At 49.6% G+C, this 140680-nt stretch overlaps 4 protein-coding genes and 1 long non-coding RNA gene across 8 annotated transcripts; 1 reads left to right on the forward strand and 4 right to left on the reverse strand.

Annotated features, from left to right (window-relative positions):
* Positions 1-555: 555 nt before the first annotated feature.
* On the reverse strand, positions 556-28684 carry SF3A3 (splicing factor 3a subunit 3). Of its 2 annotated transcripts, XM_068537884.1 has the most exons (17): positions 28472-28684; positions 28143-28190; positions 26790-26842; positions 26580-26685; positions 23333-23405; positions 22865-22956; positions 21708-21790; positions 20658-20796; positions 19311-19379; positions 18809-18876; positions 18544-18651; positions 17313-17382; positions 15141-15305; positions 14936-15046; positions 13696-13786; positions 1801-1856; positions 556-865 (listed from the first exon to the last, which is right to left on the reverse strand). In XM_068537884.1, the coding sequence occupies exons 1-17, from the start codon at positions 28565-28567 to the stop codon at positions 788-790; spliced, it is 1506 nt and encodes a 501-aa protein (XP_068393985.1). In that variant the 5' UTR covers positions 28568-28684; the 3' UTR covers positions 556-787. The 2 variants fall into 2 exon arrangements, with proteins under 2 accessions (XP_068393985.1, XP_068393986.1); XM_068537885.1 differs by lacking the exons at positions 26580-26685; positions 26790-26842.
* A 3869-nt stretch (positions 28685-32553) lies between these two features.
* Positions 32554-40426, reverse strand: FHL3 (four and a half LIM domains 3). Of its 3 annotated transcripts, none has more exons than XM_068537888.1 (6): positions 40343-40426; positions 35059-35232; positions 34796-34970; positions 33766-33935; positions 33458-33644; positions 32554-33331 (listed from the first exon to the last, which is right to left on the reverse strand). In XM_068537888.1, exons 2-6 carry the CDS (start codon positions 35212-35214, stop codon positions 33177-33179), a joined length of 843 nt encoding a protein of 280 aa, XP_068393989.1. In that variant the 5' UTR covers positions 35215-35232; positions 40343-40426; the 3' UTR covers positions 32554-33176. The 3 variants fall into 3 exon arrangements, with proteins under 3 accessions (XP_068393989.1, XP_068393988.1, XP_068393987.1); XM_068537887.1 differs by lacking the exon at positions 40343-40426 and adding an exon at positions 39968-40112; XM_068537886.1 differs by lacking the exon at positions 40343-40426 and adding an exon at positions 39868-40112.
* A 4491-nt stretch (positions 40427-44917) lies between these two features.
* Positions 44918-45910, reverse strand: LOC137762123 (uncharacterized). The gene is made up of 2 exons (XR_011073497.1): positions 45487-45910; positions 44918-45179 (listed from the first exon to the last, which is right to left on the reverse strand). It is a non-coding gene; the product is annotated as an uncharacterized lncRNA (long non-coding RNA).
* UTP11 (UTP11 small subunit processome component) lies at positions 45676-57213 on the forward strand. The gene is made up of 8 exons (XM_068539559.1): positions 45676-45817; positions 50298-50359; positions 51583-51685; positions 52190-52303; positions 52806-52899; positions 52996-53126; positions 55097-55207; positions 55933-57213. Exons 1-8 carry the CDS (start codon positions 45755-45757, stop codon positions 56014-56016), a joined length of 762 nt encoding a protein of 253 aa, XP_068395660.1. The 5' UTR covers positions 45676-45754; the 3' UTR covers positions 56017-57213.
* Positions 57214-75635: 18422 nt separating this feature from the next.
* POU3F1 (POU class 3 homeobox 1) lies at positions 75636-76979 on the reverse strand. Its single transcript, XM_068537889.1, has one exon. The coding sequence runs from the start codon at positions 76977-76979 to the stop codon at positions 75636-75638; it is 1344 nt and encodes a 447-aa protein (XP_068393990.1).
* Between the last annotated feature and the right edge of the window lie 63701 nt (positions 76980-140680).

Consider the following 140680-nt stretch of genomic DNA (forward strand, 5'->3'; position numbering starts at 1 on the left):
ACCCAAATCTTGGCTATCTGGGCTTGGAGAACACAAGAATATTAGCCACTTCTCAGTCAAGTAAGGATCTCATAGAAGACAAAGGTAGACCAAAGACTCTTGTTCTGAAGTAGCAAGCAGGTGAAGTCACTGCTGGTCTTAGTTTCACTGTGTGCCAGGCTGCTGAGGCTCAGAGAAGGGGCAGGGCTGCAGGCTCATTCCAAAATAGCTCAAGTCCTTCCTTTATGCAAATAAAAAGGCAACCTTGGTGCCACAACTTTGTCCTTAGCAGAGGTCCTGGCTCACCCTCCCCATCTTTCCCTAGTACAGTGTGTGCACGAATGGCTGACTCAACTAAGGGCAGGGCTTACCCTGGGGTGATGCTCATTTGGGGAAGTGGCAGCAAATGGGGGTGGGGAATGAGGCTAAGTCAGAATTACCCAGCATAATATATGTAACATAACAGGCGCTCATTAAACTTCAGTTGCTACTGAAGTTCGTGAGAAAGAGGTAGGGAGGTGTTAAGAACTAGAGGACTGAATTAGTACATAATCCCGGGCTTCAGAACAAGACACATTCAGAACAAGGGCTGGTTTTATTTTCCAACAGAATCTTTTTTAATATGAAACAAAGATAAAACACACCTCAGCCCTGCGATATGCCAGCATGCCTTGCTTCTACAAGATGCATGCTAGTCCGTAAGACTAAGTAGCAAAGAGTCTTTAGGAGCATTTGGCTGGGAGAAATAGAAAAAGCAGATCTTAGGGAAGACTGGGCTAGCCCCGCAGCTGAGACACATCCCTGAACACTAGAGCAGTCCTTGTCTTTTCAGATCCTCGTACGTCTTCTTATTCACAACATTCCCACTGGAGTCTTCATACTCTTCCTAAAAGGGAAGAGGAACACCATTAGCTACACCTCCTGGGAGAAATGTTTGGAGCCAAGCTCTGGATACCTGAGCTCACCCTGGCCTGATTCCATGCCATTCATCTAAGACAGCCTTTCTCAACTGGGGTTCTGCTCTATTGCTCACAGCATCTATTAGACATCTAGGATGGTACCGATTATGACCGATCCTTGTGGATATCTGAGAAAATAGTTCATTCAAATCACTTTCTGTGTTTAAGACGAGGAACCCTGGTTGAGAAAGGCTCACTTAAGACATGGTTTTCAAATGGTTCCCAAGAATCCTAGGTTTCTGCCTAAGAGACCACTACAGGGGATGAAAGGCCAAGAAGGCTGAGCTTCTCCACATCCAGAGCAGTCCTGCTTTTTTCTATTTTATTTATTGGAGTTCTACATTACTGTCTGAAAAAGGCTTTGCTGCTAAAAAAAGGAACACTGAAAACCACTGACCTAAAAGAGAAGCAGCAGCTACCATACCTCACATACACCTCATTCCTCATCTCTGAAATCTGCTGTTCAGGATGACTATCTCAAGACCAGCAAGGACACCTCTCCACCACATGAGAAGATCATCTCTCATCAGATGCTCTCCTCAAAGGATATCTAACGTATGACATAGAGTCTCAACTTCTTAGCTTATGAATCCTCACGGCAGGACAAGACACAGGGCACTCCTGCATGCCACTTCAAAATCTCAGTGGGAGAATATACCCTGTCTTAAGACACAGATTTAAAGTCTGACACATTTAATTTAATATCACAAATGAATTAGGCTTACAAGCCAAGAGCCAATTATAGATATTGTCACATTACACTTGCTACTGCAGTGAACCAGGGACCATCTCTCACCTCCCTTCTACGTGGTGAGGGAGCTCTGTCTCTTGATGCTATCCCCGATGCTACGTTAGCACTCACCTCAGTGTCAGGCTGCCATCGTTCCGATGCCTTCTGCAGTTTCAGCTTGGCCCACACTGCAGGACGAGAAATGATCAGCAATCAGATTCCACTGAGTATCTACTGGGTACAAGGTGTTACAACACATCCCGCATTAGGATCCCCCTGAGTGCCTGCCCTTGAGACTTCTACCTGCCCCAAACTGGAATTTTGGTTCTGGATCGCCTGTGGACAAACCCCTTTCATTGCAAAATTTACCATAATGTTTCTTTGCTGTAAAATAAAAGTTGGATCAAATCTAAACAAAGACCTCTTAGAACTGAGAACTGATAACTCTCAAAGGAAAAAGCTAATGTGGTACAACATATAGGAATTATTGGAAAAAGTGACCTTACTGTATTAAAGTTCATAATAGAAGAGACTGAGAACACTAGACATTGTCAAATATGTCTATTTAAAGTCTGGTGCATATATTTCAAAAACTTCAGAGGAAAACAAAAAAGTGAAATATCATGGCCAAAGAGTCTGAAAGATAAGATGGCTCAACAAACACTGAAGACATTAAAACGAGAATTCTGACAGTTAAATAACTAATTATTCCAATGATCACGAAAAGGGGAAGACATCTACAGACACCACCATAGCTTCAGAGGGAGGGAGGATCAAACACGTACAAAGACAGGACAGATAACAAAACTAGGGAAAGAACAACTTAAACCTGTAAGAATGGTGTCAGGAAGGTGCACCCTTAGAACAAAGGGCTACGTGGAGCAGATGGGACAGGTCTGCTGCTACAGAGATAAGATGATAAAATATTAAGATTACAGTGAAAAGGAACAATTACTTGATTCTTATATGCTTTCACATTTCCCATCAAGTAGAACAACCTCTAAACTTGACAAGATTACCAAACTTTTTAAAAAAATTTTTGGCCATACCGCACGGCATGCGGGATGCGGGATCTTAGTTCCCGGGATCGAACCCATACCCTCCGCATTGGAAGGCGGAGTCTTAACCACTGGACCACTAGGGAATTAATAAACTTGACAAGATTAGAAGGTATATCCGGTATATCCTATAGAGGAAGTTGAAGTCTAAGATGGGTGAAGAAATAGTAAATGAGACAACATATAAGAAAGTGCTTAGCTCTGTGCCTGGTGTACAGGCACTCAACTAATCATCTTTTCCTTCCTTGCTAATTGCCTTAAATTGGCTGAAGTCTTCAGGTCCAGATAATATGCACATTACAAAGGAATGGAGAATTTACCACTGCCAGGGCAGGGCCTTATCATATTCTTTGTCCAGGCCATTCAGGAATCCAACCCAGAGTGGTTCTAAAATACCAGAGATCAGAAAGGCTGTCATGATTTCCTTTTTTTTTTTTTTAAAGACAGAGTGTGGGCCATCTCAGAAGGTGAGAGGCCCAGAAATATGGGGTGGTTAGTTTTTTTTTTTAATAAATTTATTTATTTTATTTATTTATTTTTGGCTGTGTTGGGCCTTCGTTGCTGCGCACAGGCTTTCCCTAGTTGCGGCAAGCGGGGGCTACTCTTCGATGCAGTGTGCAGGCTTCTCATTGAGGTGGCTTCTCTCGTTGTGGAGCACGGGCTCTAGGCATGCGGGCTCAGTAGTTGTGGCTCATGGGCTCTAGAGCACAGGCTCAGTAGTTGTGGCGCACAGGCTTAGCTGCTCCGCAGCATGTGGGATCTTCCCGGACCAGGGATCGAACCTGTGTCCCCTGCACTGGCAGGCAGATTCTCAACCACTGTGCCACTAGGGAAGCCCCTGTCATGATTTTCTTAAAGAAAAAAGTGGATGTAGGAAACTGGAGCAGTGAGGGAGATGTTACTCTTCAGAGGAATCTGAAAACAATTAGAAAAAGATGGAACCACCTCTGGGCGCCGGCGTGGGTTCACTAAGAATAAGTGAGGCAAATTAATTTGAATTTCCTATTTTTGATGGGATAGTGCCGACTCGATAAAAGGTATAGACACAGGATATCATGATTTTAGCAAAGCGATTGCTCTCATAGGCAATGTCCCTGGAGTTCATGAAAACATTGTAACTCTCATGATACTGCCATAAACAAGATGGTGATATTTGAACCTGATGCTATTAGTTTATTAGTTTAGTAGACTTATACCTAGTGAATATTGGTCAATTGTGACCAACCACCTAAATGGGGAATCTCTGGTGGCAATTCCATAGGGCTCTTTCTTAGCTGTCTTTTGTTCACCTTAAAAAAAATTGTAAGTCTGGAACAATGGAATGATTAAAATAATAAATTTATAAGTGAAATCCTTCATTTAAGTAAAAAAAAAAAAAAACAAAAAAAAAAACCTACTGTAACTTAAATGACAGTACTGAATCTCTCCCTCCTGGCTAAAAGCGCCAAAAGGAAAACTTCAACAGAATGATCTAAAACAAAGACAAGTAAATCCAGTGTGACAGCTGTGTCAACGGTTACTTCCTTGCCCACTCCCATTAGGGAACACATCTTCCCAAGGTGTTCTGGAAGGAGCAGTCCTGGTCTAACAAGTAGCTATTTTTGCTGCCGGCTAATGAAAAGACAGCTGACTGGACTACAGATGTCACCTGACCCAGCTGCGCCTACCTATTGTCTTTCCCAGATATTAGAAATTGGGACACTGAGAGACTGAGCTGGATGATGGCAGGCCCTGAAAACTGAAAAAGGTCATACAGGGCAAGGGCTAGAGTTGTCTTCATTGTGAGCTAAGGCTTAAAGAGAAGACACAAGGAAGTGGAGAAGGCATACATATAGAGGGAAGCACAGCTGGGTAAGCATATACTTGCTAACAGGATGGAGGGCATGGAGTTAGGTTTTAATGGGTTCTCTTCCTCATAACCAAAAATCCTTAAGATGTCTAGTTTTGATGCTTTTAAAAAACCCCAAACCCAAAAACCACACACAAAATCCAGGTTTAATAAAAAATAATTATTCCACCGATAGGAAAAGAAGAAAAATTGCAGAAACTCTACAGAATAGAATTAACTTTGATTTCATAATTAATTGGTGCCTACTATTAGTGAGACAACTGAGATAAAGTCTGTCATGATCTTGTGGGAGTCAAGATATATATAACCATCTATCTGTTACTGAAAGTCCGAAAGGAAGACAGAGAGTTAATCTAAGATACTTAAAGGGAGGAATAATCCCTGGGAAAAAAAAGGGAGGGGGAAGGTGATGATAAATTTGTAATAAACCTATAAATGATCTATTGGGGGGGGGGATGAAAAGAGAAAGTGATATTGAGATAGAAGTGAAAGTACAAATGCTATGTAGAGAACCTACAAATATTAGAACCTACAAATATTCAAGGGAAGTCATGATGGGTGGAAATGATACAATAAATCAAAGAAGTGGTAATAATAATAATATGCATATAAGAGAAATTGATAAGCCTAGACACCTGAATAAGGAGATAAATATTGAAAACAATATGGATAATGGAAAAATCATGAACCTGCCAATAATATTCTGGAAGAAAATTTAAGTTTTCTAAAAATCTTTGTGTGGCTAAAGAGAAAATGCATGAAGTTTTTTCTGGAATACCCCTTAATGATCAACTCTAAAACATCTACTTGATGAGGGTGATTTAAAAGAAGGCAGGATAGCACTGTGGAAAGAGAAGAGATTGCTGTAGAACAGACATGGGTTTGCTCCCTGGCTTTCTTCCACTTAAACGCTATGTGACTTTGAAAAACTTACCTCATTTTCCTCTTCTGGAAAATGTGGGGGACCTCCTACCTCACTGGTTGTTCTGAAGATTAAATGAGTGTAAAAATCTCCTATTTACCTGGCATACACCAGGCACCTGGTAAATGGTAGCTAGTAATAGTAAGATTAAACTCCAAATGAAAAGATAAAGGTGACTTTGGATCTCACGCCTCAGACTCTGCAGAGGAGCCCACAAGTGACGCTGATAATGATGGCAGCTTATGCTTCTTCACTGAATAGATTCTACACTGTGGTCAGACAGGCTGTAGCACTTGACCTGCATTATCTCATTTAAACTTTGAGACAACTCTCTGAAGTAGATATATCAATATTATTACCACCCACATTTGATGGATAAGGAACTAAAAGACCTCACTTGTCCTGTGTCCCATAGCCAGTAAGTAAGCAGTGGAGCCATGATTTGGACCCTAACCAGTGGCCTCTCCAGAGTCTGCACACTTAACCATCACATGAAACTATATCAGAAATGTGGTTTTGAACCAACTTTACCCTTGAAGCAGAACATATGAAAACATATAAAACTTGATAGAATCCATCAACCAAGTCCTAGGGAAAAAGATCATGACAAGACATAATGGAAGTAAAACCTACTATGCATAAAATAAATAAGTTACAAGGATATAGCACAGGGAATAGAGCCCATATTTTATAATAACTATAAATGCAGTGTGATATTTAAAAATACTGAATCACTATACTGTACACATGAAACATATAATGTTGTAAATCAACTATACTTCAATTTAAAAAAAGTGAAATAAAAGAGATAATGGGAATCTAAAAGCAGAAAAAACACTTTTTATAAACAAGGTGATAAGGATATTGATAGATATAAAGATTAAAGATAGATAGATTATAGATAGATATAAAGATTAAAGACATAATGTCTCCGGAATCATTATGAGAGTAAGACGTATAGAATTTACACTGCTTCAGGACATCCAGATATAATCACCTCCTATAAATAACTCAACTAATAATACATATTAATAATAATAGAAATTTGTAGTAGAAAGAAACTATTAGACGAAACATTAAAAGACTTCCCTGGTGGCACAGTGGTTAAGAATCCGCCTGCCAATGCAGAGGACACAGGTTCAATCCCTGGTCTGGGAAGATCTCACATGCCGTGGAGCAACTAAGCCTGTGCGCCACAACTACTGAGCCTGCACGCCACAACTACTGAAGCCCGCGCACCCTAGAGCCTGTGCACCACAACTACTGAAGCCTGCATGCTCTAGGGGCTGCGTACCGCAACTACTGAGGCCCACACGCCTAGAGCCCATGCTCCGCAACAAGAGAAGCCACCGCACCGCAACGAAGAGTAGCCCCTGCTTGCTGCAACCAGAGAAAGCCCACACGCAGCAATGAAGACCCAACCCAGCCAAAAAAAAAAAAGAAACATTAAAGTTAGAAATGTTAGAAAACTATCTCAAAGAAATAGATTCAAGTCTACTATATAATCTATGTAAGTGAGAAATCTAACAAGATAACCTTTCCAGCAAAGGAGTTAAATATAAATAGATCAATTAATACACTGAGTGTAAAGAGCTTAATATCCCTATACAAGGATGAGCATTGATGACTGGGGTAAAAAAGAGCCCACATTTGCTGCCAAAATTTTGATAACTGGGGAAATGGTCTAAGTCTATTACAATAGAACAAACAAGCTATCAGGTAATGGGAATTTCAAAAAGAAAATGGGAGTGATCAATAAGGTTACAATACAATATTGAGTTTATGTGGCTCAAATAACACAAATCAAAATATACACAAAACTGGCAGAAAAGCAAGAGACAAAGCTTAATTACAACTGGAAACGTAAACATGTCTTTATCAGAATTCAAAACAAATAGATGTAAGTATGAAATTAAAAACCTGAAAACTGCAGGAAAATTAAACAGCCTACAGGTGGAGAGACATACTTCCTTTCAGGTATACATAAATCTTTAACAAATCACTGACTATATACTTGGACACAAAGATAAAATACATTCTAAAGGCAGAAATTCTGTAACTTACTGCATGGACCAAGAAAAATAGAAATAAATGAAACAGAATGAAAAAACCAGTGCTTTTAAAAATAATTACTGAATTATTCTTTAAAACTCAGAAACAACCTCTTTAATAAACAAAGTTCTAAATATAACATATCAATAATGGATATTTCCAATAGATTCCTAACAGAATGATATTGAGTTCTAAATGCCTGTATTAGAAAGAATAAAGAACAAAAAGAAGAAAGTTCTTGACTAACCAAAGCAATCTTGAGAAATAAAAATAGTGCTAGAGGTATCACACTCCCTGATTTCCGACTACACTACAAAGCTACAGTAATCAAAACAGTATGGTAGTGGCACAAAAACAGACACCTAGATCAATGGAACAGAATAGAGAGCCCAAAATAAACCCACACACTTATGGTCAATTAACTTATGACAAAGGAGGCAAGAATATACAGTGGGGAAAGGATACTCCCTTCAGTAAGTGGTGCTAGGGGACTTCCCTGGTGGTCCAGTGGCTAAGACTCCAAGCTCCCAATGCTGGGGGCCCAGGTTCGATCCTTGGTCAGGGAACTAGATCCCACATGCCGCAACTAAGAGTTCGAATTCTGCAACTAAAGATCCCGCATGCCTCAGTGAAGACCTGGTGCAGCCAAATAAATAAATAAATTTTTTTTTTTTTTAAAAGTGGTGCTAGGAAAACTGGACAGCTACATGTAAAAGAATGAAATGAGAACATTTTCTCACATCACATACAAAAATAAACTCAAAATGGATTAAAGACCTAAATGTAAGACTAGAAACCATAAAACTCATAAAAGAAAACATACACAGAACACTCTATGACATAAATTGTAGCAATATTTTTTTTGATCTGTCTCCTAAGGCAAAGGAAACAAAAGCAAAGTAAATTAAACTTAAAAGCTTTTGCACAGCAAAGGAAACCATTAACAAAATGAAAAGACAACCTGCTGAATGGGAGAAAATATTTGCAAATGATATGACTGATAAGGGATTAATATTCAAAATATGTAAACAGCTCATACAACTCAACAGCAAAAAAACAAACAACCTGGTTAAAAAATGGGCAGAAGATCTGAATAGACATTTTTCCAAAGAAGACATACAGATGGCTAACAGGCACATGAAAAGATACTTAACATCACTAATCATCAGAGAAATGCAAATCAAAACCACAATGAATGGGGCTTCCCTGGTGGCGCAGTGGTTGAGAAACTGCCTGCCAATGCAGGGGACACGGGTTCCAGCCCTGGTCTGGGAAGATCCCACATGCTGCGGAACAACTGGGCCCGTGAGCCACAATTACTGAGCCTGCGCGTCTGGAGCCTGTGCCCCGCAAGAAGACAGGCCGCGATAGTGAGAGGCCCGTGCACCGCGATGAAGAGTGGCCCCCGCTCTCCACAACTAGAGAAAGCCCTCGCACAGAAACGAAGACCCAACACAGCCAAAAATAAATTAAAAAAAAAAACAAAAAAAAACCCACAATGAAACATCACACCTGTCAGGATAGCTGTCATCAAAAATACTACAGATAACAAATGTTCACAAGGATATGGAAAAAGGGAACCCTTATACTGTTAGTGGGAATGTAAATTGGTGCAGCCACTATGGAAAACAGTATGGAGGTTCCTCAAAAAGCTAAAAACAGAAGTACCACATGATCCAGCAATTCCACTCCTAGGTATATATCAGAAGATAACAAAAATACTAATTCAAAAAGATACATGCACTCCCAACATTCATAGCAGCATTATTTACAATAGCCAAGATATGGAAGCAACCTAAGTGTCCATCAACAAATGAATGAATAAAGAAGATGTGGTGTATATATACGATGGAATACTACTCAGCCATAAAAAAGAATGAAATTTTGCCATTTATAACAACATGGATGGACCTGGAGGGCATTATGCTTAGTGAAATAAGTCAGACAGAGAAAGACAAGTACTGTATGTTATCACATGTGGAATCTAAAAAATAAAACAAACAAATGAAGATACTAAAACAAATAGATTCACAGATACTGAGAACTAGTGGTTACCAGTGGGGAGAGGCAAGGGTTGGGGAGGCAAGATAAGGATAGGGAATTAGAGGTACAAACTACAATGTATAAAATAAATAAGCTACAAGGACATATTGTACAACACAGAGAATATAGCCAATATTTTATAACTTTTTTTTTTCGCACAGCTCGTGGGATCTTAGTTCCCTGAAGAGGGACCAGGGCCGGGCCCTCGGCAGTGAAAGCATGGAGCCCTAACCAATGGACCACCAGGGAATTCCCCAATATTTTATAACTTTAAATGGAGCATAATCTATAAAAATTTTGAGTGACTATGTTATTCATCTGAAACTAATATCAACTATACCTCAAAAAAAAAGTAAGTTCTTGATTATAGACTTAAAAAAAGCACAAAGAAACAAGATTGAAGAAAATAATAGTAAAAAGGAAATAGTAATGGGGTGGTGGTGGTGGGATGAATTGGGAGATTGAGATTGACATATATACACTAATATGTATAAAATAGATAACTAATAAGAACCTGCTGTATAAAAAAATAAATAAAATTCAAGTCAATAAAAAGAGGAAACAGTAAAACTCAGAATAAAAATATTGAGTTTCCTACTTTAAAAATATTGAGTTTCATAATAAATCAAGGAATTGTATTGGCTATTAACTAAAGAATCTTCTCAGAGTGGTCCCCTTGTATGAAGAAGTAATCTCTATTTAAAGTTTCAAATGACAGAAGAGAATGTAGCATGTAATCCCATTGATTTTATGACAAAAATATGGTTTTGATCACTAAATCTGACAAGTGTCTGAAAGGAAAACAAAAAGCACATCTTTTATTTATGAATGTAAAAACAAAACTTCTAAAAAGAATCCTCACAGGGTAAATAACTGCATTAGGGACTTTCCTGGTGGTCCAGTGGTTAAGAACCCACCTTCCAATGCAGGGGACGTGGGTTTGATCCCTGGTTGGGAAACTAAGATCCCACATGCTGCGGGGCAACAAAGCCCGCACACTCTAGAGCCCACATGCCACAACTACTGAGCCCACGTGCTGCCACTAAGACCCGATGCAAAGAAAGAAAGAAAGAAAGGAAAGAAAGAAAGAAAGGAAGAAAGGAAGAAAGGAAGAAAGGAAGAAAGGAAGAAAGAAAGAAAGAAAGAAAGAAAGAAAGAAAGAAAGAAAGAAAGAAAGAAAGAAAGAAAGAAAGAAAGGGCACAAGTCTAATACAAATACTTCACTAAAGAAGATGCACAGGGCTTCCCTGGTGGCACAGTGGTTGAGAATCTGCCTGCCAATGCAGGGGACACGGGTTCGAGCCCTGGTCTGGGAAGATCCCACATGCCGCGGAGCAACTAGGCCAGTGAGCCACAACTACTGAGCCTGCACGTTTGGAGCCTGTGCTCCGCAACAAGAGAGGCTGCGATAGTGAGAGGCCCACGCACGGCGATGAAGAGTGGCCCCCGCTTGCCGCAACTAGAGAAAGCCCTCGCACAGAAACGAAGACCCAGCACAGCCATAAATAAATAAATAAATTAATTAATTTAAAAAAAAAAAAAAAGGAAGATGCACAGATGGGGATTTCCCTGGCGATCCTGCATGGCGCGCAGTGTGGCCAAAACAAAAACAAAACAAAAAAAACTGCATTAAAAGAATATCTACCACCCAGTATGAAATAATTCAGGAATGCTGTTTTATTCAAGGCCTGATAAAAGAAAAAGTAGTAAAAATGTTGTCATCTTTCTTTTGAGGAATGTGATAATAAAATCATAAGCCAGTTTTAAAATTAGTGTAGCTGCATCACCATTGTCCTTAAAAACAGCATCCAGGGAAGGACGACTTATTGCCTGCTTCTATTTAACATAAGACTTGGGGGCAATGCTTAGGAAAAATAAATACATGGAACAAAATTAATTAAAACATCCCCTTTGTTTTTGTAGTTGGCATGATTGTAAGCCTAAAATAATGTAGAGTTCAATTTCAAGGTATCAGAAGTAATAAATTAACTCAGGCAATTTGCAGGACATAAGGAAATACACACAAGGGACTTCCTTGGTGGTCCAGTGGCTAAGACTCTGCACTCCCAGTGCAGGGGGTCTGGGTTCGATTCCTGATCAGGGAACTAGATCCTGCATGCTGCAACTAAGACCCGGTGCAGCCAAATAAATAAAATAAATATTGAAAAGAAAAAAGAGAAGAGAAGAGAAGAGAAGAGGAGAAGGACTTCCCTGGCGGCGCAGTGAATAAGAATCCGCCTGCCAATGCAGGGGACACGGGTTTGAGCCCTGGTCTGGGAAGATCCCACATGCCACAGAGAAACTAAACCTGTGTGCCACAACTACTGAGCCTGCGCTCTAGAGCCCACAAGCCACAACTACTGAGCCCGCGTGCTGCAACTACTGAAGCCCGTGCACCTAGAGCCCGTGCTCCGCAACAAGAGAAGCTACCACGAGAAGCCTACACCACAACGAAGAGTAGCCCCCACTCACCGCCAACTAGAGAAAGCCTGCACGCAGCAACGAAGACCCAACGCAGCCAAAAATAAATAAAATAAGTACATTAAAAAAAAAAAAGAAAATACACACAAAAATGAACAGTGATCTATTTACTAGTTATATGCAGCTAGAAAATACATCTAAAAATGAGACTGCATTCAAAATGCAGCATTACGATTCTATGACATTTCATTATTATTTTAATTTCCTCCCAACAGAGTGAAGGGCAAAAAATGAAGAGGCTAATTGGATAATCTGATAACAAGATAAATTTAAATTCTGATTAGAGGAACTGTATATCCCAACTTGTAAATGAATAAAGACAGACAAAACAGCAAGGAGGGCTTCCCTGGTGGCACGGTGGTTAGGAATCCGCCTGCCAATGGAGGGGACATGGGTTCGAGCCCTGGTCCGGGAAGATCCCACACGCCACGGAGCAACTAAGCCCGTGCGCCACAACTACTGAAGCCCGCATGCCTAGAGCCCGAGCTCCGTAACAAGAGGAGCCACCGCAATGAGAAGCGTGTTGCACGGCAACAAAGAGTAGCCCCCACTCACTGCAACTAGAGAAAGCCGCGCACAGCAACGACGACCCAATGTAGTCAAAAATAAATAAATAAAATAAATAAATTTAAATTTTAAAAAAAGTATTAAAACAAAACAAAAAAAAAACAGCAAGGAGGAGTCCCCAAAGCTGACTCACACAAAAAACTCAATGAAAGAGTCCCCAGAGTCCACAGGTTAAATCAGGGATCAGGGAGCTCTTTAGAAGGTCATTTTTACTTGGCTCTGACACGGAGGATTTGAACAACCCCAGAGCTGGGAACCAAAGGAGTTAGCTGAACAGGCAGTGGAGTAGTGTGATATGAACAGGCAGTGCCTGAAACTTAACAAAGTGGAGTGGTAAAATCACGTTCTTCACAGTCTAACCCACTAACAGTGAAAACATGACAGAGAAGAGATCAACTAGAAAGCAAATAAGCAGCCTGTGAGAAAGATGGCAAAAGCTACCATTGCCAGGCAACCAGGAAGCCTGACTGAGGTCCCTGGGCGCTTCAACAACACACTCCTGGACACACGCTGCACTTGGCTTTTTCTCCAAGAGGTATTTTGCTGCCCTGTTGCTGGGTAACTGCCCTGTCACCTCAGAAATAAGTTTACTGAGACCATTTCTACTTTTTTCTTCATATCTGCAGTTAACATAGTAAAATCAATTCAAAAAATATAAACCCATTCACTCAAAATCTTGCATACAGGGGAGTTCACAGACCTCAGTTAAAAGCCGTTTTAGGGAATTCCCTGGCAGTACAGTGGTTAGGACTCCGAGCTCTCATTGCTGAGGGCCCAGGTTCAATCCCTGGTCGGGGAACTAAAATGCCACAAGCCGCACGGCACGGCTGAGGGGGAAAAAAACAAAAAGCTGTTTTATAGTCAGCACAGAGCTCTTCTCAAGGGAGGAAGAATCAGTACTGCTGGCTAATTCATCCCCTCAAAAAGCAGTGAATGTATGTAGGACTGTAGTAGTTTGTACATATCCACAACCTACAGCCCTTAGGCCTGGACACACCAGGGTATCGGGACAGTGAACTGTAGGTCTGACCTCGGGAACAATAAAGCTTACTTACAGGAGACGGCGTCTTCAATCTGTGTCACGTTAGCAAAGTGGGCAGTGTTTGGGATGCCCAAACACCTCATGCCATGAGCATGACGCCATTCCTGGGAGAAGCAAGAGGACAATGTGAAATAGGATGACTGAACACTGAGCACTAACTCCATTCTACTCATAAGCCCTACCCTGACCCTTTGCAAAAGGCTCCACCTAAAGGCAGCGTTCCTTTTGTGGCTCTTGTTTGTAGACAGCTGGCTGTGACTGACAAGAGGCCGTTACTTCAAAGCAGCACTGCACTGTTTGCCTCACTGGGTTGGTTTATAAAAAACCTAGATTCCAGATCCAGACAAAACCTGTGTCAAGACCACAACTCACCAGTCACCTCCCAAGCAACGCCCCCCACCAGCATGAGTAAGCGTTACTGATGGCTGGTCAGCGTCATCTTTGGAAGTAAAGGAGAAGGCTGTTTATCAGATACAGGCAAGGACACGAAAGAGACCAGGAAGAGACGCTGATGCAATGACAGTTCTGGCTCAGGGACAGCAAATGGCATGGGCCCTGGATACCAATTCTAATTCGTTGGAGGTGGTGTTGAGAAAGATTCAGAGAGTACTCAGGAGCTTGGCGGAAAAGACCCCAGGATCAATTAGTAATATGTACGTCTGAGGGAGAGAGAGAGGAGTTCATATAAATTCGCCATCCTTGGCTACATCTAGCAAGTCTTCCATTCTGTAAAATTTCCTTCCAAGTACTAAGAATTGAAGGCAGAAACAAAACAAGGGTGAGTTCACTTACTGGAGTACCACCCAGATAATTGCTTTCTCTCAAGAATAGCTTGATAAATGTCATCCTCTTCGTTTCTTTTTTTCAAGAGGCAGAGGCCCATTTAAGACCCAAAGAAGGAGGCGGTCAGCCCTTTCTTTGGTCCTGAGTACTAGCAACAGGATAGAGAAATGACCAAGGAGTCAGAGAGGCAAAAAGAAAAATAAAGAGCAAGCAAGAGGAAACAGAAATGAGGTTCAAACAGCAGAGTGGTGGGATGCCTCCAGAAACCACCTCAGGTACTACCACCACCAAGGCTGGCACTGTTGCCAGAGGCCAAATGCCACATGCTGGACTTTAGATCCACTCCTTCTCAATCTGATTCTCTTAGGCTCTGGACACTAGTGATCCTCTCAGGCTGCTCCTATCCTCTTCTCTAAAAGACTCATGTTTCATGCTTCAACGTCCAAGAGAAATGGCTCTGAATTCCTTACAGCAAAGTGCCGCTGGAAGGCCTTGGGACCCCGGTAGGTGTAGTTTCCACAGATCTCACAGTTATAGTTGATATTCAGGCCATGAAGCTTATACAACCAGTAAGGAATGGGCTAAAAGAAATCAGATAAAAAACAGTATTAGACTAGTGTCTGCATCTGCTTCCAAAATGGGATATGAGGGAAAGATGGTAGCGCTGGGACTGACTTTGCCATCCCAGCCGAGGGGCAGGTTTTTGGGGTTATAAATGATCTCGTTCTCCTCATCTTCACTTTCGCTCTCGCTGATCTGCTCTTCCTCCTCCTCCTCTCGCTCCTCTCCGGTTCTTGCCTGCTTGCGCTGCACATTTTCATGAGTGAGGTGTCGCTGTTCCTAAGCCAAGCCCGTAAATGAAAGGGGAAGTCAGAGAACAGTGCAGGACAAGAAGAGAACTTTCCTATTCTGCTATAACCCTTGCTGACCCCTCGCTTCCAAGGATTAGGCTTTCTTTCTTGGCAAACAAAGAGAAAGTCTTGTCTTCAAATCAGAATTCCTCATCAGCAGAGGAATGATTCTTCCCTGATCCTAAAGGAAAAAGTCAAAGGTTTCATAAAGCACTTGCCTAAGTTACTCGCCTGAGGCCACAAACTATCACAGAACAACAGAGAACAGTCTCTTCTCTTCCAACTCTAAAATATCTCCTGAACCGGTCCTTCCTTCTCCTTCCCACTGTTACCGTCCTCACCAAGATGGCAACCTTCTAACTTGCCCTGAGTCTCTCCTCATTCCAGTCCAGCTTCCACGTTGTTCCCAGATTTTTCTGCTCAAAAAAACCAATCTAACGGTGCACTTTGCTTAAAGAACTTTTATTGGCTTTCTGCTGCTTAAAGGACAAGGTCCCAATTTCCAACATAACTTTCCGAATTTCTCTGACCACTCCCTCCCTTACAAGGCACACCCATACACACTGGTTTCCTCATTATTTCCTTTCATCGTATTTTACCTTCTTGCTTGCTGTTTCCTCTACCTGGAACATTTTTATCTCCCTCTTTCTACTCAGAACACTCAATCTCAATGTACTACAGCAGGTGTCACATTATACTACAGTTATTTGTAGCCCTCAGCTGCAAAGTGGGCTTTTCGAGGGCAAGAGGCTGTGTCATATTCACTACTGTATCCAAAGATCTAGCATAATGTCTGGAAACCAACAGGTACCAATAAATGGTGAAATAATGATAAAAATAGTATCAGTACATTGACAAGAGCAACATCTAGAAACCATTTTGGCTGTAACTGGCTGGGATTCGAAAGACAAGAGTGCCACCTCCTGGCAGGGAAAGCAAAATGCTCTCAAAGGAGGGAGAAGTAGTGGGCACACCTGTGTCAGGGGAACAAATTTGCCTCTCAGTCTTCTTCAGAGGACTGGCAACACAGACTGCTGCCCACCCTAGCACAGTGCAGGTTTACTGTGGAGAATATAAGTACCCCCAGTATCCAATGTCTGGCTAGCCTCCTCTTACCAAAAGCAGTTGTAATAGAAGGAAACAAAAAGATGAATCTTAGTTTTATAAGCTATCATATAAGTGGTCCTCAAACAAGGGCAGAATGAAAATGTCCATGGCAACCGACAGAGACACGTAGACCAGCTCTCTGAGCCGGAGCCACCTGCTCACTCAAAGCACCATGTGAGCATTTGTAGAGGCAAAGGCTCAGAGTGGCTGAAAACTACACAGAGCAGACAATTAGAAAGGCCAGTCCTCTGCAGGACTCCCAGAGACACTGGCCACCTTCTCTGGGTGAGTGGTGCCCTTTCCTCCACCTTCTCTTCCCTGAAAGAGTCATTGCCTCCCACTCGTCCCCTCTTTCTCTCCGAGATAAGCATCCTGGTCAGGTTAGACCTTTTTCTACCCGCAACCCCCACTTCAGCTTCTTCTTGAAAGAATATTCAGAAAGGAGCAGCTCACAGCCAGCTCTGTACCACCAACCTCCTGGCCCTAAGAAGTTTCGCACAATCTTGTGAACACGTAAGGAATGCCTTTTCAGAATAAGTCACATCTGAAAAGCCACTCTTATCTGCCTTTTGAGTGTCTGCTTCTTGGGTCACCCCTGGGTATACTCCAGAGCTCAGGCAAAGAATCTGGATACTAAGGGGAGTCTATTCTCTCTGCCTAGCCTCACGCGATTGGGCAACCTTGGGAACATCACCTAACAGACACCTAAGAACAGAACAGCACCTCAGTGAAGGGCCAAGTACCCTGGGAGAACCCAATTTTCTGCTGAAGTAGTTTGATATGTATCTTTCCTCTTGCAATCCTAAAAAAAAAAAATCCTACAAATTCCTATTTCTCTTACTTCCCCATGTTGTAGCATTTACAGCCCTCAGCAGAGTCAGTTACTCACCCCAAGAATCTCTACATATTCGTAGATCTGGGCTTCTAGGAAAGCAATGTCTTTGTTCCTCTCAGTGTCTCTGAAAATAAGAAATAAACTCTATCACTCAAGGGTTCTTTTACCCAATGCCCTGTTCGTATATCTGGGAACATTTATTCCATGGGTGCATTAAAAATTACAAGCATGTGAGAAATACCACATTGTGAAAGCAAATGCTCTGTTCAGCTCAGGACTCGCTGATAGAAGTACTGAGGTTATTTCTTAGAATGCATGGAAGCTTCCTCTTTGACCTCATTCTAGAAGGTGAAAGACATATCCAGGTATTTAAATTTCCATGATTATAACATACAAAGGAAATGTGGTACAGAAGAGCAAGCTCTGGAACCAGCAGACTTGGGCCCAAATCCTGACCCTGCTCCTTAGTAACTGTGAGATAACAGACACACTCCAAAACTTAGAAAAGTCCTTATCTGCAAAAAATCAGGATAACTTTTTGGGCTTGTTTTGAGAATTAGGAAAACCACATATAAAAAACACCCTGTACAGGGCTTCCCTGGTGACGCAGTGGTTAAGAATCCACCTACCAACACAGGGACACGGGTTCGAGCCCTGGTCCGTGAAGATCCCACATGCCGTGGAGCAACTAAGCCTGTGCGCCACAACTACTGAGCCTGCGTTCTAGAGCCAGCGAGCCACAACTACTGAGCCCGCAAGCCTAGAGCCCGTGCTCTGAAACAAGAGAAGCCACCACGATGAGAAGCCTGTGCACTGCAACGAAGAGTAGCCCCCGCTCGCTGCAACTAGAGAAAGCCTGCGCACAGCAACAAAGGCCCAACGCAGCCAAAAATAAATAAAAATAAAATAAATTTACTTTTTAAAAAACCCCCTGTACAAGCATGTGGCTCAAGAATAGATTCAACTGTCATTAGCAAAAATGTACTTAGAAAAATATTTTTGAACCTACTTAGTTTCTATAACCTACAGAGGTAACAAAAGGTACCCAGGGCACAGTTTCAACTTTACAGACATCACCCACTCGCAGTCAGCTGAGTACAGACTGTCTTTGGTTTATAATAACAATGAGAGCACGCTCTGCCATTAGCAGAGAGAAGGAGCTGACTGGGTCTCGATGGATCAATAGTGGTGATAAAATAGGCTTTAAAATTTCTGTTGTGGTAAGCATTCTGCATGGGAATAAAAACTTTAAAGTGTCAGCAGAGGTGCGGCCCCAGCCACTCACCGCTTGGTGCCCTTTGACTTGGGATTTTTGGCAAACAGGGAGGTGTCGAGTGACTCCAGGGACTTTCCTTTGGTGCTGAATAGCCTCTGGGCTCGCTCTTCTAGGGTCCTAAGTAGACACAAGGGGCAAAGGATTTCAGGATTACTTTATAGGCTTGCTTATCTTTGCAGTGGGGGATGACAGAAAGAAGGGAATCAGAGCCACTTAGAAGATTGTGAAACACACAGTAAATGAGACAGTTCCGATAGAAAGACCAGCCTCTTACCCGCCGCACTTCAGGCCTAAAGCTAAGAGTGCAGATTTCAATCTGTCCAGACCCAGGGAGGCCAACTCCTGTATGAAAGAGACAATTTACAATTTTATATAAATAGACTTGGAGAAACAACAAATGCTGAAACTTCGTCTTTGCAGGCTGGGGTGTGGGTGTTCCTAAAGCTGTGGCAAGACCACACATTCCACAGCCAATCTCCTAGCAGTACGCCCCAACTCTCCAAAGAGGCCTTGGGGGTTAAGTTCATACATAACCATACTGGTAGTGTTCCATTACCTCCACTACTGCTTAAGATGGTTAGAATTTTTAGTTTACAGTTTTCAAAGAAGTTGGATACACTTTTTATTCTTCTTATCTCTCTACATTCTTTGTAGATGCTTGGCCCCAAGAACTGATGTCTTATCATGATAAGTCTATCACATTAAAAACAGGAGACCAAGTGATCCCTCTGAGGAGTGAACAGGCAAGACCAGCACAGTGGATAAAGAAAACATACCTCCCAGGAGGAGAATGCAGAGAGGTCAAGATGGGCTCCGGCATGGGTCAGGGCACTGCTTGTCTCTTTCTGGAAAGAACAATATGATGTTTATTAACACCCAGGTTTAGAATGAAGGCAAGGGAGTCATCTAAAGTACAGGCACACCTCAGAGACATTGCAGGTTCAGTTCTAGACCATCACAGTAAAACGAGTATCACAATAAAGCAAGTCACATGACTTTTTTGGCTTCCCAGTGCATATAAAAGCTATGCTTACACTATACTGTAGTCTAATAAGTACACAATAGCATTATGTCTAAAAAAACAATGTACATGCCTTAGTTAAAAAATACTTCATTGTCGGGGCTTCCCTGGTGGTGCAGTGTTAAGAATCTGCCTACCAATGCAGGGGACACGGGTTCGAGCTCTGGTCTGGGAAGATCCCACATGCCGTGGAGCAACTAAGCCCGTGCGCCACAGCTGCTGAGCCTGCGCTCTGGAGCCTGCAAGCCACAGGGCTGAGCCCACGTGCCACAACTGCGGAAGCCCGCATGCCTGGAGCCCGTGCTCCACAACAAGAGAGGCCACCGCAATGAGAAGCCCGCGCACCACAATGAAGAGTAGCCCCCGCTTGCTGCAACTAAAGAAAGCCTGCGAGCAGCAATGAAGACCCAGTGCAGCCAAAAATAAAATAAATAAAACAAATAATTTTATTTTAAAAAAAAATACTTTATTGCTAAAAAAATGCTAACCGCCACCTGAGGCTTCAGTGAGTCTTGGTAGTAACAAAAATCACGGATCACGGACCACAATAACAAAATGAAAAATGGCACTAATAGATTTGCTTGACCCAGGGCTGCTGCAAACACTCCATCTGTAAAACATGCACCATCGGAGAAGTGCAAGACAGCAAAGTGCAGTAAGATGAGGTGTTCGTGTATCAGGTGCTGGTTGGCCCCTTATACACATGTATGAATAACAGCCAAATGCCTACAAGAGCAGAGCAGAAAAAACCAGATTGAAAAACTCTCCCAGAGATTTCAGGAAAACTCAAGTTTGTCCCCAGGAATGAAAACATAAAGATTTCTAGCATATAATTATATCAGTTTTCAGTCAGTAGGAACCACAGAGCAGTAATGACATGGTTGGTGAAACTCCTGGGCCCAGCCAATGGCAAGCGGGCCCTGACAAATCTCTTTCAAAGTACACAGAGAAAACCCAGCATACTTGGCAGACAACATCTCACGGCCATAACTGATCCCAAGGGATCAGCACCTCATGCCCTAAAGCAGAGGCTCAAGATTAAAGTAAAATAATTAGTTTACGTCCCTGGATGTCCTCCACCCACACCCCCACTGAAGCTCACCGGCCATCCAGGAAAAGTACCATTCTCCCACTTCTTCTCAAACTCATTCTGAATTTTCCCAAAAAGTTCATTCTGATCTTGGAGAGGTTTCACTCTATCTGTGTAATCCTGAAGGTACTCAAGCAGCATCTCCAGATATCTACAAAGGAGTAAATAACACAGAGACAGCAAGGTTTCTATTTTTGATATACTGTTATGCCCTGTAAAATATACTTATAATTCCAGTGAAACTAGTTTTTTCAAGTAATAATACTACTTTAAAAATTGAGCTTACAATTGGCTTTCTCCTAATATGTCATCTTTTTTTTTAAACATTTATTTATTTGGTTGTGTCAGGTCTTAGTTGTGGCAGGCAGTCTCCTTAGTTGTGGCTCACCGGCTCCTTAGTTGCAGCTGGCAGGCTCCTTAGTTGCAGCATGCACGTGGGATCTAGTTCCCGGATCAAGGATCGAACCCGGGCCCCCTGCTTCGGGAGCACGGAGTCTTAACCACTGCGCCACCAGGGAAATCCCTCTCCTAATATGTCATCTTGATTCTGACCTTTCCTATCTTCTTTCATCCTCATGATACAATTCCAAATACTAAAGTCTTAACTCACATATAAAAGATTTTAGGTAAAAAGAAAATGAGAAAAAGAGAGGAAGGTAGAGTACAGATTACTAACCAGGGGCATAACAACACAAACAAAACTTAAATCTATACATCAGACCCAGGCACTTCACTTCAATCACAATCTGAGAAAGTCTAATTTTTTCCCATTCAACCCCAAAGACACAGAGCCACCTGGATGGGAGACTTCCTTCTACAATGAGACAACATTAAGAACAGTATGGGTCTAAGATCGCAGATGTGCCCATAGACACACATTCTTCCAGAGCCAGAGTATTATGGTTTTGAAACCATGTCATTCAAAATTCCTCTCCTCCAACAAACCTGGAAGTCATTCATATATGCCTTTCATGCAACAAAATTCAAAACTGCCCTCAAACCTTCTCATTAAACAATCTTCTAGTTAAATCCAGTAGAGGCCTAGAAACTAGTAATGGCTACCTCTTATACTCTGCATTCTTCCTTTCTTTAGGAATGTCAAACAACTGGTCGAAGATTGACAGGTAAGTGATATAATCCAGCTTCTGGAAAGAGAAAAGAAATGACAAGAGATTCAGTTAGGTGTTTGCACCAAGTTGCAATATAATCTCCAATAAATGAGATTAAAATTGAGTGTTGCCTAACAAAGTAACAAGGCCCAGCTCACTTTAGTCTTTTTCCCCCCCTAACATTTAATTCCTGCACTCAGTGTTAATTCCACTGGACTGAGCAGAATATCAGATACACAATTAACTCTGTGAAATAAAGATCAAGTCAGTAAACCATAAGCTAAAAGAAACATCTGTTGCACATTACTACTGGGTTGGCCAAAAAGTTCATTCAGTTAGTGAATATGTTTTTCACTAAAGTTCTTTGTGAAAATGAAAAATGTCTTTTATATTTACTTAAAACCAAATGAACTTTTTGGCCTACCCAATATATACGGGCACTTGTTTAAAGACTGACACCCACTACACATCCTAAAATAAGGTCCCAGAAGGTGCCATTTGTTCACTCATTCAATCACTTACTGAATATCTTTGGACCAAGTACATGGATACAGATGAGAACAAGACAGATGCAGGACTGTACTCATGGAGCTTAAAGTTTAGTCACAACTTTTGAGACATGTCCTCACAACCCCAAGAGAAATTTCATCATGTATTTCCTTGTGACCCTGAGACTGTCACATTAAACCTCAGCTCTTATGGTAAGTTATTTTCTAATACCTTTTTAAATATATTAAATAGCCCTCCTGGCAGAGATTATGTTTTTGTATCTTTCATGTACCTACTACTATGTGTGCCTAACACAGAAGCCTGATGCATACTTGTGAGTTTAAAAAATTTTTTTATTTTTACAAAAGCAAAATAAGTTTGTTGTATTAATAAAATAAAATTTATTGATAAGTAAAATATGCTTATTGTATTCACTGTAGAAACCCGACTTTCACTTTGAAAAGTGTTTCATTCCAAGAAAGCACATCACCTCTTTAATATTTACATAACAGTTCCAGAACACAAGGAAGACACTCTAATTGTTTCAGGTCTAGTAGCCCCAGCCCAGTGTCCTGACTCACCCCTAGAATCAGAACCACTCTCCCCTCTCCTGGGTCTTACCTCAGAGGCCTTCAGGTTAATGTATTTGAGGTAACAGTCATGGAGATCAAGGTAACGACCATATCCCTCTTCATCTGTGAACTCCACCAAATCTGAAGGAATCAGATATCAAGATTCAGATACTAAAGACCACTTTCTTGGACTTGACTTTTCAAGTGGACTGCATTGTTTCATAATGCAGCCCTTCACCCAAATATCCTCCCTCTAGTCACAAAGTGAACAGACCTCACTTTTCCAGGTGAGTGAATTTGAGCTGGGCTAGCACAAAATCACTATTTTGTCCAAGGCCGACTCAGGATGACAATCTAGTCCAGACTTTTCTCTAGTCTAGCAAAGAGGAAATCAGTAAGGGAACCTGGCTATAAATTTCTCTGGGGCCTTTTTCCAGGACTCTGAGGGCAAATCTGAGCTCTGGTCATTAACCTGTACTTCTGCTAGTGCTGGATAGAAACATTAAACCCTACTTACTTTGTGCCTCTTCACTTGGATTCTCTCGAGCCTTCAGGAGCTCCTCAAATTCCACTGACATTGGCACACAGATCTGAGGGGAAAAACAAAAGCTCAGGTGGGTTTTTCAACATAGAAGTTGCAATATCACAGAATGGACTATATAGAAAGTTGGATTTCTAACGCTTTATTTGGCCTTGATTTTTCATTAGGAGCTTTCTTCTGTTTTCTAATTACCTTGCTTTTTCCTTTTCCTTTTTGCATGTTTTAACTAAAAATTGCTAAAATAACACATGCTCACATAAACTCAAATAACACAAAAAGACAAAATGAAAAAAAAATCAAGGTTCAGGGCTTCCCTGGTGGCGAAGTGGTTAGGAATCCGCCTGCCAATGCAGGAGAAATGGGTTCGAGCCCTGGTCTGGGAAGATCCCACATGCTGCGGAACAACTAAGCCCGTGTGCCACAGCTACTGAGTCTGCGCTCTAGAGCCCGTTTGCCACAACTCTGAGCCCGTGCGCCACAACTACTGAAGCCTGCGCACCTAGAGCCCGTGCTCCCAACAAGAGAAGCCACCACGAGAAGCCTGCACACCACAACGAAGAGTAGACCCCACTCGCCACAACCAGAGAAAAGCCCACGTGCAGCAACGAAGACCCAACGCAGCCAAAAATAAAATAAATAAAACAAATAAATTTATATATATATAAAAAAAAATCAAGGTTCCCTTGGACTTCCCTGGTGGCACAGTGGATAAAAGACTCTGTGCTCCCAATGCAGGGGGCCTGGGTTCAATCCCTGGTCAGGGAACTAGATCCTACATGCATGCCGCAACTAAGAGTTCGCATGCCTCAACTAAGGAGCCTGTGTGTCGCAACTAAGGAGCCCGCATGACGCAACTAAGACACCTGGTGCAACCAAATTAATAATATTAAAAAAAAAAAATCAAGGTTCCCCTTTAATAATTCTCCTGGGAATAGCTAACCACTGTCAACAGACCCTTTTAATTTTTATTATTTATTTATTATAAATTTATTTATTTATTCATTTATTTAATTTTTGGCTGCATTGGGTCTTTGCTGCTACATGTGGGTTTTCTCTAGCTGCTGAGAGCAGGGACTACTCTGTTGTGGTGTGCGGGCTTCTCATTGCAGTGGCTTCTCTTGTTGCAGAGCACGGGCTCTAGACGCACGGGCTTCAGTAGTTGTGGCTCACGGGCTTCAGCAGTTGTGGCTCATGGGCTCTAGAGCACAGGCTCAGTAGTTGTAGCGCAGGCACTTAGTTGCTCCGCGGCACGTGGGATCTCCCCGGACCAGGGCTCGAATCCGTGTCCCCTGCATTGGCAGGTGGTTCTTAACCAGCCATTCCCAAACTTTGCTACACATTAGAATCACCTGGGAGAGTGCTAAAAAATCCTAACGCACTTGATACCAATTTAATCAGAAGTGGTGGGGAAGTATCAGTACTTTTTAAACACTCCCAGATTCAAACGCACAGCAAAATTTGGAAACCACTGCTCTATGTATTTAAATATATGTATTTGTGCAAGCACATACAGGCAAGTGCAAGATTATTTTTTTGTTTCTCACATAATTAGACTTATTTTTTTTTCCCTTTCCCTTAGTATATCTTAGGCATTCTTCCAATCATTTATTCAAGCACTTATTCCTCATCACCTTCCTACCTGGGCTGGGATAAGGTTAACACACCAGAATGGTACTTGTGCCTTCTCTCTTGGTTACCAAAAGACTTAATACTCTACCTTCCAAAGGGGATGAGGAGACATAGGTAGGTGTGTGAGGGTACATTCATGTACCTCCACTTAACTTCAATAAATAGCCTCTCCTGTCTGGTATTTTCAGTCTCTTCATTTTTCCATCGGCTCCTTTAAATATGTATGCCTCCCCTATTTTCCTTATGATCCTCCTGCTTCTCCTCTCCTTTTTTCTGCCAGTCTTTCAAATGCATGCTAAACACTCCACACTACTGTATCCTCATTATCCACTTGTGCCTCTGTGGCCAGATTTCCACTCCCACTTCTTCAACAGAGTAGCAACCCTGGCAGTTACCAATCAACAACAGCTGATACCAGTGACTTCCTTTGTGAAACTTATTGGCTGAGCTTCAGTAAGACATTACCTGGAGCTGCCATTTGACCTGTGATGGATGGCTTCCCAGACTCCTTTTCAGTTAAGTACCTTATTAAGAGTGTGCCCCAAGGCACACAGAAACTGACAGTCTCCCTTCACACTGTCTCTCCCTCCCAGAGCTCTATGATCCGTGGCTTCAACCATCAAGTACATGTGGTAATTCTCAAGCCCCAGTCACCTAATTTCAACTGCTTATGGGACACTTCTACCTAGATATAATATCACCTGAAAATCTACATACATAAAAATTCATTTCCACTACAAATGGGTTACCTCTTTCTTCCTTATTTCTATCAAGGGAACAACTTTTTAGTTACACAGTCATAAAAGCTCAGAGTAATCACTGACCTATCTCTCTCCACTTATCCTACAGCCATGCCTTGCTCCCCCTTCCCCTGGAATTCCTTTGGTCAGCTGTGTAAGATGCTTAATGGATTCTTCAATAACTGAGATATAATCCCTGCTCCTTATCATTTTACAATATAGTGGGGCAGACGTTCATTGTCATAAAATATGACAGAATCATAAAGATAGGAAAGATTAATTGGGGGAGTAAAGTAGACTAGGAAGGAATTTTCATGAAAGAGTAGGCCTCTGGGCTGAATCATGAAGGTGTAATGATCACTGGAAGCGAGTAAAGCCTTTTTGTGTTAGTTGGATCCTCTAGGTAGCAGATTTTAAGACAGAGTTAGGAGCACAAGTGGTTTATTGGGTAGGTATTATCCATTAAAGATAAAAAGGAGAGAGGAGGATTGGGCAGGGAGAGCCCAGACCATGATGAAGATAGGACAAAATCTTGACCAACCCAATGAGGAACTCTGGAGCAAAGATTACTCACTAGAAGAGTCTCACAATGGGCAGAAATAACCAGGCCATGGTACCCCCACTGTGCTCAGTCACTGGTTGGGGGCTGCCCAGGAAGAGAACGGCCTTAGCTTAAAGCTGAGGGAGATCCTGAAAGCGCTGGAGTTGCAGGATGTCACCTAACTTCGCTGCTTGCAGCTAACTGGCGAGTTCTTTTTTGAAGGGACACCTGAGTGGCAATCTCCACTTTCCTTACACCTTTCCTTTGTATGCTCTTTGGACAGGTTTGGAGAAAATACTTTCTGAGGTCATACCTCATTTGGGTGCTTCCGGTGGAATTCCTTTATTTGTTTGAGTCTATTATAGAATTCAGCAAATTCATTGGGTCCTGAAATGGCATTGAGCTCCTCCTTTCGTAACCTGCAATTTCAGAAAAAATCCAGAGAACACGGAACACAAACTCAGTCCTTTAACCATGGCTCCTCAAAACAATAATTCCTGGATTGGCTGTGACTGTCACTTACCCATCCTTATCATCATACAAATCCCTCAGGTTCCCACTGACTTCCATATACCTCTGAAAGGCAAACACAAACCCATCAGGATGAAGCAATCTGTACAACTTAGACCCAAGCAACCAACAAAGGCTCTCTTGTCAAAGCCCAGGGAAAGCTCAAGAGATATGGTGTTAAAAGTTCCTGTTCTTTCTGGTACCTTTAACAGACAGCACTGGTTCCTAGTTACTTTTTAAAACAGGTCATTTTGAAGATTAAGTGATGTGATTTTAGGGGTGGCAGAAAGTTCCTATATTTAACTCTCCCTAGAAGAGTCATAAAAGAGAGCCATTGTCACCCTTTGGTAAACAGCAGTTCCCACCTAAGACACTCAAAGATAAAAGGATGGTCCAAGATGATTTTCACTATTTCAAAAGGCTTGACTGAGGAGTGCACAGACTAAATAAAACATCACACAGTTTCTTTTGAATTCGAACTCAGGATGGTACAAGTACGTAGTCCCTTCTCCAAAACTTTTGGGACCAGATTTGTTTCAGAATTTGGAATTTTTAAGTTCAGGAAGGTACTGCATGCAATATCCCTAGCGGAATCTGGAACACATGTTGATAGTTCTGCAGTGAAACTTATGCATTATTTATTAAATGTGATAAAGACCATAAAAAGCCTCCCATCTGTTCAGGTCAAGTCAGATTTTTGCCATCAAACAATTACCAGAACAAACAAATAAAAAACCTTTTGTTTTCAGAGTATTTCAGATTTGGGAATTTAGATAAGGCATTAGGGGCTTGTAATATTAATTATCTCTTCCAAATTAGAAACTCTGATTAGGTCTTTTATTCTTTTCTAAACAGATTTCAAACATGCAAAAGTAGAGAGCATGGTATTACGAACCTCCATTTACCTACCACTTAGCTTTAACATAAAAATGTATCAGTATTTTGATCTTAATTACTTTTCTAAAAGTAAGAAATTGAACTATTACTAGGAAAATGCAGTGTGGTAGGCAAAAAATACTTCAAATGCTTCAATACAGTGTTCTGGGAGGAAAACAGTAATACACAGCATTCTCTTTTGGGGAGAAGGGAGAGTACCTTCTAAGCCTGAATGGTTGACTCCTGGTAACTACTCATTGCACATCCATAGGATACAGAATGCTCTAAGGGGCATCTTTCCGAGTAATTAAGAATGAATGAGAGTTCCCCGTTCACAGAAGCGAGCAAGGGTGGTTAAGCACCCTTTGGCAGGCATACAAACCCTCGACTGGCCAACCCGGTTACCTTTGTCCAGGGCTCCAGGTGACCCCCCCGCCCCCTTCTTCCAGCCCATCGCGACCCAAAGAGAAGTGGACAGCGGGGCACTCACATCTTGCATGGCCCGTGTGCGGTGGTCAGAATTGATCTGGTCCCGGAGCTGAAGAAAGGCAAACGGTGACACAAGACACCTTTAGTCGGAGTTCTGGAGTTGGGAAGGCCGCCCAAGGGCGGAGCTTATCCGCTCAGGTCTTAGCAGCCCAAGCAGAGAAGCCTCTGGGTGCTGGGCCCGGGGGAAGGTTACCTAGGCCGGAGCTCGGGTAGGGAGCCCCGGGAAGGGGCGGGCGCGGGGCAGGTCTGAGGACCGAAGAAAACTCTCAGAGGTTGAACCCGGGCATGGGGCCCAGCCTCAGGGGTAGCCCCTGCCCAGGCCCCACTCACCGTGGACTTCTTAGTGAGCATCTCTTTAGCCATGACGTCCATGAGCCGTTCCTTCTCCTCGTGATAGCGCCGCTGCTGCTCCAGAATTGTCTCCATCTTCCCTCCTCCGCCGCCGCCGCCGCCTCAAATCAAGCTAGAACACCGACACGGCCGGAAACAACTCCTGCTGCCTTGCGCGCCCGCGTCCCTAAGAGGCGCGTCCGGCGTCACCTAAGTTCCGCGGCTGCCGGAAGTTCCTCGGGGACTCGAGGAAAAGTGAGCACCGCAGGAGACCCAGTCAGTGCTATGGAGACGGCTGCAGTGCCCCTGCTGGCCGGGGGTGTGTGGCGCGATGCCGAACGATTTGCAGGTGCCTCTAGGGGGCATACAGAAATCCACCAGCCTGGCAGTAAGGACTCTGACCTGGCTTCCCGGGGCTTCCCCCGCCGCGTGGCCGGGCGGGTAGGGACCTGGACTGAGTAGTTGAGGAGCATGGATGGGAGCTGGGGAACCGGAACTTGTGTCTCCGGCTCTCAGTGTGACCTGTGACAACGTTTTTTCCTTCTCGGGACATCGGTGTCCTCGTCAGTAAAATGGGGGTGATAGCGGGTTTCTTTTCTTTTCTTCTTCCCTCCCTCCCTCTCTCTTTCTTTTTTTTTTTTTTAATTTTTATTTATTTATTTATTTATTTATTTATTTATTTATTTTTGTCTGTGTTGGGTCTTCGTTTCTGTGCGAGGGCTTTCTCTAGTTGTGGCGAGTGGGGGCCACTGTTCATCGCGGTGCGCGGGCCTCTCACTGTCGCGACCTCTCTTGTTGCGGAGCACAGGCTCCAGACGCGCAGGCTCAGTAGTTGTGGCTCACGGGCCTAGTCGCTCCGTGGCCCGTGGGATCTTCGCAGACCAGGGCTCGAACCCGTGTCCCCTGAATTGGCAGGCAGATTCTCAACCACTGCGCCACCAGGGAAGCCCCTCTTTTTCTTTTTTGATACATGGAAACAACCTAATTGTCTATCAGCAGGGGACTGGTTAAATAAAATATGGTACATTCAAGCAGTAAAATGCTATACAGCTATAAAAAAAAAAATGAAGCAAGTCTATATGTCCACTTCTAGGTGGAGAAATGAAAACGTATGTCCATGTATTCAGACGTTCATAGCAGCGTTATTCATTATCAAGAAAAACAGGACGTAACCCCCAAAAGCCATTAACTGGTAAATGTACAAACCAAATGTGGTGTATCCATACGATGGAATGTTATTCAGCAATAAAGGAATGTTACAGTATGGATGAACCATGAAAACATCATGCTAAGTGAAAGAAGCCAGACACAAAAAACGACATTAGTGTATGTCGAGATGACAAATCTACAGAGACAGAAAGTAGATGAGTGGTTGCCTGCTGCTGAAGGTGAGACCGGAAGTAACTGCAAAAGACGCAAGAAATCTTTTGGAGGTGATAGATATGTTCTAAAATTGGATTGTGGTGATAGTGGCACAAATCTATTAAATTTGCTGAAATTAATTGAACCGTACACTCAAATTGGGCGAATTTTATGGTATATAATTTATACCTCTATAAAACTGTTTAAAAAATCTGTATGAACTCAGATGGAAATATGGCCACACAGAGTGAAAAAAGCTAGAGGCACAACGGTGTATATAAAAATGAATACACAAAGAGATTATTTCTGGAAGGATATCCAAGTAACAGTAGACCATTGTTGTTTATGAGGAGACAGACTGGAAGATCTGGTATGGTAGGGACATTTTTCTTTGTATATGTCCAAAGTACAGCATGAAAATTTTTTCGTAACATATACATGTATTACTTTTTCAATTTAAAAACTTCTTCATTTAAAACTAAAAATGAAAATACATATATGCACATGCCTGCTTAACAAAAAAGAACTAGGAGGTTATAATATAACAAGGAGTTATTAGTGATTTACCTTCCCTTTTTGGAATTCTCCAATTTTTCTACAATAAGCATGAATTGCTTTTTGTTTTTTAAAGTTTGGAAAATAACAGAGATAATGACTTTTGTCCTGCCTGCTCATGGGGTGTTGTGAGGGTCATATTTATGTCTAAATATTTAAGCAAGACCTCAACATTAGGGAGAGGACCCCCGGACACAACTCCTCCCCAGAAGTTTTTCCTGCACCTCTAGGAAAGAGGTAAGAAATTTCTTTTCTGGATTGCGGAGACTCAGCGCGTGTATCTTTCGGAGGGTAGGGTGGGTGGTGGGTAAAGGTTTGGGATCTACCGTATTTCATCGAATATGAGACTCTATTAAATGTTAACGCCACCATTATTTTACGGTCGACTAAGAAAGAAAGAACAAAAATTGTCAATTAAACTATGTCACACTTGATTAGACGCTGCGTCTGGGTTTCTGAGATGTTAAATCTGAAAAATGTTTATCCTGAAATCAATGACACATTGTTGTACTTGCACATCCCTTTCCTCTTTGGTGGGTGGACCACCTAAGCACCATTCACCTGATGCCTTCCTTCCCCGAAAACCTTCTCCTTCCCCATCCTTTCAAACCAGTCACCGAGTCCTGTCTTTTCCATTCCTGCTGCCACCTGTCTCATTATCTCTCACCTGAACCACTGCACTAGCCTCCAAGTCAGTCTACTCATCTTACCCCTCCAATCCGTTATTCACGCTGCGGCGGAGTGATCATCTCACACCCCTGCTTAAACATTTCCACTGGCTGCTTTACCCGCAGGGTGAGGTCTGTTTAACTTGGCATTCGGCGTTTCATGACCTGGCCGCTGCCTGACGTTTTAGTCTCTTGGCACTTCCTCCGAATGAAATTACTTGCTGCTTCCCCAAAGCACACCATATGTTTTTTTCAGGCCTCCAGGCCTTTGCACTAGCTGTTTTCTATGCTTGGACTACTCTTCCTCAGCAGGTATTTATTGAACATGTAGTAAGTGCCTGAAGCTAAGAGTGGAGGGGTGAGCAAGGCAGGCGTGAGCCCAGCCCTCCGAGGCTGGTGGAAGAAAGAGACAAAAAAAGTCTCCATACAATCATTAATTATAAGCACACATGGTGGGCATTCGTAAAGGTTTGTAGAAAATGTCAACCACGGCTTCAGAAAGTTTAGGATTCGAATTGGGCCGGGGAGGCAGTGTGGATCTACCTATGTGACTTTGGGGAACTAACAAGTGGAGTCTCCACCTCCGTGAAATGGAAAAATGCCCGCCCCATAGGATTTCTGGGAAGATTTCTTTTGAGATACATATAATCACGCGGTTCTGCCGGACCGCAGGGCCCCTCCCCCACAGGGCGCCGAGGGTCCGCCCGCCCGGCGCGCGGGCCCCCACCCGGGAAGGCTGCTGGCGGTACGTGAGCGCCTCAGCCTGCGCCGCAGCCAGTGCGCAAGAACCGGGCTCCGACGGTCTGGACCGCGGAGCCCAGACCGCAGGCCGCCGAGAGCGCAGGGGCAGGGGCGTCGGACGCCGGGAGAGGGGAGCAGCGCTCCGCCCCATCTCCCCATTTTGGGGGATAGCCCCCCTCGCTCATTCCCGCCCCCGCCCTTGAATCACGGGGAGGCGGGGCCATGACCCATTCATGCCGGGAATCGGATCCAGATGTTCCCGCGGCGCGTGCAGCTGCATCCTTGCCTTTTTTGGCAAAAAACGTGCGGCCGCGAGCGGATCCCGGGCCGCCTCCGCTAATCCTCGGGAAGAGGGGGAAGGGGGCTGAGGGTCTGGGCCCAGATTGGGGATCCGCACCTGGTGCTCGGCGGGGTTTGGGGAGGGATGGTAAGGGAGGGGGGCGATTTGTACTCGACGGAGAACCCAACGCCGTCGGCCCGCCCTGCTCCCGTCCGGAACCTCCCCCAAACCCCTCCCTTCCCCACTCGGAGGAAAAAGCCCTTTGCCAGCAGGGGGGGAAGCCAGCTAAGCCTGAGAGGGACAGTAGCGGCCGCGGGGATCCCCTTTCTCGGGAGAGATTTCCCACCCCGCCTGGCAGCTTCCTCCTCTGCCCTGCATGGAGGAGGTCGAGGTCGGGAAGAGCCTCCGAGTCCCGTGGTGTGCGAAGGAATCTTCCCTGCCCCTCCACCCCCAGACAAACACACAGAGGCCTTCGCTTCCTCATACTGCTTTATTGCAGAATCTGAAAGGGGGGTGAGCCAAACCCACCCCTCTGTCCATCTCTGGGCAAAATGGAGCTGAAATGAAATGAAACGAGAAAACACTCGACAACAAGGGCTGGGCAAAACCCTGTACCCTAGGACCCCCTAACCAGTGAACCCCTGATGTGCTGCCCAGACAGCCCCATCCCTGGGAATAGCGGTGGGATGGGGGTGGGGAGTGTTAAGCCTGAGTATAGTCCACTTCTGAGGACTTCTCAGGCACCCATAGGAGACCTAAAGTCTTCAGGGGAGAAGTCTAGATTGAAGGGGGCTGGGGTCCCAGAGCCCTGATTTAGGGAGAGGGCTTCGTCTGGGAAGCCGGACCATAGGGGAGAGGACTGAGTTCTGGAGTTCAGGCTTGGGGAGGGGATTTGAATGATGGAGCCTCCGTAAGAGCCCAAGTTTGGGGGCCCTGGGTCAAGAAGTACCAGATTGGGGATGTTGGAGTGGGGAGGCTGAATCCTGGAGCCCAGGGGTAGCCCCAGTTTGGGGAGGGGCTGGGTCCCAGAGGTGGTTTGGAAAAGGAGCCTTAGTCCTGGAGCCCTGGTTTGGGAGGGCCTGGGCCCAGGAGCCCTGGCTCAGGGCCCCGCCTGGCTGCAGCCCTGGCACAGCACTTGGTCTCCGTCCGGCACGAAGCCCTGGCCCACCAGGGAGGTGGAGCATCGGGCACAGGAGAAGCAGCTGTGGTGCCAGTGGCGGTCTTCAAAGGACACATACTTGCCTTCACCGAGTCCTGGAGGGAGGCTGGAGGTTAGCTCTGCGATCTGGAGGGCAGTCCTGTCCCTCGGCCTCACCCAGTACCAGGTCCCATTCCCTTGCCTACACTCTACCCACTCTGTCCTTTGACCCTTTGTCCCACCTGTGATGGGGCGCTTGCAGCTGCTGCACTTGGGTGCAAAGAGTTCTCCAAAACAGGCCACACAGTAGGGGTCGTCATCTCGGGAGGTGAACTGCTGCCCTGCCAGGGGCGTCTGGCAGCCGGTGCAGACCAGGCATTCCCGATGCCAGGGCTGGTCACGGTATGTCACGCCACCCTGCGTCAGTGTCTGTGGGGTGGCGTCTGTCAGCAGGGGGCGTGGGGATTCCTACCCCACGACAGAGCCTTGCTCACCCCACCCCTGTGTGCCGTGGAGCTCGGCACCCCCGCCCCGCCGGCCCAGCCCCCACCTTGCTGCAGCGGGCGCAGCGAGGAGCAAACTTGTTCTCATAGCAGGGCACGCAGTAGTGAGCACCCTTGTCGGGCACAAAGGAACGGGAGCCCAGCGGCTGCTCACAGCTGCTGCACAGGAAGCAGTGCTCATGCCATGTCTGGCCTCCGTACTCCAGCTTCCGGGATCCTGTGGGGAACAGGGGTCCCACTCAGAGGCTGAGTCCCGAGCTCCTGAGTGCCACCCTCTGCCGCCCCCCCGAGGAGGGTCCCCGCTGCTCCCACAGCAGGGTGGTGTCCATGCATTTGCAGCAGGATCCCCACCGCATATACTGCACATGCTAACCACCTCCCCCCAACACTGGATATGCTGGCTAAGCACGTGCTAGGCCCCCATGAACTAGACCTGAGGGTTTGGCATAGGTGAAGTCCCCACGTGTACCAGAATATGACGATCTCAGCATACGCCGGGCCTCCAGGTCACAGGCACGATGACTCAGTATATGCTAAGCGCTTATATACCAGATGTGATAGTGTGAGCACACACACAAAGACCCCATATACGAGGCAAGCAAGTCCCTGCCCACACAGAGTTCTGCCCCGGACGTGATAGATTCAGAACATAATAAGCCCCGGCATATCCTAATCATGCCAATATCCACGTGTTCTAAATCCTCACATTCTATTAGCCATGCAGGTTGCCATATGTGTTAAGCCCTTTATTTATAGGTCTTTGCACACACCAAGCCCCAATGCAACAAACACTGACAGTCTCAGCACACTCGTAGCTCCTATGTGTGCCAAACATGCTAAGCCCCCAGGTGTGTATCATGCGTTGTCAGTCCCTGTGCGTGCTAAGCTCCCAAGAGCAAATAAGCACGACAGATCCTGCACACAGTAAATTTCCAGGAACGTGCTGCGTGTGCAGGTCTTTACCAAGCCTCCATGTTGTATCAGACAGGCATGCCAGTCCCTTACAAGAACCCTACACAGATGCCAGGCATGCCAGTCCCACGCACAACGAGCCCCTGGGAGCCCCCGGGAACATACCGGGCATGACAGTCTCCCCGCAGGCGGAGCACTGTGAGGAGAAGGCACTGCAGTAGCAGTCGTTACAGAGCAGCTCGCTGTCCTGGCAGGTGAAGGGCTCGTCGGCCAGGGAGCGCTGGCAGCGGCAGCAGCGGAAGCAACCCTCATGGAAGTGGCGGTCTTCGTAGAACAGCTCCTGTGTGGAGCACAGCAGGGGCACTGGCACCTTCGCCCCCTCCTGCCAGCCTCCACCCACTCCCTGCCCTGTGTGGTCCAGTCCTTACCCTCGAGTCGTGCCCGATAAGCTGCTGGCACTCGGCGCACGTGTTGGCGAAGGTGTTGTCATAGCAGGGCACACAGTAGGGTCCGTTGTCTGTCTGGATGTATTTGCGCCCGTACAGGGACTCGCTGCATTTTGCACAGTCAAAGGCCTCGCTCATGATGGCTGTGAGTGAGCCCTGTTAGGGACACAAGGTGGGGCAGGGGTCACCCAGAGGGGCTGTGGCTTAGCCCATTGCATTTAAAAAAGAGCAAGCACTAGGCATAGGAAATGCCAGGTCAGAGCAGGTGGTGATGGGGAATGGGTGTTTCTGGGAACACAAAGAGTCCTGCATGTTTATTTCTGTATTTAACGTTGGGGATGAGAGGGGGTCAGGAAAAAACCAGGAAGCAGAAGTTCTTTTCTTATCTTGGCCCTGGCAGAACTGGGGGGAGGGGGCTTTTCCTGGGTCAGTGACTCATTTCCTGCCCCTGCATTTAGCCTGAGTTTAGCTTCCACTGTCCCTACTGTCCCCAAGGGGGTAAGAGCAAGGACACGGAGCCACCCCACCCTATCCCATATGAACAGCGCTCTCACCCTCTGACTCCCAGGAAGGGACCCTAGGGGTGTACCCAGAGCTCTGGAGTGGGGAGCTTAGGGATGAGAATGGGGCTGTTCGCACCCCACCCCCCAAACCCCAACCAGGAAACAGCTGAATGTAAGAAGGATGCTGGGCCAGTGAATGGTGGAGGTGGAGGAGGCTGATGGGAGAAATCACATTGGGCCTCCCCTCCCAGGAGAATCCAGCAACAAGGACTTCAGAGGCTCAGCCTAGGTTTAAGCAGGAAGGAAATCCTGCAAGCTGGACACAGCCAAGCTTCCCCAGCTGGACCCTCTGCCCTCACCCCCTCCACCTCCCGCTGGGTCTCTGGTCACACCAGCCTGGGCAGCCTTGGCCTGCAACATCTGCAGCAGCTGTGGCAGCACAGATGGCCAGATGTCAGGTTTTGCCAGCAACAGGGGAGGAAAAAAGGGAAATGAGATGCTTGGGGACGGAGAGGGGAACTGGACATTATGCAGTGTGCCTCCTGCTGTCTCCTGCCGGTCATCACTCCTGGCAGTGACTGGCAAAGCCCCAGAATCTTTCCAACCCCTGGGTCATTATTTCCCTCTCCCTGCCTCTGGGAGAGACAGCCTCTCCCCAGCTTTTTTAAGGGTTTGGGGCCGGGGGAGTGAAGGGCGAGAGAGTGGGAGCCACTGAAGACATTTCCTCTCCAATCAGGCCCCCCTACGGTGGAGAGTCAGGCAAGGGGGAGCCCTGAGTGCTGTTGCTGCAGACACCCAGCCCCCCACCAAACCTCAGACACTTTCCATTTTCTCAGGAACAAAGCATGTTTGTGGGATGAGGTCATCCACACAGCTGCCTCTGCAGCAGGAGCTTGGGGAGTAGGGAGGGTTAGGAAGTGGGGTTCCCAGTCCCTTCTGCTGCCCCTGATTCCAGTCTCTAGCCCCAAATTCAGAGCTCCCCACCTCCAGTCTCCTCCATCATGAAGCCTGCTCTCTGAGGACTGGGATCCCGGGGTGGGTGGAGAGGAACCACTTGGACCCTAGGAAGGGGATGTTCTCACAGCTGCAGATGAGCCCCAGGAGTACAAAGGAACCCACCAAAACACTCCTCTACATTAGACCCCAGTAACTGGCAGTCCCCAGAGCCCGGCCTGGCTCAAGCTGAAGGAAAAGCCCTCCTTTTCTCAGTCACCCCCCGCAGGAAATTCTGGCCAACAAGCATGGCTCTGGTTTGGAGTTCAGACTCCAGGCGCCAGCAGACGCCCCAAGCCTAGGGGGCCTGGCTCTTCTGAAGGGGTGGCTCACGAACCCACAGCTGCCCTTCTGTACAGTGGGAGGACACTCAGTTCATACCCCAGGCCAGGGCATGAGGTCGCCAGGAGCTGGGGTCTTCAGAGCCGGGACTTCTGGGCTGGGGGCTATGCTGGAGGGTGGAGGGTATCCCTCCACCTCAGTCCACTCCCCGCCATTCAGGCCTGGGTTTCCTCTGGCCCAACATCTGAGGGTTGCCTGGGCTGTGAGCCACTGGGCAGCGGGGGCCACACAGGCGGAGTGTGGCCATGCATCCGTCCACGAGTGCCCTGGGCCCTTCCTTCCTTCCTGGCTTGGCCCCCAACAGCTCCGTCACCTTCCCAGGTCCAAACTAGCCCTAGGTCTGCCCACTAGGAGGCAGTCACCACTCTGAGACAGGGGCACCCCAAATAGGGTATGGGCGTGGCTTCTGTTTCTTTCCCAGAATCCCCTAGTCTGTCCAGCTGGGCTCTGGTGAGGACAGAGTGAAGGGCAATATCAAGGCCCACCTGTCTCTGCCCTTTGTCTGCCCCTCCCCCCACTTTCCCTGGCAGGACTGGGGGACTAAAGGGAGCCAGGCCTGTATTCCTTCACGGCTGGTAGGGGGGTCGGGGGGAGAGCGCTCAGTCTGCCAGATGGCTCTCAGCCGCTGCCCCCAACACACACACCCACCTACACCTGACCCAGACACACACATCAGACCCCTCCCCGTGAACCTCCTGCAGCTCAAAATGGCTGCATAAATGGCCGTGGCATGTGCTGTGTAGAGGCTTGAGCTGTGAAATATAAACCTGGGTGATCTTGGGCAACTCACTTAAGCTCCCTGAGCCTGCTTCCCCATCTAATACTACCTCCTACCTCCTAGGGTTGTTGTCAGGCTTAAATGTGATGATACTTGGAAAGCACCTGGGAGATACTAAGTAGTCAGTAAATGGTAGCTCTTAGTGTTTTATTATTAGCCCCTCACTCATACGGGGGTCAGTCAACAGTTTCTCAGCCAGGCCTGGGTCAGGGGGCTCGCCTGGGACTTGACCTTGACATTCTCAGCGGGGGCCCAGGGAGAGAACAAAAAGGGAACCCCCTAGTTCTGCTGGGGGAGCTGAAGAGGCCCAGGCCATGGGGCTCACTGAGACCAGTGGGGCCAGTCTGACTCCAGTGAGCATAACTCTGAAACCCCCAACACAGGTACACAGGTGTACACACCTGCATGCTGCTTTGCCTCTCACAAAGCGCATTCCCACCCACCCACCATCTATCAGATCGCACAAAGGGCAGGCAGGATAGGGTATCATCCTCATTTTACAGCTGAGCACAGAGGCCAGGGACAGGGCAGGGGCATGCCCAAAGTCACTCAGGTATCAGAGAGCCCAGGTCCCCTGCCTCCCAGCCTGGAGTCCTTTCCTGTTTCCCTAGAAATGGTGGTGGACGGGGTGGTCAGCGTTTAAGAGCAGGGGGACAGGAGATGCTGGATGATATCACTAGTACAAGAGCCTGGCTCTTCTCCCCAGCTGCCAGCCCTGTGACTGGAAGACACCCAGAAGTGTTTCCAAGTACCCATGCCAACCGCTCAACCCTTTCGCCCCCCTCCAACCCCCACTGTCCAGGAGGACCCTGGTCAGGTCCCACAGCTGTGACTCAGGATCAGAAGAGACCCCTCCCCCAGCTTCCAGGAGTTGACAGGGGACTTGAGGGGAGAAATCAAACTCCCCCCACCCTCACCCCTGCTACTAGGCATCCACCCCAAACTCTCCACTCTCTTCCCCGCCCCCGCCATGGGGCCTGGGAGTCAGAGCGGTTTGGGAGAAGGGGGTGGGAAGCAGGATCCAGCAGCTGCTCTGGGGACAGAAGAGGAACAGTTCATTCACCCCGGGTCCCCCAGGGCTGAAGCAGCGCGTCCAAGATTTGAGTTTAAAAATAAGTTGGGGCTGTCTCAGAGAGTGTGTAGGGCTCCTTCGAGTCTTACTGTCTCATGTCTCAGGTCCTCTGCCTCATGGGGGCTCAGATGGCCCAGTGTTTCTGTTTCCCCACATCCTCCCTTCCCAATCTTTCAGGCCTGAGTCCCGCGGGGTCTGTCTTGAAAACTGTCACTGCCCCTCCATGACATCTGTCTCTTGGCGTCTAGCTCTGCTCCACTCAGCACGTCTGTGTCTGTACACTTCAGCAGCTGTCTGTATGTTTCCGTGTCTCTGTGTCTCTGACTGGCTATCTCCCCACGGCAGCCTCTGTGGATTTCTACCACTGTCTGCCCAAGTCTTGGCATCTCAAGGGTCTCTAAAGGGTGGAATGTCTTGGTCCCTACCCACCGCCCTTCTCTATCTCTTAGCATCTCTGTATGCCTGAGTGTGTCTGTCTCCAGTCTCTGGATGTCTTCCTAGGCCTCTCAGAGGCTGGTTTACCACAAGGCTAATGAAGCTTAAGCTTCGGGGCCCCTCATTTGCCCAGAACCCTCCAAGACCCTGGAAAGGGCTGACAACACGTCTGGGGTCACTGCATGCTTTTTCCTAAAATGCTCCGCTCCACAAAACCTGGGTCGGACCCTACGCCTCGGGTCTGCCTCCCGGTGACTCTACGCCCAAGTCTCTGTCCTTGTTTCGGGTATCTCCGCAGCCTCCTTGTCTAAGCTCGCCGCTCCTGTCTTGTCTCGGTCTCTTGCTCCACCGGGCGTTCTGGAAGCCGGTTTCTCGAACCCTCCCGGTCTCTCTCGACTCTCGCTTTTCCATTTCAAACTTGGCCCCCTGCCCCACCTAACTGGCGTTGCAGCGCCCGGAGCGGTACGGTTCCGGGAGCGCCCCCCGGGGCTCGGCGCCCGCGCGCCACCGGCTCCTAGCGTGTTCCCTGCGCCCGCGACCGGACCCAAGCGGGGGCAGGGGGCGGGGGCCGCGGCTGCCCTTAACCCCCGGCTGGCCGCCTCTCCTTTCCCGCCAGAGGGCGGGGGCCGGGAGCCGGGATGGGGAGCCGGGCTCGGCGGGGAGCTCACCTCGAGGCAGGCGGCTGGAGCGGGGCGCGGCGCTCGCGTGGGGCGGGAGAGGGGGTGGTGGTGGCGGGCAGCCGGGGCCGCGTCCCTCGGCGCCTCCTACCTGCGGGCCGGGCCGAGCGGGACCGAGCAAGCTGCCGGCGAGGCTGCCGGCGGCGCACGGACTGTGTGGGCGAGTGGGAGCGCGGCCCCAAGCCCTCCCCGAGGAAGTGAGCGCGGGGGCCCGGGGCCCGCCCCGCCCGGACCCCGCCCCCGGCCTCCCCTGCCCGCGGGGTGCGGACCCCGCCCCCGGCCCTCGTCCCGGAGGCTGGGGGCCAGACCCCGCCCCCACCTCCCTTTTAGGCTGGAGCCTGCCCCAGCCCCCTGGGCCCGCCGGGCCTAACCTGGCTCTACCAACCTTCCTGGGCGGCCAGGACCCCGCCCCTGTCCCCTCCCTGCAGCTTTTGCTGTCCTCCTTCTCTTTCCCCACTCTCCTTACCTCCCCCCACCTCGGTCCCCAGCGGCTAGCTGTATTCAGTCTCAGGCAAGGGATACAGGAGGCAGCCGACCAAGGTCCATTTGGGGACCGAGAGAGTCCTCATGCCCTTTTCGTGTCCCCGCCCCCTCGCAGTTTACCCCCAGGGATCACACTCAGCCCTAATTTGTAAAAGAGGACTTATTCCAGCCTGGAGGAGGGGGTGGTTTTGACCCTGCTGTCGCGGCCCTGTCAGTGGGAACGAAGGTGTTCTCTGCAAACAAGGAGTGAAGTTTAAGGACCCCCTCTATAGGGCCTTGACCTTCAAAGGGCTTTATTCCACAACTCTGAGTGGTGAAAACAGAAGTAACCACCTTTTCACCTCCAGCTGCATCGTGGGACAGAGAAATCCTCCCTTGGTCTCCACAGTGCCCAGGAACAGTTTTGACCTTTGAGGCCTTAGGGGAGACCCTAATCCTTGGCCCCATGATTTTTGAGCTTCTCAGGAAGGGGTGTGAGGGGTGTGCAAGGATGGGGCGCTGCAGGGGCGGTGGAGGGAAGTCCTCCTCCCCGACCTCTACAGTTTCCAACCTTCTGGCTTCCTCCCTGTGCCCTGCCCGGGCGGGAGGACTGGAGTCTGCCAGGGACACAAGGCCCCTCCAGGTCCTTGAGGCCGCCCCCCCCCACCCTGGGATCCTCAGGCTTGTCACTAGGAATAAATAGCCTCGATCTGGAAGGGTGGGGGAGGGAGGAGGCGGCTCTGCTGTGCTGTTAGCAAAACAAGAGACAGCAAACCAACCCTGGAAATACCCTCCTCAGAGTCTAGAGTAGAGATTCAGGCGCCCACAGAGGCTCTCCCATCCCACAGGCTGGGTCCTGCCAAGCTCTCAGAGCAGAGACTCATTCCCTCCCAGGCTGGGGCTGCTGAGTACCCTCCTCTCCCACTTCTGAATCACACGCCTACCTTCCTGGGTCCCAAGTCACACTTGAGGCCAGGTTTCCTTTCAAAATTAACTAATTCCTTATTGTTGTTTTTCCTGATGCCTAAACTGTAAGTGCCATGAGGGCAGGGACTGCGTACTTCTGGTTCACCACTGCATTCTCAGTACCTACTCCAATGTCTGGCACGTAAAAAATATCTGATGAATGAATGAGTGATGGACACTGCTTCCATTTGGACTCCCACACCCCAGATTGGACCACAGGCACATGCTATCTGGAGCCCAGGGAGGGCGCAGCCAGCCCATGGGTGGGCCTTGCTCTGGAATTTGCCTTGCAGGTGTAGGAGACTCCTAGTCCAGGGGAGTGCAGGGAAGACTGCCTGGCTGGAGGAGATGGCAAGAAGGGGTTTGCTCTGGGGTGAGGGGAGGGCAAAGGTGAGCATCCTTCAGAAAGGGAGGAGTTATGAGTGAGTAAGGAAGGTGCTGGATCAAAGGTAGGGTTGGGGGTGGGGTCTCTTTTTTTTTTTTTTAACTGAAGTACAGTTGATTTACAATGTTGTGTTAATTCTGCTGTACAGCAAAGTGATTTGGGGTCTCTGGTTTTACTCATGGCTTGAATCTCCGATGAGCAGCCTGAATAAGAGCCAATATTTCCTGAGTTCTTACTTTGCACCAGTCCCTGCCTAAGCACTTTACATATATTAATGCACTTGATTTCCAACAACTTTGTGAAATATGTATTTTTATCCTTGATTTAAGGATGAGAACATGGAGGCACAGAGAGAGTAAGTAACCTGCCAAGGGTGACACAGCTAACAGTAGAAAAGCCTGGATTCAAATCCAGACAGTCAAATGTCAAAGCTCCTTATGCCAAAAAAAGAGCTTAATCATTAGGCTCTATCGCCTCTGTAGTCATTTAACCTCTTGAAGCCTCAGTCTGTCATCTGTTCAGAGTGGGGGACTCCCTGTATCACAGCATTCTTGTGAGGATTGGATGAAAGCACACAGTAGGTATTCAACATGTGGGACACTCCCTCCACTCCAACACTCTCTTTCCTGGTCAAGTGTTAAGATTCTGCTTCTTGGACTTGGAGTCTGGAGGCCCAGAAAAGTTAGGAGACTTTTGACTTGGCCCAGCCTGAGAGAGGGAGACTGGTGTAGGGCAGGTGCTGTATCCTTTCCCCTCCCCATTTCCAGCTCCCCAGTAGGCTCACATTTCCCTGCATGCTCTAATTTCCGTTGACCCAGGTGGACGTGCCCCAGGGAGGTCTAGGGATCAGCCTCATGCACTCCCTGTTCCTGTCCCCCATCAGTCCTCCCCACCTCCCAGGGAACAGGTGTGTCTGACGGGGGCTGGAAGCAGAGCCTGAGCGCTGGCTGATTGGCCTTGGGTGAGTGGGATCTGGTTGTCCCTTCCCTCACCCTGGAGGCCCCGCGCCCCCACCCTTCCTTATCTTGTTCAGGGTCTCCCAGCTGTTCTCTCACCTTGGAAGGGTTTACAAAAGGAGGCCCTGGGTGACTGACGACTGGCAAGACTCTCATGGTTTCCTCTGGGTGCTGAATCACTCTCTGATGCTTGTAACCACAAGCTCTCCTCCCCCCAGTGAGAAAACTCCCTTCCTTCTCTGGTGTATTGCTCACTCTTGCCCGTTGGGCTGCCTACAGCCCGTGCAGGCCTCCTAGCTGAGCAGACACCCTCTTTCAGATTGCCCAGAAAGACTTGCCTAGTGACCCCAAGCCTGGCAATGGGTCTGTGGGTGCAGAGGGTAAAATGAGTGACTGCTACAGAGCATGGGGGAGGAAGAGTAGAGGGAGAACTAACCTATGCTTAAATGCCAACTACACGCAGGGCACCGTGCTAAGTGGCAGTCATTACTTCCTTCAGTTCTTACAAAAGCCACATGAGGTGGTTATTATTACTATCACTATTTTACGGAGTAGTACACGGGGCTCAGAGAGTTTGACAAGGTGGCCCTAAATCACAAGCTGATAGGTGGTGGATGTGCAATTCAAATCTGGGGCTGACTTGAAGGCCCACCCCCACTTCCAGTGTGCAGAGCTGCCTTCTCCTGGGTATCCCTGCCACTCAATGCCTTCTTCAGGGGAAGTGGCAGGAGCTACTAGGGCTGCCACTTGGTCACTCTGCCTGATGGCTGGGCTTCTTAATTGAGATGAGGCTGGAAAGGTGGGCATGGGCCAGATCATGAAGGGCCTTGTCTTTCAATGGTTAAGTAACAAATAAGATGGAATTTTGCTAATGCATGTGGCCTTAGTTGGGCAAGCCTCAGACTCAGAGGCAGGAAAAAACTTTTCACATAGCAGATCTCAGCTACTTTCAGCTTTTACACGCCCACTGGCCTACTGGATTCACACCTCTAGGGACTGAGGAGAGGATTTCTCCAGAGCTCCTCAGCTGGAGAGATGAGCACTGTCATGAGAAATGGGTGCAGTTACAGAACTTGCTGAAGTTTAGTTTCACGTGGTGGAAAAGAAGCCAAATGCCTCTGGAATGTTCTGCTGTGCTCAACCCTTTCTCAATCCTTACAGGTAGGTTTAGTAGTAATACTAATAATAACAATAATAGCTCTAATTGATCGTGAACTTGCAGATGGGTGAACACAGTATTAAGGACTTTAAACATATTATTTCATTTAATCCTCACAACAATCCTGTAGGTATAGTATTATTACTTCCATTTTACACATGCGAGACTAAGGTTCAGTGAAGCTAACTTTGTCTTGGCTGGTAACAGTTAGGATTAGAACACACCTCCATGGTTTACGGTCCTAATCATTACATTGTACTGCCTCTGACACTCATTCTGTCAGCCACACCTTGAGGGTGTGAGGGACTTAGAACTTTACAACTAATGCCATGATATAACTCCTCAGTTCAACTATGAGCCCCTTGACGGCCCTATGAGGAGAGCAGTGCGTGCTGTTATTATCCTTGTTTTATGGATGAGAGAAATGATGCTCATTAAAGCCAAGTAACTGTGTGCATGTGCGATTGGGGCAAATTCTGGACCAAAAGATACAAAAAGACCAAAAAAAACCCAACTGCCACTTCTGAAGAGCCAGGAGCAAAAAACGGGTGCCGGAAGCAAAAGCAGGGTACTGCGCATGGCCCCTGCACTCAACACCACAAAGGCATGGGCAGAACACACCTAAGCCACCCCTCTCGCCTGACCCCTGGACACACCCCTACCCTCACCCCATATAAGGAACCAGCTTGCCACGCCCACCGTTCCGGGAGCAAGCAAGGGAACCTGTTACTTGTTTTTGCTCCCTCCTGCAGCTGCAGGGGCCCCAATGAAGCCTTGTCTGAATTTCTTATCTGGCCTCTAGCCAATTTCTATTGACTGGGGAAGGCCAGGAATCCTGGTCCGTATCAAAGCGACCTGTCAGAAGTCACACAGCCAGTACATGGCAGAGCCAGACATGGTTTTAAGGATGCTTGTCTCTCTATAGAGTGCCCTTTCCGGTGCACCAGAAAACTCACAGGGCCCCTAGCTTTTTTTTTTTTTTTTAATTATCATTATTGGAGTACAGTTGCTTTACAATATTGTGTTACTTTCTGCTATACAGCAAGGTGAATTAGCTATACATATACATATATCCCCCCCTTTTTTTTTAAAGCTTGATGGTATTCACATAGCTTAATTTGTGTCATGCTTTATTTATTTATTTATTTAATTTATTTATGACTGTGTTGGGTCTTCGTTTCTGTGCGAGGGCTTTCTCTAGTTGTGGCAAGCGGGGGCCACTCTTCATCGCGGTGCGCGTACCTCTCACTATCACGTCTTCTCTTGTTGCGCAGCACAGGCTCCAGACGCGCAGGCTCAGTTAACTGTGGCTCACGGGCCCAGCTGCTCCGCGGCATGTGGGATCTTCCCAGACCAGGGCTCGAACCCGTGTCCCCTGCATTGGCAGGCAGATTCTCAACCACTGCGCCACCAGGGAAGCCCTATCCCCTCTTTTTTGAATTTCCTTCCCATTTAGGTCACCACAGAGCATTGAGTAGAGTTTCCTGTGCTATAGTCAGTTCTAAAATAGTTACCTATCTTATACCTAGCAGTGTATACAAATACACCGCATAAACACGGCAAACGGAGCAGAGCTGTAGTTGACTGCACATGCGCACACTCCAGGCCCAGCTCAGCCCAAGGGCAGTGCCAGCCACGGTGCTCCCAGGTGCCAACGGAGCGGATCACGAAGGCGAACTCACCGTACACGTGGACAGGCTCTGGCGAATAAGAACTGGCTGTTGTAGAGTCACGAGGCTAGATCTAGAGAACTACACTTCCCAGAAGCAGCCTGGGGTAGACGCCTTTCGCTAGATGACGTACTTCCGGAAAAGCAGGCGCTGGATAGGCTGCAGAAAGGAAGGGGGCGGTTCTAAACCTCTGGCGGCTCGGCCTATATCCGGTAGGGTCCGTGGACGAGGCGGTGCGGAATCGGCGTTGTCTACTGAGCTTTTCCAGGACTGAGGCGACATGGCGGCGGCTTTCCGGAAAGCGGCTAAGTCGCGGCAGCGGGAACACCGAGAGCGAAGCCAGGTAGGACCGCACAGGCCTCACGAACTCTGGCCGGTGGCCCCATGTGCTATTCTCGCCCCGGCCCTACTCACCCACCCAGCTGCGGGTCCTGGCCTTTTCTGTGCGGAGATGTTGCTTGTAAATACATGCAAATATATGCTGACGACGCAGGCGTGGCTGGGGCGGACCCTCGCGGTTCGGGGAGGAGGGGGTGGTCGTTCTCGCTAGGAGAGCACAGCTGTCCCTATTCCTGGGAGATAATCAAAGCTATCTTGCAAGGTTTCATTGAAGTAGTTAAATGAGATACTGTGTGTAAAGTGCTTGATCCTCTCTGGGGAAGTTGAGGTCAAAGTTCACACAGCCAATAAGTGTCCCCGCTGGAACTGGAATCCACATCTAAAGATGCTCAGCTCTGTCCGCTGCGTATGTGGGCTGATCCCGAAGAGATTGGTGTTAATTAATGTGCTATCATCATCATGCCTGGGCTTTGAGGTCCATGAAGATCTGCCACGTACGCTTTTTGTTTATGTCTCACCATGTAATGTTGGTGTTTTCCAACCCCATTATACAGATGAGGAAACTGAGGTCCAAAGAACAGAATTGACTTGCCCAGTCACAAACACCAAATTCAGACCGAATGAACAATTGCAGGACTTCTGTGGAGGGTGTGTCTGTGTGGAGAGGTTGAGTGGAAATTCATTTAATATATGCAGAGTCAATTTATTCTTCTGTTCTCAGGAATCACACAATATCTGATCCAGAAAGGCCCTTAGGGATGTCTGGTGCAATTTCATTTTACAGATGGGGAAGAGAAAGAGAAGGATGTGTCTAAAGCTGTGTCACTGATGGATGGGATGGAACTAAGGCCTCCCAACCACAGTTCAGTCTTCCTGCTTAATAGCATTTATCAGACATTTATTGTGCACTTGCTGTATGCTCAGTGGTGTGCTGGGAGTAGTGTATTGATAATTTGCCATCTTGTTTGGACCCCTGTGTGGATCTATCTAAAAATAATAACAGCTAGAAGTGCTTGCTGTGTGCCAGAGCCAGACAAAGTGCAAAATGCTTTACCCTTATTATCTCATTTATCTCTCAAGAGTGTGTGGAAGTAGGTACCATTATTTTCTTACATTTGCAGATGGGGAAGCTGAGGCTCAGATAGGTTAAGTAATTTGCCCAAAGACATACAGCTGTAGGTGGCAATCAGCAAAGCCAGGGATCAGACCAAGTGTTTTGAATCCAGAGGGTACTAAAAGTTGAATAAAGAAGCAACTTTATAAGAGATGCATAAAAAAATGACCAATGAGAGGGGGAAAAAAAAAAGGGGGGGGAAAAAACCCAAATTAAAAAACAGGGAAGAGGAGAGATGATGAGAGAAAGCATCACAGTGAAACTTGTTGGACTTGGAAGGCAATGATAATAGCTGTCACTTTTTAAAAAAAATTTTATTTTATTTATTTATTTTTGGCTGTGTTGGGTCTTCGTTGCTGAGCGCGGGCTTTCTCTAGTTGCGGCGAGCGGGGGCTACTCTTCATCGTGTTGCGCGGGCTTCTCTTTATGGTGGCGTCTCTTGTTTCGGAGCACGGGCTCTAGGCGCACGGGCTCCAGTAGTTGTGGCTCGCGGGCTCTAGAGCGCAGGCTCAGTAGTGGCGCACGGGCTTAGTTGCTCCGCCGCACGTGGGATCTTCCCGGACCAGGGCTCGAACCCATGTCCCTTGCATTGGCAGGCGGATTCTCAACCACTGCGCCACCAGGGAAGTCCCATAACTGTCACTTTTTGAGCACTGACTGTATGCTAGGTACAGCCCAACATGCTGTACAAGGATTATCTTGTATAATCCTACAGCATTCCTGTGAGGCAGATGTTATCCTCATTTGTATCAATACAAATGAGGAATCTGATGCTTAAAGAGGTTGAATAGTGTGTCCAAAGGCACAGTTGTGGGTAGTTGATTTGGATTCATAGAGAAGACAGAGGCAAAGAGCATGACATGGCCATGTCTGAGTGGGAATAGAGGGTCTTTGTGGGAGAGGTGAGGAGGAGGCCATGCTGGAAAGGTTGGTAAACACATTGACGGGAGCACTCCCTATTTGGGTAAAGTTTGGACTTTATCTTATAGGTCCTCACTGAGGCACTGGGGGAGCTCTGGAAGATACATTGGTATGGAGGGGGTAATTACGTGAAGTATTTCAGATTCAATGCTAGGCTTCCTCCTGGCAGGTGTACATTCAAGTGGACATGACAAATTTCAAGATTTCTGCCTCACTTTGTTGCTCTTTTGACCCTTGAGTTTTCTTTCTCTATTCTCTGTCAACTTCTCTTTGTCTGCTATAATTAAAATAGTAATGATCAAGAGAGGGCTTGGGTATTATTTTAAATATTGAGTTATTTCTTGCATCACTTCAAGGATAGAGGATGAGAGAGGAGACTGTTAAAAATCCCACCCAGGGACTTCCCTGGTGACGCAATGGTTAAGAATCCACCTGCCAAGGCAGGGGACATGGGTTCGAGCCCTGGTCCGGGAAGATCCCACATGCCACGGAGCAACTAAGCCCATGTGCCACAACTACTGAGCCTGCACTCTAGAGCCCGCGAGCCACAACTACTGAGCCTGCGTGCCACAACTACTGAAGCCCGCGCACCTAGAGCCCGTGCTCCACAATAAGAGAAGCCACTGCAATGAGAAGCCCACACGCCACAACGGAGTAGCCCCTGCTCGCCGCAACTAGAGAAAGCCTGTGTGCAGCGACGAAGACCCAATGCATCCAACAAGTAAATAAAGAAATAAATAAAAAAAAATTCCACTCAAGTTATTATACAAGTTTAAACAGTAGAGAAGTTTATGTACTGCCTCAAACATCGAGAATATTCAAAGTGGAAGAGGATGCAGTGTAGGAGGGTGGGGAAGAGCAGACTGTGGCCCCAGATAGAATAGGTCTCGTTCTAGCTTTGCCACTTACTAGTTCTGTCTGTGTTCTTGGGCAAGTTCTCTAAACCTCATTCCCTTTTTGGAAAATTGGGATAACAGTAGTGCCTGCTTTATCCACTTTCCATGATTGTTTGGGGATAAATGACATTGTGTGTAATGAGCATAGCAGATTGCTTTGTAACAGTATTTCTTTTTTTTTTTTCACCTTGATAAAAATTTTATTTACTCATGTTACATACTCATCCTAACAAGAGAACAGGAATTTTTTTTACCTTCTGGGAATGTCAAAACTCCTAGATTTTACAAAGCAACGTAAAAGTACATACAAATTCTTTTATTTTAATTTAAAAAATTTTTTGGAAGTGTAGGGTCTTCATTGCTGTGCGCAGGCTTTCTCTAGTTGCAGTGCGTGAGGGCTACTCTTCGTTGTGATGCGGGGGCTTCTCATTGTGGTGGATTCTCTTGTTGCGGAGCACGGGCTCTAGGCACGTGGGCTCAGTAGTTGTGGCTCGCGGGCTCTAGAGCGCAGGCTCAGTAGTTGTGGCGCATGGGCTTAGTTGCTCTGCGGCATGTGGGATCTTCCCGGACCAGGGATCGAACTCGCGTCCCCTGAAGTGGCAGGCGGATTCTTAACCACTGTGCCACCAGGAAGTCCCCATACAAATTCTTTATAGTGATTTTCTTTTCTTTCTTTTAATTTTATATTCTCAGATTTGCCCAAAATGTAACGGTAATTCTTTTTTTTTTTTTTTTAACGGTAATTCTTAATAAATGTGGCCTATTACGATGATGTGTAGGCAAAAGCATCTAGCACTGACCTTGCCGTAGGTTAAGTGCTCAAGGAGTGGTAGCTTGTAGAAAGATAATAGCAAGATTTAATCCTTGTACCTTCATGTTATCCAAGTTCTGTATCAGAGAAAGTATTTTCTGTCATACTCTCATGCTTAGTACCGAAGTTAGAATAATAACTGCACATATGCTGGGCACCTGCTATGTGCCAGGCTGTGTGCGGGCAACTACCACTTACAGAGGCTCATTAAATCCTCAGGATAGTCGTGAGAAGTAGGTCTTATTGTTCTTATTTTATAGCTAGGAAACAGGAGCTCAGAGATGTTAAGTGAAGTGCCCAGAGTCACAGATTGTTAAGAGGTAAAGCTTGGATTTGAACCCAGTTCTTCAGACTCTAAATTTAGCTCTCTTAACCACAGTTGCTTCCCTGTTACTATGTTTTCCCTTCATAGTATTTTATAAACCCTTGGATTAAGTCTGTAGTAATTTTAGTACAACTGGCAACTGCTTTCTTAGTGCCGAGTCATTGTTGCCTTTCTCTGTCCTTAATAGGCCAAGAAGCCTACTATGGCCGTACTTGTGACCTCTCTGGCGCCTGCATGGCCTCTCATCCTTGGGCAGTGCCCAGTTGGGGGAGGGGAGGGAACAGGATAGCACATTGGCTGCCAGGACATGGATTTACTGAACGCTCCAGAGATTCTTGTTCCTGTCAGGTGTCCTGTTGATTCGGGTATGTGTTTGCTGAGGAAACTAAGCACTCTTTTTTTCCTTTTGTCTTCTAGCCCAGCTTTCGAAAACATCTGGGCCTGCTGGAGAAAAAGAAAGATTACAAACTTCGTGCAGAGTGAGTACAGTCTTTCTGGGAGCGGTGCTGCCAGAAAAGCTTACAGCCTCCCTGTACTGCAGCTGAATTGCCTGAGTGTCCAGCAGGGGATGATTTCCTGCCATTGATAAAATGGCCAAAGCTCTGGCAGCCTGTCAGATACTTTTCTGCGACCCTAAACTTCTCTCTTTGTTTAGGCAGAGCGTTATTTATTTAACTGTAGTTGCATTGAGAATTTTTTTTATTATGTTGTTCCAGATCGTTTTCTCAGAGTGGCTTTGGTTTGCTTCTGCCTTGGTGTTTGAGCTAAAAGCTGAATCTTTTTTCTCTCCCTTTTCTTGAAGTTCAAGATAGAATCTAACATTCCAGTTGTTGAGTCTCTTACATCACCATGTGTGGTGTGGAATGAAGACATGTGAAAGACGGATTCATGGGACTGAGTGTGGGTGATAATGAACTTTGAAAACATTTTATAAAACAATTATCCCTATTCTTCTTCTTCTTTAGCACTTTATTTACAAAATATTTTATAATTATTTGTTAGCCATGCATGTCAGCTGAGGTCCTTTTTATGCCCCCGGAGCAGCTGGTGATGGATTAAGTGGATTGCTCTGGGTCCCAGAGTTTTTCAGGCAAATAATAATAACTGAGTGCTGTTATTAGGCCAGGCAGTGTTCTAAGAGAGTTGCCTTTTTTACATGCATTTATTCCAGCAATCTTTGGGGATACTATTATTATCACACCCATTTCACAGATTAAATTGGGATGCAGAGTGGTTAACTAACTTATCCAAGATTACTCAGCCAGAAGTGGTGCAGTCAAGATTTGAACCCAGACAGTCTGGCTCCAGAGTCCACGATTCTAGTCACTATGCTATACTACAACGTGTAGTTTCTGAATCTTATTTGGTCACTTGGTGCCCAAGCTTGCATCATAACCCCGTCTGAGGAGTTGTAATCTGTGCTTTGTTGGGTCTCTCCTTGTAATGATGTAGATGGCAGTAAAACTTACGTGAAATGGGGACTGTGAATTTCAGGTAGAACAGTGATAGGAGAGGACCCACAAAGAGATGAGCTCAACATCTGACATTGGAGTGTGACACTGGAGTGTGGGTCGAGTGTAGTCACTCCTTTGGCTTTTTTGAGTTTCATTTTGTATGTATCATTAGATGCTTGTAAAGTTTGCTTGTTGTGTTTTTTTTTTTTTTCTTTTTTGCCATGAACCTTGTTTAACCTGCTTTTCAGTGACTACCGGAAAAAGCAAAAATACCTTAGAGCTCTCCGGAAGAAGGCTCTTGAAAAAAATCCAGATGAATTCTACTATAAAATGACTCGGGTTAAACTCCAGGTGGGTGCCTAATGGATCAGTTGGGTTTTGTTTTTCCCTGCAATGCCGTATGGCATGTGGGATCTTAGTACCCTAACCAGGGATTGAACCCATGCTCCCTGCAGTGGAAGCACAGAATCTTAACCACTGGTCTGCCAGGGCAGTCCCTCAGTTGGTGTTTTGAGCTCCAACTCAACAAGGAAAATAAGGATGAGGGAGGAGATGGATAGCTAGGATCCTGGGCTTTTTTTTAGCTCTCCTCCAGTTGGTCAGGTGCTCCTGGTCATTATGCAAGGCAAAGCTGCCCCTTCATGAGCAGCATGCGTTTGGAGTTGTCTGATGCCTGGAGCTATTCTGAGAGGGTGATTGGAGGTGCTGAATTGAATGTGTGTCTTGGGGGCCTGGTGCATTGTGTTGCTGTTGTATGTAGCCTTTGGTTGTCTTTGTTCCAGCCACGAACTATGCCAACAAGTTATTAATGATTTTAATCTAATAGGAAACGTATCTTTTAAATTTGGATTTTAGGATGGAGTTCATGTTATTAAGGAGACTAAGGAAGAAGTAACTCCAGAACAGCTGAAACTGATGAGAACTCAGGATGTCAAATATATAGAAATGAAAAGGGTTGCAGAAGCTAAGGTAACAACTAAAACTCTTTATTCTGATATGTTTTTGTTGGTTAAGAAGAGAAATAGAAATCCATTGATCTCGAGTTGTAAGTTGATTTCTTCTGGCATTTCTAATCTTAAAGTACACTTAATTATGATAATGGTTTAAAAGTATAGTCAGCATGGTGGAGTGGAAAGAGGTCAAGTTTGAGACAGACTTAGGTTTAAACTCTGGCTCTGCCATTCATTAGCCCCATGATTATGGACAAATTAGCTTCCCTGGGGCTGTTTCCACATTTCTATCTCATAGGATTGTTGTAAGGATTAAATGAGTTTTGTGTAGTGCCTAGCTAGCCCCCTGCCTGACATGTGGTTGGTGCTTGATAAATTTTAGTGGTCCTTTCTTTTAAAAGAATGAAGCAAATTCTTTGCTGGCTGGTGATAATGACGTGGAATGGTCTAAACTTGTGCAAATTCATTTCTGATACCCTAGAAGAACCCAATATAAAATGAGACCATATTCTGTATCCTAGAAAATTGAAAGACTAAAATCAGAGCTCCATCTGCTGGATTTCCAGGGGAAGCAACAGAAGAAGCATGTGTTTTTTTTTGACACCAAAAAGGAAGGTATGAAATGTTTGAAAGTTTCTGGGACAGTCTAGCATATTGGTCTGTGTTGTTTGGTGTTAGAGACAGCACCTTAAGGATTGTCTTGACTTTTAGTCGAACAGTTTGATATTGCAACTCACCTGCGAACAGCCCCAGAACTAGTCGACAGAGTCTTTAACAGACCTACGATAGAGACCTTGCAGAAGGAGAAAGTGAAAGGAGTTAACAATCAGACTCGACTTAAGGTAATTTTCTCCATTTCTCTTCAGGTCTGAGTTTACGGGAATCTAGGTTCTTTTTTTTTTTTTTCCCTACTGCATTTAAGATGATTATTTTTGAAAACTTACCAAGTTCTCTTAGAGAAGTGGAAGGAAGATTTGGTGATGGGAATGGAAGTGGAGGAGGGTTCCTTAGTTTCTAAGATTAGAGGACGTGTAGCATAGTGGTCAGGAGCTTACACTCTGGCCTTTAGGTCTGCATTTGTTTTGTTTTGTTTTTTTTTTTTTTTTTTTTTTTTGGCCATGCTGCGAGGCTTGCGGGATCTTAGTTCCCTGACCATGGATTGAACCCGGGCCCCGGCAAAGCACCGAGTCCTAACCTCTGGACCGCCAGGGGATTCCCTAGGTCTGCATTTGAATCCTACCTCTGACCCTGGGCTTTGTGCGTTCAATGTTTGTAACAGGTGCCAACAGTTTTAAAAGGCAGAGAAAGGAGGGGACACTGAAGATGAAGGGATTTGGTATACTTTGATATTAAACCTTTAACAGTGAATATGCATATCAGAAGGTCTTTCATGTTCTGCATTTGTACCCCAAATTTTGTATTGACTTGTCCTTACGGTGCTTTCCATCACTGTAACTGGGTTTGTGCAGAAGACATGCTTTTTCTCCAAGTCTTCTGGAGTCGAACTCTCACTTCTGACTGATTCATTTAAAAAAATGCTGTCAATGTGTTTCAGGCAGACAGCTGTTCTGTTTTGATTTGAATCATTTACACCGCATCAGCTTTGTTTAATTTCACAGCAGCTTCTCTAGCTCAGAGGCAGCTAAACTTGCTTTAGTAATATAAATACCCCTAATTAGTTTGATTATATTGGGTAATCCCATAAATCAACAGTCTGTGCAGTAAAGTGAAAACAAAAGCTGTCTGAAACCACTGCTGTGAGACGATGCTAGAATTGGTGAATTGTTTAAATCTGAGGCCCAGTGATAGTCCCCTCTGTGTAGCTAACACTTCCAGCCGAGGAGCCGGCTGACTGGTGTTCTAGTGATAACCCTCTTGGTCACGTAGTTGTATTTTCAGTTAGCTGTGTCGCTGACACTTCTCAGGTATCGCAGCAGTCCCGAAAGAGGTTGGTATTCCAAAGTCCTGTGTAGAATGGTTCACCGTCTTACCTTTTGAAAAGTTGGGAAGGTTTGGATTGCCCTTTTTGTCTAGTGGTGTTGTTTCTTTTGACTGTCTTGTTTAAAGCAAAATTATTTTTATTAAGAGACTGCTGGTGGGTGGCTTGCAAGGGAATTTTTAGTCTGTAACTTGGAGGGGGTGGGCAATCCACGAATGGGCTTTAGGAAGTCTATGAACACCTTCTTTCCACCTTGAAATTTTGTGTGACTGGGTATATACGTGTGTATGAATTTGTACAAATACATACGTGCATTTGTGTCAAGAAAGAATCCAAAGCTTTCATCAGTTTCTCAGAGGTCTGTGATCCCCCCACACTGAAGGACCGTTGGCCTTTGAGGGGTCATCAGCAGTGAGAATTTTCAGGTCAGCTTCCACTGACAGAGTCCTTCTGCTTTCTGAGTTCCGCGGTTCTGACGCCAGCACACTGCCCGGTGGCCCTTCTCTGCTTCTCTACTCATTGTGTAGGGTTTCCAGCACTGGTTCATTCCTTCACGTTAGGTAACCGGGACGCTCAGACAGCTCAGTGTAGTAGTGGAAAGATTCCTGGGATCTGTGAGACTCGAGGCGCAGTTCTGATTCTGCTCCAGGTGAACCTTGTGTCCACGGGCAAGTCTCCAAGGTTCCATGGAGCTCTGGAATGTGGTGTTCGTAAAATGGCCAACTTCAGAGTCTCTTGTTACGTTGATTCTAGGGTAAGGAGGGAATTGATGAAACCATTTATGCGTTTGGGCCCAAGTGGATTAAGAAACAGTTTCTTACTCATTTTTATCCTGTTAATTGTTTTACTGAAAAATGTGTGTTTCTTCTGCAGCAAATAGCGAAAGAGAGGCAAAAGCAGTATAACTGCCTGACACAGCGGATTGAGCGCGAGAAGAAATTGTTTGTTATTGCACAGAAAATTCAGACTCGCAAAGATCTTCTGGTGAGGAGAGAGAGCCTTAGGCCTTCATTTTATTTTATTTTATTTTTTTCCTTGTAAAGTTCTAAACTGAGACTGGATTTCAGCTGTGTGTAAACCAACCCCATTGAAAATGTCTGCTCCTCAGGGGCAGTGGTTTGAGCCAGTGTCTGTTACTCTGACAGTGTTGAAATGTTCCTTGATTAAGGAGGTAATGAGGGGCTTGCTTATTAGTCAGTGCTTTGGAACAGCAAAGGGTAGGATCGGGTGGCATACGAACTTTATAGCTTATGAGCAGCTATCTGTAACATTTAAACAGGTTAATAAAACAGTGCGTGTCACTCACTGGTGTTTAAAAATAGACAACATTGTGTAGTTAAATAGCAGAGCTAAGGAATATAAGATGCCCCTTTCATATTATCATTCCTCTAAATGTCAAATTTTTCAGCTTTGCAGATCATTTTGGTCTGCCTTTCTCAACTGGGGTTCCGTAAGAGAAGAAGCCCTACAAAATAATGATTTGAGTACCTTCTCGATTTTCACAAGAACTTCTGCACAGCCAGCCTCATTATAGAGGCCCAGGGGAGAACTTGACTCATTGCGTCGGGGATGCCTTAGGACAAAGGGCTTTGTCTCTCTTGAACATTGAGACGGCTGAATTAGGGGCTTTCTAGTAGGTAGTTTATTAAACTTTCTGTTTTACACAGACCTCTCCTACTGTTTACTGGTAACTTTTTACTCTTTTGTAGGATAAAACTCGGAAGGTGAAGGTGAAGAAAGAAACAGTCAACTCCCCAGCTATTTACAAATTTGAGAGTCGTCGAAAACGTTGAAGTGTTATCGATAAGCCTTGTCATTCCACGTGGAAGAGTTTATGTTTTTTTTTTTTCCAGTAACTTCAGATTCCACTGGTCTAAGTGACTTGGTTTTCCTGTTTATAACCATAATTTATTATAGATCTGACATTTGATGTGAACAGTGTTAAAGCCCCTTCCCCCGTCTAAATTGTTTGTGGGTTGTTGAATTGTTGAAATCAGTCTTTTTTTTGGCCGCTGCACGAAGCCTGCAGGATCCCAGGCCCAAGGCAGTGAAAGCACCAAGTCCCAGTCACTGGACCACCAAGGAATTCCCTGAAATCAGTCTTATTTTTATATACTTTCATTTTTTTTCATTATAAAAGTTACATAATCTTTTATATAGCAGATTTGGAAAACGAGTTCGTCTCTAATCCCAATGCTTATTCAAGAACGACAGACAACTGTTGTGTACTTAACTATGCTAGGAGGTTAGGGAAATGGAGGGGAACGACCATCAGAGCATTCTGGTTGATTTCCTCCATTTTGTAGAGGTTGGCACTGGTTTTTGTGTTTTGTAGTTGTAATTAAACACCTTTATGGCGTACTTTTTTCACTTACTATTAAATCATTAGCTCTTTTCCATTTTGTTACATCATTAAATTTTTTAAAGTAATATATGCTCATAGTAAATATTTCTAATGTTTGCATAATGTTTTAACCAGTGGATAGACTGATTTTACCCTCATTCATTCTTAATTTATTGGATATTCAGGTGGCTGCATAAGTTAGCCAGGAAGGACTTTTTTTCTTTTACACTTTACAGCTGCAGATAGAAACCCTTGGAATTAGGAACTCACAGGGGCACCTCTTCTTTATTGATGAAGCTCAGATCAGAGCAGACCTGGCTCTCTGTTCCTGCCCTCCTGGCCAGCTCTTGATTCCAAGGCTATAAATGGCTTGGTACAGGCCTTCACCCTGGAAATAGATACCCCAGCGTGTGCACGGCAGACACGTAGACCTCCCAGAGTATCACCCTTCCCTTACCTGCCCACATAGGGCTGGGAGGCCAAGGCCAGTCAGGACAGGGCTGAGTGTGCTTAGAGCAGATGTGGGAGGAGCAGGATTCTGGGAGGCTTGCTTACACCTCACCCCCTGGAGGGGGAAGAGCAACACCCTTCTGCGGGTATTTAAAAAGAAAAATTATTCAAACTTAATAAATTCCTACGACTATTATGTTCTTATACAAAGCCTGAAATGAAAGCCTGTTTCCTAAGGGTGTACTCAGTGGGATTCGGATCTGGGAGCCCCGGAAAGCAGGAGGAAGGGCCAGGGGACTAGAAGCTAGCAGCTTTTGCCTTCAGGAAGGAAGTGCTTCCCAGTCTGGGAAGGTGCTGAGCTAAGTAAATGTTGATAGTCTTATGACAGAGGCGTCTGGAGACTTGAGACCTGAGTCAGGAAAGGGACTCATCACATGGGTGTTGGACAGAGGAGCAAACAGATCAAGCAGCACTCTGTTCCTGGGACAGAAGAGCTTGCTTGATACTGCTGCTGTGGCTCCCTTGCCCCCGCTGGGGAGGAAGGTGGGAGGAGGGTGGAGGTATACCTAAATGCCTTCTGGTGAAGCACACGCCCACACAAAGGTGCACACTCTATAGGCTCTCAGGGTAGTAGATGCACAAGGCTTCATAAACACAGGTGTGTGCACGAACACACCACTAGGGTTTCATGTACGCAGATTACACAGCCACAAGTCCTCAAATGCTATGTAGGTGCACAGGCCAAGTGGAGCAGGAAGGTCCATCCTCTCTGAGTATGAAGTTCCAGGGTAGAAGTGATCAGAGCAACTCACTGCAAGGGAATAAAGCTAGGGGTCCTGAGCTGCTCTTAAACTGAAGGCTGTCTCCGAGGCCCGAGGCTTCTAAGGGAAGAGATTGGCTGGCCCTGTGTTTAACCTAAGAGGCTCCAGCCTCATGGGTCCTGAAAATAGGCCAAGGGCTTTGACGTTTTAGTGCCCATTGGAACCTCAGACTTCTGGCTCCTTGCTTGGGAAAGAGACTGTTGCTTCTTTTGGATCCACCCCTCCAGGTCCAGGGGTGCTTTGGGCTCTTGGTGGCACCCTGCTGTGGCTGTGCCAGGGGGAGTGTGGCAGCTTGCAGAGGTGGAGAACATTTTTCTTGGCAGGACACGTGTCGTTCAGGTTTGTACAATCCAAGTCTCCAAAGCAGCAGCTGCACAGGTGACATGGAAGCCCCAGGTCTCTCCAGCAGAGAACCAACCAGCCTGGCTTAGTGATGGTCCACTGCCACCTCTTAGGGCCCTTCTGATTGAAGCAGGAGACTGTTAGGCCTTACTGTATTTTTTTGAAAATTAATTTATTTTATTTATTTATTTTTGGCTGTGTTGGGTCTTTGTTGCCGAGCATGGGCTTTCTCTAGTTGCAGTGAGCGGGGGCTAATCTTCGTTGCGGTGCGCGGGCTTCTCATCGTGGTGGCTTCTCTTGTTGCGGAGCACGGGCTCTAGGCGTGTGGGCTCAGTAGTTGTGGCTCGCTAGCTCTAGAGCGCAGGCTCAGTAGTTGCGGCGCGTGGGCTTAGCTCCTCCGCGGCATGTGGGATCTTCCCGGACCAGGGCTTGAACCTGTGTTCCCTGCATTGGCAGGCAGATTCTTAGCCACTGTGCCACCAGGGAAGCCCTGTAGTTTTGAATAAAATCTTTTACTGAACTGATTCCTGGCGACAGGGTGGGAAAGGGCCCAGTAGGTGGAGCTGCTGCCCCTTCGCTGGGGTTAGCTCTCAGGGTGCTGCTGTCGAAAGTGCCCAGTACTCCATAGGTGCTTAGTATGCATTTGTTTATTGGATTTAATGCCACATGGTAGAGCTCTTGTGAAAAAAGATTTTCTCCATCCCTGCTCCCCTAGCATAAGTGTGGCCCCCAAAGGACTGGGCAGGAAAGGGCTTTCCCTTCACGTTTCTAGCGAGGACCATGGAGGAAGCCTGTGTTGGAGTCCCAGGTCGTCCAGAGGGTGGTTCCACTGAGACATGGTGGGGTCTCCCCATGTGCAGTTCTGAGTGTCTGTTAACGGCTTGCTCTCTCCCCATGCTGCTGGCTGTGGGGCAGCAAACAATTAAGAGCTGCACGGCCTCCAGCAGGGGAGGCAGCCAGCAGATGCAGACTCGCCCTGCCTGCCTGTGGAGGCCGGTGAGGCTGGGGCCTGTTGGGACTTGAGACAGACAGGCGAGTGGGTGGAATGGTGCTGGCCTCCCTCCCTCCTCAAGCTCTCCCAGCATTGGTTCACAGAGCCGCCTCATGCACGGGGTGTTGGGGAAGGGTGGGCTGAAGCCCCAGGTGAGCAGAGGAGATGGGGGACCTGAGATACCGTCCTGGGGCTGTGGCAGCAAGTTTCTTGTGCAGCTGCTTCCTGGGGTCGGAGGGTGCGCTCTCTTTTGCCAGCCAGGTCATGGGGCCTCCCTGCTGGCAGGGCTCCCGCCCAGCTCCCTTGGGTCTGTCTCAGCAGAAAGTGTAGGGAAGGAGCCCAGAGCAGCTACGCAACGCCGAGAGGCAGAGCCTCCTTTCCCAAGTCCAGCGAGTAGAGTTAGGAGGTTCAGGAGGCTGCCCAGTTCATGCTTCTGCTTGCCCTCCTTTCCTAACTTCTCCAGTCAGGGGGAAAAAATCTCTCCTGCTTCTTCAGACTCCCTATAAGGAATCTCCCTGTTCCTTATTCCTGGATCCATCATTACTTTGGGGAGGTGCTGTCTAATCTGTATCTCTCCTGACTGGAGTTGGTGTCTAGTTCTCCCTGCCTAGTCTTGGCTGCATCCCTCGATGGCCCTGGTAATGGCCATGGCCGTTTCCTCTCTTGTGCGAGGGGAGCACACTGGCTGGTGTCGGGGCAGTGGTGCTGCGAGGGTGGTAGTAGAGGCTGGTGCAAGACAGAGCCAAGGACCTAGCTGTTTCTCGGCAAAAGGAGTTTATCTGGGGGCTGCTGTGTTTGGGGTTGAGGGTGGGAAGGAAGTCCTTTCCTCTCCTGTCGTCTGTCACCTGACGGTCAAGCCCAGACCATAAGTGTTAATGAAACTCTGGTGCCCCGGAGGCAGCTGGGCAGCCCCCCCTGCCCTGAATCAGCCTGACTCATTTACAGCTCTCTCCTAGTTCCCCCAAAGTCTTCTCTCTGTGGTGGCAAATGTCGGGGGGTTGGTTTCAGGTTTCGTGTTTTCACATTACTGGGTGGAAAAAAAAACCTTTCCAAGCCAAAAAACCAGCTTCTACAGCAGAAACAACATGTCCCGAGAGCACTGAAAATTTCCCCATCTTCTCTCCTCAGCTGCTCAGCGACACTGAGGCCAGTGACAGAGGGGTTAAGAGGAGGGGGTTGGAGCCAGGCTGAGCAGAGCGTTGGGGACAGTCCCTTTGGAGGTGGCAGCACTTGCCTTCCTGCGTAAAGACGGGAGGACCTTTGCAGGGCCCTTTCTAGCTCTGGAGCCTGTGGCCCCCCGTGGCCAGCCGTGGATTGCCAGGGGACTGGGACAGCCGTCTCAGGACGGGCAGGGGCTAGGGAATGAGGGACCGTCTCGCATCACTAGCTAATTTGATCCCAGGGGGTCGGAGGGCAAGTGTCCCTCCCTCAGAGAGGGCTCTTGAGGTGGAGTGGTGGGTGGGGAGGTGCAGGGTCCATCTGGCGCTTGGAGACTGAGGGGTGCCACCACCTCCTGCTACTGCCTGGTAGCATTATAGACCACACCCACCCCGACAGGGGCAGATGGCCTCCATGGCAGATGGAGACTAGACCAGCAGTGGCTGGGTGAGCCTTGTAGTCTCAGTCTGGCCTCCCTGGCTAATAAGACAATCCAGAGAGGCAGTGGCAGGGGTGTGTGTGTGTGTGTGTGTGTGTGTGTGTAGGGGATGGGGTCCTGGCCTGGTCGGGCCATGCTGGGGGAGAGGGAAAGTGGAAACCCCAGATGGAGCCAGTGAAGCTTGGGGGCACACCTAGGTTTGCCGTGTAAGGGTGGCAGGTGCTCAGAGCCCCGACCCTGCCCACCTGCCTGGGCTCTAGAAGCTGCCCCGGTTAGTTCTATAGTGAAGGCGAAGGTCTCCCGGGGCGGGAGTCTCTGCTGCAGCTGGAGCCTGGTGGGCTGGAGGCAGACCCCCTCCCTGCCGGGTCCCCAGAGCTCAGGGCCTGGGCAGCAGCTCCTCCCACAGGATGCGCCTGTTTATTATGCGCTCGGGCTCTCTCGCCACGCAGGCAGGCAGCGGCCTTCATTAGCAGAGGAGCTGGGGTCTGTTTTGGCTGCCTCATCAGCATCAGTGAACTGCGTCCCTGCGAGATTTGATACAATTTAATTAACCTAATTAAAAGCTCTGATTGCAGAGATGATTGGGGTAGCGCCAGCAGCGACTGCATATTTATAATGAGCTGCAAGGTGTGGGACCGCAGCCAAACGCCACGCATCCTAATGAGCGGGAGCCGGGAGCCAGGGAGCGGGAGAGCGAACGTTTATTTTTGGCAACAATGCCCAGTTCCTCCCTGCCAGGGAGTCAGAGACCTAGGGAGCAGAGACGGACCTGCCCGCCAGAGCTCTTCGGCACAAGGTGGGAGCAGGAACTGTGCCCCACGTGTCCTGGTGCCTTCGGACGCCCACACGAGCGTACAGTGCCTGTGTTTTCCGCTGCAGAGTGGGGGGATGGGACCCCAGCAATGCACTTTTCCTGCCTCTCTCCATCTTTGGACCACGAGCCCTGGTATGAGGAAACGGCCCAGCAGAACCACCTTGATGTCAAGACTTCTGGATCTCTGGGTTATTCTCTTCCAACTTGTTGAGGAAGATCAGAGGCTGAAAACCTGGGTGGGGATCAGAAAAGGGGTCTGAACGTCCAAGAGACCCAGGTGAGGATCCTGGGCCTGGAACAAACAGGAGAAACAGGAGAGATGACCCTCCAGCTCATCCCGGACCCCCATCTCCTCACTTTCCTCCGAGAAACCTGCCTCAAGAGGGCCACCTCCCCTGGACTCTCCTCTCCCACTGCCTCTGCCTGGGGAGTCTTGGTTTGTCTGACTCAGCGTTTCCGCTGTAAATCACATCTAATAATAACGAGAGTGAGAGCTGTGGCAGAGATGCTGTGGGTGAAGGGGGCACCTGTGAGAAGGGGCGCGCTGCCTAAGTACAGGGGGGTGTGGAGTGGGGGCCGAGCTCCGGGCCGGCAGGAGTGAGGGCTGGGCTCTGGAAGTCACCATCAGAGGCCTGGGGGTGGGGGAAGAAGGTGGGAGCAGCCCTCCCCCGCCCCAATCTCTGCCGGGTGAGCATGTGTAGGTCACGAGCTCAGCCAGGCTGCCCCAGCCCCCCTAGAGTGCCGCCAGGACAAGATGAGATTTGTCCCCAGCCCACCTTGCAGAGCTGCAGCTGTTTAGCTCTCTTATCAATCTTCTCTGTGGGTTTAATCATCTCTCTGTCATCCTGCTGGGGCAGCCCTCCCCTTACAGGAGCCCAGCTTTCCTCTGATCCCCCTCCCACAGACACAGCCATCCTTCTCCACCTGACTTCCCTTGTAGGAGACAGAGGGTGGGCCAGGGTGGCTTTGCCCTAGGTTTAGTCTCAGTGTTGGGGCAGAGGTCCCTGTTTTTGCAAGGAGTCAGCAGGGATTAGGGGGGGTGGGTAGAGGAGGCACTGGGGATCTTTGACTCCACTCTGGGCTGGGTAGGGCAGTGCCTAGGGGTTGGCAGTGAGGGCCAGTAGCCTGGATCGAGGAGATTCTGTGTAGGTGCAGTGTCCATCCCTTCCGTCTCCCTCTCTCCTGCCAGCCCCTTGGCAGCTGCCTCCACCCACACCGTTCAGCCAGCCAGCTCTGGCCTCTTTTCCTGGGCGAGTCCTGTGGGGCTAGGCCCCATGGAGCCTTGTGGGACTCAGGGGCCCGTGGGCCGGAACCACGAGCCCACAGCTTTGCGTGCATCTTGGGAAAGAGGGTGCCCAGGAGTCAATGGAGCCTGTGTTGTGGTCCAGGCTGGGAGCCAGGGCGCAAGGGGCTCTGGGGCCCATCCCTGTGCTGACGTGCAAGATGACCTTCAGGGCAACTCTTGGGCCCTCTCTGCTCTACTCTGTCTCCCCTCCACAGTATGTGGGGAACGGGCGGGGAGGGGGGTGGCATGGGGTGGTATATGCACCCCTCGGAGGGCACATGAGAAAGAGGGCCTTTCCTCCCCCTGCTCACTCACTACTCCCACCCCAGGCACTCTCAGTGCAAGTGGAAAGCTGATTCCTTCCCATTTCTCAGAAGGGGACGGAAGGCCCCAAAGAGGATAGCATTAGCCCGAGCATCAGGCACCTTAAGGTGGGGGATGAGAGGGTCCCCTCAGGAGGGGACCACAGGTTCTGGAGGGGCACTGACGGCTCTTGGGCTGGGGGGGGGCTTGTTCCCCCCAGCATAAGGCTGGGCTCTGGAGGACAATGGCGTGTTGATGAGGCTTTGGTCCTGGTCTCACATGACCCGATGGGGGTGGGTGGACCGCACGTGGCTGAGCCGCCTGGGCTGACCTTTGGTCGCTGGCTGGGGAAGAGAGGAAGCCACGAAGCTTCCCTCCCACTCAGTGCACCCCGGGCACTCTGCCGCCCCCATCCCAGGAGCTGCCCTCTGGGCACATGCACTGTCTTCACCTACCTTCTTCTTTTGGCCTTTCTCTTCCCTTCCTCTTTGCACTGCTCTGTGTGTGCGTATATGGCATGTGAGCATGTATGTCTATGTGAGTGTGAGCGAGGAGGCTCCCAGAGGACGAAGGACAGTGAGACAAGAAACCCCCTTCATGGGTTCTTTCTAATAATGGATGACGCTTCTTCCATTGCGGGGATAACACCAGGGTAGGGCCAAAGTGTATGTGTGTGTGTGTGTGTGTGTGTGTGTGTGTGTGTGTGTGTGTATTTACCCACATGTGTTCACGGGCACAGGTGGCGCATGAGTGTGCAAACAGAAGGCAACACCTCCTACCCTGCCTCGTCTTATGACATATGCCCTCCTCTGGTGGGAGCTGGGGATGTCGAGGTCAGCATCTTCCAGTTGGGGCTGGAGCCACCCGCACCCCCCCCCCCCACCCCGCTCCCCGGCACAGGGCCAGAGCGTTACTTTCAAAAGGAAAAAGGAAGAATTTGGGGGGCGTTGTGTAATTATTGTAATCGATTGAATTAACTAAAAAATACCATTCAGTGAGGAGGCACACACAAAATGAGAGTTATACACAGTCATGTGAACACAGATGGAAAGTCAAGATACAGAGAGATGGGGGATAGGGTTATACTTGCACTTATGACTGTTTTTTTTGTTTTTGTTTTTGTCTTTTTTGAGAAGCTAGGAAAGGTCCTAAAGCATTTTCTTTTTTAAAAACATTTTAAATTTTATTTTGGAGTATAGTTGATTTACAATGTTGTGTTGTTTTCAGGTGTGCAACAAAGTGATTTAGTTATACATATATTCATATATCTATTCTTTTTCAGATTCTTTTCCCATAGAGGTTATTACAGATTATTAAGTATACTTCCCTGTGCTATACAGTAGGTCCTTGTTGATTATCTATTTTATGTACAGTAGTGTGTATATGTTAATCCCAACCTCCTAATTTATCCCTCCCTCACTCATGTGATTCTTGGAGCGGGTTATCTGTCCTGCCTCTTCTCATCAAGGTGGATATAGCGAAGCAGGTTATCTCAAGAGAATCTTTTCCTGAAGTCCCCAGAGGGTTGAGTATGGTGGGGGGGCGGCCTCTGAGATAGGGCAAGCAGTACAAATAACTTGATATAGCACTTTGAAAGGGATCTCATGGTCTGACTTTGTCACACAATATTACAAATATCACATGAAAGTATTTTAGCATGGTCTCCTTTGCTGGGAGCCTCATCCAAGTTTCACTCTAGGGCTAGTCCACCCCAATACCCCAGTGGTGGCCCTGGGAGTATATAGAAGGAAGTTAAATTCCCAGATCTGGGATAAGGTGGGGGTGGGGTGCCCCGATGCTGGCTTGGGGAGGCCTGTGGGTGAGAAGGGGACAGCATGGGTGCCCTCAGCCTTTTTCTCCAGGCTTCTCTCGAATTAACACTTTTGATGGTTTGGTTGATGGGTATTTCTGGGTGCTCCTCCCTCCCTCCCTCCTTCTTTGCCCCTCCCCCACCCTCATATAGTCCTACTGACCCCACTGGATGCTGGGGAGGTAGTATGGGAATCGTCCTGAGCACCGAAGCAGAAAGGAGAGAGCCTGGAGGGGCTGCGATGCAGGCTGGGGCTGAGGTTGGCGTGGGGCACAGAGGCTGAGACAGAGGCTGAGGCAGAGGCTGGAGTTGGGATTTGAAGTTGAAGCTGAGTTGAGCGTGGACCCCAGTGGGGTTGTTGGAGATTGGATTGGCAGGGCATCTCTTTCAGTCTTGACAGGATTCTGAGAAGCCTATTTTTGGAGTCCAAGGCAGATGTTCTCCCCCAATGAAGAGCATGTTTGGTGTCTGCTCTCCCCTCGGAGGGGTGGGAATGTCCCCTCCCCCTGCTCCCCTCAGCTGAGCAGAGTCATACATCACCAAGGGGCCAGGCTCCCTAGATGTATTGCCCTAATACGTCGCTATAGCAACCCCACTCTAATCCTGCATTATTCTAATGTGGTCCCCCTCCCCACTGTGATGTATAGCTTGGGTCTTGGAGCTGTGAGGCCCCTTCTCTGAGTCTGCTCCAAGTGCCCTAGGGATGGGTGGGTCCGAGGACGGCTTGGCTTCCTTGGGTCCTGCCTCGCTTCTCCTCACCCTGTGCATGGGATCCTTTGTGAGCTGGGGTGTGGAGGTGGGCTCTGGCCCGGCGGCCCACCCGCTCGCCTGCCCAAAGAGGGGAAGCAGCACACGAGTGCCTGATGCACCGACCCACGCCAGCCTGCCTGGCCTGGGGACCTGAGGCCTTGGGGTTGGGGGCCAGGGCAGGACAATGGCTGCATTCCGGCTGCCAGCCACAGGCCTCCATTGTTCCTGTGGACACTGCCTGCTTGAGGGCCGCAATTCTGGCCCTCACCCCGCATGGGGCGTAGGATGCTCCCTGGACCACTCCCCCGGGGACCATAGAGGGGTGATTCATGGGGTGACCAGGGCACAGCAAGCCCCAGCTATGCCCAGATTCTGGGGGGTGGGAGGGGGAGGTGACTGAGGGTTGTTTGTGTCAGGAGAGGGCGGGGTTGAATAGCCAGAGGACTCAGGGCTGTGGACACCAGCCACGTCATCTTGTACTCCTCCTCATGTGTGGGCTGGTCAGAGAGGCCCCATTGTTAGAGTGGCAGGCCCACTCAGGCTGGAAGGGAAGTGAGGATGGAGAGGGACCACCTCAGAGCTGGGAGGACCCATAGACCACCCCCCATACTGCACTGGTGAGGAAATTGAGGTCCAGAGAATAGCAGGGACTTACTCAAGGTCACACAGCTAGGTGGGGACAGGCCTGGGTCCAGAACATTTCCCCATATCACTCTGGTGCTGAGATACTGCTGCCATTTCTGGTAGAAAAACTGAGCTCCAGTGGTGATCTTCAGCCTTGGCAGAGTTATATCCACAAGCTCCTTTCTCTCCCTCACTTGCTTTGAAATTTCTCTAGTTTAGGTTAATACCTGGCATCCCTGGAATGAGAATTTAGAGCTAAGGGGAGTCCTTGGGCCATGCAGAGGCTATACTGACTACATCTTCTGTAGGGCCCTGAAGAAACGAGTGGGGCATGGAGGTTCCCAGTGCTCTGACACACAAGATTCATAGATGTAACAGTAGATTTCATTGTTTCCTCCCAAACAGTGATCTCCCTTGGGCTCTCACATGCCTACTCTATATGACTGAGAGGTAGGAAAGGGAAGAGACTAACCCAGGAGCGTTTTAAGGACAGGGGGACTGGTCTGTTCCTGCTTCTCAACATAGGACCTGTTAAATTGTGTGATTGGATGAGTGGGTGGATTGTGAGTGGTTGGGTAAATGGATGGGTGGGTGGTTGAAGAGGTACGTACATGGATGAATGGATGAGAGGATGGGTGGGTAGACGGATGAATGGATGGTTGCATGGGTTCGTGGGTGGTTGGTGAATGGACGAATGGATGGACGTAGGATGGATGTAGGTAAACGAGGGAATGCCCATTTCATATATTGAGGTCCAGAGATGACAAATGACCCAACTTGGGTCATACTAAAGATAAACAGTAGAGTGAGGCCTGGAGCCAGGTACCTGGCCCCTGCCTTTTAGGCTGGGATGCCCTGTGGCATGGTTTGGTGGTCAACCTCTGGGCAGGGTTGCAGGAGAAGCAGGAGTTGGGACGTGAAGGAATCTATAGTTAGATTAGTGTCATGGTGGGTGGCTTCGTGAGGTCTAGGGGCCTTGACCCTGAGTTGAATCTTCTGTGTTGGGATCAAAGGGGGTGTGTGGAAGGGTCCTGAGCAGGGCAGGAAGAGGCATGAAGGCTCAGGAAGGGGGAACTAGTGGGGTCTGAGGGCATTGGGGCTGAGTGGTTTTATCTCCTTGGGATCAGGCCCTGAGCTAGGAGGCCCAGAGGCAACCCCTCACGCATTCTTCATGAATGCGTACCACTGTCGCATTAATGGTACCACTGTCTATGGGGCCTTCCCTGACCCTCTGGGTGCTGTCTCCCCAGAACCCAGCACAGAGCCTTAGTACTTAGAAGAGGCTCAGAGCACATTACTGGGGGCATGGGGTTGCCACAAAGAGTCAGATGGGGAACAGGCTAGGAGATTGCACCTGCCACTAATTTTCTGGGTCATTTTGGGCAAGTCTCTCAAAATCCTTGGGCCTCCGTTTCCTCATCTGTGGACTGGGAATGGAGAGGTTGAACTTTTCTTCCCAGAATGGTTTTGAGAATGAAGAAAAATAATTCTGGGGGTAGAAAAAGCACTAGGCATTATTTTTCTGCACTGCTTCAGCCCCAGCAATTATACAATAATATATATTGTACATATAAAGTTGATTTTATAGCTAATATTTAATGCACACTTACACTATGCCAGGCTCTCTTCTAAGTGTTTATGTATATCATCTCTCATCTAATCCTCACAGCAATCCTACCAGGCAGGTACTGTCATCATCTTCTTTTGACAGATGAGGAAACTGAGGTATGGAGAGCATAAGTAGCTTGCCCAAGGTCCCATGGGTAGGACGTGGTGACGCCAGGATGGAAGCCTGGGCAGATGCCAGGGCCCGCATTCTTAGCCACTATATGTGCTTCTCAGTGCACAGTGCTCTGAATCGACACATCAGGAAGGCTTCCTGAACTTCTTGGTGATTCATGCAACTTCCCTGAGCCTCATGGGATTTACCTGATTGCACGGTGGTAGAGAAGGGGGCAGATCTAATTAGCTCTAATACCCTTGGTCCCTACTTCTCTCCCTGGCCCAGTCCTGAGTTCTAGAACCCCCTCTGCTTTGGGCACATGCCCCAAGCACTGGACACTACTGTTCACCCCAGCAGGGAGTATAAACATAACATGGACCTGTGTGTCAGATAAAATGGGTTTTATTCCAGGCTTTATAATTAACTAGTCTTGCTGCCTTGGATAGGTCACTCAAACCCTCTGGGCAACAGTTTCCTCATCTGCAAAATAGGAATAGTTAATGTGAGATAAAGAAAATAAAGTACAAAGTCAGTGCACGGATAAGTATTATGTCAGAGTGCCTTGGGCGGAGTGGGATCCGTGTAAAAGTTCATTACATTTTGGTTTTCTTCCCTGTTCACTTGCTTTTGTACAATGCCCTACCCAGGCCCCACAGTAAAACAGCTTTCATTCATCCATCACCTACTTATGCTGAGCACTCTGTGTACCTCATGTCCCTTAATCCTCAAAATAGCTCTATGATGTAGGGACTGCCATTGTCACCGTATCAGAAAACTGAGGCACAGAAAGGGTAAGGAGCTGGCCTAAAGTCACACAGCTGATCAGAGGTAGAGCCAGGATTTGTACCCAGATCTTTCTGGTCCCACAGCCCCTGTGCTTCACTATTCTGCTCTCTGCCTCTCCTGAGACATGGAGAGCATCCCCAGGGATTTTGATGACAATGGGAAAAGGCAGGTAACCCACAGTGGCAGGAAGGGGCTTTGCCAGAGGGCCAGGTCTGTCCATGAGCTGCTGAGGTCAACTCTAGCAGCTTCTGCATGGAGGGAGCACTTCCTCCTCTCCAGGCTGGCCAGCCCTGGGGAAAGGCAAGGATGGTGACAATTTCCAACCGTAAGCAGGGAGGGCAGTAGCAGTGCAGGGTCACAGTCTGCTCCTGCTAAGAGCTGAATAATCTGGAGCCTTTGAAGAAGGATTTCTGAAAAGCCATCAGGAGTGAATCATTGACTTAGGGAGGCAATGAATCAAAGGGGAGTTCATAAAACGGCAAATGAATCGGGTGTGCGGACGACAAGCCACTGCTATTCCCCAGAACCCTCCGGGGACAAGAGAGCCGAGAGAAAAGAAATAAAAATAACACGGGGCCTCACGCCTGCTCCAAACCCGAGTCAGCCCCTCCTTCTATGTGGAAAGACAGAGGGGACAGAGGGATGAGACCCACTCGTGGGGCCAGAGGGAGGCTCCCAGGGCACGTTCGGCTCCCTGGTCCAGGCTGCGGGTGCAATTAGCGAACGCCCTTTCCCCTTCCTTTCAGGAGCCCTCACAAGAAAGAACACTGATTTTGACGAACACCCAAAATAATGTGAGATCAGGCACCATGCATTATGCATGAGGTCTGATTTAACATGAACATTATTTCTTGTGTACGAGACCATATGCCTCCGTGCTGTCTCTGCAGCCTAATAATACCTAGACCCACCCTGGTCAGGCTCAGCCAGAGACATGTCCACTGGGGGTGTGTGCGTGGGGGGCCGTTGAGGCAGAGCCCTCCTGGTACTTGGCTCTTCTGAGGGGAGCCCATTCAGATGCCCTGGAGGTGGGTGGGAGGTCATGCCCCCCCCCCCAGAAACACCAGGGAGGGAGCTGGGGGTGGGTGTGTGAAAGTGTCAGTGTGTGTGTGTGTGTGTGTGTGTGTGTGTGTGTGTGACACAGAGAGAGAGAGAGAGAGAGAGAGAGAGAGAGAGATCAGGAGCCCGTGACTACATGATGCTGGGTTCATGGTGTGGCGATGTGGGGACATGTTTTTAGCACAGGAGGGACGATGGCAGGAATGGATAGTTCTAATTGCTGTGTGTGTTTGTATATATACACGCATATGTATGTGTGGGGGTGTGTGTTTAAAAAATAAGATCACACATACATACAAACACACAGCCTAACTTTAATTATCTGAAGGGAGCAGGCGAGATCTGGGAGGAGCTGGGAACAATTCTGGGCAGGGATGTGTTTGGAAAGTGGTTTGTGGGGTGAGTGCTTGAAAATCCTGAGAGGAGGGGACCCCCGCCAAGGGATGGAAAGGATGCTGCGTGTGGCAAATCAAATAGCACAGGTGCAGGTACCCAGAGACTCTGGAGAGCTCGGTGTCAAAGGCCGCGAAGCTGGCCAGACGGTGGCACGGGTGTGCCCGAGAGTGTCAGCACGTGTGAGCGAGCAAGCTGGCAGAGCGTGCATCAGGGTTTTAGCTGGTTGAGAGGAGGAGTGGCAGCGATAGGTGTGAGTGGGGCAGAGACAGAGGAGGTAGCTGTGATGGAGAATTTCCGAGAATGGCTGTGGAAACAGGCGGGGTAGTAGATGGGGAAGGAAGGGTCATGGGCAAGCCTGTGTGTGTGAAACAGGACTGCTTCCATTGGAGGCGAAAGTTGCCTCTGCTCTACCCGGCACCCTCTGTAGAGTAGCCAGCTTGATGCTGATTTTGGGGTGTGCTCAGCTGTGAGGTGGCCCTGGTGACTGCTGCCGTGCCCCAGCTCAGGGACCAATAGAGGGCAGTCCTCCCACACGGAGGCCTCCCAAACGGCAAGGGGAGCCCAGAATGGAGGGCCAAACACTAACTCCAAGGCCTTCCCATATGCGGAGCAGGGACAGGATTGATGGCTCCTCTGGCTTCGGTCACTAAGCCAGAGGCCCCGGGTGAATCCCCCTCCCTAAGCTTGGCGGCAGCCGCCAGACCAAGTAACCAGCCTCCTCTCACTCCTCCCCCTGCTCAGGTGGGTCTCTTTTCTGGAGCTCCAGCCCTGCTGGGGAAAGCCTGGGCCTGGGTGTGTCACTAGGGGCTTGACCTTCCCCGATGTCGGCCCAGAGCCTCTCCAGAGGAGGCTCAATTCTAAAGAGCCCTAAGTGGGCAGTTGTGGCGGGGGTCAGCTAGTCCTGTGGACACCCAGTTGAATCTTGGGGTCAAGGGATGATTGCACAGGTCCTAAGCTATGCAACATTGATGCCAGTGCAACTTCCTGGGGCACGTCGTGGTGGGGAATACAGGCGTCCTTGAAGTTCAGGGCCGGGCACCATCCAGGTGTGCCTTGATGATCACAGGCAACCACAGTGGCCACCTTCCTTCTTCCCATTTTAGCCACCCCCAACCCTGCAAACGTTGTCCCAGCTCAAAGCATCGGCCATGTGGCATGGACTTTCTTTCCCCCCTCCTATGTCTGGGAGCAGCTATGGATTTGCGGGCACAGTGGCACATGCACACGTTTGTACACCAACACAGAGAGGCTCACATGGGGAGAGGGACGCTCTCTCTAGCTACCAGAATCTGTGGTTGCATGATCTTAGAAAATAATTTTGTTCCAATGAGAAGGGGAGGGAGATGGGATGAGAAAATCCCAAATCTGTTAGGGAAAGCTTGGGCTTCGTGGGAGGTCAATGCTAGGGACAGCTGGCTCTCTTGAACGAAAGGAAGTTTCAAGCTCTCAGGAGTGAGCAGGTAGATCCATATACACATGGGATGGAAAAACCCACGGTCAAGCGGTCAATGGCAGCCGACTGCCATTCCTAAACTCTATTCTATCCAGGGAGTAAGACTCCAGGGAAAGATATTTCTCCGTATTTCCTATGGTTTCTTTCTTATACAGTAAGATGTGTTGTGGTTCCTACCATCATCCCAGGCTGGCGACTAGGGGAAGGAGCCCCCTGGGGCCTTCTGTGACCAAGGGTTGGGTTACCGGGTAGCTGTCCCAGGCTGGTGTCTCATTAAGCAAAATACTCGCCAAGTGGAAGATTTTCTTCCGTCCCCTTTCCCACTTTTTTTTCATCTTTTTGTTCTACTCCTCAGCTGCTGCTCGATCTTGGGGGCCACATTGTTTTGCTGTTTTTGAGTTGACTTGCTTAAATAATAAATCCACCCTCTTGGACGGGATTAAGCAGACAATTAGGAAATCAATCCATCAATGGGTGTCAGCTGCAGGCAGAGGCCAGGGAAGGGCCTCCCCCCTGTCTTCCTGGCCGCCCTTTCCAGCCTCCAATCCTGCTGCGACTCAGGCGGCAGGGAGCTCCGAGCTACATTCGCTTCCATTTCAGGGCCCTGAGGCTGGGACAAATCCAGGAAGGACGAAACAAGGAGGGAGTGTGGGGAAGTGTGGGACTACTTCGAAGTTCCGTAGTTAGTGGAGCAGGAAACGAGAGGCCTAGGTGGGGTGACCAGCGGCTCCCGGTAGCGGTAGCGGTGTCGCTCAGCTGGCAGGTAAAGTTTCTAACCTCCTTTGTAAGAAGCCTGGGGAGGCTCCCTGGCCTGCCGGTTTGGGGAATGGAATGGCTGGGACACGGGTGCCAACTGCAGGGCTAATCACTTACTAGGCTGGACTTAAGGAGGGAGAAGAAAAAAAAAAAAAAGGAGCAGCGAGAGGCTGAGCCTTTGAAAACCATGGTGGCCTCTGCAGAGACAACTCTCTCCTGAGATTGAGGGCCAGAGCCCAGGGTGTCACCTGGAACCCTCAGCATCGAACAAGTCATCCTGAGGCCCCAGGCCGCCTGAGACAGCCAACTTGGGGGTCTGGGAGCACCTCTCTGGGCGTCCAAGATGTTGTCAGGTGGAGCCAAGGCCTCTCACAGGCCTGGGCTTGGACAACTTCCCTGGTGGGAGGGGGCCACACACATACCCTCACTAGGGACACAACTTTCTCCCCAGCTTGTGCCTTCAAGCTTTGTCTCCACGAAGAGTGACAGAAACCTCATGTGGTTTCTCCTGAGAAGGGAAAAGAACTGCATCTACGGAGGAAACAGGAAGAGCCGTTTGATTAGTATTTTTAAGAGGAGTTATTCTAAAGGAGAAAGAGCTTGACTGGGACACAGATAGTCTGCAGCTTTGGCCCTGAAACCCGGAGCTGCCTCCACCATCCTGACTCTGGGGAGGGGGGCGGGCTGTGTTTAAGGCTTGACAGGGGGATGTCTGAGAATGTCTGCTTCCCTCCCCAGGTCATGAGTGCACAGCCCGGGAGTCCTCCTATAGGCAGAAGCATCACTCCCTGGGGAGCGGGGGTTCCCTTGGGGACCCATCCCTGGAGAGGCGATGCCAGGGCTTTCTGGTGGCACAGCTCTTCTTGCCCCCACTCCTCCCCAAGAGAAGTTGGGGCAGGTCATTTGTTTGCATAGAAGTAGGACCAGCTTTGCCCACGCAAACTGGCGGGGGTCCCTCCCCAGGCCACTCAACTCCCCCAGGACCCCTGTCTAAGCTGTTAGAACTCCCAGTGGATCCAGGCAGGTTTGGGTACCGTTTGTTTGCAGGTGGAAAGCCAGCTGCGGTGGGCTGGTGGGGCCTGACTCGGCTTCCAACTGCCCCAAGACCCAGAATGATGAAGTTGGCCTGGATCCCACCCGGGGAGTGCAGAGTCAGGGGTGGGGAATACAAAGATGCCTGGCTGGTGGTCCAGGTCGAGAGAGGCAGGCTTCTTCCTTGGCCCAGAAGAGCAGTTGAGTTGTGCCTGAGGAATGGCCGATCCAAATTCAGTGTGGTGTCTGCAGTGTCTTAGGCCCTGGTCTGGTCCCAGGATAGTCTGTTTATGGGGGGTGGTGGACATGAGGTAGCTTCATTTTCCCTAACCTCACTCATCTGAGGCAGGGGCCCAACCGTTGCCCAAGTAACAAGCAGCACGGATACTGGCCTGGAAGAAGGTCTGTGTGGTCACCTTCCTCCAAGATAGTGAGGCCAGAACTTTGGGGGAGGTGAGCCGGGGTATCCCATCCCATCACCCACAAACCAACCCAGCCCTAGTAGTAAAGAGGACAGGACACAGCCCTGGGGTACATGTTTATGTGAGTAATAAAATATTTACTATAACATAAATATAAAGGGAACTTCCCAGTCTACATTATTATTATTTTTTTGCAATAAAGATACAAAGAGAATGCACCAAAACATTGTTCCAAAAAATAATAAAAATAAAATAACAAAATTTAAATTCAAACGGTAACAAACAGAACAAGAAATGGAGAAGGGGGAAGCTCCAAACACATCCAGAAAATAAATAGAGATGGATCAGAAATCTGGAAATCATATTAAAATATCTTTTTCGGATTAGTGGGTGTACAAAATCCTTTAGGATGGGGAGGGAGGGCAACCCGGAAAACCAAAAATAAAAACCAAGCACAAAATGTTTCTTTCTCCCCGCCAGTGTGTACATATCTCACATATTTACATGGTTCCCACCTCACCCCAAATTTGGGGAATTTCTCTGCAGGCCTCCTCCAGCATCCCGCATCCCAGGGCGCTGAAAGGGAGCGGACGGAAGCTGCAGGGACTCAGGCAGAAGGTTCTCAGGGAACGGCTTATTTCTACAGCTGGTTAAAAAATATCTCCAACTTTTCCAAGTTTCGTTTGTTTGTGGCCGGGAGGTCAGGGCCCCGCGGGGAGTGGGGGCCCTGCTGTGCGGTGGTCGGTCTACAGCGGGGCAGAAGCCCCTTCCCATCTGCGTGTGCATGGGAGCGCAGACCCCTCCAGCGTGGCCGGGAACCGAGCCGGAGCTCGGATAAAACGAAACGAAAAATGAACACTCGAATTCTTTTTGTTGTTAGTTTTTCTTTTTTGTTTGTTTTTTGTTTTATTTCGCTTTTTTGGGGTAGGGTAGGGGAAGGTAAGGGGAAAAAATAAATTAGGCTAGATTAAAGCTTTGGCTATTTCCTGCTTTTATACACAGACGCGGCTCTCGCGGCCTCCCCTCCGGGGCCCCGATAAATACAGTATACAGCGATTTAAATTAAGGGCGCGGGCGGAGTTAGAAGGACCCCAGGAGCCGAGAGGCTCCGTGAATAAATAAAAACTGTAAAAAACCAAGCCCGGAGGAAAGGTAAGGGGGATGGGGCGCATCCTTATGGGAGAGAAGAGGCGTGGAGCGAATAAAGTGACAGTCCCCCACCCTCGACCCTCAGGCTCGGGAATCCGCGCCGGGGAGAGGGATGGGGAACTCTCCTCTCTCCGTCCTCTCTCCCGGGTAATCCCTAACCCCGAACCGCGTTACCTGTCGCTGTGGGGAGGCCGCTGCCGGGATCCGGCCCCGAACAGCCCGGGGGGGCAGGGGCGGGGGTCGTCGAGGGGTTGGGGACAGGGAGCAGGCGGCGGGCAGGATGCCCGGGGTGAGTTGGCGCGTTCCGGATCTTCGCTCCTCTCTCTCGGGGCTCGGGCGACGCAGCCTATCGGCCGTCTTCGCCGCTCGCAGGAGAGGGTCGTCCGGGTGTTTGGTTTTATTCGAAAGTTTCTGGGCTTTTTGTAAAATCCAAAGCAACCGAACAAAAAGAGTTCAGGCCGCGCGGCGCCTCGCCGCGCACCGGCGGGGGGCCCGGCCCGCGGGGTCACTGCACGGAGCCGGGCAGTGTGTGGTGGTGGTGGTGCAGCGCGGCCGGCGGGGGCGCCGAGGGCGGCGACGCACCGCCCCCGCCCGGCCCCAGCTCGCCGGGTGCGTACACGTCGTCCATTGGCGGGTGGCCGGCGCCGGCCGCCGGGGTCATGCGCTTCTCCTTCTGCCGCCGGTTGCAGAACCAGACGCGCACCACCTCCTTCTCCAGCTGCAGGCTGTCGGCCAAGCCTGTGATCTCGTGCGCCGAGGGCTTGGGGCACTTGAGAAAGTGGCTCTCGAGCGCGCCTTTGACCCCCACCTCGATGGACGTGCGCTTCTTGCGCTTGCGGCCCTGCGCCGCGATCTTGTCCAGGTTGGTGGGGCTGCCGCTGGACGAGTCGGTCTCCTCCAGCCACTTGTTGAGCAGCGGCTTGAGCTTGCACATGTTTTTGAAGCTCAGCTGCAGGGCCTCGAAGCGGCAGATGGTGGTCTGCGAGAACACGTTACCGTACAGCGTGCCCAGCGCCAGCCCCACGTCGGCCTGCGTGAAGCCCAGCTTGATGCGCCGCTGCTTGAACTGCTTGGCAAACTGCTCCAGGTCGTCCGAGCTGGGCGCGTCCTCGTCCGAGTGCTCGCCCACCGACGAGCCACCGCCGCCCGCGCCCGGGTGCAGGTGCGCCGCTGCCGCGTGCAGGCCGCCGGCGTGTGCATGTCCGTGTGCGTGTCCGTGGGCGCCCAGGTGCGGCGGAGGCGACGGCTCCAGCTGAGCCTCGTGGCCGTCCTCGTGCAGCGCGTGGTGCAGGCCCGGCCCCGCGCCGCCGCCGCCCGCCGCCAGCATTCCGGCCAGGCCGCTGCCGCCGCCCCCCGGGTAGGCCGCCTGCGCGTACAGCCCGAGCGGTTGGGGCTGGTGGCCCCCGCCGGCCGCCGGCGACGGCGACATGGCCGGGCCCAAGTGGTGTGCCGTGCCGCCCTGCGCCCATGCCGCGCCCGCGTGGGCCGCCCCCTGGTGCACCAGGCGCGCGTGGAAACCGCCGCCGCCGCCACCGTCGTCGGCTCGGCCGGCGCTGCCGCCGCCCGCCTTGCCGTGTTCCAGGTGCGGGCCGCCGGCCCAGTCGCCGCCGCCGCCTCCTCCCGTGGGTAGCCACTGCGGGTGCGCTAGGCCCACGGGGTGGCCCGCGCCCGCGCCCAGCCACTCGTGGTGCATCAGCTTCTGCACTTCGCGGTACGCGGCCCCCGCGTGCAGCCGCTCGGCTGCCGCCGCCGCTGCCGCTGCCGCCGCGGCATCCGGATGCATAAGCGGTCCCGTGCCCCCGGCTCCGCCGCCGGGGCCCCGCGGCAAGTACTGCGCGGTGGTGGCCATGCCGCCCCGCGCCCCGCGCCGCGCCGCCGCCGCCGCTCCGCTCCGTCTGCGGGCCCCGCCGCCGCGCTCTGCCGGCTTAAAGCCCGACCAGCTCAGCGCTCCGGAGCCCCACCCCACCCGCCGCCCATTGGCTGCCAGCGGAGCCGCCTCCCGCCCCCCGGCCCCGGCCCCCGCCCCCCCTGCCCGCCTGCCGCCCGGCCCGGCCGCCCACAGCTCGCCATTGGGCCTCACTCCTGGGGTCCCGCGCGCCGACCATGCTGATTGGCCGCTGGGGCTTCATTCACAGCCCCCCTACCTTCCGCGTATACGCTCACGCCCCGGGGGCGCGGCCGCCACGTGGGGAGTGGCGCGGGGGTGGCACTGGGACCGCACCCCCTCTCGTCCTGGCTGCGTGGGCCCCACTTTCCCCCGGCGCTGGAGACTCCGAGCCCGGCGGGTCCCACGCTCCAAGCGAGCAGAATTCCCGCCGGTCATCCGCCCGGGTGGCCAGAGGCGGTGGCGGGGATGGCGGGCTCCGGGAGGCGCTCGGGTTCCGAGAAGCAGCTCAGCCCCGCGCTCCTCCTTCCGCCGTGCCGCTGCCGGCGGGCCGGGATTCCCGCGGGTCTCGGCGGCTGCGAGCGGCAGGCGGCGCGGGTCCCCGGCTCGGTTGCGGCGCGGCTGCTCACCTCGCCCGCCTCGCCTCCCGCGACTTCCAGCGGGCACGGAGCTCTCCTCTGCGCTCCTCCCCGGCCCGTCTCGTATTCCCTCTTCACCCTCTAGACCACCCAGCGCAACTCCGTCGACCTCCGCCGCCCTGAGAGAGCGTCGGGCGCGGGCAGAGTCGGACCGGTCCCGACTTCACGCCTCTCACGGGCTCTCCTTTTCCCGGGCGCCGCGGCCCAGGTGAGTACCTCGCGGGTGGCTCGGGGCCGGAACGGCCGGCGGCAGCGATGCTGTGGGGAGACGGGAGCTCCTGTAACCAGGCCGATTCCGAGGTTCCTGAGTGAGAGGATCTCGAGGTGGAGACCGTGGCTCCGGGAAAGCACCGCCGACAGGCATGGTGGACACACTGGGCCCACGGGTATCTGACCCACGCCGCCGCTTCGCTCCTTCTCCTCCCTGCCTGCCCGGCTCATTGGCCTGGGTTATGGCGGGGTCACGCCCTGGGGAAACTTGCTCTAGGTGGGGAGTGGCGTGGACCTGGGGAAGGGCGCTGGTGCCTCAGAAATCCGGCGTGCAGGCTGGGAGCTGTCCAGCCTTGCAGGGAGCTCTGGGCTGGAGTTTAACCCACTTGCCTGGGGCTGCTGAAAAGGGAACTGGGACTGAAGAGGTCTTGTTGGAAAGGTGCGGCATGCGGTTGGCTTACCTACTCATCCCCCAGGTCTTTGAGGACTCCCTGAAGGATCCTGAGTGGACTTGGACCCCAGCATCAGCTCTTCTGTGCCACGTTGGCTGGAGGAGGAGTGGAATGAGCTGTAGCCTCCACGTCTTCCCCACGCTGAGGCTTGGCTCTCCGGGAGTCGTCCAGCTGCCAGTTCACCTCTTTTCTATCCCTGATCTTGCCTCCAATGGATTCATAGATTCCAGGGCCCCGGGGGTCCCAGATTGGAGGACCGAGCTGGGGGCCCAGCTAGGGCCCTACTGGCAAGTCAGGACTGTGGAATAAAGCCTCAGTGTGTGAAGAAGGGTGCTGGGGGGCTCAGGGGGCAGCCGCAGTGGGGGTGACGGGGGCAGAGTCAACAGTGACAAGGGTCATCCTTGGGCACAGACTGCGCTCATCCAGACCCTAAACGCTCTAGGACCAGCCTCTGGCTAGCCCCCAAGGGATGAGGTGGCCACTGGCCACTGTCCTGAGCAGAGTCCTTAGGTACCACTCCCACTGCAAGAGCTGTGATGGAGCCCTGTGTCTGAACCTAGCTAGGGATGCTGGGCTTTCCTGGACTCTGGCCCAGGAAGTGGTCACCTTGAGGCAGCCCAGGACTTCCTGGTCTACTCGCCTTCCTGGCCTCTCTCCCAGGCTCAGGAGGTAGGACCAAGGCTGGGAATCCTGTAGTGAAGTCCCCTCTCACGCCAGCCCTAACCAGACCTGCGTGACGTTGAAGCTTGGGCTTCCAACCTGGACCTGCCGCTATCTTCCTGGGCAAGAATAACTCTGGCCCGGTCTTCTAGGGCTTGGTTCTTCTACCTGTAAATTGGGAATAACAGTACCATAAGCAGCACACCTGTCTCACTAAGGTAAGTCAGAGGGTGGTACAAGACAACGTGAGTGAAAAGGGCTCAGAAAGGACTTTCACTCTTGTTGTTTCTATTGTTAGTGCCCAGTGAATGAACAGGTTACTTCCCCTCTCTAACTAAGTCTCAGCTCGCTCATCTGTAGAGTGGGGTTCTGGAGGTTTGGGCCAGGTGACCTCTCTGGTAAACTCCCTTCCAGCTCTGATGGTCTGTGAGTCTATGAACCTGTCTCAGTTTCTGTCAGAGGAAGGGAAATGTCTGGACAGTGGACAGGTGTTGTTTGGAACGGTCATCATGAGCAATGGGTGCTTTACCAAATGCTTTTCATTCATCACGTTACCTGCCGCTCTCAGCCCCGAGAGTGAGCGCTGGGATTGTTCTCCCATTGCACCGCTGAAGGAACTGAGGCTTGTCTGAGGGCAAAGAATGCGTGGAGGTCCCACTCCCCATCATCCTCCCTGTGGCTGTGGGATGGGAAGGGTGTGGAGGCAGCGGCTTTGGCCGTCACAGCAGAGAGAGCTCACAGAGAGAGCTCTCTGGTCAGCTGGCACTCTTGAAGCTGAGTTCCCCAGGTCTGTGCTGAATTGAGGGGGTGGCTGCAGCAAAGCCAGGCTCCTAGGTTGCCAGCTTGTCAGCTAGCAAATCTCAGTCCCAATCCCATTACCCCCCTTCAGCACCCCTGCTCTTTGCTTTGCCTGTTGGAGCCTCAGTTTCTTTATCTTAAAATGAGGACAGTAATGCCTGCTTCTCAGGTTTGCTCTGAAGCTGCAAGGATGAAACAAAGCATGTAATTTAGATGCCCCCTCTTAATATGAGATGCTGCTCTGGGGTGAACAACAGTGTGAACTAGGAAAGGATAACATTCCTTTCTCTGCTTTGGAAGTTTTAGATCCTCTATAATGATACGGGTTTGGTCTTGAGTCACAGTTTTCTTATATTTGAGAGTTAAGTTTTCCCTAGGAAGTCTCGACATCCCCTTTGCTCTTGCCCCTAGAGATTCTGGGTGGGACACTGGGGGCTATGACATGGCCATTGGCAGAGACACCTGTTACAGAGCATCTCCTCTCTCCAGGAGCCCTACCCTCATAGACCACAGAGAAAACCCAGAACACGGAAGTCAGACAGCCAGCTGACCAATGCAGACACAAAATGGTTTAGGCATATGAACAGATGTGCATTCACACACACACACACGAACGCATAACACGCAGATACACACATGAAATTTAGCCTGGAGACAAACATTCAGATTCATAATAGGAACACATGGACTCCCATCATTAGGTTGGATATTCAAAGTCACACAAATCAACACACAATGATAAATACAGGCATGTGTCTCAACAGGAATATTCGCAGAACCCATGCAGAGGCTGAAGTCGGCTCAAGTAGGCATTCCTTCAGCAACATAGACATAGAGGGGACCTGCAGGCCCTTCGGGTGACAAGCATGGAGGCTCTCAGCTGGCACGCCAATTCACACAGATGGGCACACCCTCGTGTGTTCACAAACATGAGCACACACTCTCCCACCCAGCGCACAGATACAAAGAGGCCCACCCGATGCATCACACAGACGCCTACATCCTGTAGGAACTAACCCCTCTGCACAGCGGATCAGAAAGCAGAGGAAGGGGCTGTACTCAGCCCTGAGTTTCGTCCATGCGAGTCAGTGGCCCCACTCATTCGAAGGAAGCAGGAAAGCCCTTTCTTTTCATATATTTTTTTTCCACTCTCCTTGTCTGCGGAGGGCAGCTCCCAGCCAGATCGCCGCCAGTCTCAGAGGCTCCCCGGCCTCCCTCCCCAGCAGGGGCCCCTGCCCAGCCTGCCCCCAGGCCAGGAGCTGCCCGGGCTTTCCCAGAGTGGCGAGACCTCCTCCAGGCTCTGGAGTGTGACCGAGCGCCTGCTCATTTGACACAGGTCACCGAGCCTCCGGCAGATGGGGCCCTCGCTGTGGGGGATCTCTGAGCTGGAGGGGCTGCAGGGGGAGGCTCTGTGGGGCTGAACTGCAGCTACACAAGCCCCACATTCTCTGTGCAAAGTCTCAAGTCACAGACACAAACCCCCGCCATCTACATTCACACTCCCGCCTGAGAAGTTCAGACACGGCCTCTAGAGTCTGACCACGCTCGCCATCAGCTGCACTGCCGCCACACGTGCACTGTAATATTCCAGACGCACATCCCAGACAGGCGAGCCTACACAGCGGCGCACTGGACGAGACTAGGGAGGAAGAGGAGGCAGCTGGTTCTGGCTGTTTTCCCGCTTCGGACTCTGGGCCCCTGCCGCTGTGTCTTGTCTGTGGGGCAGTGGGTCCTCGGAGTCCAGGGCAGCACTGAGAGGAGATGCAGCCACAGACCCAAGACTTTTTCAGTGTTGCGGGAAGACCGGCTCCAAGACACTCCACCTGGATTGCTCACAAGTCAGGAGTGCTGAGCGGAGCTAAAGAGAGGAGAGATCGGGCCCGTGGGGAGGGCTGCTAGAGGAGCTCGTGTCCTAGGATGCCCTCCTGTGTGCGTGGGCTTGAAGTCTTTGTCTGAGGCAGGCTGGGCTGGAAGGGGGGCGGGATGCGGGCAGCACTCAGCCCACTTCCTTTCCCTTCTGCCAGTCTTCTTATGCCCCAGATCCTGTGTTTTCAGAGTGTCAAGGGTCCTGGGTTCCATCTTGACTCAGACTCAGGCCTGCTGGAGGACACTGGACCAGTCTCAGCCTCCCGATCTCTGTGAACCTCAGTGTCTTCATCTGTAAGCTGGGCAGGATGGTCTCTGCTGGGTTCTTGTGAAGGTGGGATGAGATCACTGCCCCGATGGAAACTCGGGAAGGGGAAGCCTGGCTTGGTTTTCCTCCCTGGCTGCTAGGGGTGAGTAAGAGGCTGTGTGAGCAGGAACAGAACCTACCTGTTCCCCCAACCAGTTCTTGCTGAGCGGTGTCAGGAGTGACCACGCCCATAACCTGCTTGTTCTGGGCTGGAACGTGTTTTTGACTGGAAGAGTCTGTCAGGGTCCTGGCTGCTGCAGGTTCCAGCCTGGGTAGGCGCATCCACTCCCTCTGTGCAGGTTGGTGCCAGCTAGACAGATTCATAGCGCTCACCACCATCCAGAGAGCTCTCCCACAAGGGATGTGATCACTATTCTCAGCTCGCAATCCCCCACCTCTCTCCCTCTAAACTCAGCCATTCTAGATGTCCTACCTCTTTTGTCCTTCCAGTGCTCAAAAGAGCCTGGCATAGAAGAGCAGAGAGGTAGGAGAGGCATGGCTGCCTTTGGCAGAGGAGAAGGAAGCAGTTTCATTTAATTTAAGGTTCCCGATCTCTCAGTCTTGGGGAAGGGAAGGAAGGATGAAAGGTGGAATATCTCTTAGGGATGAACCTTTCCTTGTATTTTTGCGCCTGCCCCGGCCCCCTAGGTCTACGTGTGGTGTGGGGATCCTCCCAGTGCATCAGTAGAATATTCAGATTAGGGGTGGTCAATTGCTCTTGAAATTTACTTTCATTTTTAGCAGAATGGCAGCCTCTGAGCTGGTGCTAATGCCCACAATCCGGTTATGCAGAACACGCTCTCTGCAAATCGGTAAATCATTAGCGGGGATTAATCACTCTGAAAGGCTGGGGCTGGGTTTGAGTTTCTCTCTCTCTCTTTTTTTTTTTTAAACACACTTTTATCTGGATGGCTGCAAAATTCAACACCACAGGGTGGGGTGGGAGCAGCGAGTGATGATTTAAGTTCTTGTCACCATTGTTAGGCAAGGGAGGTGCCTTCCTGGGCCTGGTGTTGACTCTGGCCCGACCAACCGACCGAGGGGTGGGGGGTGGACAGCTCGGGTAGGGGGGAAGGGAAGGAGGGGAGTTCCCTTGTGTTTGTGTGCGTCAGTGTTTACAATAGTGTGTTGGGGGCTTGGTGTGCTTGTATCGGTGGGTGACTGTAGGTTAGCCTGCTTGCGTGAATTCCTGTTTGTACTTTACAGATGACCATAAGTATTTCAGCACTTGTGTTTGGGTGCTTGTGCTTGGTTTGTATTAATATATGTGCATTAGTGTTTGTAATCGTATCAGACAGTGCTTCCCTTTAAGAGTGTTTTTTTTTTTTTTGGTTAAGAGTGGTTTTAAAGACCACACCTCACCTTCCTCAGCCTCCAGGAAGCTCTTGAGGGGGAGTAGGTAGAGCTGGAGGGAGGTCCCAACTTCACCTGTGGGAGGGGGCATGGCTCATTGATTATTTACATATTCATGAGCTGCTGTCTCTTGGAACTCCCCTCTGGAAGAGACTAGCATGAGGCCCCTTATGGCAGATGGGGAGATGGGGAGGCCAGGCTCTCACCGGAACGCCTCTCACTCTGCCACCCCAGGTCTAGTGGCTGTGCCTCCTCCACCCATGGACCGGGAAAACCCAGGGTTCTGAACCCCAACTTCTACAAAGCTGCAGTACACACAACTCTAGTTCCTGATGGGAGCTGTGTGGCGGTGATGGGAAAGCTCTTTTTCCTTCCTGGTCCATGACGCCCCTATGGCGGCTCTTGGGGAAAGAAGGTCATTCTTCCAGCCAGGACCAAGCTGATGAATGGGACTCACTCCCACTTAATGTCCACACCAGGCCAGCCTCCTAATCCCTGTCTTTCTCCCTAGTTCAGTGCAGCCTACCTTGGAGCAATAGTTATTTTCAAATGACCCAGTAATGACATTCCTAGGGTATATTGGTCAAGGTACGTGAGTATGTGGATGAGGTCACAGGACTTCTCCCCTCCAGTTCCAGAGTGTGGGGTTTGAGGTAAGACTAAGTGGGCCTGGTCTTTACATCAGCTCTGACCCCCCCAGTCCCCTTTCTCCATACAGAGTCAGCTTGGGTAGCCTGGGCACCACTATCTACCATGCCACAGATGGCGCAGATGCCCTGTACTTCTGTTCATGTGCTTCATTCATCCCCCAACTGTATGTGCCTCCCCCTCCCCTCCGTGTAGCAGGCTAGCCTGGAGTCAAGGGAAAGGCAGAATGATATAGCTCTTTGGCTGTTACAAGTTGAGAGGGTCTGGAGAGAGTTGGCTGGGCTCAATGCTGGCCTTCCTCGGCTTTCTTGAGAGTAGCAGGTGGAGGGCGGAAGTGGCAAAGAAGGATTTAGGAATTATATTTTCCCAGGGACCTCTTAGCATCTTTATATATCTCTGGTGTCAGACATCTGTCTGAGCTTAGGGTAGCATCTGTCTGGGCTGGAGACAACATCTGTTTGAGGCTGGGACACCTGGCTGAGCCCAGAACATTATCTGGCCCCAGGACAGCTTTTGTCTGGGCCCAGGACATGTGTCTGAACCTGGCATGGCATCTGTCTGGGCCTGGTGCAACATCTTCCTGGCCTGGGGGCAATGTCTGTTTGAACTCTGGACATCTGTCTGACTTGGGGATGTCTGCTGAGCCCAGAACAATACCTGTCTGAGCCTGGGGGTGGACTTGTCATGGCAGATAAAATCACCCTCGAGTCTCAACTTTGGTTTGCGGCTGAGAACAGAGTATATGCCAGACTCATGTCCCTGCTCTCATTTCTACGAGGGAAGGGCTCTTCTGTAGAGTGCCTCAGTTTACCTCCTTCTGTAGGCCCATTGGCCTGCTTGCTCTGGACACCTCAAGGGACAGCCAAAGCCTACACCCCAGGGACTCCAGGAAAGCGAAGTTAAAAGAATAAGGGAGTGGATAGGTTATAAAATCTAAGACTGGTCTAGGACTGTTCTTCCCTCCTCCAGTCCCTTTGTTGAATCAAATCAGAGTGCTCCCCCAAGACACAACTCGGACATGTCACTCGCCTCCTGAGAAGCCTTCCCTTGCTCCCAATTGTATGTGTTATCAGGCCCAAAGCCCCCTCTGGTCCTGCCCCTGCCTCTGCTCTGAACCAGCAGCATGGAGCTTCTCTCCCACAAACACACCGGGACCTAATGATTCCCTACCTTTGTGCACTCAGCTCCCTCTCCTTGGAATGTCTTTCTCCCCCGCAACCGCCCCCTCCCCCCGCCCCCCCCAGTCCTCCCATCACATCCTTCAAGTCCTAGTTCAAGGGTCACCCGCTCTGGAAGTTTTTTTCACTCCTTCTCTAGACTAAGCCACGACCTCTGCCCTGCTTCCACAATGTATTGTGAAGACCACCTCCGTGTTAGCATTTGTGGGCCTCCACTGTCATTGCCCTTTGTAGATCTGTCTCTCCCATGGGACTGTGAGCTCCTGGGGGTAGCTGGCTCTGGTTCATCTTTGTCTCCCCAGCACCCAGCCCAATTCCTGGTCTATGGTGGTACCAGTAAGAAAGGCCTGTTGGATGATCACATGGTTGTACCTCTGTCATCTCATTTCATTCTCTATCTGCAACCAGGATGAAGACATATAGGATCCAAAGATTTGGTACATATGCTCCTGACAGGAGCAGGGAAGAGAAGTGACGCTCGGGGAGCAGTAATGAATCCAGACCTAATGGCCTCTCTGTGGGCTCCGGGGATGGGACCACATCTAAGAAAGAAGACCTTTACCTGGGTCCAGGCCCAATCCCTGAGGGCAGGTGGGAGAATGGAGACCTGGCCTAGCTTGTTGGAGAAGTTTCAGAGCTCCTGGGCTTACTGGTCCTGCCAGAGAGGAAAAGTCACATAAGGTGTTGTTAATATAAACACCATGCCCAGAGCAAACTGCTCTCCCTGGCCAGGTTCAGAGGAGAGCATCTGGGGACAGAGGCTGAGCAGGGAGGGGTGCAGAACGGTGAGGAGGTAGCTGAGAAGTGGATGCTCCCAGGACATGGTCTCTGCCTTGGTGGCTTTTATTCCACCAAATAGAAATAGCTTTCTTGTTCTTGCTGCTGATGAAAGCCATACAAGCTCATTTGTCAAATTCTTTGCCTCAGAAATATCTGAAAACAGAAAGTGGAAGTCCTCTGTTCATCTCTCTTCCTCCCCTCTCTTAACTACTCCTATTGGCTATATCTTTCCAGAACTTGTTTGCATGGGCACACACTATATAATAAAATTGCTAAGATTTATTGAGTGCTTACTATGTGCAGGAGTTGTGCTAAGTGCTTCTACCTGGGTTTCCACATTGCATCCTCACCAAAACACTATGAATTAGGTGCAACTCTTATTCTCATTTTACAAATGAAGAAACTGAGAGGTATTAATGATAATAGCCCACGTATATTGGGTGCTTGCTAGGTAGGTGCCAGGTACCATTCTAAATACCTTGCATGTTATCTCATTGAATGCCTGTAGTATGTATAATGCCTGACATGTACTAGGCAATCAATAAACAGGGGTTGATGCTTCCAGCTTGAAAGTTCGAGAATCTCAGATGAGACATCTAGGATCATTCAGTGGACCCCTAGAGGGGAGGGCTCTTGTCCCAAACCTCCTGAGCTGCAGGCAGCATCCCTGGTGCCTGGAGATGCTGACTCAGCAGTGAAAGATGTAAATTCCTACCTTGGTTTGCATATGATTTACACATATTTATTTATGAATGTCTTTGATTAATGTCAAAGTGCCTCGGTGATTTTTCTGCCAGGCTTCAGGGCCCTGCAGAGGGCACGGTTAGTGTGGACCGGCTGCAGGCTCTGAGTGTGCATGCGTGGGGGGCTGCTGGATGGGGTGAAAGTGACAGCTGTGGAGAGGTGGATGGCAGCTGGGGGGTTGAGTGGGCAGACTGGAGCTTGGGATTCTGGAATGGGTGATTTGGGCAGCTGGTGTGAGTGGAGGCTGTTTGTCCGCATAAGGCAGGGTCCAGCTGAGGGGCTGGGGCAGGGTCAGAGCGCCAGGCACTGGGGTGAGTGACTCGTGGGTCTCTAGGTGGCCATGGTCCTAGACAAGCCAGGGTGCCAGTCAGCCTTTCTAGGTAGGAACTCAGACCCTAGGAGCCCAAGGACAGGATCTGGGGTTCAGATTAGGACACCCGGTCTAGCCTGGTGAGGGCTTCTAAAACAAGGAGGAAGCTCGGAGGCAGGAAGGGCCCTCCCCCCAGAGGTGTTCCCCCTGGTGCTGCCCAGGGCGGGGATCCCCTGCTTGGATGCTCTGGGACAGGGAGTGCTCTCTGCAATCAAGGCCTTGGGAGAATCTGCTAATTAGTAGGAATAGTCTGTGTGTGCCAGCTGTGCCCAGCCCTGTGCCTGGCACCATGGGGAAGACCAGTCCCAGCCTGCAAACCTTGGCAGGGAAGCCGGTGAGATAAGGCAGGAAGGGCAGGGCCCCGACCTTGATTGAAGGCTGCAGGCACTTTTATCCATTATCTCCTTTGATTGTCAGCAGGATCAAAGGCAGTGGCTGTCTTATCTCCTCATTACAGAGGAGGAAGCAGAGACTCAGAGAGCTGCAGTGATTTGCCCAAGGTCACACTGTGAGTGGCAGAGTCAGATTTGAACCCAGCTCTGTTTCATTCTACAGCCTGAGCACTTAGCCAGTTTATTCTGCTTCAGCCAGGTATAAAATAAGGATCACACCTACCTTGCTTAATTGTTGTGAGGGTTAGATGAGCTCAAGTGTGTAGGGAGGGTAGCGTAGTGGCTGGCACACAGTAAGTGCTCAATAAAAATTTTTTTCTTTTTCCTTAAGTGATAGAGCTAGGATCTTAAATCACGGTCCAGTAGACTCTACTGTTTGCATGGTACCATGGTTCTTGCCAAGATTGGTTGGGAGGGGGGTGGTTGGGGACAGAGCATGACCTCCTCTGTGGGTTGGGTGAGCCCTTGTCATGCATGGGCACTAATGGCCATCAGCATATGGGAGGGGCCACCTGCCAGGCCAGAGCCCCTGTCTACTCTAGTCCTAACCCTGGGTAGGGTGGGGACACTGAAGTTGTCTAGTTAGAATTGCCTGGATTTGTGTGTGCGTGTGTCTGTACGTACTTGGTGAGGGTCCTTGACTGGGAAAGGAGAGACAACTTTGGGAGCTCTATTAGCAGGCAGTGGTCAGGGCCCTTTCTCATTTTCAGTGGCAGAGATGAATCAAGTGAGGGAGGGAACCCTCATGTGAGGATATGAGGGAAATCACTCCTGGCAGGGGGAATGGCAAGTGCAAAGGCCCTCGGGTTAGAATGGGCTTAATGTGTACATCTTCCTCAGTAGCTATGGAGACAGAATTAACTTGTATCTTCTGGTGTTTGAGGTAGAGGAGCTAAGTGGGGGCAGGATTCATTCATTCATTCGTACATTAATTCAACAACTATTTAGTGCCCACTTTGTGCAAGGCACTATCCTAAGTGCTGATGGCTAACACTTATTGAGCGCCTACTATATTTCTAAGTACTTTAATATATTATTTCATTTAATTTTTACAACAACACAAGGAATCCTGGGGAGACAGTTGGGCTTCCTCTTATTCCTTCAGCCTCTTCCCATCTCCCGGCCACCACAGTCACGAGTGTCTGCCACTCAGAAAGGGCAGGATCCCCACGATGGGTGAGGCAGGGTGGTCCTGAGAAAATCACGGCTCTGGAGTCTTACATGTCCTGCCTGGGCCCTGCCCAGGATCAGGCCCTGAGCCTCCTGGAAGCCACCCAGTAGAGGGTGGGGTGCCCACGTTAATCTCATTCAACCAGGCCTGCCTCAGAACTTTCTCTCCCCGGGGCTCCCAGTCACATCTTCTCTGTATCCCCTCCACCGCTTAGCTCCTGGCCTCCCAGCAGCTCCCTGCATAGCTAAGCCCTGTCTTCTGGGCTCTGCTCAGGGAGCCAAGGTGCGGCTCGGAGCCGAGGCTCTTGGCAGGGAGAAAAGAAAGTTCCGTACTTGTTTTCTTTTTTTTCCCTAAAGATATATCTTTATTTATTTATTGAAATATAGTTGATTTACAATGTTGTGTTAATTTCTGGTGTCAGCAAAGTGACTCAGTTATACACATATATACATTCTTTTTTCTATTCTTTTCCATTATGGTTTCCCAGGATATTGAATATAGTTCCCTGTGCTATACAGTAGGACCTTGTTGTTTATCCATTCTATATGTAATAGTTTGCATCTACTAATCCCAAACTCCCAGTTCATCTCTCCTCCACCCCCCCGCCTCCTTGGTAACCACAAATGTGTTCTCTATGTCTGTGAGTTTGTCTCTGTTTCGTAGATAGGTTCATTTGTGCCATGTTTTAGATTCCAAATCTAAGTGATATCATATGGTATTTGTGTTTCTCTTTTTTTTTCTTTACTACAAACTTTTACTATGCTAATATGTGTTGTGAATGATCATAAGATACAGTTAACATATAGCGTTTCCCATACTTAGTTTTCCCCAGGGCTCTTCCTTTGGGAAGCCTCTCCTGGAAGTATGGTAGCTCACAACACACTTTTGGAAAAGCAAAATTAATCTCGCTGTCAGGGCAGGTGTTTCAGTTGATTGTTTTTCCCCAAATGAAAGCTGTAGATTTTCCCCTTCCATACTTGTTTTCTGATGGGACTGTCCTGAAACACCCCCTGTGCTTAACTAACTCTGATGGAGGGCGGTACTCACCTGGCCTGCCCTGGCTCCCTCTGTCCTTTCCTTAAGATGGTGAGCACACAGGCCTCAGCCAGCGTGGGTTTCTCAGTTCCTGACCACCCACCTGTGCCTGTGACCTGGGCTCCTCAGCCTCTCCTGCAGGAAAAGGTACAGAGAAGAGGAAATAGAGAAGTTGCTTAAAATTCAGAGGCCAAGGGAGGAGTCTGGTGCTTCAGTCTTTGGTGAATAAAGAAACCTGGTAAAGAAGGTTTTCTGGATGGGACAAAGGAAAAGGAAGATCTTGTTCTGATGGGCTATGCTAACCTGGAAATCATGACTCTGTCTGTTTTCCCATTCACCCATCCACCTATCCATCCATCCACCTATCCATCCACCCCCACCCCATCCATCCATCCATCCATCACCCATCCATTCAGCCACCCACTTTATCCATCCATCCATCCATCCATCCATCCATCCATCCATCCATCCATCCATCCATCCACTGACTGAATGCCTAACATAGCCACTAGTTCAATTATGCTTACTGAGTGCGTATGTTGGAGAGCTGGTCAGTGTTTATACTTTTGTGACCCTTCTGTTTATGTACTTCCTCTCCCTACCTGGTTCTTAGAGAAGTTCCTTGAGAACTCGGGGCCCCAATCCCCCTACAGAGACAAGAGGAAGGGCTCTGTCTTGGCTGTGGGGTTGTCAGCAGCTGCCTGGCTTGGGCACCCTGGGGGACCAGGGTCGTGGGGAATCTTGCATGCTGCTCCCACCCCTGCTGGGCTGGGCCTGTGACCCTCACTGTGACCCAGCCTGGAGGATGCCAGGCTGCTGCAGGGGAAGGGACTCACCGCCTGGCAGCGTGCCCGTGCTGCTGCAGGGGCTGATGGCCCCTTGCCAGCCCCAAGCTTTTGGAGCGGTAAAGTTGTGTGGCTACGGAGCCTCTCCACGCTGCTGTAATAAACAAGCAGGCTGGGACCCGAGGCGGGAACTGGGTCAGGGGGTGGCTGCCATGCTGGCAAGTGGAGGAGCCTCGTGAGGGGCTCAGAGGAGTGGGTGGGCGAGCAGCGAACTGAGCTGCTGCTTTGGGTCCTGAGAGTTCAGGCCACTCTCCCTGCCCTCCCATCCTGCCCTCCTCCCTGCCCAGGCCAGACCTGTGAGGTAGCTCTGAGCTGCCCTGGTAGGAGGTGAAACTGCAGGAGGAGGGGCCATAGACAAAGACCCCAATCAAGACAAAGACACGGAGAGGCAGAGGGTTATAGAGATGGGGCTTCAGAGAGAGAGAGAGAGAGGGAGAGAGAGACTGAGACTCAGAAAGACAGAATCGGGTGAGAGAAGAAAGATTCAAAGGCCCTGAAGAAGAGGGTGGGGGGAGGGAGTCCAGGGCAAGAGGAGAAAGCGGTGGGCCCAGGGGGATTAGCTCCTCCAGAGGCAGGAAGTGTGGCGCTTAATAACAACCCCCTCCTATGTGGCTAGCACCCCACAGTGAACAAAACTTTTCCACTTGCTTAAGCTCATTCAAGCCTCACAATAGCCTGGCTGAGATGGGCTTGGAGTCCTCCGAAGGATGGGGGCAGGGATGTGCCCCGTTGTGGGGAGCAGCTGGGGGAGGGGGAGCCGCAAAGCTGGAGCTGGAACCTGAGGACTGGCTGTGAGATGGGTCCCACAGAGCGAGGGGCTTGGAGACAGAGCCCCCCGCTGGGCCTGAGTCCCTCCAGTGACTGAGGCTTCCCCAGCTCTGCTCAGAGGCTCTCGATGGGCGCGGCTGGCCTGTGCTGGACCCTCCTGCTACCGTGCATTATTGGTCCTCTTCCCGGGAGGAAGAAGTGGTCCCAGGAGGCCTCCCTCTTTTTTTTTAAAAAAAAAAATTTATTTATTTATTTATTTATTTATTATTTTTGGCTGTGTTGGGTCTTCATTTCTGTGCGAGGGCTTTCTCCAGTTGCGGCGAGCGGGGGCCACTCTTCATCGCGGTGCGCGGGCCTCTCACTGTCGCGGCCTCTCTTGTTGCGGAGCACAGGCTCCAGACGCGCAGGCTCAGTAGTTGTGGCTCACGGGCTCAGCTGCTCCATGGCATGTGGGATCTTCCCAGACCAGGGCTCGAACCCGTGTCCCCTGCATTGGCAGGCAGATTCTCAACCGCTGCGCCACCAGGGAAGCCCCAGGCCTCCCTCTTGGTCCCCTTTCTCCTGTCCCCCGGCTGCCTGGCTGTAGTGTAGGAGTGTGGGCTGTTGATGGCTTCCAGATGAATCCATTTCCGGGAACTGCCTTTGGTGGAAGGGGGGCACCTTGCCCAAAGTTAGCCCCCTCCCTGGGGGCAGCCTGCCTCCGATGGCTGATCAGTTGGTGGGGGTGGGCAAAGGCCAGGTCCCCTTGCTGCAACTTGGGACACTTGGAAGGGCCGTTCCAGCTCCCGAGCTCCGTGTGAGTCTGGCTGTGACTGCATTGCACATCAGTTTCTCCCTTTGCCCGGTGCCGCTTCCTTCTCTTGCTGTTGTCGTAAGAGTCTTCTCCCGTAAACCTCCTTTATGCAGATCTCATAGTCTCAGAGCATTTCCAGGGAATCTATGACGCTAACTCCAACCATTGGGCACCACCTGGGCTCAGCTCCCCTCCCCTCCCCCACATCCTTGTTTTCTTCCTCTTCCTCATCCCCACCCAACTCTCGGTCCTGCTGTTCTGCACCTGGCAAGGCCTCTTAACCTGGTCTTGCTGTTTTCACTCCTGCCCCGCTACAGCGGGGCTGCCCAATACCATAACCACACGCAGCTAGTGGGCGCTTTAAATGCGACTCCTCCGAATTGAGGTGAGCTGCAAGTATAAAATACACACTGCATTTTGAAGACTTGGTGTGAAAAAGAGAATGTAAAACATCTCTAATAAATTTTCAACACAGATGTCATATTGATAATATATTGGATGAAATAAAAGTGTTATTAAAATTAATTTCACCTGTTTCTTTACTTTTTATGTGTCCGTTAGAAACGTTAAAATTTTATATGAGCCTTCCACCATATTTCCATTGGACAATGCTGCTGCACAGTCCATTCTTCCACAGCAGCCAGAGGGATCTTTTAAAATCTTCATTGGATCGTGTCCCTCCTCTGCTCACAACCCTTTAAATGCTCCCATCTCACACAGGCTGAAAGCCTTATGATGGCTTTCAAGGCCTTGCATGACCTACCCTCTTGCTTTCTTGCAGATCTTCCCTCCTACCATCCTCTCCCTTGTTCCCTTGTTCCAGCCGCACTGGCCATACCAGCCACCCTGTAATTCCTTAAACTTGTTAAGCTCATTCCTACCTCAGGACCTTTGCACTTGCTGTTCCCTCTGCTAGGAGTGATTTCCCCACCTCTTCACATGCTCACTCCCTCGTTTGATTTAGATTTCTTCTCAAACTTCTCCTCCCAGAGTGGCCTTTTCTGTCTACCCTGGCTAAAACAGCTGCCTCCCACTTCTTCTCTAATGTCTTGGGCAGAGCATTTATCCTTGTGCAGCGTTATAGTACCTATTTGATTGTTTACGTTTTGATTGTTTGTTTCTCCAATTTGAATGTAAGCTTCATAAAGCTTGGTCTGATTTGGTCTGACAGACTTGGTCTGTCTTACTTACCAAAACATTCCTGTGCTTAGAACTGGGCCTGGAATAGACTAGATGGCCGATGAATATTGGTCGAGTGATTGAAATTTACAGTTGACAAAACTGAGATCCAGAAAGATAAAACTGTGCTCAAGGCCACACAGCTAGGCAGGGACAGAGCAGGGAATAGCTCAGGGCTGAGGCCCATGCTCTGCCCACTGCAGGTACTGTCTGCAGCCTCTTTCCTTCCTTTTGGTCTCATCACAAGGGAAACACAGGCAGCAGACTTTGTTTTTCTGGCATCTCTCACTTGCTGAGTCCTGGAGACTTCCATGCACAGGCACTCAGCTGCCAGTTGGTCCTTCCTTCCCCCGTGCACCCAGACTCCCCAGTCCAAGGAAGGCCCTCAGATGGAGGTGGAGGGGAACAGGGTAACTATAGGGTAGTAGGAGTGTGGTCTTCCCAGGGCTCGGGCAGAGACACTCTCTGCCTAACACAGCCTCATAGAACTTACGTTTGAGAAGACAGCAGAAGGGAGAGAGAAGAACCCTGGAAACTGTAGGGCTCAGAGGAGGTGGAAGTGGAACAGTCAGAGGGACCAGATGAGGGAGGGCCTGGGCAGGTGGTGAGTTGGACTCTTGGGCCTGGTTGAGTTTGAGGTGCCTGTGAGGCTTCAACATGGAGATGCCCTGGGGGCAGTTGGATCCATGGCTCTGGAGCTCAAGGGCAATTCACTCCAGGAAAGGAGGTTTGGGGTTATTGGGATAGAGACAGATAAATCTGTGGGAATGGGAGAAGGCCCAGGGGAGTGTGTGGCATGAGAGGGGGAAAGTACCAAGAACAGAACTGGGGACCCTTCATTTAGGGGGCTGGCTGGGGAAAAGGAGCTGGTAAAGGAACCTCAGAGGGAGAAACAGGAGGCAGAAGGGGAACCAGACAGAGGGCTGCTACCAAAATCTCGAGGGGGCTCCATAAGTACTTGTGGAATGAATGAATGAATGAATGCATAAGTGAGGTAGAAAGGATTGGAGAGCCCCTGGGCTCTGGGCCTGTCGTGATTCTCCGTTGATGACCCAGAGTCAAGGCTCCTTCTCCCTCCCTGGGACACTCTCGCTCTTTCCTCTCTCCTGCTGGACCTGTGCTCTGCTGACCCCTTCCTCAGGGAGCCAACATGGGATTATGTCCCTACATCAAAACTAGGGGAACTGAGGCAGAGAGGACCAAACCACACAGGCACCCTGCATCTTAGTGCATGTGCATTCTGGGGGCAGGCCAGCATTTCCAGGCAGGGGACTCCCAGTGGGGTAGGGTGTCTTGCGGGCTTCTGAGAGCCTATCTCTAGTCTGAGGTTTCTCACCCTGTAGTCATGGATATCCCACTGGCAGTTGGAAGGCTCTTCAAGATCACCTGGTTCAACACCCTTATTTTATAGATGGGAAGACTGAGGCCCAGGGAAGGAAGAAGCTTGCCCAAGTTCAGACTCATAGAAATGATAATACCCAACTACCATTTATTGAACAACTGCTGTATGCCAGGGGTTTCACATCTATTCTTTTGTTATTCTCTCTCTTTCCTTTGTAGTCTCTGATTTTGCAGATGAAGAATCAGAGGTTCAGAGAGGTGAAGTGATTTGTCTGAAGTCACACAGTAGGTGGGCCTGGGCTGGGATTCAGACCCACATCTGTTTGATCACCAAAGATTGGGTTGTTCCTTGGCCCTCTATGGCCAGGTCTCCTGCATCCCAGGCTAGAAGATTTTCTGTCTTGCTTGCTGCTTCTGCCAGACCCAGGCAGCAGCTAAGGAGGGAAATGACATTCAGCAAAACAGAGGGAGCACCAGCACCTGGCCTTGAGTGTTGGCCATGCACAAAGCAAATGTGAGAAGGAAGAGAGGGCCCCCCTCCACTCCTGCCCGCCACTCAGCCAGGTAGGCCCCCAGCAGCCTGGCTTTCTCCCTCCCTGGGGCTGGAGCTGCCTCTGTGCTTCTGCCTGCCTGATCAGGGCAGAGCAGCTTCATGTATTATTAATAGCACTGCCAGCCTTCCTGTTTTCACGCTGATAACCTGCTGGGGAGGGCGGGTGGGAGGGAGGGAGCAAGGTGGCAAACCCTGGAGCTTTGAGGGCCCCTCCCCACCAGTAGAGCCGATCTGTGGGGGCTGGCCCAGCCCCAAGTCTCTGAAGTTGGTTTCTAGAACTTCCCCCATCTGAACCCGCAGGAGGGGACCAGGGCCTCTGAAGGGAATTCATGTGGGAGGTTGGAACATGTGCCTCTGGGAAGGGCCCCGTCCCTCATTTCACCTAGGATACCAAGGGCTCAAATCACCTTGGCCTCCCTAGAGGCAGAGGTACCCATACCCAAGTGGCCCCAGGGCTCAGGGCTGAGAATTCAGTGGTGTGTAAATGTGTGCATGTGTGTGTGTGTGTATGTGTGGGTGTGTGTGAGACATTGGCTCCCAAGATTCCCAGGGACAAGGATCTCTGAGGTCTGGCCACACATGGACCTCAGGCCACGTCCTAGCAGGTCTCTCCCTGCCCCCCACCCCATGCCTAACCTTTTCCCTTCTAGAGCCCAACTTGAAGGCCAAGGACAGGGGACAGACAGAGCCAGCCCTGTCAAGGAGCGGGGTGGGTAGAAGCCATATCCTCTGAGCCAACCTGCAGGCTGGAGATCATGGATATGGGCCTGCAGGTGCCAACTGTGCTTCTCTTTCAACTTCTCATTCAGTGACGTCACATAGGTAGTTTGAAATGAGGTGGGAGTATTTACCCCACAGAAATTGGCAAATGCTGCAAATCAGGGTTCCCCACCCCCAGAGCCAGTTGTCAGACATTTACTAAGCACAGCTCTGAGGTGGGTATGGAAGGCTCTGCTCTAACCTTGAACATGCCTGTACTTCTGCCTTTAACCACTGCCCAGCCTGCTCCTTGGAATTCTTTTCTCTTCCCCTTTGCCTGTTAATTTTCAATAACAATAAATAAAAGCAGTAATAATAATGGCTAACATTTACTGTGTGCTTATTAATTATGTTCTCCGTCTGTGTGAAGAGCTTTGCAAATTCAATTCATTTCATCTTCACAGCTATCCAGTGAGTAGGCACTATATATTTTTTTCTTTTTTTAATTTATTGAAGTATAGTTGATGTATAATATTATATGTTGTAGGTGTACAATATAGTGATTCACAATTTTTAAAAGTTATGCTCCATTTATAGTTATTATAAAATATTGGCTATATTCCCTGTGTTGTACAATATATCCTTGTAGCTTATTTTATACATAATAGTTTGTACCTCTTAATCCCCTACCCCTATATTGCCCTGTCCCCCTTCCCTCTCCCCACTGGTAACCACTAGTTTGTTCTCTATATCTGCGAGGCTGCTTCTTTTCTGTCATATTCACTAGTTTGTTGTATTTTTTAGATTCCACATATAAGTGATATCATACAGTATTTGTCTTTCTCTGTCTGACTTATTTCACTCAGCATAATACCCTCCAAGTCCATCCATGTTGCTGAAAATGGCAAAATTTCATTCATTTTTTATGGCTGAGTAGGGAGGGTGGGTATTCTGTATTTATATTCTGTAAATATAAATTTTGATGGTGATTTTATTTCATTTTATTTATTTTTTAAAATTTATTTTTAAATTTATTTATTTTTTTATTTTTGGCTTTGTTGGGTCTTCGTTGCTGTGCGCGGGTTTTCTCTAGTTGGCGGTGAGCAGGGGCTACTCTTTGTTGCTATTTTTTGTGCGCGGGCTTCTCATTGTGGCTTCTCTTGTTGTGGAGCGTGGGCTCTAGGCACGCGGGCTTCAGTAGTTGTGGCATGCGGGCCCAGTAGCTGTGGCCCGTGGGCTCCAGAGCGCAGGCTCAGTAGTTGTGGTGCATGGGCTTAGTTGCTCCGCGGCATGTGGGATCTTCTTGGGCCAGGGCTCGAACCTGTGTCCCCTGCATTGGCAGGCAGATTCTTAATCACTGTGCCACCAGGGAAGCCTTATTTATTTTTTTTAAATAAATAAATTTGTTTATTTATTTTTAAAAATAAATAAATTTGTTTATTTATTTTTGGCTGCGTTGGGTCTTCGTTGCTACGTGCAGGCTTTCTCTAGTTGCGGCGAGCGGGGGCTACTCTTCGTTGCGGTGCGAGGGCTTCTCACTGTGATGGCTTCTCTTGTTGCGGAGCATGGGCTCCAGGTGTGCGGGCTGCAGTAGATGTGGCGCACGGGCTCAGTAGTTGTGACTCATGAGCTCTAGAGCGCAGGCTCAGTAGTTGTGGCGCATGGGCTTAGTTGCTCCGCGGCATGTGGAATCTTCCCAGACCAGGGCTCGAACCCATGTCCCTTGCATTGGCAGGCAGATTCTTAACCACTGCGCCACCAGGGAAGCCCTGACGGTGCTGTTTAAATTGAGAGTAGGCACTATGTTATTTCCATTTTACGGGTGAGGTAAATAACTGAGGCACAGAGAGGCTGAGGAACATCTGAGGTCACACAGCTGGTACATGACAAAGCTGGGACCCACACCTGGCCCCGTGGTCTGTGCTGCTGGTTCCTATGTTACCTCTGCGTGGCTGTGAGGGCCGCTTGTGGGGTGCCCCCTGCTGGAGTCTTTCTGGCTGCCCTGGCACTCCAGGCTTCCCTGGCTGAATTCCTTTTCATCCGTCTCCCAGGGACTGTGCATTGAACACACAAAACTGGTCTTCCCGAGTCTGGGTCTTTCCTGCCCCCCAGACTGGGAGCTACTGGAATGCAGAGCCTGGGTCTGATTCATCTGGTGCCCCAGTACCTGGCACAGAAGCAAGTACTGAGGTCATTTGCTGAATGAGCCCCTCACGGAGGTGATCACGGGAGCCTTTGGCACAGTGCCTGGCACATGGTACATACTGCTATGTATGCTGCTCCCTAAGGGGCAGTGTGGTTATTTGAGACCAGGCTCAATCAGCCAGCAAAGTTTGTTCTAGTGCCTTTCATCTGCCAGACACTGTGCACGGAGCTGTGGATTACAGTGGCGAGCAAAGCAGAAAAACAAAACAAAACAAAACCTTTGTTCTCTTGGAGCTTATGTTCTGGTGGGGGAGACATACAATAAACAAGATAAGGAAATAAAATATAAAGTATTTAGTGATGCATGCTAAGGAGAAAAAATAAAGCAGAGAAGGGGGATAGGAAGAGTCTAGGGGGAGGTTGACATTTTGATGGGTCAGGAGCCTGTCTGACTTTTCTGAGAAGGTGACATTTAAGGAAGTGAGGGAGCAAGCCATGCTGTTCACTGGGGGAAGAGCATTTCAGGCAGTGCAAAGGTCCTGAGGCAGGAACTTGTTGGGCAATGTTTGAGCAACAACAAAGAAGTCAGTGTGCTTGGAATGAGGTGACTGAAGGAAAAAATAGGTCAAAGATTTATTGGAGCCAAAAGAAGTAGGTGGAAGAAAGAAGGGGCAAGTGAGAGTGATTGGGGAGGAGGCATGCAGAGGGCAATCAGGGCCAGTAGCCGATCCCTATGGCCTGGGAGAGGGACAGCTATGCGGGGAGGGAGCAGGAGAGGGCTCCACTTTCTGTAGCTAAAAACAGTCTTGCAGCCCTTGTCTAGGTCCTTGGCTTCTTGTAGACCCTGGTGCAGCACAGAATTGCCTGGATTTCCCTTGCAGGCTCCTACCAGCAGCTCCCTTGTTCTGACCACAAGAAGGTCCTGCCTTAAGGGCACTGCTGTTCTGGAATGACACCATCCTTCTCTTCGGGTTTCTGCTGCCTTTTCTGCCTCAGGGAACACTTATTCCAAGGTCAGGTTCATTAGATACTAACCACTGGACTGGCCATTCCTGGCACTCCTGCTTTCCAGCCACTGCCCTCTGTGTTCCTGAGGTCCAGCCTCCAGGCAAAGCCTGCCCAAGGGCGATACAGCTGTCTTCCCAAAGATAGTGAGAAATGCAGGGTCTGGAGAGGCTGGCAATACAGAGATGAGGTGGCGAAGAAGGCAAAGCCTGGCAGGGGGTGGGGTTGTGAGTTCAGTGGGCACAGGAGATGCTGCAGGGGTCTCCTACCTATCCAGAGTCTAGGATGACTGAGTGGAGGTAGTGCCAGGGCAGGTGATATCTGGGTTGGGAGCGTGTGGACTGAATTTATTTGTCCAATGCCACACCCCACCCCATAGCCCTAAGTGCTCAGCGTCGTAAATAAAACCCACCTAATAATTATCTCCCCTGTAAATTTTCTGCGGAGAATTTCATTACTCGTCTCGTTTCCAGTCATTAGGTTTTAGTCCAATTTGGAGCTGTCCCGATGGCTGTGTAAATCATGCCTCCATTCTGGGGAGTGTGAACTCCAGGGAAAAATCATGCCTGGGCCTGCAGGGGTGACAGCTTGAGCCTGAAGATCTGGACCCCAGGTGGTCGCCTGCGGGGTGTCCGCTACTTGCGGCAGGCTCCTGCTCTCCCCCTTGCCCTGGAAAAGGGAAAGGCGCTAACATGAATTGAGCACTTCCTGTATGCCAGGATCTTTACACACCTCATCTTGAATCCTCACATAAGCCCCACAAAGTAGGAATTACTATCTCCATCTTAAAGAGTGGGACGGAGGCTCAGAGAGGGTAAGTTACTTGCGCAAGGTACACAGCTCAGCTGGTTTGTACCTTGATAGTCTGGTTAGGGCCCGGTCAGATTTATCTGACTCCAAATCCATTGCACCCACTGCCTCCCAGCTTCATGGGTGGAGGAGACTACGGAGAACTTAGCACAGTGCCACCACTTCTAAGAAGCATTCCTTGGTTTCTAGCTGGAGTCAATCCCTCTGTTATCTGTTTCCCCCATATGAACTTTGAACCACTTTGGGAGCTTTCATCACATCCAGTGGCCTTCCATGACCCTTCATCTGCTGTGCTATCCCATGGCTCCGTGGGCCTTTCATTCACAGCCCTTTGCACTCCTGTAATTAGGCTTTCAGTTCTGTGACTGCTGGGTTATTGTCTTTCCTCCCTTTTAAAACATAAGCTCGCTGGAGGTGGCCACATCTGCTTGGCTTGCAGTGCATCTCCAGCATCGGGTACAGTATTCAGCATATAATAGGTGAGCAATACATTTGTTACTGAATGGATGAATGAAATAATAAATGAACGGATCAAGTAGTCACCCCAGGGAGGCAAAGGAGGAGATGTTGCTATGTCAACACCTCCACTGGGCAGGTCAGTTAGATTCCCAAAGCCCAGTGGGGTCTGCACGGGCAGAGAGGATTCCAGAACCTCACGCCCAAACCCCAACTCAGGGCAGACTCAGCTTCCACCCGACTTCCGCCTTCAGTCCCAGACCCAACTCAGAGTCCAGCCCCGGCCTCAACCTCTAACCCATCTCCAACGCCAGCCTCAACCCCAACCTCAACCCCCTCCGCAGCTCTAACCTCAGCCTCAACTCCAGCCCATCGTAACCTCGACCGCATGATGTAGGCTTAACGTCAGCCCTACATCCATCTTGAAATCAGCTTCAATCTCAGCCCCAACTCAAACACACATCCAACCTGACCTCAGCCTCAATACCAGACCTCAACCCCAACTTTGCCACCAACCCCAGCCTGAGCCCCCATCCTAAATCTAACCCCAGCCCGAATTTCAATCACTGCCTCATTCCCATTTTCAGCCCAGTTCCTGCTCCAACCTCAATGTCAATATCACTTGGGATATTGATGTCCTTGGGAAAGAAGTGGCTCTTCCTTGTCCGTGGGGCAGGGAGCAGCCCTGGGCACCGGATGGTGGCTGTCCTGTAGGCCTGCTATCCTTTGCCCGACGTGCCTTGCAGCTTGGAGGGGGCAGGAGCCCTGGAGGCTCCTGTGGGAACTCAGTAATAATTTCTCACCCCCATGTCATGGTTACAGTTTACAGACCACATCCGCATCCCTCAACCCACCAGATCCTCTAACAGCTTGGGAAGAAGTGTGAGTTTCTTTATGTTATATGGGAGGAAATAGAGGTTATCAAATTCTTTAGCTTGTTTGTGGCAAAAGGGTGCTATAACCCGGCTCTTCTGATGCTGAGTTCCAACCTGTCCCGAGTTCTCCCCGACCTGTGAGGAAGATGAGAGGGGCTGTTGGTGTTGTGTGTGTGTGTGTGTGTGTGTGTGTAACAGCAGGTACCCCTCCCCCACCCCCAGCACCCTGGGGTGGTCTCCACTAAGGAAAGCGACAGAGGCAATCTCAGTGTTTTCCCCACTGTGTTCAGGAGAACTTGTAGGAGAGAGAAGGTGAGAGATATCAAGGATGCCAGAGAGCGTCGTCTTTGTTTGGGTGGGTTGAAGAGTGTTTGGTTAGGGTCCTGGCAGGACCCAGAATTCACCTCGAATGCTTTACACACAGAGACTGCAATGGACGGGCTGCTTGCAAGGCATGGCTGGGGTTTAGGAAGCGACAGGAGATGCTGAGGCCCTAGAGGCTGGCAGTAGTCTGAAGCCCTTACCTCCTCTAGGGCTGACGAGGCAAGGGGAGGAGGTGGTGATGCTGCAGGGCAGCAAGGACTGGTTGCCGTGGAGGACCGGACGCCTGGTGCACGCTGTAGGCACGGAGAAACACAGCCCGAAAGACGCTGTCCAGGAGAGGGGCAGTGGGGAGGGAATCCCTGACGGCCCGCCCCTCCCTCCTGGCAATCTCTCCCCGTGCCTCCCTCCTGCTGGCTGAACCCAACCAGGGGCCAGCCTCCCGGGGCGCAGAGCAGGGCTAAGAAGGGCAGCGAATGAATCTGAGGCAGGGGATCACATGGAGGAGGAACAGCCCAAGGAGAAAAAGAGGCCGAGGAGCAGGCCCTCAAGGACAGACAGACAGACAAAGAGAAACCAAGCGAGGTGCTGAGTGTGTAAGCAAGGGACTGGGAAAGGGCTCAGCCTGCTTGCCTGGGCAGGTCAGCTGAACCCAAATCTGGCTCAGCTGCGTCTCCTCGAATCAACTGGGCAGTGAATGCCCGAAGCCGGCACAGCACAGCAGAGTCAGCGAATATGTGTGTGGTGAATCCCATGCCTTCTGTTCCCAGCTCCTGGGCAGAGCAGCAGGGCCTGGATGTCCTCCTCCTCTGCATCCCATCCCCTGCCTTGCTGCTCCCATCCTGGGGAATGGCCTCCACCATGGGCGTATGGACACAAGGAGAGAACCCTCTCACCCAGTAGGCCTGAGTCCAGAGCAATGCAAGTCACACCGGAGAACGATGCTGGTCTCTGAGGTTTACACCAGCCTTCACACGCACGATTTGATGGTGCCCCCCCAACACCTCCCGGAGGCATGGTGGCCGTGATAACTGTTCCGTTTTATAGGCGAGGAAACTGAGGCTCATAGAGAAGGGACTTTCACACAAGGCCATGTTATGAGTCGGCAGGAGAGCTTTGATTAGGCTCAGACTGACTCTGAACTCTGACCTCACAGGGAGCCCCAGCCCAGGCCCAGATGGTCCAATACTAACCCCTGAACAGGGCCTCAGACTGAGCCTCACACTGTCTGGGGTGGGAGGTCTGAGGGGCCCAGGATACCCTTGAGTACGTTCATACTAATTCTGCTGTGGACAGACTTCTGGGATGCCCTTGAGGCTTAGAATTTTTCCAAAAGAAACTTTTACTAAAGGAAGATCACTGCTATTTATGAAACACTTATTCTGTACTGGGCACCGTGTGAAGCACTTGCATGAGTTGTCTCATTTAATCCCCTCAACTATTTGTAAGTGTGGTACTATCATTATGCTCATTTTATAAATGAAGAAACTGGGGCTCTGAGAGGTTAAATAGCTTTTTCAGTGTCTCATGGCTAGTACGTGGTGGAGCTGGGATTCAAACCCACGTGTCTATGATTGTAGGTTTTCACTGTCAAGCTACACTGCCTAACAGAGACCAGAAATTGTAGTTCGTCACTCTTCTTTTAAAAACAAACGCCGTACAGATCTCTAATGAGGAGGTCTCACAAGTCAGCTTGCTGGGCCCAGCGTCAGTCTTCAGCCCAAGAGTGGCCTGTGATAGAGGAGACTGGAGAGAATTGCCTTCCTCAACTCCCAGGGGAAGGGGAGGGGACCAGCGGGTCATGGAAGGAACATCCTCAGTCTTGCATAAGACAAAATATCTGTAGTCATTGCATACCTGGGCACAGTCCGCAAGGTATGGGTGTGTTTATTGGTCAGGGTTCTCCAGAAAAACAGGACAATAGGATAGATACAGATATATCTATATCTATGTCTATGTCTATCTCTATCTCTCTATCTATATCTCTATATACAGAGAGAGAGAGAGGGAGAGAGAGAAAGAGATTTATTATGAGAGATTGGCCCACATGACTATGGAGGTTAAGAAGTTCCACCATCTGCCATCTGCAAGCTGGAGGCCCAGGAAAGCCAGTGGTGTAGTTCTAGTTCAAACCTGGAGGCCTGAGAACCGGGGGAGCCATTGGTGTAAGTCCCAGGCCAAGTCTGAAGGCCTGGGAAGCAGAAGCACTGATGTCTGAGGGCAAGAGAAGACGGATGTCTCAGCTTAAGCGGGGAAAGAATTCACCCTTCCTCTGCCTTTCTGTTCTATTCAGGATTGGGAGTTGCCTACCCACATTGGTGAGGGTGATCCTCTTTACTTTGTCTACTGATTCAGATGCTAATCTCTTCTGGAAATGCCCTCGGAGACATACCTAGAAATAATGTTTTTCCAGCTATCTGGGCACCCCTTAGCCCAGTCAAGTTGACACAGAAAATTAGCCATCACATCATGCTACAAACTTGTGAGAGATATATATGTCTGCCTGCCAAGAGAAGGTGCTGGATGTGTGTAGGGAGCCTCTCCCCACCCTCCTAGTGCTGTGCACTGTGCTAGGCATGCAAATGATTGAGTCAAGCCCCAGCTCAGAACTGTGGGGAGGAGAGATAGCAAAGGACACTTTCCAGGAACTCTGGACTAGGGCTGAACCCCCAGGGAGAGCCCAGGTCTCCTGCAGCCATCTATTCCTCCAGGCAGCCTCTTCCTGAGGTCTCCCTGTACACCAGTAACTCTCCTCTTGTGTCTTGAACACCCTAGGGGTTCCCAGGAAGGAGAAGGGGACCCAGAATCCCGACCTCTCCTCCTGTGGGACAGCATGAGATACGGAGATGATGAGCTTGGAGACCCAGCATCTTTGTGATTCTGGTGAAGTCCTTTGCCCTCTCTGGCCTGTTTCCTCCTATGCAAAGGGAAGCAGCAGTGGGCTTCATTGGTCCTCAGGATCCCTTCACACTGATTTCCACACTTAACCCCCAACTCTGAGCCCAGCAGCATCTCCTCTTCCCAATCCTCTTCTCCCATCTTCAGCCTCTGGGCAGAGACTCTGGCCATGGTGCTGAAGGAGGCGTGGCCTCTACAGGGGCTTGAAGGCAAGCAAAGTAGCCATCCAAGGATTTGCAAGGGCAGAAGAAACTACCCAAATTGAGCATCTATTATACCAATCTCTCTGCCGTTCACTTTGCACGTTTTGTCACATTGACTGATCACAGTATCCCTTGGAGGAAGAGATCATTGGGGGAAACTGAGTTTGAGGAGCTGTGGGTCCCATACCTTCCAGGAAGCAGAAAGCTGCTCTTGTGACTTTGGATTTCAAGTAGCCATGGTTCTCAGAGATAGTCCTGGGACAATTAAGGGCAGCTGAGAGAACAGTGACATGCAGAAATAGTTGATAAAGCTGTGAAGGAATGTCTGTTGGCACTGATTCTGAGCCCGCGGCCAGAGATGAATGATTGAAACACCAGACTTGTTAAAGCGAGAGCACGTTTGATTTCTCTCCCCTGCACTGCATGCGATTTCGCTGGAGGGAAGTTAGCAATCAGCTAATTGACATTGAATTAACCATGAAACTCAGCCCGTGCCTTCTCTCTGAAGCGCTCTCCAGCAAGACTTTATCAAGGCTTTGAATTATTGATTATTACTTATAGCTCTGATGCGGTGATTTCCTTTTATTTGTTTTCGCGTTGGGTGTCCTTCATAAGTGTCCCTGAGAGTGGGAGGCACCCAGACGGCAGAGCTTCTTACCGGAGAAGCAGTGGGGAGAAGGAGCCCAGGGAGGACAGGTCTGGACAGTCCATTCTGCCCCAGAGAAATAAACCTGTATTTGTTCAACCATGAAACTTTTGCTTTTTGTTGTTGTTGCTGTTACTGTGGCGAAGCCTAGCCTAACCTGACTAATAGGGGCTCTAAGGGCTGGCGTCCTTCCTGATGCCTCATGACACCAAGCTCAGAGTCTGAATGAGCTGTGTTCTCTACCTCTGCTGTCTGAACTCTATCTGTAAGGACTCCTATCGTATGTTTATTTCAACTCCTTCAAGTACCTGAATTCTTCCACAGCATCCAAACCAAACGGCTTTCTGGACTCTGCTTGCATATTTCTGCAACAGGGAATTCACTGTCTCCTGTGACAGTCTTTTCAAAAGTGCTCCGCTCTGACTGTCCCCCTTGGAATTGTCTATGTAACTGCCATGGGTCTGGGCTTTGCATCAAGGAGCTCCACAGAGTAGTTTCATGCTTTTTGTCCCATGACAGTCCTTAAGGAATCTGAAATTAGAGATCAGAGGCCTAACCTCTTCCAGGCCAAACATCTTTTCAACTCTTACTCACAGAGTAGACTTCAAATCCCCTTTTCAACTTGGTCTCTTCTTTTATTGGGAATCCCATGTGTCTGGGAGGCTCTGAAAATACAACGCCTTAAACTGGAGAATGGCACTCTAGTTACAGTTCGAGAATGGTATTGCTGAATAGAACCATCAGCTTCTTCAGGTTGGACATTAGACCTTTAATGATACAGCCCAGCTGGATGAATAACTTCATTCTATGGCAGAGACATTTACTTCTTACTGAATTCATGTGCTCCCCCTATTTCCCAAATTCCTTGTGTCCGTGCAGGGCCACGTGACCAATCTGGTCAGTGGTCTGTGAGTTGAAGTTATATGTGACACTCTGGAATGAAACATTTAAGAGCCAGTGAGTGACATTTCTTTTTCCTGGCCATGATGACTTGGAAGCCATGTGTTCCAGATGGTATTGGACACAGGAAGCCTGGATCCTTGAGTCACCACTGGAGAGGGAGCGGACATGAAGAGATGCTGGGCCCACAGTGGACTTTGCATGAGCAGAAATAAACTTGCATGTGTTAAGTCACTGACATTTCTGCTGTAGTGGTTGCTGTTACTGTAGCACAGCCTAGCAAACCCCACTAACAGGCCCATCGTGCTGCATACTCACATTGGGCTCCAAGCCCATTCCATTACCGATGTAGTGAATAATACCTCATGTGAAGCCTATCCCTCCTCAATCAGACCTTGCAGTGATTCTTTTTTTATTAACTTTGTGCTCCTTAAGGTTACTGAGCATGTTTTATTCTTTATATCTCGCCCAGGGCCCAGTCTACCACACAGAGGGCATTAACCTTTGCAAAAGAAAGGGAGTAAGAAAAGGAACTTCTGAGTCCATCAGGGTGGAGGCGGAAAATATCCTCTTTGGAATGACGCAATTTGGACTCAAATCTCTAGCTCCCTTGCTGAGCAGCTGTGTCCCCTTGGTTGGTTACTTATCCTCTATGGATTTTAGTCAAATAGAGATAGAAGTCCCAGTCTCTCAGAATTTGAGGATGTAATAATATATCTTATAAAGCCTGGCACATTGTATTATAAATGGATGCCAGATGTCATCATCATCATCATCATCATCATCATTACTGTCGTCATCCTCGTCAGCAGGATCAGGAGATATTGTTGCCCCATCCGTCCAGGTGGGGAGCAGAGAGGAGGATCATCCAGGAAGGGGCTCAGCCCAAGGTGGTCACAGGGGGAGGATTTCGTAGATGCAGGATCAAGTATGCCCTCCTGGGTTCAGGGCCAGACATCCTGGACCCAGCCATATGGTAGCATCCCTCCCCGGATGCTCACAGCCCCAGGCATCCCTCCCCTTCCTCACTGGTACTCACTCAACAGATATGTTTGGTCTGAGGTGCAGCTTGTCACATCTATCTGGGTGGTTCCTCCAGTACAACTCTGCTTGATTCCAGCAGAAACCTGGGCAAGGAGATGGGAGAGTGAGGAGCCATGTCACTCTGCTGGCAGGTGTTCAGCGTGCAGGGGAGGGAGTGTGGCCTCTGCACAGATGCCACATTAGAGATGGACAGTACACGTAGGCAGATGTCCTCCAAAGATCACCCCAGACAAATGTCACTGTGCAGATGCATACCACTTGGTGTTTTAATTTTTTATTGAAGTATAGTTGATTTACAATGTTATGTTAATTTCTGCTGTACAGCAAAGTGACTCAGTTATACGCATATATACATTCTTTTTTATATTCTTTTCCATTACGGCTTATCCCAGGATACTGAATATGTTTCTCTGTGCCGTACAGTTGGACCTTGTTGTTTATCCATTCTATATGTAGTAGTTTGCATCTACTAACTCCAAACTCCCAGTCCATCCCTCCCCTCGCCCCCTTGGCCACCCCAGGTCTGTTCTCTATGTCAGTGAGTCTGTTTCTGTTTTGTAGATAAGTTCATTTGTGTCGTATTTCAGATTCCACATATAAGTGATATCATGTGGTATTTGTCTTTCTCTTTCTGACTTACTTCACTTAGTATGATAATCTCTAGTTGCATCCATGTTGTTGCAAATGGCATTATTTAGTTCTTTTTTTGTGGCTGAGTAGTATTCCATTGTATATGTGTACCACATCTTTTTTTTTTCTTTTTTTCTTTTTTTTTTTTTTTTAGTCAGTCATCAATTTTATACACATCAATGTATACATGTCAATCCCAATCGCCCAATTCAGCACACCACCATCCCCACCCCACCACGGTTTCCCCCCTTGGTGTCCATACGTTTGTTCTCTACATCTGTGTCTCAACTTCTGCCCTGCAAACCGGTTCATCTGTACCATTTTTCTAGGTTCCACATACATACGTTAATATACGACATTTGTTTTTCTCTTTCTGACTTACTTCACTCTGTATGACAGTCTCTAGATCCATCCACGTCTCAACAAATGACTCAATTTCGTTCCTTTTTATGGCTGAGTAATATTCCATTGTATATATGTGCCACATCTTCTTTATCCATTCATCTGTCGATGGGCATTTAGGTTGCTTCCATGACCTGGCTGTTGTAAATAGTGCTGCAATGAACATTCGGGTGCATGTGTCTTTTTGAATTACGGTTTTCTCTGGGTATATGCCCAGTAGTGTACCACATCTTCTTTATCCATTCCTCTGTTAATGGACATTTAGGTTGTTTCCCTCTCTTGGCTATTGTGAATAGTAGATGCACACCACTTTGAATGCCTAATGTCCTTGGGAGGAAGAAAAGAGAGGAAGCTTACATTTTTCGAGCACCTACTATGTCCAAGCTATAATTGATATCTCATTTAATCCTCACAATTCCATGAGATAAGGATTGTTATTTCCATTTGACAGATGAGGAAACTGAGGCCTACAGAGTGTTTGAGCTGCGGACTTGAGTCCAGGTTTGCTTGACTTCAAAGCCCAACCTCTTTTTAATCACTGCCTGCCTCCTAAGACTTGTCCTCTGCTCACTGCCCTCCACATTGACAAATGTACAATTTCCTTTCCTCCCTAAAATATTTCAGAATCACCAGGTACTGTAATATGTTCTGAGCCTCAGTTTCTTCTCCTGAAAATGGGGATAATAATAGCACCTACCTCTCAGGGTTGTCATGAGATTAATTGAGTTCATATACATAAAACATTTAGCACAGAGTTAACATTATTTAAGTGTTAGTCATTAATATAATCATAGTAACATGTATGGAATGCTGTTTACCATGTCCCAGGGACTGGTGCTAAGTCTTTATGTGGTTCATTTTATTTAATCCTCAAAACAACCCTTGGGGCAGGCATTAATACCCTCATTTTCAGCTGGGAAAATTGAGGCATAAAAGAAGTTAAGTGAATTATTCAGGTTCACACACTAAGGAAGAGGTAGTGCAGGAGTCTGAGTCCTGGTCATCTGAGGCTGTGTTATATGAGGTGAGAACCAAGGAATAATAATAGTATAGGAATAAAATGTATTAAGTGGTTATTATGTGCCAGGCATAGTGCTAATATATATACATAGTCTCAATTTTCAAAACTATCCTCTGTGAGGCAAGTCCTATAATGAGATGACTTTTTTTACAGATACGAGTAAGCAAGGTTAGGTAACTTACTCAAGATCTCCCAGCTAGGTGTGGGGACCTGAACCCAGGTAGTTGACAGCTCTTGCACTTACCCATGTAATCACCTTAGCAGCAGGGATGACGTAGGTGTTACGTATCCTTCGAATGTGATGTGATGTGGACTAAAAAATTGTTTACAAAATACATACTGAAAACAAAAGGATCCAGAAAGTTTTAAGAGGAAGGGATAAATAAAGATATACCCAGCAAAGGCCAACACGAAGGACAGGTGTTGAATTGTTGGCCTTCCAATGACTCCAGTGGGTTGAGCAGGTCACAACAAGTTTGATTCAGCTTCATCCAGTCTTGGCCAGCTCCACACATTCTGAGCTGGCCCCAACAAGTCTGGTTTGATTCGAGCCAGCTTGAATCAGTTAGATCGAGTTGCAGCCAGTTGGGACCAGCCTGAACTGGATTGACCTAGTTTAAGTCTGTCTCTTTAGGCTGACTTCCCTTTCAACCTTAGTGTTCGGACCCCCTGTGGACGCTCTTCTCTCAGACCCCCTGGTTGGATGGCTTTGGTTGGGACACCAGTGGGAAAGAGAGCATAAGTAAATTATTAACCTTGCAGGGGCTGCCCTTGGAGCCTAGGGGGTCTACGGCTGGAAGACGTCAGCTGGCAAGCCCGGCCTTGGTCAGCGCTGCCTGAGCGCCCCTCCCCAAGTTCCCTTCCCACTCTGTCCCTGTGGAATCCCCTCGCCACATGCTCTCCTCCCGCCCTTTTCTGTCCTACAAGTAGACTTTTCCTTCAATTTCTTTTTAAATGTGCAAACCTGTGGGATCTGAATGTGCCGATCTAGAGCCGTGCCTGGGCAGCAGGGCTTGTGTGGGGTGGCAAGGCTGCTGTGTGGGTGGTGCCCCCTGTCATGGGAGACTGGCGGGCCTTGCTCACTTCATCCCCAGACCCTGAAACAGATGTGACTGGCACTACGACATTGGCAATTCAGTTAAACATTGATGTGCATGGGGGCTGTGGGAGGAAGGTGGGCAGGGAGGGCAGGTGCTGGCTAATGGGATGCCACACTGCATTATCATCCTGCAGAAGCCATGCCCCCTTCAGAGAATAATGCAGGCTGAAGGGGATGAGCACCCCCTCAGGCCTGGGGAACAGGGCCTCCGTGGAGGCTGGACCCCTACCCTGGGCTTGCTGCTCCGTTCCCAGCTGCACCGGGTGGTGATGGACCTGCGGGACTGATCAGACCCAGGAAGCGTGGGAAATCCAGCATCAGCCGTGTCCTGGAGCTGAGGGTCCCCCAAGACAGGCCACCTCCCCGTTCCCTGTTAGAGCCACGCCTAAGGCTATGAGTATGTTGGTTAGATTACAGGACTGCCACCTGGCTGGGAATTTATATTCTTAGAACTAGAAGAAACTTGGCACACTCACTCACCCACTGTCATGCGGAGACGCGGTAGCAGGCCAGTGTGCTCCTTCCGCAGACCTGTGATCCATTCTGTACGTGGTGAGGAAGCAGAGTAACGAGAAGTAGGGGCTCCTGCCTTCAGGCCAGGCCCTTTCTACCATGTGCACTGAAGGCAAACTCTGCTCCAGAGAACTAGTTCCCTTGTTCTCCAGGCCTAGCGCTCTCTGCACTGTTCTCCGACCCTGCTGAGAAGCAGGCCATGCCGGGGCTCTGGGGACCCCAGAGGGTACTTCCAGTTCCCTCTGTGGGTCCCAGTTCTCCAGGTCCTCTGCGGAGGGACTGGGGCCACAGAAGAGGGGCGTGAGGGGTCTATGCATGTTAATCAAGGATTCGGGTCTCAATGGACTGTGTCAGGGATCTGCTTTGTCCTAAGACTGACTGTGCCCAGGGGACCGACGGCAGCACCGGCCGGCTGCTGACCGTGCCTAGGGACAGACAGTGCCACAGCCGGCTGACCATGCCCAGGAACCAGCTCTGTCCAGGGACTGGTCGTGCCCATGGAAAGGCCGTGCCCAGGGATCCACGGTGCCTGAAGCCTGACTGAGCCTGGGAACGACTGTTCTCAGAGACCCTTTGAGGACCCCATGTGTCCCGGGCTCATCTGTGCCCAGGGACTGACTCTGCCTACTCTGGCTGCCTGAGGGCTGAGTGGACCCGGGGGCTACCCTGCCCAGGGGCTGATTATGCCAGACACTGGCTGCAGGGAGCCTGACTGTGCCCAGAGACTGTTTCCAGGGACCAGCTGTGTCCAGAGACTACCATGGCCCAGCGGCCAACTATGCTCAGGACAGCTCTACCCGGCAAAGCAGCTGAGCCCAGCTCTACCCTGCCCAGGGCTGGACGAGGCCCAAGGATGGGCTGTACCTGGACATCGAAGACCTACTGTGCACAGCTACCAGCTGGGGCGGGAGCCCAGCTCCGCCCAGGGACTGGGCGGGGGGCAGAGACTCGTCTACCTGGAAATGGAGTCGTGTGCCCGGCACACAGACCACCCAGCGGCGTGGCACCATGCCTGGTGTGAGGGCCCCTGGCAGCAGTTTTTCTTCTGGGACAGGGCGAGGAGGAGGCCCCCACCCGCAGTGCAGGCAGCCTCAGCGTCCCCGTTTTGGAGCCTGGTGAACAGAGAAGGAGAAAGAGAGCTCAGAGTTATTGAGCACCTACTATGTGTCAGCACATGCTTGGTCCTTCCTTCCCATTGTGGCATTTCATCCCTAGGACAACCCCAGGAGGCAGTAGATATCATCCCCATTTACAGCTGGAAAAACAGGTTCATGGAGGTGAACATTCTTTCTGGTCTTTCTGCTCTTCTGCCCGTAAGGCTGTGAGCTTCCCATACTCCTCACTGGAGGGAGAGGTCGGGGCCTCTCTCCATCTTACAGAAGAGGAAACTGAGGAAGGTTCAGAACCCAGGCATCCAGTCTGCAGTTGGCAGGTTGAACCTGCTCGTGCCGGCGGCCTGACTCCTCAGGCGGGAGCAGGGCACTTGGCAGGCCTGGTAGGAAGGGCTTCCTGCGGGCCACATTCCTGGTTGCCGTCCTGGAGGCGGGCAGGCCGGGGCGCGGAGGCCGTCTGCCTCCTCACAAGCCCCCTTTCATGATGCTCAACAAGGCTCCCTCAGAGCCTGGACTCGGCTGTGCAAACATGCACATCTGGGCTGCTGGCTGCAGCGGGGCAGCGGAACTCCTCCCCCACAGCTGGCGAGCTGCTTCTGACCTTGTGGACAAAAAGAGCTTTGGCCCTGTGGGAGCTCCTGGGGAACTTGGGGCTCTGGAGGGTACAGTCCCCACCCGGCCCTCCGCGGGGAGCAGTCCTCTCTGGCTGCCGCCTGTCATTTTCATCAGGCCCGGAACGCTGAGGCTGACAGCATTTCCTGCCGAGGGCATGCCCTCCTCCTCTGTCTCGGGCCAACACCCAGCCAGAACAGGGGAAAGGGGAACAAAGGCCGCAGGCAGAGAGGGGCGCAAGCAAAGAAGCATCCGAGCGGCCATCCCAGTCCAGCACCACCACCCCACCCTGCCGCCCCTTCACGGAATTTATAATTTCATGAAAGAAAAAGACACAAATCAAATAATCACAGGCCAGAAGTTGTAAAGAACAGCACACTCTTACCTAGTGTTTTTCAGATTCCAGGCACTGCTTTTGGTGCTTTGCATATTTTAACTCATTTCCTCCTTACAATGACCCTAGGAGGGGGATACTATTATTATTCCCACTTTACAGATTAGGTGATTGAAGCACAGAGAGGTTAGGTGATTTGCCCAAGGCCACATAGCTAGTAAGTGGCAGAGTCAGGATTTGAACTTAGGTAGTGCGGGTTCTTAACAATGATGCACCCTTACAAACACTATGAGGGCAGTGCGGGGGGAGTTGGGGTAGGGAGTGGGGAGGTCATTGGGAAGGGAGAAAGGATTCGAACTTAGAGAAGATCACTTTGGCTGCTGGGTGGAGGGCAGATCTGAGCATCCAGGTTGGAGGCTGTCACAAGAGTATACGTGAGAGATGATGGTGATGCAGCCTGGATTAGGGCAGGGCAGTGGGCTTGGGGAGAAGAGGGTGGGTTTGGGAGAGATGTAGCATCTTGAATGGTGGGAGCTGGCAGCTGGGTGGGAGTGAGAGTGAGGGTGAGGGTGGATTGAGGACTCCACCCTGTGTTTGGGGAGTGAGCCAGCTGGGTGCCAGGTTCCCTCTTCACCTGCCTGGCAGGACCTCTTTGGCTCTCCTGACTCCTGGGAGGATGGGGCCTATCGCTGCTGTGCTCCAGCTGCCAGGGGCATCCCTGAGGGCTCGGAGGGGAGAGAAGGTTCATGGTCCAGCTGAGGAAGCCCTGGATTTGGCAGCAAACATGGATTTAAATCCTGACTCCTTCTCTGACAACCTGAGAGAACTCGGGTGCGTCACTTACGTCTCGGAACCTTAATTTCTTCTGAAATTGGGGAAATGATGCCTCCCTTGCAGGGCCCGTGTAAGACAATGGATGTGAAAGTGAGGGGCAAAGGTAAAGGGCTGAGTTGCTATTCCTTGCTGCTATTTAAATAGCATCCTTTCGGGGCTTCCCTGGTGGCGCAGCGGTTGGGAATCCGCCTGCCAATGCAGGGGACACGGGTTCATGCCCCGGTCCGGGAGGATCCCACATGCCGTGGAGCAACTGGGCCCGTGAGCCACAACTACTGAGCCTGCGCGTCTGGAGCCTGTGCTCCCGCAACAAGAGAGGCCGCGATAGTGAGAGGCCTGTGCACCACGATGAAGAGTGGACCCCGCTTGCCACGACTAGAGAAAGCCCTTGCACAGAAACGAAGACCCAACACAGCCATAAATAGATAAATAAATAAATAAATTTATAAATAGCGTCCTTTGAGGCTTCTCCTGCCTGATGGCTGGAGGACTCAGGAGGCCTGGATACTTGTCTCTAAGATGCCGTGTGATGCTGGACATGCCTTCTGCCCTGGGCTTCGGTGTCCTGCTCTGGACCATGAGCCCCCCGTGGGAGGTAGAGGAGCCAGGGCTGTCCTGCCAGGCAGGTGGAGAGGGCACTGCTGCCTGAGTTTAGCACCTGGAATGGAGCTGGCCACAAAGGACATCTCTTGTTCATCCCAGCTCATGCTCTCATTTAACAGACTTTTAGCTGAGCATGTACTAAGTGCCAGACCCTGTCCAGGGTGGGGGAGATAATTGTGATGAAACTAGATCTGCAAAGTCCTGGCTTTCCAAAGCTCGCTTTACAGTGGGGGAGGCGAATAGTATCGAGTCAAAAAAAATCAGCAAAGAGGGTTGCAATAATGAGATGTGCTACAAAGAGGGGATAGGGGAGAGAGGCCCTTTTAGATGGGGTGGTCAGGGGCAGTCAAAGGAGAGGTCTCTAAGAGGTGCAGGGGGAGCGGAGGCCTGGCTGATGAGGAACAGCTAGCCTGGAGAGGCTGAGGGAGAGCTGGCTACGTGACTAACAGAGGCATCGGGAGGTAAGAGAGAAGCCAGCTCATGTCCGGCTTTACAGGCTCTTCTAAGGAGTGTGAACTTTCCTCCAAGAGCGATGGGAAGCCTTTGAAAAGATTAAAGCCAAGGCATGACATAATCTGATGCACTGGTTTAAAAGGTTACTCAGGTTCCAGTGCAGAGAATGGATAGCATGGAGCAAAGAATCCTGCTGGCTGTCCACCTCGGCTCCGAATCCTGCCCCAGCACCGCCCCCCGTCCCCCCAAGAAGACCTCCCCTCTGTCGCTCAGGGGTTACTTGCCTTCCATACTCTCCTTACCCCTCTTCCAGACCACGGCTCCAGATGTGCCATGGTCCCCAGGGAGCCCCAGGACCCCTGAGGCAGAGGACTGTCTGGCTGACCCCGGGCAGCCTGGGCTGGAGGCCCACAGGCCGGGACCCACGTGCGGGGACAGTGGGCGCGGCACGGCTGCCCTGCCTGCTTCCACCCGCTGCGCAGGGCAGGCCTCCTACCCCCACCCCACATGGGGCTTCTGAATTAAAAAGTCTTAACTTTTTCTTTTAAATGGCAGCTCTGTGTACTGTACATGGTAATTAATACATTAGCATTTATGCAAAATATCATCACAGCCGGGCTGGTATGTCAGCTGCCTTCCTGAGCTGCAAAAATGTGAGCGCCCCTAGGTACCTCAGACAGGCCCACGCCCCTAGCAGACAGCTCCGTTTGACCGGCCCGTTCACTAAGTGTGTCTGCATGTGTGTGTTTCCGTGGATGCTGGCCCGTGCGTGGGTTGCTTCTTGTGAGGATCTGTGAGTATGCATGTGTCCTTGTGTATGGGCACATGAGTGGTATATGAGGGCATCCCCGTGTCTATGTGTGCCTGCATGTTTGTCCGGGCGTGAGTGCATACGAGTGTGGTTTTCTATGTGCACATCTCTGAATGTGTGTGTGTACATCTTTGTGTGCCCAGGTGCATGTCTGCGGGTCTGTGTATTTGTGACTTGTGTCTGTGCATGTCTATATGCACTTATGTATGTGCGCCTGGGTACATGTTAGTATGTGTCTGCATGTATCCGTGTGGGTTACGCATGCGTGTACATATGTGCACAAATATGTATGTTCATGTTCATATGTGTGTATCAGTGGGTGCTCATGTATGAATGTTCATGTGTATCAGGCACGCCTATGGGGTCTGCTATTTGTGTCTGTGCATCTGTGTGTTAGTAGGGTTGTGTGTGTCTCTGTATGTGTTTGGGTATACCCAAGTGCATTCCTATAGATGTTAAAGTGTGTGTGTGTGTGTGTGTGTGTGTGTGATGCTTGCTAGAGTGGTTCTGAAATGAAGTTGTGATGCAGTGGAAAGAATAGCTCACTGGGAACAGTGACATCTGGGTTCAAGCCCTGGCTGCACCACTTGCTAGCTCTGTGACCTTGGGAGAGTCGCTCCCCCTCTCTGTGCCTCAGTTTCCTCATCTGTAGACCGGGACTGATGATCCAACCCTGCTCATAATGACAATAATAAATATTCACTGGGCGCTGGATGCCTTGCCATCAAGGAGCTCATGGTGGAGTGGGGAGACGAACCCATACATAGGCAGTGACTCTGAGGCCATGAGGGTGATGGCACAGGGTGCTGGGACGAAAGTCATTTAGCCCTGAGCAGGAGATGGAGTGGGATGGGGTCAGGGAAGGCTTCTTGGAGGAGGCGATTGTTGAGCAGGGTCTTGGAGGATGAGTAGGAGTGAGTCAGATGAAGAAGCCGAGAAGAGCAAGCCAGGCTGAGGGAGTGCAGGCATGGAGTTGTCTGGCTCATTCAGGGTGGCTGGAGATGGGGAGCGAGTTTTAGGAATTGAGGGGGTGTAGCTGGAGGAGATCACCCAGTGCACCGGGGAGCCAGTGAAGGCCCTTAAGAAGGAGAGTCGGGATCAGAGTAGAAACATCACTCTAGTTTCTGCAGGGGGGTGGGGACTGGAGGTGAGGGGTAACCTGGAGATAGTGAACCTGAGTGAGGCAATGGGGAGGAAGGGGAGAGGAGGGGGCCAGAGGGTGTTGCTGAGTCAAAATCGATACCAGGCAGAAATTGGTTAGATAAGACAGAAGGCTGTGGTAGGCAGAGGTAAAAATCAAGTGCAAAAGCCCAGCAGCAAGAGAGAAAGTGGAGTCTGGGAAGAATCATAAAAGGCTTAGGGAGGTGGGAGAATGCAGGAGAGAGCGAGGTAGAGGCCTGACCCTGCAGGGGCCTGTAGGTGGGTAAGTAGGTGGAATGTTTGGGGAAGACAGTGGGAGGGAGGCAGTGACAGCGGGGGGTGGGGTGGGGGGGGTTGCCAGGTCAGCTTTGTGTTTTTGGAAACCTTTTCTTTCCTCTTCTTGCCCGTGTCTAAAGCCTGCCCAGGGATCCTTGGTTTTCTGATGTATAGATCAGATGGGGCTGATGATCTGGGCCATTGCCATACAGTTGTGAGGTAGATTAAAGCTGGGCCCTGTTAATAAGTTCCTGCCCTCAAGGAACTTCTAGAAACAGATGCTATTGTGTGGTCGATGCCATGATGGGGGTGGGGTGGGGGGGGCCAGCACATAATAGGTGCTCAATGAAGATTTGTTGAGTAAATTGTCTGTAGGGAGAATTTGGGAAGACTTCCCAAATAAGGTGAGCCCTGAGCTGGGTCCTAAAGCAGGAGTGGACATTAGCCATGTGAGAGGGGTGGGAGCTGCACAGACAGTGCAGGGACATGTGACAGCACGGAGGACTGGGAGGATTGTAAATTCAGTGAAGACTGGAGACGAGTGTGGTTGCAGTGGGATAGAGGCCGTATCATAAAAGACCTTGAATATCAGGCTAAGGAGCATAGATTCCACCATCCCCCGCTGCATCCCCCCGCACCCCCCTCCCTGGGGCAATGTGAAGCCATAGAAGGCTTTTAACAGAGGAATAGAGGGTGAGTTTTGTAAATTTTATAAATATTGCTCTGGGTACCGGGTATTGGATCGCGACTGAGGGAAGGCAGAGCTAAGGACGCAGAGGCCAGCGAAGGGGTCTTTTGTGGCTTAGCTTGGGGTAATGACCATGCTGCTAGACCTCTCGGATTTCTTTTAGGGAATGGGGCACCAAGCCTTTTTTTTTCTGGCTGCACCACTCGGCTTTCCGGATCTTAGTTCCCTGACCAAAGGTAGGATTGAACCCGGGGCCACCGCAGTGAAAGTGCGGAGTCCTAACCACTGGACCGCCAGGGAAGTCCCTACCAAGCCTTTTTTTTTTTTTTTTAAATAAATTTATTTATTTATTTTGGCTGCATTGGGTCTTTGTTGCTGTGCGCAGGCTTTCTCTAGTCGAGGTGAGCGGGGGCTACTCTTTGTTGCGATGCGCGGGCTTCTCACTGCGGAGGCTTCTCTTGTTGCAGAGCACGGGCTCTAGGCACGTGGGCTTCAGTAGTTGTGGCACATGGGCTCAGTAGTTGTGGCTCATGGGCTTAGTTGCTCCGCAGCATGTGGGACCTTCCCAGGCCAGGGCTCGAACCCGGGACCCCTGCACTGGCAGGCAGATTCTTAACCACTGCACCACCAGGGAAGCCCCAAGCCTTTTTAAATGAAGGCAGGCACACGGCAAGCAGCAGGAGTCCTGGTCCCTACCCCGTGCCCTGCCACTATCCAGCCCTGTGACCTTGGCTTGGCCAAGTCAATTAGCTTCTCAGGGTTTTAGGTGGTTCTTGGGTAAGGAGACCCGAAGGAGGTGATGCAGGTAGACAGGGAGGGATGTAGGGAAGGGCTTTGTTTCCCTCACCTCCTGGGGGGGAGAGTCGCCTCGGGAGAGGGCCTCCTGCCTTCCTCCTTCCCCCTGCTCGACTGGACTGGAGGAGGGTGAGGATAAGGACAAGCCGAGCTCATGTATTTTCATGCTGTGGCCTTGACACTCAGCCCCACAGTCCCAGCTCACAGGGGCTGGGAGGCTGCTCTGGGGTGGGCCGACCCCACCCGCAAGCAAGCAGACACTCCGCTATTGTTCAAAATGGAATTGGTCCCAGGAAGCTTGGAGCCTGTGAAAACCGCTATGAATTTTGCAAAACAGCTCTGAGGCGGTAAAGCATGTCAGAAGAATCAAATGCGGAAATCCCTATTTAGAAACTCCACTCTGGACAGGCAGGATGTGCCCCGAAAAAGATGGGGCGCAGGGGCTCTGGCTCTAAATGCCCCTCCCTCGTAGCCTCGGAGGGTGCCCAGACCACGCCAGAGGGGAGACAGCCCCATAGCACCCCATCCCTCCTTCTGCTGGGTTTGCCTGGCCTGGGGTTGAGCCCTTCATAAGGCACCTCCACCATTCTTTCTTAATGTACCTATATATATTTTTTTCTTTTGAAAGCAGCTTTATCATTTTGTAAAAAAGGATACATATGCTCATTGCAAAAAATTCAGACAATATGGAAAAGTTCAAAGAAAAATGTAAAAATCACCTCAGATTTCACTATCCAGAGATAACCACATAACATTTTGGTGAACGTCCTTCCAGACTTCTCTCCGTGCATAAATATACACAAATAGATTCCACGTATGCAATTCTACCCTGAGTGAGATCAGACGACACATGCTGTTCTGTCACCTGGTTTTTTTTCCCCCCACTCAGCAATATGTCATGGACATCCTTCATATCAATACATATAGATCCACCTAAAAGTTTTAATGCCTGTATTATATGTATGGATATACCTCACTTACCCAGTCCCCAGCTGATGGCGATAGGTGTGTTTCCAATTGTTTTGCTCTTATAAACATCCCTGCAATGAAAATCTATGTGCATATATCTTTGTGCATTCATTCATTCATTCATTCATGCCACAGATGTTTATCGAGGGTATTCTACATAACGGGCCAGTACTGGGCTGGGGATAGAAATGGGGAATAAAACTACATGGTTGGTCCTTACTTTTGCAAAGTTTATGATGTAGTGAGGAGAGAGGACACCCAGCCCCTGCCAGCAGGGAAGGCGGCAATTTTTTTGCGATGAGCTTATGTCTTAAGAACTTACAGAAATAACTATCCAATTAGCACATGATATGCAGTACAAAGGAAAAGTATACATAGTGTGAAGGAAAAGTGCAGAGAGAGACAAGAGAAGGTAACTTAGACTTGGGAGTCAGGGAGGGCTTCTCTGAGGAGGTGACATTCAGGTTGAAAGATGAGTGGGCAAGAGTTAGGGTCGGGGGATGGAAGGGGGAAGGATGGGTGGGTGTGGAGGGGAACAGCAAGAGGATTTCACTTAAAAGGAGCAGTATTTTCGATGATTAACATATGGAAAATTCCTAAAAATGGGATTGCTGGGTCAAAGGGTAAGCAGAGTTTGCATTTCGTCACATATTGTAAATTGCTTTCCACGAAGGTGTTACGCATTTACCGTCTCATAAAGGGTAGTGGCGGGGTTGTCGTGAAGAGTTGGTAGAAGATTCAGCGTGAGCAGGCACCAAGGGTTAAGCGTAGTGGTTGTGTACAGGAAGCGAGCTGGTCGCTGCTGTTGCCATTATTATTATAATTATCTTTGCCAATCTAATCGGTGAAAAATGATATCTCAGCTTTGTTTTCTTTTTGTTTTTTTTTTAACACTATTTTTATTTTTTATTTTTTTAACATCTTTATTGGAGTATAATTGCTTTACAATGGTGTGTTAGTTTCTGCTTTATAACAACTCAGCTTTGTTTTTAACCGTGTCTTTTTTTCGATTCTGCAGGAAATGGAGCCCTTGGGGGGAAATGAACTATCTTTCTTTCTTAAGCCACCTTTGTCAGAACCTTCCTGTGCCCCTGGGAGAGGCAGGAAATGTTCAGGGTCCCTGGCCTGTGGTCCCATCCTCCCAGCAAAGCCCCTGGGACTTAGAAATGATTCCAAATCCCGTGTGGCTCTGGGTTTCCCAAGGCAGGTGCCAATCAGAGAGGAGGGCGGTTTGGAACCTGTGTAGGATGGGTGTTGTGCCCTTGGGGAGGGACAGGCAGAGAGGTGAGGGCGCTGCAGGCAGAATCCACATGCCATTAGGAGTGCTTGGAGATCCCAGGTGCTCCTGGATGACATTAATTCAGTTAGATGAATATTAACAGAGTGGCTATTAATATTAATGACAATAATAAACAAGTGTGAGGATTATTTTTAAAGAGGGCTGCTGCTCTAGCTGTTGCCTCCCTTCATTAAGAAGCTTCTGAGGTTCTCAGCCTTCCTCTTCCCAGACCTCACGCAAGAGTCAATGGCATCCTCGTGACCCCTGCCTGGGCTGGGACTGAGCCAGAAGGGCCTTTCCAACACTTTGGATTGAACGAGAATCAATGCAGGAAACCCCGAGTTTCCATCCAAGGCTCTCTGGGCCATGTGAGCGGATGGGGGCCAGGGAAGGGATGAATTGGCTTGTGTGTGGGCAGCCAGCTGCAAGACGCTGCTTCTGACCCTCTCGGGCATAAGGCCCTGCCGTCCCCATCCCCAGAGGAGCGTGGGCAGGGGGCTTGCGAGGGGCCAATCTCTTGCAAAGGTGGCTGGAGGAATTACCCTGCTAAAGTGGTCATGAATTATAGAAGAGCGGGGAGGAAGGCCCAGAATATCACATGTGTAAATAAACTGTAGTGGCGGCCAGACATAAAAGCCAGCCACCAAGCTCTTGGACCCACTGCACCCCTTCTCCTGCGACCCACTCGTGCCAAGTACCACAGTGAGTCGCTTACAACCTCCTTCTTCAAAGGATTTGTTAATAAGTCAATGACGGAACATCTAAAGGGGAAAAATATTTCTCTTTATAGTTGGAGATAATTGTCCCAGGAAAAAAAAAAACAACAAACCTTTAATTACAACTCACATGGAGAAAGCTTGATTTGTGGGCAGAGCCCAAATGCTGAGGAGCTGGATGTAAAATATTTGTAATATTTAGGGAACCTAGAGTTTTACATAAAAGTAAACAGCATTGCCTGAAGGCACAATTTCCAGCAACACAATAAAATGTGCAGTGAATTTATGGCGGCCATCCATTAGCTCTTACCAAGGCAACGTCGCCCCTATCTGTCGTCCATCATTATAATAGAGGGTTAATGCACCGAATTTACATAAAAAAGTCATATTGTCTGCATGAATTATTTACACTCGAAGCTGTTTTTACAGCTTGGTTTCAAGCTGGATTCTGGGAGAGATTCTGCCAGTAAATTACTCTGTGGAGACCTGGTTCTATAACTACACGCGTAGCCGGCAATGAAAAGAAAGGAAAATGGGCCGGCCCTGGCGGGTCGTTGGCGCTGACGCCTCGCGGGTGGGGGCTTGGGAGGCTGTGGGACTTTGCTGCTGCAGATGGGGCTCCGTGTCTGGGCCCGTGGCTTCGTGGTTGCTGCCCAGATGCCCATGCGGTCAAAGCCAGTTTGGGCTGGTGGAAACACAGCGATCCTCCAGAGGTGTCTGAGGGCTCGTGATGGCTGAAGTTAGAGGTCTTTTAGGGATCGGGGTCCTGGAAAAGGGAGAGGAGCTGCTGTGTTGGTTGGAGCAGGGGTCTAGCTCAGCAGTGCAAGGGAGACCCATCGTCCCCATTGTACAGATGGGAAGACTGAGACACCAAGAGGCACCTACTCAAGAAGCAGGAAGCCCATTCATCCCAGGTGGGCCTGGGGAATGTGGCATGTGCAGACACTTCAGACGTGGGGGGAGAGCGGGGCTGGGATGGGGCATCCTTTGGGTGCCAGTCCCCAAGGCGCCCATCTCAGCCCTTATGCTTTCTAGGATGTTTAGTGAATCGAAGACAGTTTTTGTGCTTGGGCTGGGGATGAGCTGTTGTGTGGCACTGGGTCCTTAATATTCTTCACTTTCGGATTTGGGGGCTGGGGGGGAGCCGCTTATGCTTCCAGGTGATGTGGAGTTAGGGGGGGCTAGTCACTCGATGGAAACACACCTGGATTTTAAATTCCATGCCAGCGGCGTGGCCTTGGGCAAGGCTTTTACCTTCTGGGGGCTCAGTTTCCTCATCTGTAAAATGGGATTTTTAATCCTGACTCTCCTGGACTGCCCCACCCTCCCGAATGACAAGAGGCTCAAATGGAATAACGTGCCCTGGGAGGTGTGTGATATGTTACCAGCAAGGTCACAGGAGACAGAGGTCAGCAGAGGGAAGCCTTGAGGTTAGGGCTGATAGAGGGACTTGAAGAGTACAAGACAGACAGATGGAGGGAGAAGGCCAGACAGTCAGACACAAAGAGATAAAAAAAAAAATCCCAGAGACAGAGAGATGGGGAGAGACAAAGAACAAACACAGAAACAAAGAGAAAGGGATAGAGATGGAGCAGTGGGAAAGAGTCGAAGGTCGCAGGGAGAAAGAATCAGGCAAACGCAGGCTGCCGAAGCCTCAGACATCCTGGAACCCTGAGGATGTTTTCCTGGCCAGGGAAGAGGTTGGCAGGGCGGGGTCTGCACTGGAGCCACCTCTTGCCTGGACCTCCTTTCGCCCTCCAGGCCAAGTGGCTGGGCTTCTCTCTGGCCTGCAGGCTCCTGCCTCCTCTCCCTCTGCTTTTCTTTAACGCCAGGAAGCCCGAGCCGGATGCTGGGCCCCTTCCTCCCCCATCCCCCAGCACCTGGGACGGCAGGCATGTGCTTGTCGCTGCTGCTCTCCAGGTCTCCCGCCCTCCTGGAGCAGCCACCGTGGGTCCCAGGGGCCTGGAAACCACAAATGACTCCCTGCTGACGGGTTGCTGGCTGCCTCCTGCCTGCCAGCCCGTCCCGCTGCACACGGCAGATAATCATGTAAGGCAAGGCAACCCCTCCTGCCCGTGGTCGTGTGATTTAAACCTGAACTTTGTTTTGCTTTCATTCCCCGGAGAAGCAAGATTTAGATTATAAATTTCTCCGTCTTCCTGGGAGCGTGCACACACACACACACTGCAGACTCCCCATGCGTGAATACTTGCACACAAACGTGTCCTCCCTTATTGCAAATCACGTGTGTACACATTCACATATGACGCATCTGTATGCACACACGTGCCGTCCAGGGAGCTCACGGCCACAGGGCAGGGCAGGAGGAAGATGCTGTGATGGCTGGAACAGCTGGGACGGGTGGGGTGAGTGGGGGAGGGTGAAGTGGACAAGCAACACCGAAATTTCCAGAAGCTCTCCAAACCTCACCCCACCCGGTTGCCTGGAAGAGGGTAAAGAGGTTTGTGTTTTTGTGTGAATATGTGTGTGCAAGTCTGTGTGCTTATGTGTGGGTGTTCCCAAGCGTAGGTGCCTTTGTGGACGCCGCTGGCCTCAGGCAAGCTGGTGCCTCTCTCTGGGCTTCAGTTCCCTCTGGCCACCGAGGGTCCTGCCAATTCTGACTTTCATCTTTCCGGGTGACCACAAGGGTATGTTACTCTGAGGTTTGAATAAACTGGGCTTGGGTGTGTGTGTGTGTGTGTGTGTGTGTGTGTGTGTGTGTGTGTGTGTGTGTGTGTGTGTGACAGTTTGTGTGGGAAAAGATCTGTGGGTGTGTTTTGTTTAATGGAAGAATGAGTGAGGGTGAGGACATGAGGTCATCCTGGCTTAAAACTGCACCCTCCCTCTTTTTACTCCTTCTCTGCTTTAAAATTCTCCTAGCATCCATCACTATTGAACACACTATATTTACTTAGTTGCAGGTTTCTCTTTCCCCTGCCAGAATGTAAACTCCATGAAGGCAGGAATTCTAGCTGTTTTGTTCATGTCTGCATCCTCACTATTAGAACCGTCTCTGGCACATGGTAGCTTGTGTGTTCAATAAATATTTATTGAATGAATGAATGAATGAATGAATGGATGAATAAATAACTTTATCACCTCTTTCAAGAGTTCCCATAAATGTCATTTTTTTTTTTTCCCTGAAAATGTTGTTAATTGTAAAGTATCACCTGTGGACCAGTAGGAGTTGACATCACCAAGGTGCAGAGGAAGGATGGAAAGCAAGGAGAAAGGAGAAGTTCCTTTTTAAGAAAGAGAAAGTTGCTTATCTTTCCAGGAGCAGTTTTGATGGAGTTCTGAGAATGAAAAACAGATTTCAGGGTATCAGGAAAGGAGGTGGAGAAGACCAGGTGAAGACAGTTGGTTTGGAAAAGAGTTGGAGGAAGACGGAAAAAACATATTAGCTGGAAGAGGCAGTGGGGTCCCCTGATCATTTCCGCTAACCTGGAGGCATTCATTAACCTTCCTGTCAAATGACCCAGGTCCGTGGTATGTGGTAGCTTAAGTAGGTTTTCAGATATTTGTGACAGGGAGTATCTCACTGAATGTGGGAAGTAATGGAAAAATGTCTAGGATTGGGCTTTCCAACACAGGAGCTGCTGGCCAAGCATATGTGGCTATTGAAAATGTAAGTGTCACTTTTAAAAACTTTTTTTATTGGAGTATAGTTGATTTACAATGTTGTGTTAATTTTTGCTGTATAGCAAAGTGATTCAGTTATACATATATAAATTCTTTTCCATTCTGGTTTATCACAGGATATTGAATATAGTTCCCTGTGGTACACAGTAGGACCTTGTTTATCCATTCTATATATAATAGTTTGCATCTCCTAATCCCGATCTCCCAATCCATCCCCCCGCCTTAGCAACCACAAGTCTGTTCTCTATGTCTGTGAGTCTGCTTCTGTTTTGCAGATAAGTTCATTTGTGTTGTATTTTAGATTCCACATATAAGTGATATCATATGATATTTGTCTTTCTCTTTCTGACTTACTTTGCTTAGTATGATAATCTCTAGGTCCATCCATGTTGCTGCAAATGGCATTATTTCATTCTTTTTGATGGCTGAGTAATATTCCTTTGTGTGTGTGTGTGTGTGTGTGTGTGTGTGTGTGTGTGTGTGTGTGTGTGTATACCACATCTTGCATCACTTTCTTAATGGGGCCCTGACCACCAACTTAAAATTGCTACCTGCCCCCTCCCAAGTACTCCAGTTCCCCTTATCTTGTTCTGATTTTTCTTTTTCCCGTATCACCTTCCAATATACTGAATGATTTACTAATCTAAGCTGATTTTTCACTGTTGATATCCCTGTTAGAATGAAAGCCCTCACAGGGAGCGGGGCCTTGATCCTGTTTGGCCACTGATGTATCCCACATGCCTGGAAGAGGGCCTGGCAGGTAGCAGGTGCGTAATCAATATTTAGTGAATGAATGGGTGGGCTTCTGTCTGTGTAGGGAGGGTGTGGTAGACTTCGGAAGTGTTTGTGTGGATGGGCTTGTAAAGCGAGTGCTATGGGGGTGTGATTGTTGAGGGGCGGTGTTTCTGACCGTGGGGATGGCCGTGTTTGGGAGGAGGGGGGCCTCGCTGCAAAGCTCTGTCCTCTGAGGCCCGAGGCCAGTTCTCTGATAGAGGTTTCAGGTCCCGGGCATCCTGCTTGGACGTTGTCAAGAGTTTACAGCAGACTCAGCAGACTTCTGGGGGTGGCTTCCCCCAGAATCTCAGGAATCCTTTCCTGGGCTGGCTGTCCCTTGGGTGGCCATGGACTTGAGCCCCAGCCCTGGTAGCTTCCTGAGCTCACTCCCGCATTCCCCCATGGGTAGACCTGGGCCCCAGGCTTAGTGAATTCCCTCAACCTGCAGCCTGGTCTGAGCCCTGGGCTGGGAGGAGTCAGGAGACGGGTGAAGGCTGGCGGTCAGTGCTCGAGGACATTCATGCTGTGGGGATGGACTCAGCACCTGGATATTCTGGGCATGTGGCTTCCGGGAGGGACCTTGAGCAGGTGGGGATCCTGGCCATTGGGGGTTCAGGAGGCAGAGGTCAAGTCACAGGCTTCAGTGTTTGACAGAAGGTGGCTGGACCCTGATGAAAGGCTGGGAAGAAAGTCCAGGTTGGCCTTGTGCTTAAGCTGAGTCAAGGGCCCGGGGGTCAGGGAGCCTAGGATGCGCGTATGGAGATCAGCCTCTGGGGCCAAGGCCAGGAACCCACTGGGCACAGCCTTCAGGGAGCAGTCCCTCAGCCCAGTCCCTTTCTATGTGAAGGTGGTGGGAGCAGAGCTGCTGGAAGGTGGGGGTGAGGAGCAGCCACCCCTGTGGACAACAGTGTCAGGACCCAAAAGGCGCTCAACCATGTGAGCTTTGGGCCAAGTCCCAAAAGACAAGTGCAGCAGGGCCAGAGACAGTCGCCCCTTGAGGCCAACACTTAGGAACCATTGCCTAATGTTCAGGGTCACACAGAGCTCTGCTTAGGTTTCACACTCTCCTGCTGTGTGATCTTGGAAAGATTACTTAACCTCTCTGAACCTCAGTTTCCTCATAGGCAAAAACAGAGATACGTTTAATTTCATACCAGAATTGACAGGATTAGGCTGCTATTATCACTGTTATTACTTTATTAAAAAACTACACAGATCCAGGAAGGGAAGACTGTCTTGACAAAAATTCACATGAAAAAGAGCCAGGGTTTTGGCTGATCTCAAATTAGTGTGAGGGCCTAGCACGGGTACTGAAATCTGTGACACTCAGAAAAGAGGGCAGTGACCCCTGGAGCCAACATGGGTTCACCAAGACCAGGCACATCTTTCAGATTCTCGACAGCTTAATGACTGGTAGATAAAGGAAATGGGCTAGCATGTGGTGGAGTGGAATCGATTTACTGAGCACCTACTGTGTGCTGGATGCTTTGCATACATGGTCTTGATCTTCAGAAGCTTGTGTGCTAGATGTGACAGTCTTTATTTTGCAGATGAGAAACGGAGTCTCAGGAAGTTAAGTGACTTGCCCAAGACCCGTGGAGTGGTGATTCAAGCCTGGATCTGCCTGACCCTTTCTGCCATATCACGCTGTCCTGCAAGACACTGGACAGGATCTCTCATGACTCTTGAGGACATGATGGATGGTCGTGAGGGCACAGAAGGGGCTCCCATCTGGCTGAATGACAACCATGGAATGTTCTTATAAGTGGAACCAGGTCAGTCTGTGAAGGTCTTTAGAGGCTGCTGTGGGGCTCTGACTTCTATCCTGTTCTGACCAATATATGCCAAGGACCCAGAAGAAGATGTAGAAGGTGCAGGCCTGTTATTACCATTGTAGAACAGAGAAAAAGGACAGAGGAAAGCTCAGATAGCAGGATCAGGATCCAGAAAGATCTCAATAGGCTGGAGTGACAAGGTGAACTTAGCATGATGAAATGTCACAGGGATAAATGCTGGGACCATCTTGACTACAGGAAACCATTATAGAGAGGAACAGCAGCTCATGAGAAAGGGATATAGGAGTTCAAGGGCCAATAAATTCAGTATGAGCCCGTAGGCTACATTAATAGAGGTGTGGGGTTTGAGTCAAGGGAGGGGGACCACCATCCTGGTCCAGCCTGCTGTCTGCCCTGAGGCAGTCTCTGTTGTACATATTTGAAGGTCATATGTTATTTTCTGCTTTTTCAGCCCTTCTTCATTTTTTCCTGCGGGGGTGGGGTGGGGTGGGGGGCGTTCTTAGAGGGGCAGAGCCCTTCTGGAGTTTGACCCTTAGATTCTTTCCAGAGCAGCCCTCCAGAATGACACCTTTGAAGGTGGAAAAGAAGCTGCAGGTTTTTTGAACTTTTGTTGGAGCAGCAAGTGCTGGATCTGATCTCTATGCCAAACCGCTCTCATTTGGGGAGAGGAAAGTGCTAGTCGCTGAATGTCGTGGAACAGGGAGGGGTCCTGGTCCCCTTGGCTGCTGGTCAGGTGTTTCCACCGCTTTTCCAGCTGTCTCCCTCTGCTCTTGGAGCCCTTAGTCCGGTGGTCATTGGTTTGCCAGAGCCTGGCGGGGCTGGTTCTCCCATGCTGGAGGCAGGCAGGAACAGAGAGCCTTGCAGTTGCTCATGTCAGGGCTGGATCCCTGCTCGAGCTGGGGTGTCACCTGCCAAGCTGAATTCGGCACAGGAAGCGCCTGGCGGGGAGACGTACAGTTGAATTTGGAGGTTCTGTTCCACTCTGAAATGCACTTCTTCTGGCAGCTGCAGTGAAGTGAAGCTGTGGCACTTCCCTCTCTCGTGCCAGAATCACAGCCACTTTTTCCTGAGAAAGAAACAGGGCTGCAGACAGTTTTACTCATTAAATACTTCTTTTCCTCTTAAATCTGGTTTTGTAATTTTTTTTTTTTTTTGCATGACCGGAAAAGTAAAACGGATGATTTTGAAATAAACAAGGCATTTGTGATAGGAAGGTTAAAGCAGATTGTTGGGGGTGGGGAAGGGGGGTGGAGAAGCCCCACGTTTCTGCACACAGGCTGCTCATAGCCTGTTGAGGATGGGAGTGAGAGAGAGTCTGCCCACCTCCCAGCCCAGAGGAGCCTTTTTCTCCAAGTGTCTCGGGGATTCACTGAGCAAGGCTGTGGGGAAGGGAACTGTCATTTATCAAGAGCCTACTAAGTGCTAGGCCTGTAATGTGGGTGAGGTCATTCAGTCCTCATAGCAACCTTGGGGGACAGGATCCATTCTGTAGATAAGGAAAGTTGAGGCTCAGAGGGATTAAGGTGAACCGGTCAGGGATATACTGGACTGGGATTTGAACCTCCCTCTGTCTGACCTCAAATGCCATGGTCTTTTTGCTCCTCGTTGTTACTCTGAGCAGTTGTATATCGAGCTGGGGGGATGTAAAAGGAGGAGGCGGAGGAGAAGGAGAAGAAAGAAGATGAGGAGACATCGGCCAGCTCTGAGGAGTGGGCATTCTACCTGGCAAGATAGAACAAGACCCTGACCGCTGTGAGTGAGCCAAGCCCTAGTTGCTGAGTTCTGACAAATATGGGTGGTTTGGGGGGAAGGGTGTGGAGTGTGGATGGGTTTGGCTTGATAACCAGGATGGGCTTCCTGGAGGTGGAGGTCCCTGGAAGTTGAATGTAGGTGAGGCTTGATAACCAGGATGGGCTTCCTGGAGGTGGAGGTCCCTGGAAGTTGAATGTAGGTGAGGGAATGACCTTGCTGCAAGAGCAAAGGCAGGAAAGGTCCGAGTCTGGCTTGGGTGTGGGGAGGTAAGTCCGGGGTGGGTAGTGATGATTGCGGTAAGAATGTATACGTTAGAGTCAGGGCAGTGGGGGTGATCAGGGTGCAGAGTGTATTGCAAAGAAAGAGTCCTGGGCTGAGAGGCAGGTGCCTAGTTCTTGTCCTGGCTCTGCCACTGGCTTGCTATGTGACCTTCGGCAAAGCCCTTCCCCTCTCTGGACCTTAGATTTTCTGTCCAAAAAATGGTGGAATTGGACTAGAGGATCCCTAAGGACCTTTGTAGGGTCCCATAAAGAAAGAAGGTGATGGGCTTCCCTGGTGGTACAGTGGTTAAGAATCCACCTGCCAAGGCAGGGGACACGGGTTCGAGCCCTGGTCCGGGAAGATCCCACATGCTGCGGAGCAACTGAGCCCGTGTGCTACAACTACTGAGCCTGCGCTCTAGAGCCCGAGAGCCACAACTACTGAAGCCCATGCACCTAGAGCCAGTGCTCCGCAACTGCAATGAGAAGCCTGCACACCGCAACGAAGAGTAGCCCCTGCTCGCCGCAACTAGAGAAAGACCACGCACAGCAACAAAGACCCAACGCAGCCAAAAATAATAATAAATAAATAAATAATAAATAAATTTATTAAAAACAAAAAGAAAGAGGGTGACAATAGAATCCAGAAGGCCTTGAATATCAAGACTTGGCATTAGAATCATGAAATGTTAGTGCTAAAAGGACCCCCAGGAATCGTTGACTAAACCATGTTACTTCATGTCTTAAAGGATGAGTAGGAGTTTTCAAGGTGAAGGGAAGGTAGATGGGAGAGGATGAAGAGGGCATTCCAGGCAGGTGGGTATAGCATGAGCAAAGGCATGGATGGAAGCAAGAGGCAGGTGTGCAGGGGACACCAAGCTATTTGGTGTTGTTGGAGAATAAAGGCCAACACGAGGTGGAGGCAGAGGTCAGGGATCAAACAGGAGAGAGAGATGCGGCCAGACCTTGGAGAACCAAGGGGCTTTGACTCCATCCTCTGGGTAATGGGGAGCCATTGAAGGGATGGGAGGGACATGCTCACAGTGGCAATTTTGAAAGACCACTTTGGCAGCTGTGTCTGTGATGGATTTGGCCAGGGCTGGGAGTGGGTCCAGGCCAGGGATGAGTGCAGAAAGACCAGTTAGGACGTTGCTGTCTCAGCTCAGGTGACAGTCTGAGCCAGGAGAGCAGAGTGGGTGTGATGGGGACAGCGTCTGTTCCAGAGGAAGTAGGGAGTGGAGTAGAGAGGACTTGCTGATTCATTGGTTACAGGGAGTGAGGAAGAGGGAGAGTCAGGGACTCCAGGTTTCCAACTTAGTGATATTCACCGAGACAGGAAATACCAGAGGAGGGGTAGCCTTTTGGGAAAGGTGATGAATTCAGTTTTGGATTTGGTGAGTTTGAGGCATCAATGGAACAAGCATGGAATGGCTTTTTCATTCATTCGCTCACTCATTCAGTCATTCATTACTGGGCATTTCCTATGTGCCAGGCACAGCTGGATGCTGCCTTCCTGGAGCTGTCAGTCTAGAGGGGCATTCAGAAAGTTCTTCCTTATGCCGAACCTCGATCTGCTGAACTTTCTCCCACTGGTCTTATTCTGTCCTTTAAGACCTCGCAGGAGTCTACCCTCCTTCAGAGATGAGAGATCAGTGACTGTGGTTCCCTGCATTGCCTCTGGTTCAGGGAATATGGAGCTGTGCAGAGAATGTGGACTTCTTTAGAAAATTGTAAAGAAATGGATTTCAGCCTGAGCGCCTTTTTGTATCGCCTCAGCTGTTAAGTGGGTTTTGTAAAATCTCTCTTCCAGGCAGTGGTGTGCTGGAGTGGGTTCCTACTGGCTTATAGAACCAATTAAGGACATTTCTTCCCAATTCTGTGTTCAGTGACATCCCATTGGGAGCTGGAAGTTGACCATGGCAGGAATATTTACACCACAGAAATTAGCAAATACTACAAATCAGGGCTCTTTTATTCTTCCAGATTGCTAGATGGTAAATAACCAGCATACCACTGCTTACAGAGTTATGGTTAGGATGATGAATGTTGAACCCCTGGCACACGGTCCCCACATGTGCACACATGCTTGGCACACAGTAGGTGTCATAAGTGTGACTACCTTCTCCTTTGACATTTCTCTTGTTTGAGAAAGACTATTGTTTCCTTTGCTCAGAATAATAACTCCCCTTCAGCCAGGGCTTTCTCCATGTTTCAGACAAGGTGGTTCTGATGGAAGCTGCCATTCTTCTTACTCCCCTTGGACTTCACAGAGAGATGGAGTCAAAGGATGAGGATTTTGGAGTCTTATGAATCTAGGTTTGGATCTTGGCTCTGCCTCCTGCTAGCTATATAATAACCCTGAGCAAGTTATTTAATTGCTCTGAGCCTCAATTAAGTCACCTGTAAACTGAGGGTGGACATGCCCCCTTCATTAAATTGTTGTGAAGATGGAATGAGGTAATGGGTGTGTGGGTGTGCAAGGACCTGGCACCGAGGCAGCGGTTTCAGTGAAAGCTTGACCAATGCTGGTCTCCTTCCCCAAAGAGTCCAGCATGCACTTGGGCGCCAGCTCTGACAATGGGAGGTGGGGGAAGGGAGGAATCGGGGTCGCATCCTTGGGAAAGGTGTTTTCTGGTGGAATGTGTAGGCCGGGAGAGGCTGTGGGCTGTAGGACCTTCCAAATGTATTCTGAGTGCAATGGAGGGGAACTCCCCGGGGCTGCAGCTCACGCTTCCAGGGCCCTCACCTGCAGATCTGCAGATCAACTTCTATCATCAGCTCGGCTTGTGGGTTTCTGGGGTGCCTGTGGCAGCCTGGGCTGCCCTGATTTACCACCCTGGCCCCAAGCAGATTAAGTCACCCAGAGTCATTTGAATTTTACCTGGCTTCATCACACAAGTCTTAGAAAATGCTGTCTGGCAAGAAACTTTCTCTGTACTTTTTGGAGGAAGTCTAAGAGCTCTAGAAATTGAGGTGAATAGGAAGAAGGAGGTGGTGCCAGGGGGTTTCTGCATCTCCAGGTCAGATTTGGATTGGGGAGTGGAGGAGGGAGTGTGGGCTGTGTGTATGTGCAAGAAAGTGAGAATGAGAGCAAGAGCAAGAGAGAACTTTCTGTAGATGCCGTTGGGGCAATGTCACCTCTGGCTGTGTGACATAGGGCAAGTCACTTAACCTCTCTGAGTCTCAGAGGATTGTTGTGAAGGTCAAAAGAGCTAGCTTGAATCAAGTGTTTGGTAGGCTTTAATGAGTTCTGTCATTACTAATTGGGAAAAATGGACAAATGACAATATAAATAAATTATATATGGCTGTGGTTACCAGGTATTGAGCAGAGTAAGGGCCCTGGAAGCTAAAAGGGAGGGGGCACATTATCGGAGTTCTGGGGCTTGACTTGGGTCTTAAAGGAAGCCTAAGTCCCAGGAAAATGAAATGGAAGGGGTTGTAGTGCAATTAAGATGGTCAGCACCCCATCCACCTCCAACAGTGTGTGTGGCTCTGGAGATGGGTCCTGGTTGGTTTAGCCAGTCAAGATAATCCACTCCCTCCCCAACCTTGGCACATCGGTTGGTTGGTTGTAAACCAATCAATACACACATCCCTCTGGTCATAGGGATTGGTTTAGTTTGGCCCAATCAGACAGAAGCTCAGAACTTTTGTTAGATGGCTGGGAAAAGACACCTAATCTCTCTCTATCTGGATTCAAACGAGGAAGTATGTGGTCCTAGTTCCTAGCAGGCATCTGGTGACTAGGAACATGATGTGAGACTCCTGTCAACATATGGAGGTGGGAAGAGCCTGGAAAATCACAGAAAAATGGCATCCCAGCCTTGATCAAACCATGCCTGAAGGCTGCAGCATCTGGACTGTTCAGTTAAGTTGCTAAAAAATCCACTTTTTAAGCCAGTTGGGATTTCATTTTTGTATTTCTTGCAAATAAAAGCTGATACAGAGGCTGATGGAGGGATCTGAGCTGGGAGTGAGAACCTGCTTGGTGTTAGGCAGTCATTAATGAGGAGAACATTTCAGCTAGAGTAAAGGGCGGGTTAGTGATGTGTGATGGGCAGGGGTGGTAGGAACTATAGGAAATAAGGGTGGAAGGAATTTTGGTGTTGATTAATGGAAGGACTGAGATGCAAGTTTAAGAATTTGGACTTGATTCTGTTGGCAGTGGGGAATAATTGAAGATTTGTGAGCAGTGGAGGGGGAGTGGTAGAGTGATGCAAACACAGTGGTATTTTGGGAAGATCAACATAAGATTGGGATATAGGTTGGATTGGAAGGAGAATTTGGGGTCTGAGACTTGAAAAAATATTATTATTTACTGATACTGCACATACTGTATTGCACATACTGTATCTCACTTATCCTTACAACAGCAGCCCCTCTTTTGTAAAAAAAAAAAATGCATTTCAAAGATCTTGAGGAGTAACATGAATAGGTCATATAGCTAGTAAATGGCAGTCAGGACTTGAACACAGGTCATCTGACTTCAAACCCTCTACCCTTATTCCTCCCATTTGTGATAGCACAGATGACAAATTAATATGGGCCAGACCAGGATAGTGGTCACAGAGCTGGAAAGGATGGAACAAGAGATGCTAGGCTGGTGAAACCCTAGGTATAATCTTGTTAGAGATAGAAACTAAACCAGGATAGCTGTTGTTATCAATATTTAAAAAAACACTTTTCTTAAAGTGTTAGACATTGTAATTAGACAAGAAAATGAAAGTATAAATATTGAGGGAGGTGAGAAAATTGTCATAGTTTGCAGATAAGATGATTATTTATGTGGAAAATCTAAGACAATTTCCTGAAAGCAATTAGAAAAAATAAAGAATTTAGTAAAAGGACCTGTAACAAAACAATATATACAGAAACTAATGGCTTTTCTGTTTATAAAGTGACCATCTAGAGGGTAAAATAAAAGGCCTCATCCACAGTGTCGAGAAGAAAACAATAACACAAAATAGCTGGAAATAAACTTTAGAAGAAACACATAGAGTTTACATGAAGAAAACCAGAAAACTTCTGAGGGCTCTAAAAGGGGCTTGAATAGATATTACATACACCTAGTTCTTACACCTAGTTCTTGGGTAAAAAGATTTAATACTATAAGGATGCCAATTCTCCTTAAGTGAATGTACAAACTTAAGATAATCCAATCAAGACCCCAACAGGATTTTTTAAAAAATAAATTTATTTATTTATTTATTTATGGCTGCGTTGGGTCTTCATTGCTGCGCGTGGGCTTTCTCTAGTTGTGGTGAGTGGGAGCTACTCTTCGTTGGGGTGCGCGGTCTTCTCATTCTGGTGGCTCCTCTTGTGGCGGAGCACGGGCTCTAGGCGCGCGAGCTTCAGTAGTTGTGGTGCACGGGCTTCAGTAGTTGTGGCGCACGGGCTTAGTTGCTCCGCGGCATGTGGGATCTTCCCTGACCAGGGCTTGAACCCGTGTCCCCTGAATTGGCAGGCGGATTCTTAACCACTGCGCCACCAGGGAAGCCCCAGGATTCTTTTTTTTTTTTTTTTGACAAAAATAATTATAAAGCTAATCTGGAAGAATAAAAAATGAGAGTAGTCAGGAAAATTCTGAAAAAGAAAAATGATGAGTATTTAGCATATCAGATATTAACATATTTTATAAAGGACAATAATGAAAATTCTTATGTAAGAACAAACAGATCACTGGGACAGAACAGACATCCAATAGAATCCAGATATGGATCCAAGTATTTAAGGGAATTTTATATCTGCTAAAATGGCACTTCAACTGAGTGGGGAAAATATGGGCTATTTTATAAATGGTGTTGGGATAATGGGCCAGCAATGAAACAAAAGCTGATTTTCTTCCTATTCCAATAAGATCAAGCTATGAAGACCATGAAGATATAAATATGAATGAATATTTTGGTCATCTTAAGGTGGAGAAGGTCCTTCTAAGCATGATATGATATCCAGAAATCAGAAAAGACTGATAAATTAGGGTATATGAAAATTTAAAACAAATACCTGAAAGACCATTAAAAGGAAAGTAAAAAAAAAAGAGGGGGGGGAAGCATATATATTAGACAAAAGTTGAATCTGATCTCAAATGTACAAAGAACTCTTACAACTCACTAAGAGATAAATATCTCATTAGAAAAATGGGCAAAGGACAGGAACAGGCAATTCACAAAGAAAATAATTACAAATGACCAGAAAACATAAAAAGATATTTATTTACTCCAACTAGTAAACTAAGCAATGCCAATAAAAATGAGTGTCATTTGCCTTCTGATTTGGCCAAACATTGAAACCCAGGGCTGGCAAGGGTGTGGGCAGACAGATGCTTGAGTACTGTTGTTGGGATTCATTGTTGTAAGCTTCCTAAAGGGCAGAGTGGCACAATTAGAAATAGCCTACCCTTATTGCAGCAATCTCATTTGTAGGATTTTATTCTAAGGAGATAACTGCAAAAAGGAGCAAAGAGATACGCACATAACTTTGTTTATGAGGGTAAAATCTTGACAACATTCTAAACCATCAATAGAGACCCAGCTAAAGAAAGTATGATACATACATGCAATGGAGTACTATGAAGTAATTAAAATAATTTTGCAGATCTCTATTTATCGACATAGAAAGATGTCTATGACATATTGTTGAGAGAGAAAAGCAGGTGTCAGCGAGAACAGTATGTATAATACAATCCCTCGTCTATAAAATTATATACATAGATCTCTGTGTGTATATATGCAGAGATATGTCTGAAAGCCTGTTCACCAAAATGCTAGGGGTAGTTATATGTGGGAGGTAGGATTTTGAGTGATTTTTCACTTTCTTTTTCATACTTTAAAGTATTGGTTTGATTTTTTAAAAAACTAATGAGGCTATAACATGCTTTTCAATCAGAACAAATAATCGAGCTATTTTTGTTTTGGAAAGTAGATTAGTATTAAACAGGAAGAATCAGCACGTGGTGATTTCATGGATGTGGATAAGGAGTCAAGACACAAGCCAAGGGCTTCCCTGGTGGCGCAGTGGTTAAGAATCTGCCTGCCAATGCAGGGGACACGGGTTCGAGCCCTGGTCTGGGAAGATCCCACGTGCTGTGGAGCAACTAAGCCCGTGCACCACAACTACTGAGCCTGTGCTCTAGAGCCCGCAAGCCATAACTACTGAGCCCGCGTGCCACAACTACTGAAGCCCGCAAGCCTAGAGCCCATGCTCCGCAACAAGAGAAGCCACCGCAGTGAGAAGCCCTCGCACCGCAACAAAGAGTAGCTCCCGCTCGCTGCAACTAGAGAAAGCCCACGCGCAGCAACAAAGACCCAATGCAGCCAAAATAAATAAAAAAAAGAAAAAAAGACACAAGCCAAAATTTTGGGGAGGGTTAGGTGGGGTGGAAAACCCGGGGCAGAAGCTGATTCTGGAGGAAAGAGGAGGTGCTGGGTTTTCAGAGATTTGGCTTGTGGCAGTGGCCAGCGGGCAGCAGGGCTGCCTCTTAGGAGACTGATCATAGAGGCACAAAGAAGGGGAGGGGAGTCTCTTCCCCAAGGACAAAGCCAGCCATGGATGAGATCTCGGGGTGGGGCGGAGCGGGGTGGGTGTGCTTCAGCAGGAGAGGGCTGAAAACCAGGCCCTGGAACCTGGCCATGTTGATGAGATGGGAGAAGAATCAGGATGAGTGGTCAGGAAGGCGAGGAACTACCAGGGGCATAGAGTGCCTCGGAACTCCATGGGGGCAGGGGTGAATTTCCAGAGAAAGGTCAACCATATCTAATACTGTGAAAGCACTGACATCAAAGAGAGGGCACAGGGCTTGACAGATAGGAGTTTGTTGGTGACCTTGGAGAGAGCCGTTTGATGGGGGAAATGAGGCTGTACATGGTATGTGTGGGAGTGGGGGAGAGTTTGGGATGGGAGAAAGGAGGGTGATAGCTTGGGAGAGCAGATTTGAAGGAAAGGGAATGAGCCTTGATCAGGGACGGCAATAACCAGCACGTGTGCCACCCTGCCGGCTCCCCAGCACTGGCAGGCATCAGTAATCAGTCTGCCGAGCCCAGGTGAAGCCTCAGCATCTTTCTCCCAACAGCCAGGCCAGGGAGACACTAGTAATCCATTGGACTTGGCTGGCCGGATGAACCTATTTTCCATGCCTGGCTTGAACACATACTTGAAGGATGATGAGAAGGAAGGCATGGAGGGGGTGATTAAAGGTGCTGGAGAGAGGAGGCCTGCGGGAGCCAGGGCCTCCAGTGCAGGTGTGGACTGTGGCCTCAGCCTGGGAATGCTTCCGGGTCTGGAGCCCAGGATGGTGGGAGTGCTCTGTCTGTGAGGCTGAGGTGAGTAGATGCTAGAACAAATTCATGCTTTGCGTGATGCTGTGAAAAAGCCTGACTATATGTGTGGATTGCTGATTGGTGCGCAGATATTTGGGAGCCCGCCATGGCCCACCACCTGGCTGTCCAGGGAAGGCGTAGCAGGGACCCCGTTGTCTGGAACACCTGGCATAGAGGGGGTCTGCCTGTGGGTCCCAGCTGCGGGGCCCGAGAGCAGAATGGGGGGGTTGAGGTTCTTTTGTGGCTTGCTGGGAGGACTTTTAGGGAAGACACTCAGTGTGAGTCAGCTGCCATTGACTCCACTGGTGTTTTGATTGCATCGGTGGAAGCACGTGGACCTGGATACAGGAGGTAAACGCCCTCCTGGACCCTCAGTGGCCGGAGCTTGTCTGGAGCAGTGGAGGAATGCAGACGCATGGGCAGAGCTCGCCTATAGGAAATGAGAAGGATGCGGGGAGGCGTTTCTAGGAGAAACGCAATGCTTGAGGAAACTCAGGCCATAGACTTTTGCTGTTAACCTGCAGAAGCACTGTATCCTAAACGTGCTTGGGACCCTAATTTCTTGAGCTTATTCCACGGAAAAGAGTTCGGTAAACAAATACGTTCATGAAATGCAGCACCTGCAGCGCAGTGCATGGGAGCATAGTAAAGGCTCTGAGAAATCCTGCAGCGAAGAAACTTTGATGTAGAGTTTTCCCAAGTTTATTCAACCACAGAAACATCTTCAACTTAACACCAATCTATCTCCTGCAGGACTAGCGGCTGCCTTGGGGCAGAGGGAGTGACCTGTCCTGTGTGGTCCCTGGGACAGTGTTTGGGCCAGTGCGAGGACATTGCAAAGAGGCCGATTTTGGCTCAGTTCAAGGAAGACGTTTGCAGCCATTGCAGATGTTTTAACCATGAAAGAGGCAGTAAGGGAATTCCAGTCTCTAGAGGCCTCAAGCAGAGTGTGGACCTACCAGGGACGCTGCAGAAGGGAGCCGGGCTCCAGTGGGTGTCATCGTTGATTTCTGGGGTTCCAAGAGCCCTCGGAGCGGGGGTACCGCTCCCTTGGAGCCTGTTGCCTGGCTTGTATTGCCGCGTATTCAGCTCGAGAATACTTGGGACCCTTGAAATGAACAGTCTGTGAAGGTAAGATGCGAACACATAAATATCCTCATTAAGTCCCAAATACACATCCCAAACTTTACATAACAGGAGCAGCAGCTGGAGACGCCCACAGCCCTAATGGCTTTTCTGTAGTAAGAGAACGTCCTCCCTACAGCTCCGCTTCTTCCATTCATTTTGGTAATTGCTGGAGGGAGCCAGCTGCGGCAGACTGGCGGTCAGGCAGGCGGGTTTGTAACAACCCCTAGTGGGTGCCTCCGCGAGGATGGGATGCTGCGGGGGAGTGGAGCGGGGCCTGAGGTTGGGAGGTCATCTGCTCAGCATCTGTCCTGATCCCCATGGACCCAGACTGAGCTGCTGGGACCAGATGCGTCACCTCCCAGGGACTTGACAAACAAGATTCAGAGCAGCAGGAAGGACTCTGGGCCAGGTACAGGCGTGGGGATGGGAACGGTTGGCAGAAAATTACTCCTTTCAACAAATTGCGCCAGTGCCTTCTCTGACTCTTGTGCTGGGCTGGGACACTGAGGCGGACGGATCGGCCTCCGCCCCTGCCCTCAGCGCTCACAGCCCTGGGGAGGAAACAGCCATGGACAGGAAAGGGCTGGCATCAAGGCAAGCTTTCAGGACTGGGGGTACCGAGGATGGAGAGACGGCCTCCGTCTTGGGGCAAAAAGGTCAGAGAAGACTTCTTGGAATAAGAGACAATAGTTTGGGGCCTTAGAAATGAGTGTGACCCAGGGAGGGAAGAGTCACCTGCAATTGGGGTGTTCCCATCTGCAAAATGGGGCCAAGGTTACTGTGGACTTGTAGTCCCAAAGCGACATCTAGTTTGTCCCCTTGCCTCCCGGGTCTCTAGTAACCATCCAGGCTTCGTGAGGACCCTCTTGAGATTTCTTTAAGGGAGTCCCAAGCATGGAGCTCTCAGCGGGGAGCAGTCCTGGATGCTGCCATTGGGACCTGGGGCCTGGGTGGTCGGCCAGAGTGGACGCCCTGGATCAGTTGGGTTCGAGGCTCTCCTCGGAGGGGTCCTGGGGAGGGCTGCGGCCCAGGCGCTCTACCCTCCAGGCTTCCTGTGGGTGGCAAGTGAAACTTTTCTTCCTGGTTCTCTCCCAGCAGCGAGCTCCATCCCCCCAGCCCCAAGTGGCGGCTCCTTGGGCCGGAAACAATGTGCTTTCTCCACGCCTGGGAGTGGAAGTCAGCAGTTTGGCACCGTCTGGCTGGCAGCCTCCACCGGCTTCCTTTGGCACTTTATTGGCAAAGGCGGTGACATTTCTTTCAGTTGGGTGGGTGGAGCTGTTATGCAAACTCCCGCTCTCCTCATTCGCCAGATGAATATTCATGACTCAGGCAATCTGTACCAGCCAGACTTCCCTGAGGGCGGCAGCTTTTCTTCTCTTCCCCTCTCTCTTTTTCTTTCTCCTTCTCTCCTTCCCAGCTCTTCGGAATGCTGGAGTGCAGCTATATTTAATTTACAAATACGGAGCTCTTTAGCTTGCCTTTTGCGGTGCAGGCTTTGGGGAGGAGGTGCTGGCAATGGGAGCAGTGGTTGAGGCACTGGGTCCCCTGACCTTGGGCCTTCAGGGCCCAGCACCCGGGGCCCCAGCTCCTGGGAAGCTCCTGGGTCTGGGGCTCCCTTTGGGATGG

This window comes from Eschrichtius robustus, chromosome 3 (assembly GCF_028021215.1).
Source record: "Eschrichtius robustus isolate mEscRob2 chromosome 3, mEscRob2.pri, whole genome shotgun sequence".
NCBI classification, from domain to species: Eukaryota; Metazoa; Chordata; class Mammalia; order Artiodactyla; family Eschrichtiidae; genus Eschrichtius; species Eschrichtius robustus.

What these genes read in the sequence shown, in the direction of transcription:
- FHL3 (XM_068537888.1), bottom strand. Translation starts at nt 35,214, where the DNA reads ATGAGCGAGGCCTTTGACTGTGCAAAATGCAGCGAGTCCCTGTACGGG. An exon ending in CGGGGAGACTGTCATGCCCG is followed by an intron (nt 33,936 to 34,795) that starts GTATGTTCCCGG and finishes TGTTCCCCACAG; the next exon opens with GATCCCGGAAGCTGGAGTAC. An exon ending in GCTGCGCCCGCTGCAGCAAG is followed by an intron (nt 33,645 to 33,765) that starts GTGGGGGCTGGG and finishes GCCACCCCACAG; the next exon opens with ACACTGACGCAGGGTGGCGT.
- POU3F1 (XM_068537889.1), bottom strand. Translation starts at nt 76,979, where the DNA reads ATGGCCACCACCGCGCAGTACTTGCCGCGGGGCCCCGGCGGCGGAGCC.
- UTP11 (XM_068539559.1), top strand. Translation starts at nt 45,755, where the DNA reads ATGGCGGCGGCTTTCCGGAAAGCGGCTAAGTCGCGGCAGCGGGAACAC. An exon ending in TGACTCGGGTTAAACTCCAG is followed by an intron (nt 51,686 to 52,189) that starts GTGGGTGCCTAA and finishes TTTGGATTTTAG; the next exon opens with GATGGAGTTCATGTTATTAA. An exon ending in AGACTCGCAAAGATCTTCTG is followed by an intron (nt 55,208 to 55,932) that starts GTGAGGAGAGAG and finishes ACTCTTTTGTAG; the next exon opens with GATAAAACTCGGAAGGTGAA.
- SF3A3 (XM_068537884.1), bottom strand. Translation starts at nt 28,567, where the DNA reads ATGGAGACAATTCTGGAGCAGCAGCGGCGCTATCACGAGGAGAAGGAA. An exon ending in TTGTATGATGATAAGGATGG is followed by an intron (nt 26,686 to 26,789) that starts GTAAGTGACAGT and finishes CTGAAATTGCAG; the next exon opens with GTTACGAAAGGAGGAGCTCA. An exon ending in AAGAATGCAGAGTATAAGAG is followed by an intron (nt 20,797 to 21,707) that starts GTAGCCATTACT and finishes ACTCCTTTGTAG; the next exon opens with ATATCTGGAGATGCTGCTTG.